Genomic DNA, 107,801 nt, shown 5'->3' on the forward strand with positions numbered 1-107,801 from the left:
TGGAGACATGGCACATCGCATTTTTATTTTAGTATTTTATATTTTACAAAAGATTTAAGAAGCAATGATTTTGTCGAAATTCTGATAAAAATATAGGAAGATTTGATCGCGAACACATTTTCACTTGGGGTCAACTAGCCCTGCGTACGATGCTGTGTGTTCCGCTACAGCTAATCGCCCCGCTCACCACAGCCCTGCAAAGACCCGTACGTACGTAGGGTCGGTGACTTCAAATCCATTTTGGGACTTGACGTAAAAAGCCAAATTACTGCCGAAATTCAGCGTTCTTGGGCCCAAGTCGTATCCCAGCCTACCTCAGCTACTCGATCGCTTCCAAAAATGACAGTCTTTTATTCACTTCTCGTAAATAACCGTCGATGTCGGCAACTCTCTCGCTAGGGACCGTGGTTAGCTGTAGCACATAGCATCGTACGCAGGGCTAGAGGTCAACATGGGGTCGCAGCCATGTTGCCTCAAAACTTATTTCTGTCTGCACTCAAAACTCAAAAATGTCGGATATGAACCTAAAAATCGATGTAATTTTGTCAAACTTCGGCAAAATTTCACCCTATAGACAAAATTTCATCTAGGTAAGGTAAATTTACTGAAATTTGATCGACAAATAATCCTGAGCTTGAACATGACAGCTCGCCTTCTCCGGGAAGTCAAGCATGCAGCTGCCTTGCTGCGAAATCGAGCCCTGCCACTCCTTGACGTGTTCTGCTGGGAGTGGCAGAGGCTACGGATTCGCAGCAACTAGCTGCCCATACACAATTGCCCATATGGCCAGGTTTATGAGATTGTTTTTATGAGATTGTTTTCAAGCGACGGCGACAGACCGTACGGGGATCTGGATATGAACCTACCGCCGGTGTAGCTGTAATAACTGTTGCGTTTTTTTTTAGTGCCAACGGACGAAGTCCTGGGGGAGTTATAGGTTTGGTCATGTCAGTCCGTCCGTCCGTCCGTCCGTTCACGCAGATATCTCAGACATGCCCTGGTCAATTTCTTTCAAACTTTGCACAAGAATAGTACCCAACCCCATACAGATGCACGTCGATTTGTTTCACAATGCGATCGAATTTGGCCGTGTTAGAGGACTTTTTAGTTTAAACCTCCATAGACTCCCATGTATAAGGCAGTTCCCCATAGATTCCCATGTATAAGGCCAAGAAAAATAAAATTTAGTTTCTCATCGTATTCATATTGCCTAAAGGATGCAGTGACACAGTTTTTTGTCCCCACGGATAAAGTCCAGGGGGCTTATAGATTGGGTCATATCCGTCTGTGAGTCCATCAGTGAGTCCATCGGTTCACGCAGATATCTCAGACATTTTGACAAAATATCATGTGACCTTGGTGACCTTTGACCTCAAATATACATTATTGTCCATAACTCAGTAACCACAAGTGCTAAACCTTTCATATTTGGTATGATGGGACACCTTATGACACCACATATTGTACCTCATTAATTATGCACATATCTAATTTTGAGCGAGCCAATAGAGCTAGAGGTCTGATTTTTGGTATATAGGAATAACTTAGCAATACAATTATTTTGACAAAATGTCACGTGACCTCAATGACCTTTGACCTCAAATATATATATTTGTCCACAACTCAGTAACCACAAGTGCTACACCCTTCATATTTGGTATGATGGGACACCTTATGACACCACATATATACCTCATTAATTATGCGCATATCTAATTCTGGGCAAGCCAATAGAGCTGGATGTCCGATTTTTGGTATATAGGGATAACTATAGGGTAGAAATTTTTTGACAAAATGTCATGTGACCTCGATGACCTTTTACCTTAAATATACGTTTATGCCAATGAATAAGTGACCACAAGTGCTATGTTCTTTATATTTAGTAGGATGGGAGACCTTATGCCAACACACACTTCACCTCATTAATTATGCATATATCTAATTCTGGGCAAGCGAATAGAGCTAGAAGTCTGATTTTTGGCATATAGGGATTAATTAGCAATACAATGTTTTTTTCAAAATGTCACGTGACCTTGCACTTGGCAAAATGCTTGATATACAACAATATATATACACAAATACTGATTCTGTACATGTGTTAAATACATTAAGTATACAGTACATATGCTAATAAAATGCAAAACTACAGTGTACACTTAGTGTGCAAAGATCTGCATTACGTATACTCATGATCTTCATAGAAATACGATACGCATATCAACGTGTTGGAATGTTCCATATACAAAAATATATACGCTGCATATGCAATAGTATTGTGTTCCATATACGTCAATATACATAAATATGCTAAACGCATATCAAGCATTTTGTCCAGTGTTGATGACCTTTGACCTTGATTATACATATATATGCATAACTCAGTAACCAACCACAAATTCTATACCCTTCAATTTTGATAAGATATTAGACCCTAATATGTCACATCTTGTACCTCATTTATTATGCACATATGTATTTCTTGCTGGCCAATACAGCTAGAGGTCTGATCTTTTTTCCCGATTTAGAACCAGAACTTAGACATGCCTGATGTTTCAAATTGGGAACAACAACACAGACCTACGTGCCCATAGATCTCAACATGTACACTTCAGTGATACTTCTTAATGACCACATTTCCCTGCCCCATCAAGACTAACTCCTATTACAAGTGGGGACTATGTCATTGTCAGTGAATCGTTTTACAACAGCATGCAATCACCTCAGAATCTGCGTCTGGATACACCAAATTAGTGCTAACTCGGCCATTTTCTTGACAGTATATTAATCGGTAATCCTGCAGTGCTAAACAAAGCAAGTCTACCAATTGTAAAAATGCAGTGTCTGTTGTGGTGACATTTTGCTAATTGTAATAAAAATAACCTTAAAAGCCAATTATGTTGTGTTTTTCAGTTCCTCTCATTGTTCATATAGAATGGCAAATTAACCATGTTTCACTGACAATTTCCATTCAAACAACTATTCAACTTGTATAGATAATGAATATTTTGCAGTTACCTCTCAGGGCCCTCTAGCTGGCTCTAATAAAATCCTGTAATGTTGAGTTTGCTTCCCAATGCCAGAACAATTCACTTAGGGACGCACCATTAGACTTTGTGAGGGGGTGGTCACGATCGGATTCTGAAATCTCCACCAAAATATAGTTAAACAAACACCATGTTATTTGTGCACATACTAATATTTATTAGACATCTACCATCGAGAACAAAAGAAATTTGCTGTAATTTGAATATTTAAGGAGTTTAAGCAATTTCCACTATAAATAAAGAACCCCTGCCTCAAACTCCACAAAAGTTGCTAGACATATTTTGCCGTTGTCATGCCATTGCTTCGTTTAATAACCAGTTAATCAAATGCCTAATTGACAGGAGGAAATTCAAGACCATATTTGAATAGTAGTATATATTGTCCTCAAAATTACTCTATCACGGCCCAAGTACTCATTGCCTTCAGCAATACTGCCTTGTTATTATTATTATTATTATGTTGTATTTCCTCTAGGACAAAAGCAAAAAAGAAACAGAAGAGGAGAAAAGCTTAGGAAGCAGAAAATGAAATTTGCTTCATGATCGTAAAGTTCTGCAGAATATTGCTCCATTCCGTATAACTAAACCGATGGTAGACATTAAAAGTGTTTATGGTGCAATATGTAACAAAGGAAGTATACATGACGATACTTGATCATTTGAACTTTAACTGATGATGAATGTGAAGATGAGGATGATGATGATTACAATAATAAACACAATGATGAATGTGATGGTGAAAAGAACATAAAAGAGACATTGACGATGATAATGATGATTGCTAGTGACAGGGAAACAATAGTGATGGTGATAAGAATGCTGACAAAGAAGACAATCCTAGCGGGTGGAGGACCGATGTTGTGCGGCGGAAGGGCCCAAGCGTGTGAGGGCTCGACAGTGCAAGATTTGGAGATATAAATACATGTAATATCAAACATTGCCATATTTGTAACTCTATTTTTCGGAGAAGAGATGGCCCCATCTTGTTTTGCTATAGCTGTACACGGGAACGTAGCCCAAGGTATATGATAAAACTAAGAGATGTAAAGAAAATTGGTAAAATAAATAAACAATGAATAAAAAAATAAAAAAATAATTAATTAATTAATTAATTAATTAATTAATTAATTGATAAAAAAATTCAAAGTGAAGCTGAAGAAGCAATGAGTGACTAATTTCATTTGAGAATTCAAACTTAACAGGTTTCTTTTAATTTTTTCCTGTGCTGACGCCTTGCTCAAAACAATTGTGACCCCCTTCAGAGGGGCTCAAGAAATTGTGACCCTCCCAAAAACAGTGGTTAAAAAACTGCGATCTTCCTCAATGCGCGGCCCTCCCGTCCCGTTGATTTACACCCATTCCCTTTATGATGTACAGTAATGGCTGGGTACACATTCTGACATCCATGCACTTAACAATTATTTCGCAGTCTGCCAAAGAGAGGTACCTTCTCACGGTTTAAAGGTTGTAGCAAAATATCTATATCCGCCCAGCTCATGTATTAGAGACTATTAACTGTACAAAACCTATAATTAAGAAATGTTCATCTTGTATGCTGACCTTTGACCCCACGGCTTTTCTAATTTCTTAATTTGCAATATATTTTGCTTCTGAATCGTCATAGATAAATTGACCGAAATTTGAATTATAAATTGCCAAAAATGGCTTTCCTTATGTCACCGCGTTGAGACAAAGCTGCAAAACCTACAAAAATCAAGAGAAACATGTACATCTGGAGGGCTTCGTCACCGCTGTTTATTGGCCGAAAGCAGTTCATGTTTTGGTTCTTTGGTGGTACGCGCAGGAACCTGACATTCTAAATTTTTAGCTAATACTTAAGTGCTTTTAAACGATGCTCTTTCATAAGCACGAAAAACACATCAATCGTAGTAGCACTAGAGAGACAAATTGCCAAAAATTTACGGCTATTTGAAATTCAAAATGGCCGCCAGCCCAATTTTAAGTCCACACAGAAATGTCAAATTTTCTTTTGCACAAAAACAAGACTGCAAATTTCACTCAACAGGCTTCGCAATAAACCTGCACAAGTGACGGGCCAGCAAAAACGATAATTTTGTGAGTCGGAACATCTGTCCCCGAGACACATTGCATAGATATTTGCTAGTTTTATATGTTGAGTTGTCAGAAACACATGACTGGTTGTCTTGCCAATAAAAACCATCAGTTCTTATGATAAACTATCGGACAACCTTTGCCAGCGTTATAGAGATAGTGTATGAAACTTTGATATGACGGTGGCCTAGAAAAACAAACTGAAACATTTTACATTCTATATATTTTCTTGATACTTGTACAGCTTCTTAAATTAGAGAACAGCGTCGCCGTCATCACATGGTCTGTCAATTTTGAACCAGATTTATCCTTCGGCTCATTTAATCATTTTGAGATGGATCTTAACAAAAATTAACTTCGACCCTGCCGACTGGTTGAGCAGGTAATAGATGGTAACCTGACAGACTCATATGCCAAACGAGCCCTCAAATCTACATGGACTGTACACCTTACAGTATAGTGTGATGCAGGCATATGACTAAAACTGTGTCGCGCATTAACATATGTTAGAGTTTACGATTTTTAATGGTATTTCCTTGTTTGTTGGTATGAAATTCAGCACGCAAGGAATGGATTGTCCCATTAAACACCCTGACGACAAACGGGAGTTCATGTCCAAGAGTTTTAGTGACTTGATTGCAAGTTGCTGTAGCTGAAGCTAGGGATAGTGTATAAAGCCCTAATCAGACGGCCACCTTGTACAAAGTCAAATCACATTCTGTAGGCCTAGATCCACAGCATACTAACGTAGAGTTCAAATGAGGACATGAGTGATTTGGTCCAACGGAGACTTGGACATTCACCTTCGTACACCTTCGTAAACGGGTCAAGACAAATGAGGCGGAAGCACAGGGTATTTAATTAAAACATGTTGAATGCTATCAAGGAGGTAGGAACGTCCCTTTCTACTTCAATGTCGTAATCCTTTTTCCAAAACAGGTTCTGAAGCAAATGGCGTCACGGTATTATGTGAATTACATTTATTTCACTGTCATAATTTAAAAGTCATGTAAAACAATAATGATATCACAAAACATATTGTAACGCAGAGATATGCGTCCTGGGCGCCCTGGTAAATAAGCTCTCTGACGTTTACCTTATCGAACTTTGCACTTCCACGACTATGTACATGACTTTAAACAAGCGTTCTTTGTGCGCTCAGTTCCTAATGCAAATGTGATTATTTCAGTAAGTACCGAACATAAGATCGGAAAGTTGGTTTTAAAACCAATTGTTAGCAAACATGGTTACTTGTAAGGACGCCATTATGGCGTCATTCGGTCTCTAAGTACTAGGTGCGGGTGGCTCGTTATGTTACGATATAAAAACTTGGTTACACTTCACATAGCGAAAATGTCAGCTTGTAGTTAAGGTAATACTTCGTGCACTTACCGAAAACGAACACAGCTTTGAAGGTCATCGTGATGGCTTTGATCAAATAACTGAACATTCTAGTCGAAAATTCGCAGACTTCCTGGGCGTTCGAATGGAGGGCGGGGGGGCGTAGTGAGATATGTGGACGTACGAAATAATGTTCAAACAAACCTACATGCCTTTGTTCTTTGGCAGATTACTGCAGATCTAGAGCATTGTTTTACGTGCAGTGAACAAAATCATACCTAACTAGCCAAATGGATATTCCGGACATAGAGCGTTTTATATGTGAATTTAGTTGTTATACATTTGCGAGTATTCTAATCGTCATTTCTCTCTAAGCACCGGAAAACGATAAACACCTGGCCTTCTTTTTGAAAAAAAATCGAGCGCAGCACAAAACATTTTATGTCAATAAAAGCTTGAATATCATTGAAGCGGCAGTGTTTTGAGCCCATGTTGTTTTGAAAATGTGAAAACACACAAGAAGATTGTAAGGATAAGTAAGAACGATTTAGCCAGGACTCTCACTTCACGAGCATTAACCATTGACTCGGAGCACGTAGGGTTCACAGTGAGATGACCCCAGTATTATCATAAAATGAAAGTCCAGGCGGAGTTTCTGTCAACCTTATCCTTACATTATTGTTTGTTCTATGCAGTGACTTGCTGTCAATGAGGGCACTGATCCGAGAGACATTATGACAGAAACTAAATATGTCAACTTGAAGGACAAGATAACACATTTCAAATACCTCCTCTATATGATCAAATATTGTGCCACGAAGATAATTCATTCACTGCATGAACTTGAAAGTAATGTTTTTCATTAAATTGATTTTAAGTGGGTTTTTTTCTGAAAAACAGTGACTTTTGTAGTCGAGTTGAAGATAATCAAGCACGGAAAACCCATTCGTCCTTAGAGTTTTGATAATTCTAATATACCGAAATTCAAAAATATGACAATAATTTCAATTTTCGGCTAATACATCCTTAAGCGAACCATATAAAATTTGGATTACTTTTTAAAGAGGGGCGTTCTCAATAACAGTCGTATGTATCTTTAAGTTTCTGTCGAATTATACTACAATTTGAATAAGAAGACTACATATGAACCCTGTATATCACGTCATTTTTAACCAAGTGATATTTCAAGAAGATATCAGCCGAGAACCTCGAACTTTCACACTAGTCTCAGTCACTTGTTTTGTAATTCGCTAATTAGGTCAGGCTGTCAGTGATAAGTAATAATTAACTCTCTTACCCCGGTTTGTATGACTCGCCGGTTATCTTCCTATGCTATCACTGCAAAGTAAATCGTTGTTATCGGAGTTCCGTATCATTTGCTGGAGTGTTTCCAAGATACAACTGTGAATAACTACCCAATGATTGCCCTCTGTAGTATATTGATGGTTTACTCAAATTATTGCAGAGAAACAATGTTACACAGTGTGACAGGGCGGAACACCACATCTCCAATCACCGTTGACCGTGCAGTGATTAAATAAGTTCAGGTTAATTTTTAGACTCGTAGATTACCTATTGCAGAGTTCACTGTGCCTTGATTGGCTGCTTTCTTTGCAAAAATGACAGAGGTCTTAAAAGGAAACCAATCAAGACTTGGCCGAGACTTTCAAAGTTTTGGACATGCAGTCAACCGCACTAGTACGACCAAGTGTTATGTAACGAGTATGTACATACTATTCTGGGAACTTTGAAAGAAAATAAAACATTGGAGGCAGAAGTGAGAGCCACCCTTAACTGGATTTCTTGCATGAGTTGATAATCATCGATCTATTCCACTGTACTCCTCCTAGTAAGAATTCAGAACTCAGATAATTGCCCCTCTACCAATCGCTTACTTTCCGAATGCCCTATCCCCGCTACAAAGTTTTGTCCTTCACCCTTTGCAAGCTATGTTCTCCACCAAGGTCGTTTGCACAATTAGTTATTTGTATTTGTTTACATTTATTTATTGTGTTAGCAATACCTTGTATTCATTTTGTTTGTGTTGTATGTTTTATGTATGATTCGTGAAGCTTATAAGAGGTTTCATAGCCTCCCCATGCACACCACAATCCTCGCACTACCCTACACTTGACATAGAACCCGTATTTGGAAATAAATAAATAAATTATAGGAGATAACAGCTACTCCGTTTGATTAAAATGAACATCATTACGCTGGGACTCTGCCATGGCGGACAGTGTAAACTGCTGGAAAAATAATTGAGAAAAGTGCACTGAACGCATATGAAGTGATAGGAATACAAATTGGGGTCACAAGCGAAGAAATTATTGATTCGTATTGAAATAATCAGATCTTTCATTCACTTTGAAAAAAAAACTGTAGGTGAACGAAATGGGCGTCTGGAACGGATAGTGTCATATCTTTCTTATACATCGGGCATGGTGTGTGGTGTAATGGCGCTGCCCAATAGGTTGGAGCCCACACGAGGCACAACTTTAAATACCGTGAACCAAATTCGACAGTCAATGGGCGAGTCGAACTGCATTTAATTGTCCTGTGGTCTAGGGACTACAAATACCGAGCCAGCTCATACGCACTTTGTTTTATACAGTAGTCTGCGGCATATTTGGCGGGTCTGTTTCTTCAGGTACCATAAAAAACGAGGGTGGCTCTCACTTCTGCCTCCAATGTTAATTATCAAATCATGCAAGAAATTCAGTTAAGGGTGGCTCTCACTTCTGCCTCCAATGTTTATTTTATTTCAAAGTTCCCAGAATAGTATGTACATACTCGTTACATAGCACTTGGTCGTGACAAACATAGCGCCCTCACAAGGTCACCAACACTGAGATGTATACCTTCTGCAAAAACAGCGGCCTGGAAAACTACTCTTCGGCCACTATTCAATATTCAGATCATCAGACGTTTCGAGGTCTGCGCTTGGCTTGGCATTTGTTATTGTTTGATGAGGCATAGAGGCGGTCACTTTTCTGTCAACAAACGTCCACTGCAGGCAGTGTAACAGCAATTTGCATTTCAATAAAGTAGAGCGCTTAAAAAGGCCCATTCACCCACGTAAAATCCCAGGGTCATGGAGGTGTCTTGTTTTGACGACAGCTTTGTATAGCTTTGAATTTTACACGAAATGGTTCCTCTTGCACGTTTGGTTCGGATAAAGATCTCTTCGTGAGAAATATCAGGACAAAATATCGCCTCGTTTTATGGTAACTGAAGAAACAGACCCTCCAAATATGCCGCAGACTACTTTATATACTAGACTACTTTATATACTTATATGTATAGCCACTGTTAGGTATAGCTTTAATACTACGTGTCACATGTTAGGACCGACACCATACAGGTACACTAAGATAAAATGGTGGGGAGCCAGTTTTTGAAAAAAAGTAGTACATACAAATAAATCGCAGATATATAGGGATGTGCTGTATTACTTTTTAGCTTGCTTATGCGCTGTCCAGCCTTCAACATTAGCTGGCCTGTAAACACAAACGGGCCAAGGCTTATGGCTTATTTTAATCAGACTAACGAATTAGGGTTTTACAGGTAGAAAACTTACGTTTTTGGATATGAAAAAGCGAACATAACGCTGAGTAAGGCGACACTGATACACTGACAACTGGTCATGTCACCTTGTTGCTGCTGATGGTGACACTAAGATTCAAGTTGTATAATAAGTCCATAAATAATGTAGGGAGGACAAGGCGACTTTGTTGTTACATGTTATAAATCTCCTCAGTTAATAACCATCTCGAATCCGCAATAAGAGAAGTATGCTTTCAGAATGTTAAGTGTACTTACTTACAGGTCATGTACCACGTGATAAGCCGAGTTCCACAACGTTTCAATCCATCGTGTCTGACAACACACCTTTGTGAGAGGTACGCTATGGGGACTGCTACTCGATGGAAAAACACAGTGCATCCCGCTGAGGCTCCCATTTATAGGTCAATCCATACATGCTGTCAGCAGCTTTATCTATAAACTCCACTACAACAAATAAAATCCACCATGGGTAATGCAGATGTTGGTCGGATACACCGAATAAATGCTTTCTCTCAACCCAGCCGGTTACACCTAAGTGGCACGTCAACGTCCGTCCGTGATTCACCGATAACGCGGCCCATCATGATGTTTCACGTACATGTGAAGACCGACTGGACTTATACCATGAATGCTTTCCGTTTTTAGTTATTATCTTACAAAGCTATGCTATTTTGAATGTAAGTTCGTTGAATATGTAATTGAATCATTTTGTAGGGGATAATAGTTGTGAGAAGGAAGCGTTCAGTATTTATAACTGGAGGGGTGTCACTGTCCTTATTTTCTAAACAGTGGGAAAACCATTAATCGTAACCATATTTTACACAAAGACTCCGGGTTTTTGCGAACAGAAAAGTTTGGCGACACCTTCCCTCACTGAAAATGTAAACTGGACATATAAAGTAACCGATTTACAATGGCCTCAAAGAGTGCAAAGTGTGACGACATTCCCTAGAGGGACTGTGGTGTGACGGTTGTCGCCGTTCACTAAGGTCAAAGGTCACTTTGCATGGTGAACTCTTTTTGACATTCTTTTTTTCGCTGAATATTTGTGGTCAAATATGAAAAGGTATTTTCAGATAAAACGTTCAGTGTTATTTTTACTTGGCTTTTTTCTTGCAATCTGGCGTAGATTGGCCGAGAAATCATAAATGAACTTCCTGTAAACTACCATATAATGTTAGAATGTTTTTAACCCGAGATAATTAACCTCGAAATTACATGATATAATCACAAAAAAGTAAATCGAAAAGCATTTCCGTCCTTTCATAATATGTACATTTTCGATGACGTCATAATTACAAAAGCAGTTATGAGCAATTTTATCTTGACTCTGAAATTACAAATTTACCACTTCTCCCTTCTAGACCCCCCTGGTCACAATAACTGACATTTACCTTATCATTCAAAATCCCCGCTATTTCCCCCTGTTTTCCCCGTCTCTCACTGATTTGCACTATTGACCCATTTCCGCTTTCTGTGATAAACTGTGCTAGAAATGCACCTTGCTCAATATCGGATTACTTTGTTTATTCTGTGCATAGTATCTTCGACATGATGATAATTTATAATGCTTTATAGGTTTGATATAAATCTCAGCACATTGTACTGTAGAGTGAAAATAAAGAACATGCATGAACAGGTGATAGTCTGTATTTATATTTGGGTATATTTTAAACAAAGACGACAGTGTCATAGCATTAAAACACTGAAAGTAAAAGTTAACATTTTGATTCTTTATTTAAATTGTTAGTGTGTCCGCAATAACCTACATGGTGTATGGATGTGAACTTTGACACAGATATCTAAGCGTTCATCTACACGTCATTAAAGCTTACTTAAAAAATATCTACTGTTGATTGACCAATCGAGTGTTCAATTCAGGGTGTTTTATTTACACGTAAAGCCTTGGTCACCAAATTCCAGAAACGAATGACAGCGACGTGGTAAAGTACTGTCCAATCAAAAGTGAACATGTCATATTCTGTAGACATCTGGTACGTTTTAATATTCAAATTTGGTAACACAGCGGAAACTAGCTGCAACACAAAATCTGCTGTGCCCTAGGGCATTTATATAATGTGGCCTAGGGCATTTATAGGATGTTCCATTACATTGGAAGGCTATTTCACAAATAAAAGTTTTAATTCATATCCTAAACATGTTACATTGACAAAGGGACGGTTGACGTAAACACATTGAAAACGAAAATATATCAGTTAGGGGCGATAGTTTTTAAGTCGGATAAAACCCTCGTACTCGGGCTCTTCTGGTATATAAAGTCCAACCCTACGATAAAATGTCTCGGCCTGCGGCCTCGACATTTTATCGTTGGGTTGGACTTTATATACCAGAAGAGCCCTCGTACTCGGGCTTTATCCTATACTTCAGACACTGGAGGGACTGTGCTTCACATATCGATAGGAAGTGTGGCTCTCGGCTCTTTATCAGCCTCCCGTCACGTATTCAGGGTTTGATTTGCATTTGAATAGACCGTAAGTATACAGTCAATATTTGAAGTTCCAGACAGACTGACACAGTCGGCGTCTTAGTAGTCTGAGTGTTTTATGGGAGCTTCATGAACTCGGTTTTATGTGGAAGACAGAATGTGTGATATTGGTGGAAGTATGGTATCTATATCAGACCTATATGCTCTATTATGGCTACAAAATCGTATTGAATGATTGACGTACTAAAAATCACTCAGATTTAAAAAATGAAGCGAGTGAACAGGTTTAGTGGAGGCCAAAAAAAACCAAACAAACAAAAAACGAAGGAATTTCGCAAATCACTGCTTGGGTAACTGCCCGAAATATTGCCTGGATAATTGAGGTGTTATGACTGAAATGTGGAAGAGATTGATTTCAAGGTATTTTAAAATTCATCTGAAAATTGTGAATATCACACATTCGTATCAATAGAAAACCTATTTTAAGATTTTCATGAGAAGTCAATAAATTGGAAACCTCGAATTGTACAGCACCCGTACTTGAATACATTTATGAGGCGGAAGTGAAACATCTTATCGTACCTAATATAGGGAAGCAATAGAGCGATGAATGACCGTATAGCGTTACCAGGATTGTATGCTATGCGTGATAATGTCTAGATTATTGGCTATGATTGTACCTTTCATGAAGGGAAATGATAATATAAATGGTACAATTGACATAACCCTGGACAGCCTGCCCAGAGGCAACTTGAAGTTACGATAATTCGATTCAAAAGTGAAATGGAGGGTTTTTTATTTCTTACAGTTTATTTGATAGTATGGCTCGCTGCCTCCTAATGGCTCCTACGTTCATACAATTGTTTGCCTGCCTGTCTCAATTCTTATATTCATTCATTAATTGATTACATATTACAAATACATTGTCAATCTCTTTTCTCAAAAGACTATCAATAACATATAGTAGAAGTAATCATGTTACATTATAGACAAACAGGGGTAGCTACAATAGATAATAAGAATTGATAGCCAGAGAGACACACAAATATACTCAAGACGAACGGACAGACAGACAGACAGCCTGAGACGGACGGACAGATAGACAGACAGACATAGACAGACAGACAGATAGACAGACGGACGGACAGACAGATAGGTACGATAAATACGTAAATGTTCTTTGTGTATGTTGTGTAGTTTTCAGCAATGCCTTATTAGAATTCACCGTTATGACCAGGCCTATCAAATTGCAATCATTCTTTCGTCGACGTAAACGATTTACTGTTTCACTATTTCAGCTAACTATAATATTCAGAAATAATATGACATCTTAAATGTCATTACTCTTTGTATTGTGTCAACAAAGTTGTTCGACTCATCTTTACCCCCGTCCCTGTTGAGGGGCACTACAGGAGAGGATACAAGGGTATAATCAGGAATTAATGTGGCAAATAATCAGAGATTCAGGCACTTCAGGGCTTCCAGTGGTAAGTCGAAATCTATTGATACAACAACTACCCTTCTATTTTCTAGAAAGTAAAAGTTATAGTAAGAAAACTTTAGTACATCGACTCTGTAGTGGCTGTTCTTTAGAGGTTATCTTGTGGTAAACGTTCTAAACCGTAAACCATCCATGGGTCTTTTGGAAATTTGCCATAATTGCATACACATAGAACCTTCAAGAGTCTTGTGTCAACGGACGAATTTGAATTTGATGCTATGAAAAATATTTCTCAATTAGCTTTATAGCTTTCAGATAAGTAATCATTGCTACTTGAAAATCATGTTCAAATTATAAGACCACATTATTCGTTCGTAGTATCAAATCCACTTCTGTCAAATCATTTAAAACCAAGCAATGTCACAATCAAAACATAATCACAATAATCAAGTGATGAATGACATTTTATTTTTCTTATTTCTATTTCAACCAATATTGTAGAAAATAAAGGCAGTGCATTGTCGGGGAAAACGCAGGCAGTTTTTGTTATGGAAGTTACAGCAAATGTAAAATATTGCAATTTAATTAATATTGTAGAAAATAAAGGCAGTATACAGTATCTGGGAACAATGGCAGTGTTTGTTATGGCAGTTACAGGAAATATAAAATATTGCAATAATGAAAATACAGTAATTTCGACCTTATTCGAGCTCACATCGTACGGCACCAAGTCACCTGGCGAGGACGCCACAGTCAAAACCGCTCAGCCAAATCTCCGTCCTTAAATAGTCTCATACTCATGAGTAAATAAAATGAGGACATCTACATTATATTGACGAAATAAACCAGCACACACTTATAAACGTTGACGAATTCTAAAATATGTCAAAGTGTCACAGATATAAAAAGATATAAAAAATTGTATGGCTAACAGCCTGACAAAATTAAAGCTTCAATTATTATTCAGCTAAATACTAAAATAACTTCTCGTTTTTATAATACAAGTCCTTTGTGCTCGAGCTATGCCGTAAAAATTGGCAGTTAATAAAACAGTTTACTCTGCAGTGTTCATATATTTTAACAAATAAAGCTTGCCTATTAAAATTATTTGTTTGTACTGCTATTGAATGTACACCAGAACGACGGTTGTGACCATTACTCGCGACGCGTCTATGGCGACGTGACGTGTAAAATCTTCGGACCAAAAGTGTGAGCTTTGCATTGTAAAACCACTCTAATATGAGATATTTCCATTGCTAATCAAGTGTAGCTGTACATGTTATCGTTAAATATCAGCTCGTTTTATGTCATTACTACAAGTGTAAGCACTATTCTCAATTATCGCACTTATTTTGTGAAGGAAAATGTACTAATACAAAAAATACTATTGCTTATTCAGAACTTTTAGAGAAATATGCTTTCTGCTTACAGAGAATAGATAAGGTTTAACTTTTTACGATTGTCGTGCTGTACAAATTGGGATTTTTTCGGCGACCCCGTATCAAAGCCAATGTGATAAACAGCCAATGATCGTTTTATTTGGAAATATTATATTTGAAGACGTATTAAACGACCAATCACAGCCCCTCCACACACTGTGGACCAATCAACTAATATATCAGACATCGGCCAGGTGAAACAAAGGTAATGCCCTATTTTCGCTGCTGTAGGGCTATCTGTTATCAGAGTTAAATGTTGTCAGGGCATCTTGTTCAGCGAATATTCTGTAATGTGACTCTAAAGGAATATAAGTCTTCGCACAAATAACTCTAGCAACATCTTGTGAGAAAATTGTTTTACTCTTTTACTTGAGCGATATGACATGTCTCACCAACATTCGACGGAAGAATGAATTCCATTGATCAGTTTCATAAAGTTTACTCCAAGTTGAGTGAAACCATCGTAAACACTCGTGAACGAGAATTAAAAAGTTGTGAAATTCGCAGACATAGATAGACAGGAGAGACAGGAACCTAGTGTAACCGTGTACTTCGCGAAATGTGATATTACTCTCTTTCAATTGTCACTTCCTCACAATTGTCACGTGATATACGTGTTTCGAAGGTTCGACAAACCCCTGATATTGTAAAATAATATCTCTATACGAGACATATCTGACTTATGTTGCTGGTAGATTACAAATACGGAGCTTCTTTTATATGCAATGATCTTTGAAAAGATTTTGTAAACACAAATTCTCGCTTGTATAGGATAGCTCTTCATGTAGTTTCACGCTGTCTTTCTGCTCTCTTCTGATTTCGTCTCCCTTTCTCCTTTCGTGGCCTCCTGCGTCGCCTCGGTCGCCGCGGCGTCTTCCTTCGTCTAGATTTCCCCCACCGTCTCCGTCTCCTACTCAGACGAACTGGTGAGAAAAGAGTTTGTAATGATTAGTAATGCAACAATAGTATTCAGTGTTCAACAATATCATTGGCAAGTTGTACATACTATGATAAATTTTGCTGTTAGAACTGCATACGAGAATGAAAGACCTACACGAGTTTTCTATTTTATGTCTGGTTTCAGGCTGGAATTGGCCATGAAGCGTTATGAGCACGTTAAAAGTATATCAGTCAGTTTGACAACCTACCTCGTCTCCGATCCACGTACACTTGAACCGATGACGTCATTATCATTTCATCTTCCTCAACGGCAGAACAGGACACATTGTACCACTGAATTGATCGTTTTTTACTTGGTCTCCTGAACGTCAATTCACTGAATACAACCATTTTTCCATCTGAAGTATGCTGTTCATAATAGCTTTTCTTTGTTGGAGGATCTGCCCCAGGGTTGTCAAAATCCCATTGTAATACTTTATCCGCCGGTAGTCTGCTATGATCTGCCCGGCACACTAGCGTCGGTTCCTGGCGCCTATTTCTGATTCTGTTTTCTGTGATCTTCTTTCGGGTAAATCAGGACTTGCTCGATTGAACCTATATTTGGTCAAGGAAATATTGAAATTAACGATTTTTTATTATACTTAGAAAGCGTAAAAGACCAATATTGCTGGTTGTTAAATCACCAACCGTCAATATCGCATCCAAAATATAACGATACTGTTTAAGGTACATAAAAAAATTAAACAACTTATAGGAATAATTATTTTGATTCTCAGAGAGTAATACATATGCTGTATACTCACTCTTCACCTGAAGCTTAGCATTGTCTACTTCAGTGCGATAACCATTGCCGTCGATTGGTTCAACAAGCCTGAACACAACTATACACTTATATGATCCAGTATCTTCAAAAGTAACATTCTGTATTACTAACGAACCATCCGACAAGGCACTGTATCTTTTGCTGACTACACCAGTGACTTCAAAATCAGACGTCGTCACCAGTGTTAGGTCCTCGTTGTCTGATTTACTATTCTCCAATCAATCGTCGTTCTGGTGTATGGGCTGGCTGGTGTTTCATACTTGCATGGTAGTGTTACGTCACTGCCACATTCAGCTAATATCTCTGTCGTGTGAACTGTGATGCTATCCAGCCCTACAATAACAAAATTCGCTCTAGTAATCAAGGATCAAGAATAGTTTGGATTTTTTTGTATTTTCTAAGTTTAAATTGATCGGACAAAAGCCTTTTCTCACTTCGACGTTAAGTGAACGAAACCACTAAATATAATATTCCTTGTACATTTGCTGGCCAAAGTCATCTCGGCCGTCTAGGGCGTCCTGTATATGTGAAAGAAATGTTAGTGTTTCTTTCGGGCAAAGTTTACATGTATTATTATTCCATAGCTGCAAACTTAAGTTGTTTTTTCTAAAGAACTAAGTCGCAAACCATTAAATTATTATTATTATTATTATATTATTCCATTAAATTATTATTCATTAAATTATTATGCTGGAAATTATTATTCTCTAGCAAGTGTTATGTTTGTTTCACATATAGTTCCTACTCTTGAGGCCTTGAGACGCAAAGCAATGTACAATTTTCATGAACGTTTAAATAATATCGAAAATGTGCTCATTTTAGCGCCACTTGATTCTGATGCTCTTTTGCATTCAAAGCATATTTTAACGTATAAAAATCTTCTCTTTTTTTAATCATTTTCTGTCTCTGTTTGTTTTATTTTATTTTATTTCTGGTTTTTTATGTATGGAGTAGTGTACACAATTGTTTCGCTTTTTTAACATCAGAGAGTTCAAATGTTTACTTTCTTTGTAATATCAAACAGGTTATTATTGATTTCCTTTGAAATGTAAAATACCGTGGAATTTGATTGAGTGTCCGGTTTGCCTTGCAGAGCTCGACGAGTCTACATGTTGCTTATCATTAGAAAAGTAAACATTTGCAACCAATTGAGTCTTCGTCTTTGGTTGGTGTTAGATTACAGCGCGCGGCAAACGTTTACTGTCTCGTCACGATCACTGCTGTCGTTCCAGCATGTCACTCACAACAAGCATAACTACAAGCACTACATGCACATCACCAGTTTTCTTTAGGTGTTTACTTTAAATTGGGAACTTTATGAAGAAACAAGTAAATTCTTTTTAAAAAAAACTTTTCTTCTCCTCTCGATGTCAGCAATCACGACAACAGTTCCTTCAGCATGCAGTCTGTAGCATTGCCAGTGCAGTCTACTCTATCAACAAGTTTGACACGATACAACACTGAATATTGTCAACCAGAAAATGCTAAACACTCCTAAATGAAACTTTAATCCCGCTTTCTCTTTTGTCTCAGCTAAATGAAACTTTCTCATTGACACTTCTCTGAGCTACAAATAGACTTGAAGAAAATTGTTGATTTTGCACATGCAAGTGCAATTCAATCAACACGGTACATTTTGTGCCATAGAATAACACACCCAGTGTTTCTGAAATAATTCACCGTATTTTGGCACTTAATTTTCCGGACGGCATCATACACCGTAACGGGTTAGCATGGAGGGGACGATGATATCTCTCTGCCTTCTAAATATTCTTTACCTTGCTGAAAAAATACAATGTTTCACTGTAATAAAACGCCGAGAGTCAGTCCGGTTGATGTTGAGGACTTTCCTCGAGATATAGATCCGACACTCGAAAAATATGCCAGTGAGTTTTGTCTGAGTTGTATTTCCCAAATCAAAGTACACAAATAGCTGAAAGTGAAAGAAAACTTTGATGATATGCTATAGATATAGTGTCAAGCTTGTTGTGCATGAGTGGCATGCTGAAACGACTGTCATGATTGTGGACGAGACAGTGTCTGGGAAACGTTCGCCGCGTGCGCTGTAATCTAACACCAAATACTCAATTTGTTGCAAATGTTTACTTTTCTAATGATAAGCAACATGTAGACTTGTCGAGCTCTGCAAGGCAAAACGGACACTCGATCAAATTCCACTGTAGTTTATTGAACATAAATATTTAAATTCCCTGATACATTAGAAGGAGAACAAATTACACATCATTGTGAAATGAAATGAAATGTGGCAATCTCAGATTAATCAATTGATACATTTCACTATCAGTGTTGACCAACCACTTTGCAAAGGTTCTGGATTTAAATTGTTGTTGTTAAATCAGAAATATCCAAGGAAAGTGGAAATATAGATTAGGTAAACCATCACAGGACTTCGATGCGAAAAGCACAATTCTATGAATATTTAGATGTTGACTCATAACTTGAATAAACTAATGCTATGAACTCGGATAAAATGATTGAGCGTAACATTCAAATCAGTTGTTAAAGGGACAAAGTCGGCCATTTTTCATGAATTTTGTTTGATACGAGATACTACTTATATTGTTTGACATGCTGAAAAATACTGAATGAATGGGTGACCATGCATATATTCGAACCCGGTTGTAGACACGATGCATGGAACCATGGCGAAAATGAATTAATGGTCATGACCATTAATTCATTTTCGCCATGGTTTTATTTGATTTGTCTAAAACCGGGGTCTGATTATTTGCATGGTCACCCATTCATTCAGTATCTTTCAACATGTACAATATAAGTAGTATCTCGTATCAAACAAAATTCATGAAAAATGGCCGACTTTGTCCCTTTAACGCTTGAGTAAATGGAAATTCATCAGTCGTCTTGCCTCCACAACTGAACAATAATATCTCGGGGTTCAGGTCAGCACACATTAAGAGCGGACATTGTTTAGTCATGAACGTTTTGGAACCATCCTTGTACGTTTCTGAAGATTGCTTTTCAAAGTAAATTTGTATTCCCATTTACCAAATCCCTGGATTATGATTTATATGTAAATAATGGAACAGCGAGTCACCAAGCTGGTGGTGAATGCTCAAAATTTTCAGATTAAAGCCACTATGAAATCAGAAATCAAAGCTTGAGAAATGAAAAACATGATGTATAATTTTTCAAAAAATACATATGTGTATAGTAATTGGATTAGTAGATGTGTCACTTTCATTAACGGCTTACTCGAAGAAAACAGGTTACCATCGATACAATCCAATAAAATCTACTTTACAAGAGAGTTTGAATGTAAGCTACAAGTACCATGCAGCAGTCAGTGAAATCCACTTGAATGAAGAAGAAGATTAAATGACAATATGTGTACAATTTCCTTTTAATTCGTTATCGTTCATGCTACACTTTCATCCATCGCCTTAAGATCCTAATGCTCATTTTCCCGGGCTGTCTTGTTTTCAAGGTGCTTTTTACAATTCCCATAATATGATCAAATATTTACTATCCGTTTCTATATTAAGTTCCCTTTATTGAAAACCAATTTTGATTAATCAAACAATGACAGAAAACCGGAACCGTACAATAGTTGGCAGATCGTCCGACACTTCTGCGTTAGATACCTGAATTGAGTGTAGGAAATGGACTCTTATCACACTTATGACTCTTCATCTTCGCTTGCCAAGGTCTCCGCTCCGGGCAGCTGGATGCTTCCCGAAATCAGACCTTGGCTGATAGACCCCCTAAATCGTGTTTTTTAAAGCGCCACCACACGACTGTATGTGACCAGTAAATAGCCAATCAGATAATCGGTTACTACGAATGTAGTAGTATAGGCCGGGAGTATAGGTCTTTTCCCACTTTTTTCTCGGTGTTACATTTACAAGTATTCGTGGTCGCTGTTTACATTTCATGCTACTGAAATCTACTGCTGAAATCACTGATGTGTTCAAAACGTCAAACAAAGGCCCAGCCGCCAGCGCGTCGTACCGCAAGATATTCCCAGCTGTCGCTCAACTTGTAAGGTGAAAACATCAACCCGCCAAACTCAAAAGATCGCGGCGCGAAATAGAAAAGTTCTACCCGCCGAAGAAAATCTGTTAAACCACTCCTCCAATTTTGACCTCAAAATTTCACGATAAACCCATTACTCAGACGTTGTTCAGACATTGTGGTCCTGTCAACTGGCGCGGCCGGCAGCTATTCTGTTGTTCATATCTTTGGAAAATTGTAAACATTGTGAGACGATGAACAGGATTTACCAGAACAGAACATCGACACGCCGCGGGAGAAACAACTAGAAGCATGGCTCGAAAACATGGACTAGGACTTTGTGAAATATGCTAGAACTGGAAATCAAAGAACCGGATTTTGTTTGGGTGTGTTCAAAAAAATTGACCTATTCATCACAGCAAGCAATATACTCATCGGTGAATTTTTCATTGACTACAAGCGTCAGCAAGCAATATTAGCTTACTCATCGGTGAATTTTTCATAGACTACAAGCGTCAGTTTTTTCAAAGTCATCTTCTGCACTATCGCCATATTTATTCGTCGATTTTTTTTCTTTGGGAGATATCTAACGCTTCACACGATACAAAGCGTTGCCATACATTTCGTAACCCACGATCACTGAAACGGAACTTTTCGCCACCTCTCTGAATGACGAGAAAATCGCCTGTAACTTTATCCCCACCACGCAGTAAGATTTCCCCATGCATGACAATCAAATCCTGTATTAAACTCGGGCAAGATTGCCTTCCCACTCCTAAATCTCCGTTTGAGCCATTAGGGTGTCACAGGACGAAGGTAAACCAGAGACTTGGTTCAAGTCGGTGAATTTTCAAAAAATAAAATGATTTGTAAAAGTTCCTCGTGTAAAATTTGGTAGCGATCGAACGCGTTTTTATTTAGTCTGTGCAGCTATAGCAGTAGTGAGTTAGTTTGTGCCGGGTAAAACTCCCCTGTCTCGCGTTCACCCACTCAACGCGTTCACATAATCCTACTCACACATTTCACAGGAAAACAGAACATATATCATTGCATTCCAGACGTTCACACAACTCACATGCTCACAATCACGCACTTGAACCAAGTCTAGTAAACCAGTAAGTAAATCGAGAGAAAAGCTGTGCACAAACAGTGCGGTGGTCGGCGTTTGGAAGGTAGGCGTGGTTTTCTCTTTGAGTGTAACGCGTGCTCTGATTGGTCCGCCTGATTTTCTAATTCCATCAAACTCCTTAACGCAAAATAGTGGGGGTATCCCGCACGGCGTGGTTAGTGGAAGACTCCTGTCTGGCTAACGAGCCGTGCGAGCGGACAGTGATGACTCTTATGACAGTACTCTGTTTAAAGACAGGCGGCTTAGAGCTAGGATACAATTTCTTAAAAGCTCTCTCTCTCTCTCTCTCTCTCTCTCTCTCTCTCAATTTGTGCTTTTAATATTTCACTTGCTGGATGTATCCTGAGTATTTACCCCTGACGGTGACATACTTGCTTCACCATTATTTCATCAAAATGAAATCACTGCAGTTCCTTTGCCGCAAAGTAAAATACTAGATGCAACCCGTAAGATCAGATTTTGTTCAGCTATAACTCACATAACATTTTTATTGTCTATACGGCATGACTCAACCAAATAGTTGTCTAAATGGCGTGTCTAAACGGCGTGGTATGATATTTCATATTTGCTGTCATCAAGAAACTAAAACGGACACACTCATCGGAACTAGCCGCGATTATCATATATCCCTTTAGAGCTCTACGTGTATATCTATAGCTTTAGTAAACATTTTTTGAAAACAGATTACTTGCGCTGCTTATAAATAGCATTGTTTGAAAGTGATATTTCTTACTATGGAAAGCAGGAGTTGTTACATGAAGTGTAAAGGCAATACATTGAAAATTTGATCACATCGACCCAAAGACTGGAGGATTTATAATGTCATTTTTAGAGATCTGCACTCAGTGTTTAGATGTTTCTTTACAAGAACTGATTTAAGTTGTTTGGTTCAAAACTTTGAATCATTGATGGTATTATTTATCATAAACATAATACAACATGTTGCAAATTTTTCGGCATTTATCATAAATTTAATAGAAAAAAGTCACTGTAATGTTTAGCAAAAGCAACAGGAAGATAGTCGATATCGTTGTTGCAATGACATCATTGATGATGAAATATCAAATATTTTTTTAAATATATGAAATTGTACGGCAATATAAAAAGTGTCATGATATTACCCTTCTCTCTAGTCTCTGTTTTCTAGTCTCTCTATCAATGTGGTAACACTCCGTAAATACTCGCCATCTCTCTCGTTAACTCATTCTGTTGGCTCTCTCTCTCTCTCTCTGTCTCTGTCTCTGTCTCTCTCTCTCTCTCTCTCTCTCTCTCTCTCTCTCTCTCTCTCTCTCTCTCTCTCTCTCTCTCTCTCTCTCTCTCTCTCTCTCTCTCTCTCCCCTCTCTCATTTATCCGCCTGCCTGTCTTTTCCTGACTTCAAAATTCGGAATTTATCGCAAAACACAACTAGTCAGCAATTTCGAAGAAAAATTTAGTGAATCATGTCCTGTAGGTATAACACGATATACAAACGGTACTAAACCGGTATTGTGTTTTGCTATTGCCTCTTTGACGATGGAATCCTGGCAGACACTTCCGTGATTACATAATATCCAACAGCCAAATCCTTCAATAGCTGTCTGAGAGTGAAGAGATCTACCGTTCTACGTCCCATGTACGTAAAACAATTACTTTACTCTTTGATACAGTATACTTCTCCATTTCTAGATCCCGGATCATGAAAAAAATCATTTCGGTCTTTCCGCGTAACAGGGTCACTTTTTGCATCAGTTATGTCAGAGTAACAAACATTGAAACACGAAGCTAAAACATTCAAAATGGGTGGAGTATACTTGTGAGAATCAAAAAGGAGAAGAGTGTACTAAACGTTTATCTACTTCCCAAAATGAAAACTTCTCTTTTTTTCTCTATGGTTAATTTTGCTATACCGTACGCAATAACACTGCCTAGCAAGCCGTTCTAGAACCTCAGGTATATTAAGTTGATTTTGACTTTCCCATCGTAGCGCCGTCAGGGATCTATATATTTCAGGGTCACCACAGTGGTCAGAAAGACAAGTGCGTTTGTATGTTGGTAGACGAGACGCCATGGTAACGAGAAATGGTTACAATAGGACTACGTACGTCGACAAAATGAAGAGTTGAATTGTTCAGTAGTAATGTGATCACATTACTCCGCAGACATCAAACGACCAAGTAGTTCCAGCATGACCACAAACTCACCTAAAATCTGAAATCTAAAATCTGACTCTACGGACAAACCTTATTTGTCAAGCACACAGCTTACAGTTACACGGCTAGCCAGGCTGTCACTGATTATAAACCGTATACAGATTAGCCCAAACCATCACGAAAGAGACCATATTGGAAAATAATTGAAATTGTGTAGCTTACCGATTAGAATGAATATATGGAGACAAATTCTCTGAAGATCGATCGACATGATCTTTGCGGAGTGCACCGTGTGCTCGAGTCCATACACATGTCAAACGCATTCTGAACCAAAACATAGTTCCGCAAAACATGTGCGCTCGTGACCTTTGACACCCACGCTTTAATAAAGAGACAACATATCAGGTGTTGCGATGCAAATGGTCTTTTTTGGAATTTCCAAGACTACTTGAGAGCTGTGCTGTCGGTCAGAACCAGGCATTGGTGATTGTCAACCAAGTTAAGTTCAATCAATGTGAGTAGCCAAGTACGTGGTGTTTAATCAGTGCAACAAATCCATACCAAAGTTTACCAAAATCATGCCCAAGATTCTACTAATCAGATTGTTGAAATGATAGTTTTAATAACATTGAGCGAAAATTTTCCTGTGACAGAAAACATTTGCATCAAATGACATTATCGAAAATCTTATAGGAATACACATGACTAATACTTATGACTGGAGAACAATTGAAGTGCATTATAATTATGTGTAGGGTATAACCCTATAACTATTTTCATGATAAGTACGCTGTTCTGTGATCTAAAGCTGAGTGAATATATAGTTATACTGTAAAAATCCGTCGAAACGTGAAGTACTGACGAGGGCATTGGGATTTCCACTCTATAATAAAAACTACTTTTAATTCCTTATTTGGCTTCAAGGGTTCATACTGTGACATTTACTTTGTTATCTATATTCGTAATAGAGTTCCGATTTTCAACAAACACAGAGTGTAGCACATTATTTGTAGATTCGTTCCGTAAAATTAATGGAGTAGCCAAATTACTTGCCTAAAGGCGAATATGAACCAGCTTTGTCATTGCAGAATGTATACGTCAGGCTAGTTTGGGTCGATATCGAGTGCTCCTTATTGTCATTATGATTAACTCGTCATATGGTCATTTCAGTAGCAACTACTCTGTGCGATTTTCAATAAAACGACACCTGATCACGTGAGAAATGCCCAGGCTGATGAAATATCCTGTACAAACATATCTCTTGATATGTCTGAATATTAAGATATTTACAGCAGTAATTCATAGAAGATAAAAGGCCAATCTAAAACAGATCACTCGAGATACACATGTGCATGTTGAACACTGGATGTCAGTAGAAATTGAAAAGCGTAATCATGGCGGTGAAACTGACGCTAAGCTTGATATGTTGGTCACTTCTCATGCAGTACTAACTTCCTGTATGAAGGAGTGAAACTTTCCTCACACGGTCACCTTGACGATAGTGAATGACCTTTATTGGTTTTGTGACTGTTTATAGAGTAATTTAATCAGCGGATTTACAATTCAACCAAAGATGTGTCTAAAAGCTATGTTGATGCTATCACACGTTAAAAATGTACAACTTCTAAAATGTTATTGTATGACACGTCTGTAAGTTTACCAAAAACTTTGACCATCTTGCCAGAGCTGGAAAAAAAGGTTTATACTTTTTCATTTCCAGTTTCACGTTTATGATTGTGTTTATTTATCGCAGCTTTTTTGTTTTTGTTGTTTCTCAGTAGGCATGGCTGTACGTGTCGGAAGAAACACCAATGAATAGACTAACATTCTAAATGCATCATACTATTCATATTTTAATCGTGCATTGTGCAAAGTTACATCCGAAGGAAACTTAACTTACTTTAAAACAAAAATTGCACATCCACAAATTTTACAAAAAGTTAACGTTGTTCCGCGTCCGGTGTATCTGTAGTAAGCTATACTGACAGAATTAACATGAAATCGTACCGTATGTGTGAGAGAAACACTTCTGACCAATTTGAGTTTGCTTGGAGGAAGTTATGAGATTTATTGCAGAATAGGATATCTGGCGAGGGTAATACCAGTAAAATTCGCAGAATATCTGTCCAACGCTGCATTCATGGCTCAATGATAAAGCTTCTTCAGAAATCAGGTGCTTACAAGTCAGTTTGTATTATCACTTCCGTAGTGATGTAACTATACTTCGCGTAGCGTCTACTTCTACTACACCAACAGTCGTACTCAATTACCGCACAAAGTTGACCTGTGAAAATATAGTTGATTTGTTACATATAAGAAAAAATTGGCCAAAAATTTGGGAAGTGAAACCAATTCGACAAAAAAGTGTACGAACGCATTATTTTTTAAATTATATGTCGAACTGTACACGGAACCTTCAAAATGAAAACAGAAATTACCAAATAATGATTTCACCAAGTTGGTTATATTTTCATTTAATTTATCCGACTTTTATACTGATAAAATGATAGAATAAGACTACAAGAAATGACATTGATGTATAAATACATGGTTTGATGGGAATATGACCTTTAAGATTACCATGATGCACATTAAGATTACTTTTAAGAAATTTAAAAAGTTTAGACCACACAGTTGGCGTAGATAGCATTCGCTCGTTGATTTAGGGTTTCTTTCATTTGACCTTTCTTGAATCATTACAAGTTCAAGTTTCATAAAACAATTTTAATCTAAAATAATATTCAACATGAACATATACTTCATCCTACTGTAGATGTAATCTTAGAACGATATTTTCGATATTTTATTATATAGTATCTAATTTTGACTATGGAAAATCATTAAAATTGAATGTGCAAAAAACCATATATGTTCCTACAGTAGAACACTTTCACGGCAAGAGATTGCGAATTCTCAATTCTGATAATTCTAAATAAACAGTTGTAAATTGTGCATTGTTAAGTCCTTGGCATATTGGTAGGAGATCAGATTTTTGACATGAATTATATACCTCTATGTTGTTTGCATCAGTTCAAATGTCCCGACACCTTCAAGAATAAGACGTCCATTGTCGTTCAACAACGCCCTCACTTCGTAACTACCAAAGTCATCCTCATCGACGCTGTGGATCCTGTAAGTTACAAGAACTTTCTTTTTCTTGTAAACAACTTCAATACAGCGACCGCCAGAACAGTTGTAGTCAGACTCTGATCCGTGTAACACTTGAATCTTTGTTCCTCTATCATTTTGTTCAACGGTTGCCAAGGTTACGAGCTCGTCATCCAGTATGACATCGGTCTTCAGTTTCATGGTGATCTCAAACGTCTCGGCTATGATGCTTCAAATCGTCTACCACTTGGTTTTAGTCGTAATGTCTTCCTCGGAGTTTGGCGCCAAATTCTTCATGAAAAATAAAAAGAATCCGTGTCTATATTAACAAAGTCATCATACGAATGACACATGACATTGGAAGCATACGGACTATTTTGATAAGTTGAAAACTAAGCATCGTGATATGATAAGAAAACTTGAAAAAGGAACTTAAATGCAGAAACAGAATGAAATTCTGGATAAAACATCAACAGTTGTAGCGAATGGATCGGAAAATTTGGGGATTCTTCCTCGAACTGTTAATGATAAAACAATTGTCCATGCATGCAAGGTTTGCATCGACAAATCGGTGGAGGAAAAGCTTCATTTTCCCACTATGATAAACATCTGTAAACTTTCCTGGCGGTAAAAATATGAGCAGTAAGGAATCCCGGCCGGGGGAAAGCGATCGTATGATCGCGAAAGCGGAACTGTTGATATGCGTTAATTGTCACAGTGCTAACACAGAGTTCAAAGTTACAAAAACTGACCTGGTTCGTCTAGCACCAGTTGAAAGCTACCCAAACCTTGCGCAATTATATCTAGGTTTTGAATTACTTTAAGACGCACGTTGTATCGACCAAGATCTTCCATCGTTACGTTCATCAAACTGAATGTTACACTGTATTTTCTCTTCCTTGACGAAAAATCAATGCAATATCTCTGCGAACAGCGATCATCATCAAGAGACAACCGTTGATGTCGAGGAATCTCGGCATCTTCATCTTCAATTTGCACCATTCCCGAAAAGATGACGTCATCGGTCGTTGGAAATTTCATCTTCATCGTCATGGTAACAGAGGTGGACTTGCCAAGAGCAACGATTACAGTCTTGTCCTTCGTTTGCAGTGCAATTTGCTCAATGTCTCTAAATGCTGTCAATATTTGAATAGTAAATACGGTAAAGATATAGAAATTGAGATATCTAGATCGAATGTTGTGCATTAGATTTCATTTCCTGATAGTACAGTGCAATCATTCCTTTGGTCATTTCTGTCATTTTTTGATGCAAGATTTTGCCAAACAGTACACTTAATTCAAAATTTCATTCAATTAGGATAGGGCAAATAAGAACATCAAATCATGGCTTTGGGCTGTATATGCATACTTCAATGAAATCAGTGAGTAACTGACTAAGTAAATGGTTTACAAACAAGCAGAAAAACAGATAATGAATTAATAGAAAAAAATAAATGAGTTATGCTTTTTGCTAAAAAATAAATAAAAATGTTTGTTGTTGAAGCTTTGCGTTTCGTGAACTAACCGTGGCAGCATACTGCTGTGATCAGCGTCAAACCAGCCAATTGCAAAGTTTTGATCGTCATCTTCAGTTCTTAGTTTGCCAATCCGTGCCAAAGCGACGTGATGCTCACACACTTGTGAAAATAAAATACTTCTTTCTCAGTGCTGTCTTATATACACAACAATTCTCGCTGTTTTCCAAATTAGAAGGTTGCCATAGGTGATCATAACATCGCTGTAATATAACTTAGAATTCAGACACAAGTTATGTCATCATAGTATTTTGGCAACTGGGTGTAGTCCCAGGGCTGAGTAATGCCAAATTGGAGTTAAAAAAGAGAATGAATCACAGACCTCAGTAAATACGACATATTCTAGAACTGCCACATCAGAAAAGTGACGGAGGAACATAATGCTCTGGGAATACCCTCCTGACTTTCGGTAACCTCTTTGAATCGTGATATTCAACTGAGGATGACTCACAAATCAAACCACAGTAAAATGTCGGCAGACCAACTCATAAATCTGACTACAACTGTGGAAGATGCAGGCACACCTATTCCTTTGATCTTCTGGTAAAATTAGGTCATGATATGTTTTGGAACCACACCTATACGATTACACATCTGAAAACCTAAACTACCTTTCAAGTAAAAGTAAGAAACACCTCTCATATTTACATGAGACTTACCGGTATTTTCACGCCCTGTTATTATGGACATCCATTTATTGCAGTACATTATAAGATTTATTTGATTGCAACACCGGCTAGTTTCAAACTTACAACTTGGCGTCCCTATATTTTACCTGCTCACTTTAAAGCATTGCCTGTTGTCATATCACACAAAGATGCCCAAAATATTACGGTATGTACTAAAAGTTTACTGGATTGAAAATAATTAGCCTACGAAACACTGCATTTAATTCTGCAAGAAAAAAGTACATCCAAGTTTATTTTTTTCAGATGATATAGCTTATCCTGTACTGTTACCTTTGCATAATTACAGCTACAGCTCACAGACTGAAACTTAGAAGCTTACATGCAAATATACAAGTAACACCGATACGTGACCTTCCCTACATACTATTTTGCATCAAAATGACCATTCGAAGGGCTTTACCAAGTACACATGAATCTGACTGGTTTTTACAATTGGTGTGTTTTACTAGGAGTGTTTTCCTGGTGGAAACCTGTATTCAAAAAGCGGAACAGCCCAGGTCTTTGAATTAAGATAGAATTGTACCTTGTGTGAAAAATATTCTTACTCTCAAATTTTCAAAAATTCTTTCCCGATATACCACTTGTCAGGATTCATTTTAAAGCTCTTCGGAAATCGGAAATTTTAATTTTGTCCATAAAGTTCACACAGCGATGCTGGCTATTTTGAATTTCAAATACTGGTAAATGTTAAGTAATTAAGTTCTCCAGTTCCAAAGTTTGCAAGATGAACCCTGATTTTTATAGTTTACTCGGTGACAGTTTGCTAGTTTTCATTGAGGAAAGTTTGATTAAAGGTTTCAATCCTTCACTTACGAGGAGCATACTGCCTTAAACTTCTGTTAAAACTTTCCTCAACGGAACTTTCGCCATACTCTTAAAAAATCAAGAATAAAAAATGAGCAAAATTTGGTACTAGGGAAAAAATCACCCTATTCTACTGATATTGGAAAATGAAAATGGCCGCCATCTTAGTATTAACTAACGGGAATTTTTTTTTTCCATTTTCAAAAAAATAAGCCTGTGCAAGCAGATTTCCTTACTCCGAGTACTTGAAATGTGCCCAATGGTGGTCCAAAATAGTTTGGAAACATTTGAAAATCCGAATATATGTCCCCGAGGCGCATTCTACCTTAATTAAGTCGAAAGCGGGCCGCTGACCGCAGACTTGTTAGTTGTTTTAGGCATTTTACTTCAACACAGTTTATTATGTCTGCGTTAGACAAACAGTCAACAGGAAGTTACAGAATGGCACTTTGCTATGCTATGGCGCATTTAGTCTGGGGTTAGGCTCCTCACGTCAATGAAGGGGCAAATTAATAATTACAGATTAAATGTTGATATCACAAGTTCACAACCATGGCCGATACGTACGATGTCGATATATTTCCAATAAACCAAAGTGAAGGGACAAACTGCGTTGTCGTTGCTAAACAATCACAAGCTTTGCAATTGAACGGCAAACCGTTGATTGACGTCATTGAAAAGACAATGTCATTGCCATTACCATTGCATTGTAGTCAACTTAATAAATCTCACCAAGAGTCTATAGTGAATTTGAAACTTTCACTACAATAACAATATATTCCAATCAAATGTAATAAATTTACACGTGAGAGGTGAATATTTTTACACAATGCTGTAAACTTTATCCTGACTGCCGATTCGAAACAAATCATTTTTCAAGACTTATCAATCAAGTATGATGTATGATGCTGAACACCAAAAATAAAAAGAGGTAAATCCAGTAAACAACCCCTCCAACATCTCCATTTTGTCAGGGACTCTGTACTGTTGATGACCCACGGCCCTGTACAAAGAAGGACAGATCACTAAGAATAGTAAAGGGTTGTAGCTCTATGATAAACTACCGCCAGTACTGATGACATTTGACCTTTCCGTGGAGGTCAGAATACAAAGATCAACCTTTAGGCCTGAAACGGCTAGGTGCTTCGTCTACGATGTCAGTAAGATAGAATCCATGTGTAGTTGTGACGGGAGAATTTACACATGACTATATACACCCAGTCACTCTGATCTCTCTCAGCTTTAATAAATCTCATAAAAATTTAACCTTCTAGAAAGGTGTGCCTAATATACATACCATTGATACATACTGTTTGTAATTTCTAGCAAGCTTGAAATAACACACAGAATAAAGTGTGATCTAACTAAAGAGGGAAATCTGCATGATTTAGAGTACCCATTCGAGGAAATCCATGATTTTGCATACCAAGAACTCAACAAACAGTCAATCGCATTTATGATATTGATAATCAAACATTAGCGATGTATGATGTAGACGCAGGGGAAACGAAACGTGAAAGCAAATGGAGAAGTGCCAGAGAGAAAATGGATGTGACGATTTACAAAAAAATGGATTATTTTCCCGAAGTCTTCATATCATGCATAGAGAAATAAGTTTTAAAAGAATTTCCTGATCGATATTTCTGCTCGTTTCGAGTTCGTCAAAGATAAACATGAACCTTGACTTCCAGTATTTTATATTCAAAGTAACGTAATTTGTGAATAAGGGGGATGCGGAGGGAGTTAATCGTTTTCACCAAATGTTCAAAAAGAATCTGTAATTCATGATATTGAATCAATCACCTGCCTTCCACCATCGATGATATTCTCAAAGTAGTCGGGATTTTATGTGAAAACAGAGTTCAATCACCCAAGATTGTGTTTTGCGTCTCGAACAAACTCAATTTCCTATTTCCTCGAGTATTGACCCTACACAAAGCTAAACGGTCACGAGATGAACAACAGCTGCTTTGTTATGGGCTGTAATGAATACTGACTTATTGAAATATAGCACTCGTTATTATCTGCCCCGATAAATCAAGCCAATTTAGAAATTCCCGCCATTTTATGATTGCTGACGATGCTAAAATTGACGCGTACAAGTGTCTGAGTATATTGCTTTCAAAGTCAACACAACACAAAGATCTAAGACATCCCCTTCATAAAATAGGACTTGCAGATTTTCTTCACAGAATATTAACGTACTACATTGTTTGTAAAAGACTCATCTGTGGCATGTCAAATATTAATTAGTGACGCCCTGTTTTTCTCGGCGTCTTCTTGACAATGCCGCAATAGAATTGTCCCTCTCGTGGCATTGTAAATTTTATGTTATTGAATATTGTTTTAGAAAATGCAATTTGCATTATGCGTAAACATTTAGAGATTAAACGGACACATTAAAAGGGGGGCTAGTATTCTTCTTTGCATACCACAGTGCAGTTTAATGACTCAGTCATTTGGCACACAAAAAACGACGACTGCTTGGAGTATTGAAAAGAGAACCTCATTGCCAAAATTACGTCATTGGTAAATTATTGTCAGCATGGACGCGTATGCAGATTAAAATGCGTCTAAGTAGAATAACTCCAGATCCAGACTGTCTCTAACTGTTCTACTGACTTTAAGTCACATGAAATAGTCACACTGGGCTGCGGTGGTTTACTATCACATTGTTGTTTTATTTAGAATTATGAAAGCAGAAACATGGCGTTTTTATGTAGAGTTAAATGGCGAGCTGAGTCACAGCACAATTCCAAAAATTTTGTCCTCTCTAACAATTCGAGTATTAACTTTTGTTTCAAAGAAACTGAGCCTAGAACACCTCAATTAAACAATGCAATTTCTAATTTTTCAGTGAATAAAATTCCTTTCACTACTTATTCTCTGTCCTGCATTTGATCGGTAAGAAATTAAGAGTTCTTAAATCTGAAAATGTGTTTCCAGACTATCATTGTTACGTAGTCACAGTGGAATAGCATGCATGTCGACCGTCCATGTTTAAACGGTGAATGTACTGTTAAAAGGGAACAAAATCTACTGGATGATAAATTTCATAGTTCAAATGTCTTAATAAAATGTTCAATCCATTCTACTGTTGTCTCCCTTTTACACGCTGCATTTATACTCTACGACATAATCCACTTGTTAATATTTACCCAACACCTGATCTCCTCAAAGGTGACTGCTGTACCCATATGTTGATCCATTTATCTATATCGCTATAATGTACATCAATCAATCAAATCAAATCATGCCATATCGATACAATTACATCCTAACAAGGCAACTTTAAATATCGTAAGCCTGAACGTTAGTAGGCTCTTGAGTGTCGACAACGTTTTCTATACGCCATATATAGGCATGTGTCTGGCCACCGATAGCACTGCTCCTGTACTTTGATATTTGGCAGCCCGCCACTTTTTCGCGAAAATTCCAGGGACCGTTGATAACGCCCCCTTCTAACCATTTAAGAACTCTGTTCCGCATTTTTTGTAAAGCTGTGAGGTGTGTAGGCGTGGAATTCCCCAGATACAAGAAGTGGTGTCGGTAAGTCCTTGGTGCTGCTGCCAATATTTCCGGATCAGAATTCGATACAATATTACACATTTTTGCAAGTGCTCATGCAATGCAATCTACAATGCAGGTGAGCCGAGAATTTCTGCTATGATAGTTTTACATTTGAGTAAACCACTTCAGCAAATAGTTTTTGAAGTCGCCGCTAACCAGTACAAGGTGACCCTTGGCATACCCGAGACCGGACAATGTACCCCGGATCGTGTTGATGACGTCTACATTATGCAAATTAACGTAGGGGAAGTGGGATCCCTGGTAAAACAACAATCTCACACAACCATTTACAAATGCGTTAGCCGCAACGTTGAAAATAGTTCGTGTTGGTGATAAGTGAATACGTGTTGCTTGTATGTCTCCTTTAACGTCTTCATATCTCATCGACAGGGTTGTTTTCGACTTTGCCCAGCTATGCACAGCGCCCCCTCAGGTGTAAACAAAGGTACAGGATGGTTCGATCGGTTGCCATCTACTTATTCAGAAGTTAAAATAACTGGATGGAGGTAGAATAATTTTAAAGCCATAGAGAAAAGGGTAATGGTATATCAAGTCGTGCTAACAACATGAGCGCAAATTCGATGCCAAATTCAGAATTGTTAAAACAGACAAGATTTATTCATAGACAGTAAAAGTGTTCCCCTCTACTGCACTGTCTATGGTTTGTTTCTCCATTGTCGTATGTACCGTAATGTTTACATAAGGCGATGCATTTCGTCCTGAACTTTTCTTTCAAATTAATTTTCACTAGTGTGCAGGAGAGAGAGAGAGAGAGAGAGAGAGAGAGAGAGAGAGAGAGAGAGAGAGAGAGAGAGAGAGAGAGAGAGAGAGAGAGAGAGAGATTAACCACGATAACAACTATTTCCATTCATAGACTAATTTTCCTTCACGAAGAATATGAAATATAGCTCACGAAAATACAGTATTATAAGATATATTTTCTTACAAAATATGACTAGAAAGATTACATCAACAATGAACTACTATAGAACGATAAAACTAAAACTGTAATTAAATGAAAGTAAAATGAATGTATATGTATTGGCATTGGGCCTTTATATGGACGGCTATATTAGTTTTTGCTTTAAAGTGAGTCTTGTTTCATTTCAGTGAAATTCAACATATTCGAGAAATTCTTGCTCTGAAGCAGTTTTCTATCTTTAGTCATCACCTGTAATCTATTCAGCTCTATCCGTGCTAATCAAAGTTTCTTACAAGCAGAAAAAATATGTAGTGCGGTTGCCAATTTCTTATGCCGATGTAGACTTGGTTCAAGTCGGTGAATTTCTAAAAAATCTGTCGTTATAGTTTCTCTTGTGTCTCTATTATTTCATGCAAACCTATTTGCTCTTTGACAGCCTAGGCCATGGTTTCCTTGCGATTATTGAACGCGTTACCTTTGAGTCTGCGCAGAAGTGAGCTAGTTTCTGCCGGATATATATTCCGGGAGAAACTCCCCTCTGTAGAGTTCACCCCACTCATCGCGTCCACTCTACTCACGGGTTTCACATGAATACAGAACAGAAATCATCGCGTTCACCAAACTCAAACATTCACAAATCACAGACTTGAACCAAGTCTAACGCCGATGGTCACTTCATGTGTTTGCATTATGTAAATATTGTCGACTTCTTTGTAGTGACAAAGTATACCAGACACTGACAATTTCCTGACCTTTTTGTCGTAAACCAGGTATGTGTTGTGTTTTTTTCTTTTAAACATTTACTAAAATTAGTCAAGTAATTTGCCGTTCAAGAAAGACTCAATTTCTATACTGTGATGTTTTTCCTGGGCTACTGTTTTCCATCTGTGCATATTCTCAACTATGAAAAGAACTAGAGCTGTCTTGATCTTCTTCCTATGCGTCGATGCTGGCCACGTTTCTCTTACGACTGTTTCTTTTGGCATGATTGTGACGTCGTCGTTCTTGTTGCTGTCTTGAAGTCTTCAATGCTGACGTCTTTAACCGAGTGTGATCTGCTAAGAAATAAAAAGAGCGAATGATTATGAGACCCATGCATGAAAGACCTACGCTGCCTTGTTGGCGAGGTCTTTTACTTCAGCCACGTGACTACGACGGAAACACATAAGTCGATATATATGTATATAATATAGGCATATGTCCACAGAAACAGCGTATATGTATACAAGGTATTCTATCGCTCCAGCAAGGATCGGACAACTAGATTTTTATTAAAGTATAGGCATGTTCAAGATATACAGGGAGAAATGAACGCGCAAGTTTGACGAAAGCTATAGTAATTGTTTCACAGTGACAAGAACTCACACGACAGGAATACAATGAAATACATACAAGGGAACGGCTTTCAGTATGATCTTTAGCAAAACGGAAACAAAAAAATAAATTACGCCCAAAGAAACGAACAAACAAAACCAAACTTTCTAAATAATGCGTGTCAGCAATTCATACCTACATGTACGCGTACGTACGCACATAGATAGATAGATAGATAGATAGATAGATAGATAGATAGATAGATAGATAGATAGATAGATAGATAGATAGATAGATAGATAGATAGATAGATAGATAGATAGATAGATAGATAGATAGTTAGATAGATAGATAGATAGATAGATAGATAGACAGACAGACAGACAGACACATACATACATGCATACATACATACATACATACATACATACATACATACATACATACATACATACATACATACATACATACATACATACATACATACATACATACATACATACATACATACATACATACATACATACATACATACATACATACATACATACATACATACATACACGTACATACATACATACATACATACATACATACATACATACATACATACATACATACATACATACATACATACATACATACATACATACATACATACATACATACACGTACATACATACATACATACATACATACATACATACATACATACATACATACATACATACATACATACATACATACATACATACATACATACATACATACATACATACATACATACATACATACATACATACATACATACATACATACATACATACATACATACATACATACATACAATACCTTGTCTTACTCTACTAAAGTCAACGAACTCAGATGTACTTACAAACATTGGTAAATTCATTTATAAAGCAGCAGAATTGAGAAATTCCATGATAAGCACAGTGACATAGTGTTATTAAGCCCTTTTTTATAATTTCATGATTTATTCAATTATTTACTTATCTATCTGCATCTTTATATCACTCATATATATAAATGAAATGTATACATTGTGTCTGTGTGATTAAGTAACTTTTTATAAGATATTTTGTAAGACCCTTGCATTTGGGCCGGTGGCCTTGAAAAGCAATAAACATTATTATTATTATCACTTTAACCGAGTGTGATCTGCTAAGAAATAAAAAGAGCGAATAATAATGAGACCCATGCATGAAAGACCTACGCTGCCTTGTTGGCGAGGTCTTTTACTTCAGCCAAGTGACTACGACGGAAACACATAAGTCGATATATATATATAATATAGGCATATGTCCTCAGAAACAGCGTATATGTATAAAAGGTATTCTATCGCACCAGCAAGGATCGGACAACTAGATTTTTATTAAAGTATAGGCATGTTCAAGATATACAGGGAGAAATGAACGCGCAAGTTTGACGAAAGCTATAGTAATTGTTTCACAGTGACAAGAACTCACACGACAGGAATACAATGAAATACATACAAGGGAACGGCTTTCAGTATGATCTTTAGCAAAACGGAAACAAAAAAATAAATTACGCCCAAAGAAACGAACAAACAAAAACCAAACTTTCTAAATAATGCGTGTCAGCAATTCATACCTACATGTACGCGTACGTACACACATAGATAGATAGACAGATAGATAGATAGATAGATAGATAGATAGATAGATAGATAGATAGATAGATAGATAGATAGATAGATAGATAGATAGATAGATAGATAGATAGATAGATAGATAGATAGATAGATAGATAGATAGATAGATAGACAGACAGACAGACAGACACATACATACATACATACATACATACATACATACATACATACATACATACATACATACATACATACATACATACATACATACATACATACATACATACATACATACATACATACATACATACATACATACATACATACATACATACATACATACATACATACACACATACACGTACATACATACAATACATGCATACATACATACATACAATACATACATACATACATACATACATACATACATACATACATGCATGCATGCATGCATGCATGCATGCATGCATGCATACATACATACATACATACATACATACATACATACATACATACATACATACATACATACATACATACATACATACATACATACATACATACATACATACATACATACATACATACATACATACATACATACATACATACATACATACATACATACATACATACATACATACCTTGTCTTACTCTAACGTAGAATTTTGCGAACCCTTGAGAATCTATGAGGACGTCATCGTATTGCGTTATTCGTAATCTGACGTCATACTCTCCCTCGATGTCCATGGTTACATCACTTAAATGAAATGTCAGTAAAATATGAGGAGGGTCGACTTGCAGGTAAAGTCTGTACATTCCAACGCTGAGAGACGTGCTGTCGCCTGGCAACACTTCTTGGAGAGTGACATGGGAATCACGTGACAAGGTGATGTGTAGTTTATCATTCTCAGTCAGAACACGGTTGATACCAAACAGAAATGTTGCTGTTAATAGTGGCGATCCGTCCTCCACTATATACTCTACACCGTCTGGTAGTAGTGGCTGAATAGTCGTCCACGTATCAACCGATATTCCTGTCATTGGGAGAAATAACAACTGTCAGTAACTCGAAAACCTTCTAAAATGAGATAACGGAAAAAATAGCGTTTCTTAGTTGTCATTAACAACTTCTTATCAACTTTGGTACGAAAGAATACAGTAATTTGCAAAGATTTCGCAAAGCAGAATTTCCAACAATATTAAGATAGTAGCGCCATCAACGACTTTATTAGTAAAGGGAAAGCAACTCCACACATCGTTCATATATTAGTGATTTGCGTTTAAAGTATAGTAGTGTGTATTTTTTGTTTCACTGTCTGTGTATAGAACCGATTAGTTCGTGTATGTACACCCATCTCTTCGAGTGTCTCCAGACGAAAGATGTACAGTGACAAACAAGCAGTAGTGCTGTGCATATATAAGCTATACTGACAAACTTCTGTGGTTTTTCACACGCTATGTCTCGTGCAGGCGTGGGCGACTACGCATACCTGGCATTACCCACATTACGATATCAGGAAGAATATATGCACCCAGTTACAACTGATCGATATTCTCTGTGACGTCATGAGTATGCAGATACAGCCAAGTTCCACGATCTACGACTTAATCTGACTTACTGCACTGTAAACACTGGTAATAGGCACTGGATATTGCACACTTTTTGCCAAAATATCTTTCGTTGGAAAGAAATATATTTAGGGCAGTTTTACATAATCAGAGGAAAATACCTATAGTTCATCTGATGTAAATTCTAAATAGCCATATATTCTACGTTAAGCTAGGGTGAACAGTACATTTTCGATTTTCAAAAAGGAAAGTCGGTCAAAAGGACAATTTTCTAAACTGGTAAGAAGAGAACAATAATTGCTCCACTTGAGGAAATGCGTAAAATTCCACATTGTCAGGGATTGTAAGAATTAGTATCTTCAAGAAAAATTTTGATTATACGAGATTAGCACTGCTTTGGTATGATTCAGGAACCAATCTGTCCCTTACAAGTGGCTGACAACAGCACGGACTCACAAAATATCATATTTGCACCCACCTGTCTTAGGAAACGCGACAAACAGAGTCAAACAGAACCAGGGATACAGGCTGCGAGTCAAAGCCATTTTCCAGAGTCGGCAAAAAGTCAGTCCAAATCTGTGCAGAGACGGTAAAATCTGGGATATTTATATCCGTTGTGCCTAATTATGGGAGTCATGCCCCCTCCTCTCAATTGTCTCAATTTTGTGCGGGTGGGGGAATTTGAGGGGTGTCTATTGCTAAGTCAACAATAGACAGCACGTAGACCATTCAAGCTGGGTTATTCAAATATACAATGAATTAAATATAATGAATTACAGGTTATCTTTGGTCATGAGAGTAATTCCCGCCATAACTTTAAATTATATGGATCTATATATACAACACTTAACTTTGTCAATTTTTATCTGATTTGCCCCAAGGGTTGATGACATAGTACACTTAATTTTATCCAGTTAACATAATGGACGAGGTCGCAGTCACAAGATCCACCGTACACTGATAAGGCTTCTGTACAACAATGGAGATACTAGTATATGTCCACACATGCTTTCATTCACAGCGTGGGTGAATCGGCGGCATCAAGGCACCAAAAAACCTAACACCTTGGCTTGTTTCTTGTTCCTCTTCGTCATGGAATATCGCGGAAATAATCAGGTTTGCCTGAGTTTCCTGGTTGTCCAAACCACGAAGCAATATTACAAAGTGAAAGCCAGAATGCAAGCTACACAGCAATCAATGTAGACATGAAGTAGCCGCTATCCACAGCCATAGGCACGTGTCGAGGTTGTATAGCTAAACAAACTTGACAAAATTTACTTTCCGATGTCCCCCAGACTTACACAAATATATTTATATATTATTCATTTATGAGTATAATCTTTTCGTTTTTTGCAGTTAAATCTTCTCACGATGTCTCTAAAACACAGGGTCACAGAAAAAAGGGAACATGATATGTTCCCTAATGGTCAACATCGCGCATCAACAAAGGAGGGAAAAAATAAGAGAAAGTCATTTTGTGGCTTGCTTGTTCATTGATACTGTATAAAGCCGACGAGTAAAACCTTGGTTTAACAGTTTTTATTGCGAATAATACTGTATCAAAGTCGTCATCTTGGCTTATTAAGACATCCATTTTTTCACATCATCATCATCATCATCATCATCATCATCATCATCATCATCATCATCATCATCATCATCATCATCATCATCACATCATCATCATCATCATCTCAAAGAACACATCTGCTACAAACACCACCGTTATAGGCACATTGTCGTTGTTTTCTTTGTCGATCAATACAGATCATTCTACGGTTTTCCCGACATTTCTATACAGAGTCGAGCGTCAATGAAACGTTAAAGACGCTGGTGACTATCCTTTGTATTGTAGATTCTTATTCGTCGAGTCTATTCTCAGAAAAATAAATTACTTTCAATAAAGTGCATAATATTAAGTGTTTACGATATGAATTTGTAAAGTCGTTTCTTGTAGGCCAGCTATTTGTAAATAATTTTAACACAAAGTTTATTGGCTTTTAAGAATTTACAGAAGAAGCATTTCTTTATTTCAGACAGAAAGAATAAAAGCTAGTGATACACATAGTTTTAAAGAACATCTTTGTTACATTTATATAATGTGAACAATGATTATGATTTCTCAACGATGATATAACTATTACATCTTTCCCTTGATTCCATGACTTGACTGAATGGCAAAGAGATTGTGACATGGTTTGTCTTCTCCTGTCATTTGGCAGGCTCGGTGACTAGGTTGGAGACAGGTGTACGCGTTGATTGATAGTTGCCGGGTTAAATGTGCTCTATACTGTCGTGATTTAGTGTGTTCCGACATCACCGACCGTCACTATATGATTGCGTTCGGAGAGGGGTGCACAAGAGGATGATCTTTCACTCAAGTCAACATTGTATGGGTTAAAAGATCAAGTGTTTGATCAAACAAATCAAGCAAGAACGATACTGCCATTTTCACCATAGATCCATCAACACTTCACCAACATTCTCTAGTTATGATCTCACGCAGTCACAATACTACCAAGATCTATATGCCCTTGGAGAAAGAACAAAAGAAAGAAAGCAATACCTAGACGATGACATCGCTTTTCGGTATGGTGACGTCGCGCAAAATGAACTTCAGGCATGTAATTGACCAAACCGGGCCTCCACGACTGCATGCTGCTCAATCCCAGAAAGCCACCCACAGGTCTGAGCACAAACCGTTGCTGAGCAAAATGTTATCACTTTATGTAGCTCATTGCAATACAATCGTCCACTCAACTCAACGGAAAAATTTGAATTAGTGGTTTGTTAGCGAAACAGCTCGTTTTAGGGCCTCTACACCGACTTTTATAGTTGATATGCGACTTTTATAGTTGATATTGGTGTAAAGCTTTAACCAGCGACACAGCTATGCGCATTCAGGGGACAAAAGAGAGTTCCATGTAAAGTCGTAAATGCTAAACCAGGACGTTGCAATAATTTGCATGTCTTTTCCCGCCTACACGATTTCTTTCACCAAAAAATTCCAGTGGAAATACGTAACGACTCTCGATGCAAACGGATCTGTGAGACAGATAATCAACAGAATATATGTGGATGAGGGTAAATTGCGGAACCAGCTGAATTCAAAATTCGCAGACGATCCTTATTTATATATTTCATAAGGTGTTTTAACTTTACCAAAGTCTGGGAGAGCCTTTGGATTTAGACAGTACATAACAATAGTTCGGATCCGCTGACAAATGGCGATAAGTCAGCAAGACAATACTGGACAATTTCTCCATTCACTGGTTGACGGAGAGGTGCTGAGGAGTGATATGCTGCCGTGATCGGTGTCAGCTAACCAGGACAACTATTAATATTGATGCCATAAGCCAGAAACATTATTCTTACGCCTTCAGATGCTAAAATCCAAACGTTATGATATAACTTTAGGAATCAAAGATTAAGATAGTATGCGCCTCGAAAGTGAAAGACTTAAACTTTTGCTCAAGCTTTCCCAAGAAATCTTTCAAACATTCTCTTTGAAAGTCAAAATAAAAATCAAGGGGTCACCGTGCAAATTTTGGTACTAGAGAAACAAATAACCCAAGATTTACCAATATTTGAAATTCAAAATGGCCGCCATCCTGTGTTAACTCTATGGAGAAAAATGAAATTTTCGAATTTCGAAGCCGGTAAAAAGTTTTCTCACCAAGATCTTTAAAATGAGCCCCACAAGTAGTAAAAAAGAATTATAATAAAAGTTTGATGATCTGAATATCTGCTCCAAGACGCGTTCTACCTTAAGAAGCTCCGTGTGGTGTGTCTCATTTGTCTTTTTGTAACATCTGAATTCAAATGCCGTCGTATCATGCCTTAAAACTATGGCTTATGTTTGAACCGATCGCCGCACGGTATCGGGTAACATCATCTCCTGTATTTTACTTTAACTGGGCTAGGTCAAGTACACGTTTCTTGAGTGGCAGCAATGCAAAAGATCAAGTGAAAAAATAGGCTTACGCGATATACGGAACGTTGAGGTGAGCGAGTGCTGAGGAATACAAAAGTATGGACCAATGTACTTCTACAAGTACGGACAAAATCGTTGGGATTGCTGTATATGCCAATACTTATTGACAGTAAAGATGTTCTGAAGCTACATCATCAATAAAACCCAGCCAACCCGCAGATGTTTTAAAGGAGTTCAAATCTAAATTCCTGGTTTTGTTTTCCGAATCGAATATCGTATAATCTATCTTTTTTTTTTCTTTCTCAAAGAGGATCAATAGGAAAACATTTTCTTATATCGAGGAACACAGGGTTCTGAAAGTCTTGTTTTTTTTGATCGTGAGATACTACCGGGATGCCTTGTCATTCATTCATTCAGTCTGTCTGTCGGTTTGCCCCCCTCTCTCTCTCTCTCTCTCTCTCTCTCTCTCTCTCTCTCTCTCTCTCTTATATAATGAGATTTTCACTAATGCTACTTCATTGTCTGCCTCCCTGCCTCCATTTTGATCACAATTTGCTTTTAAACTTGAGTGAATTGCTAATGTACATGCAAAGTCTTAATTTAACACGATTGGAATTTATTTCGGATAATTGGGTAGTCATATTTTCAAATTTCTCAAAAGTGTTCGCTGCTCTATAGCTGAATGTTGCAATATTACAAATTACTCATAAAAGAAGAGCTTACATTCGCATATTTAATAGACTTTACTTCACTATCCAATTATCCCAAATTGGTCCCAATCGTGTTATTTGCAAAAGTTATATTTACTAATTTATTATAGACTATAGTCTGCCTCGATTACATCAACACCCCCTAAAAAACTTTCAAGTAAAGGATGACATTCCTTCTTGTTAGAGAAACCTGGAAAAAACACTGCCAGTGACAGGGCTAATGAATATTGTTACTGTCAAATTTATCATTTAAACATAACGGCAATTTTGGAGGTTTGGACGGTGTATTTGGATGATTTTAAGCTCAGATGGAAAATTCAACTTGAAAATGAAGCATGTCATTTTAAAAATCCTGGAAAGCTTTTTTGAATCAAGTTACATTATTCTGATTCACAAGTGACAGTAATTCCACTTTGCCTAATGTAGTTTAATAGATTAATGGATTTCTCTAATCGCATTGACGGAACGGAAATTTGGGAATAATGAGGTATTAGATCAAAATAGGAGAACAGGAAAGGTGTGCAATATATGTCAATTTGATCAGATCATTCTTGAATCAGTAAAATTATTAATATTTTGGAATGAACAAAGAATAAGATGTACATGTAGGGAGACCTTTCACTGTGAATGTGCGAACCAAGCAGAAATTTGTTCAGGTATTAAACATGCTCAAACGCTATGCATTTGAAGAAAAAAATACAATACTCAGTAATTTTGGTCACAAACAATTTAGAAATGCAATTAATAATGATCATAGAAATATTTTCCATTAAATCAGCAAAATTTGGAAAGGAACAAAACATAATATCAAGTCATGACTTGAACAGTTTGAGTGAAGAGGGAACAAAGTGTAGTTTGGATAGGAAAACAGTTATTTCAATTATCAATACTAACTTCCAAATTCAAGATTAGTGATCATGTCGTCCAGATAACAATAAAAGAAAGTCAAAGAATAAATGCAATGTGTAGCTTACCGATTAGAATGAATATATGGAGACAACTTCGAAGAAGATCGATCGACATGATCTTTGCGGAGTGCACCGTGCGCTCGAGTCCATACACATGTCAAACGCATTCTGAACCAAAACATAGTTCCGCAAAACATGTGCGCTCGTGACCTTTGACACCCACGCTTTAATAAAGAGACAACATATCAGGTGTTGCGATGCAAATGGTCTTTTTTGGAATTTCCAAGACTACTTGAGAGCTGTGCTGTCGGTCAGAACCAGGCATTGGTGATTGTCAACCAAGTTAAGTTCAATCAATGTGAGTAGCCAAGTACATGGTGTTTATTCAAAGCAACAAATAAGTTTAGCAAAGTCATGACTAAGATTCTATCATCAGATTATAGTTGAAACAGTTGCAGCTTCTGCCCGATACTAGGCCTACTTGTTTGTTTTTTGTACAAAAATTCATACAGTTTTAAAATTTTTTGGGACAAGAGTAATGAAATGTGACAAAATGGTTCTAGTTTTGTTTAATTGTGACTGAAATTGCAACAATTGAATAACATCAAAATGTCATCAAATTTTCATTGAATTGTCCACAAACCTTCGGATCGGAAAAGAAGGGAATCAAAAAAATTTCAGGTGCCCCCTATAGGCAGACCAAAACTTTCAAGTCCCTCCTCTACTACCCCAAAATTTTTCGAATCCAGCCCCCCTCTCCAAACTGTTTTTAGTGAACGCAGCCTAAGCTTGATAATGTTGGTCACTTCTCATGCAGTATACTAACTTCCTGTATGAAGGAGTGAAACTTTCCTCACACAGTCAACACGTTTACAGGGTCACCTTGAAAACAATCATGAAATACAATAACCACACTCTGGAAGTGAACTAATAAACGTATACGCAGTGACAGTCATGAGCGTACAGGAAGATAAAACAGAGCTATTTGTGACATATTCCTACTCGTTAACTTAATTGATGAGCGATTATGAATTGCCTTTATTGGTTTTGTGTTTATAATTTAATTTAATTAGCTGATTACAATTGAAAGCAAAGAGTTGTGCGAAGGCCATGTTGGTGCTAGAAATTGCGTTAAAAATGTACAACTTCTAGTAAAATATTGTGTGACACCTCTGGAAGTTTACCAAAAACTCTGATCATCTTGTCAGTGGTGGAAAACAGGGTGAATACTTTTTTAAATTTCCAGTTTCACGTTTATGATTGTGTTTATTTATCGTACCTCCTTTTGTTTTGCTGTTTTCTCAGTAAGGCATGGCTGTAAGTTACGGACAAACATCAGTGGTTGAGAAGGTTAGAATTCTTAACACGATTGGAACTAATTTGGGATAATTGGATGGTGAAGTAATGTCGATTTCATCTACAAATGTTATCTCGTCTGCTTTTCTTTTCACGTTACACACTTGTTTTTACAAGTAATTTGTAATATTGCAACATTCAACTATAGGGCACCTGACATTTTTGAGAAATTTGAAAAATATAAAAATCCAATTAGTTCCAATCGTGTTGTCTGTGACTCGGCTTGCCGCGCCATGCAATATCTTTGATCACAAACCGGAACTGTAGTCCAGCAGATTTCGAAAGTTTGTATCTTAACACGTGTACTTGAGTGAAACAGACATTTAAGCTTTCCGCAACCGTTATGATTTAATAATTTTGGTTTCACTCACTGGTCATCACTTGTTTCAAGTCCACGTCTCCTGACCAAGGAATTTCTGCACCGCCCTGTCTCTGCCACATGCAATTACGCTATATTGTCAACAACCTATCTCTGAATAAATATCTTAGTGTCTCCTATTTCCTTCAACTGAATCTTCCTCTACTTCAAACGACAAGATGTTTCTCGTACTTGTTGATACTACCTGTATGTCCAATATTATTGTGGCTGGGACTGAATTGAAATCTGTTCTTTGGATTCATTTGTGAACAAAAACTGCAAGACTTTGCATTCAAGCATACGCTCCACAGGTTATTGTACGAATTCAAAATGTACTTATTTTAAAACCTTAAGCATACAAATAATGCAAATGCTATCAAAAGGTGAATTTATACTAGTTTTATGCTTGTAAGCTATGATCACATGCCAGTTAAGTGTTAGAATGGACTTTCCCCACCCACAAACAACACATCCCTCCAGTCTGCGATTTTCCTGCTCTCTGATAGAGAAAAAAAATTGACCGTCCACCTGCTAAGAAATCAACTCTCGAACAGCCTTTTTTGCAGGAGCAGCCTTGTTGGTCTCCCTAGAACCAACACAGTGACTGCAGCCACAGCTGAAGTAGAGATGATGCGACACTGTGACGTCGGCGATATCCCTCTTGGTTTGTATAAATCATTTCAATTAAATTAAACTAAATCATTAGGGACCAAGATAAAAATAGTTTTGTTTATTGTTGAATGAACTTGTGATGGCATAGCATTTGTGAATCTGTCATCTTACCTAGGCTTAAAACTCAATATTTAATTGAAACGGTAGACAACACTTAGCGGTTGCCAAGTATTTCATGAAGGTTTGAGTACATGTACTCCAGAACTATTGCATAAATCGTGTGAGTTGTAAGCGCACGTGTGGGAACAGTTATCTATATTTTAAGTCATACACATGATTCCATAACAGGCAGTTAAACACTGACATTTCAGCACTAAATAAACAATATCGAGCAAGAAACACGTAAATTGTTTAAGTTGACCAATTCACAAGGTTACTATCTTTTTAGCTAGCATCTTTTTTTGAAATTATCTAATTCTGTCAATTCCCCATCTCAAAATTTAAAATCTCCCATATATATATATATATATATATATATATATATATATATATATATATATATTATATATATATATATATATTATATATATATATATATATATATATATATAGGGTGATTACGATTGGAACTAATTTGAGAGAATCGGATCTTTAATTGTTCAAATTTCTCAAAAGTGTTAGATGCCATATAGCTGAAAGTTGCAATATTACAAATTGCAAAAAAAAAAGCAGATGAGTTTACATTTGCAGATTAAACAAACATTACTACACTATACAATTATCCAAAATTAGTTCCAATCGTGTTGTCTTTTAGCTATTTTGAAAAATCTGCTGATTCCGATGAAAGCCAAAAATGCTAAAAATTAAACTTTCCGCTCATTTGAGTTATTTTATAACACACCATTGATCAATTTGACAGTAACTATAATCTGATGTAGAGGTGGCAATAGTGTCACCTTTGTTTGTTCTTTGCTGTTCTTGTTGGCTGACAGTTGTAGTGAAGTGACTATGAGCTAACGACCACAACAAACAACACAGGCTGGAATGTCGCCATCTCAACATGGGATTTCAATCACATTGCACAGTTGGTGAGATTTCCCACAATTACCTTTGACCACTGTGTACTATGACTTTATAACACATTACCAGAGTTGGCATCATTTACGTGCAAAACAAGTATCATCAGTTGTCTATTAAGCAGAACATCAGTTTGCTGATCTGTTTGACGTTTTGTTCAATTAGTATTTGCCCAGTTACCATAACCGAAATTTGATGAAATTATAAATATTAAAGCTGCAAGCATGCAGTGTTGCCAGGTCAGTGCAAGGTTTCTCACTTTGGTTTCAGTATGAGGAACAAAAGCAAACCTTTAGTTCAGGTAGTTGCTGAGATACCTGATGGTAGGTCAAAGGTCAAATTTTGGTCGCATACAGGTCAATATACAAAACACCCCAAACTTGTAGTCCTCACCATTGTTGGGATAGAAGGTGAAAGGCCATCCCCAATTTTGAAAGAAATATGCAAAGTATAAATCATTATTCATTAAATACCAAACATATCGTTATCAGTTGCTGAGATACAAAAGTTGATCAAAGTTTATTCAAGGTCATAACACATTTTGGAGAAAAGATTCGTTCAGTACTGGCCAATTGCTCTTGTAGTGGCTGAGTGGTTAAAAGTAGCTGAAGATATCATTAAAACAATCTACGAAAAAAAGATGTAGGCTGGACAACATAAAAAAGAAACTAAACTTCTAGCCCCCGTAGTTGCTGAGATACATGAAAATGATTGGAACTAATTTGGGAGAACTGGATCTTTAATTGTTCAAATTTATCAAAAGTGTTAGGTGCCCTATAGCTGAAAGTTGCAATATCAAAAATTACCCATGTTTGTGTGTGTGTGTGTGCGTGAAACTTGATATTTTTGTTAATTAATGAATTCTGGTGTAGACTTACACTTGGTTCAAGTCTGTGAATTAAAATCAATGTTATGTAGTCAAGTAACTTCAACATTTTGTTTCCTGACCATGATGTTGTGGAGTTATTGCAAGATTCCAGGAGAAACGTATTGCCAATCACAGCAACTCCATGCATAGGTACATCTGTTAACTAGAGAGTTCACCTCTCACAAATATGGAAAATGTAGGTCTGTACTGCAGAATCTTAGTCAAAACATTTCATGTTAAAGGTAACATTAATCCACAGAAAATTGCCTAAATGAATTAATTACACACTGACTTGAACCAAGTCTAGATCATCCATCAATAATTAATACCCTATAGTACATACTGAGTTGTGTTGGAAAGGCAAAGACTTTAATAATTTAGGTAGATGAATAATAAACAATAAACTTGTATAAAATTCAAAAATGCTTTCAAAACTTTTGTCAGATGATGAGATATACTATACAATAAATTTCAACAATGAAAAATTTGAATAGTTTTAATGAGAGGCAAAATTTCTTGGTTTCTCAAACTGTTTTTTAGTATTTCTGAGCATAACCTTACAACACAACAGTAGCAAAATATGCAAACGTAAAAATGCAATTTTAATACAAGAATGTAACCTGAATGCAGTCCAGCACATCGTTGGCAACACAAAGCAGCCTGTATTTCATCTCAAAGGCAGATGTTTTAAGCATGGTACAAAGGCCAAACTCAGTAAACTGATTTTACTGCAGATTTCCTGTGAACCAAACCAGTGGTCAGACCGTTGAGGATATCAGTGTTGTGTAAAAATTATCAGCTGCAAACCAAACAAGGGGTTCTGAGAGTCTACCTGTTTACACTGCATGGATCCATATTTTCACCGACACTGTTGTCATGGCAGTTCAGAAGGTTTGATAACAGTATCTGATTGATATGTAACATGCCAAATGGGAATTGGAACAGAAAAACTATGTAAATCTCCTTTGATGGTCTAGGGGCAAAGTTCATACCTAATGGATTCCTTGATGGTCTAGGTCAAAGTTCATAGCTTATGTATAAACCGTGGTATAAATTTACCACAAATATTGTCTAATATACTGTGAAATAAATGCTTAATAACTTTTTGTGTGAAATCTGAGGAATTTCATTCTTCCAGACAATAAATCTTTTCATCAACCATTCAATGTTTGTTGGTATAATAAAAAAATATGTTCATTTTATAATAAATGACATCACAGCACTGACATGCAAGGTCAGTGAAACATTTTAGCTTGGACGTGAGTAAATTATCAACTCTTTTTTCAAAACATGCTAATTCCCTGAGAGTTTATAAAACTAAATGTCTAGTTACTCAGCTACGATCATTGATTAGAAACAAACACTAAAGAGTTTTCAAAAGGTATTCATTATGTAGTAACATAACAAGAAAACTAACTCTGCATCAAAACAGAAAACAGGAACTAAATGATAGCAGGGAGACAATCACAATATAGCCACCTCAAGTAGTTGCTGAATATTTTAGAATTTCTAAAATATTTTTCAAAAGCAGCAAAAGTTCTGTAAAATGAAATCCCTAGTCTTGTACCCTGTGGCATATTTGAGTTAAGGCACAGAGATTTGACACAAATCAAATCATCCTGGTATTTTCACCGCAGTGTATCTTGGATTGCCTTTTTGCAATACCAATAATGATGTAAAGAGATTATAATTTTGTCGTTTGAGTCACATGCATTAACTTTTCTGGAGCATTACAAATTCCTGTCATAATTGTCATTTAACCAGGATTCAAAAAATATTCTCCTTGAAATTAATTTCTTTTGCAAATTCTGTCTTCAATCAGGTTCTGATTTTACTTTGATTGAGCTAAGTGGTGCAATCATTTCGGATTCTCCTGAAGACTCTGTTGTCATGGTAACCTCTGTTTTGATGGATGTCTCAAAAGTCCCATCCTGGTTTAACGCTGATTTCACGGCTTGTTCAATCATGTCACATGACTTGGGAAATTCTTCATCTTTCTCATTTACAACGATGTTTTCACCTCCAACATTGACGACCACCCAATTATTATTCTGGATCTGTGGGTTTGGATTTACACGAAGGTCACCCAAATCTTTGTTATCTGTCCAGGCTTCAACTTTAATTTGATTTTGACCATCTAACCTGTCTTGACTGCTGCTTGGTGATGATGTTTGTATGATTTCATTCACTGCTTTGATTTGCACTGGTGTATTTGTTGATACAGTGGGCATAGCAGAACTTATACTCATTGCTTTGGGTGTCATGGTTGGGTGGACGGAGTCATTAAAGGGATTGCTTGTAGGTAGTGTAGCTGTTTGGATTTGATCAGACTCTGATGGGTCTAAGGCATACTCCATTGCAATCTTTTGCATAATGCTGTACATTTCTGTGGATTGTACTTCTATATTCTTTAAAACAGTGTCAGCAGAGCTGTCTGTAGCAATAAGTTGCATGGCTGTGTTGGATGACTGAGTACTTGTATGGCTGGTCATTGCCTGTGGCTGTTGGCTGGTGTTCAAGACTGTTGGTGTATTGCAAGTCATTGTGTTGGGCTGAACAGTAGCATTGAAAGTGCATGGCATGTGTGTACTGGCTGTCATCGTGTTGGTCAGCATGCTAGTACTGGTCAGTTTCTGTGTTGAACCATTCACTGAATTGCATTCCATGGCTGTGATGGAGGACTCTGTGTCTTGGCTCCTCTGCACCATGTTGGATGATTGTGTGTATGTCTTCAGCGTCACTGTGTTGGGTTGCACAGCTTGGTATGATGGTTGTGAGTATGTACTGCCAGTTACTGTGTTAGGTGTTATGCTGAATGGGGTTGTGAGTGTAGTGTTGGTCACTGCATTGGTGTTCAAAACTCTTTCATTTGCATAATTGACAACGCTGCATTGTGTCCTTGTATTTGATGATTGTGTGCATGTACCGGTAATGTTGGTCATTCTTGTAGGCTGCATAATGCTGTTATTTGTATTGGATTGCGTGAGAATGTTCAAAGAGTTTGAATGTGTACTGCTGGGTGTTGTATTGGGTTGCATGGGTGTGATCAATGAGTTTGAATGTATACTGCTGGGTGTTGTATTGGGTTGCATGGGTGTGATCAATGAGTTTGAATGTATACTGCTGGGTGTTGTATTGGGTTGCATGGGTGTGATCAATGAGTTTGAATGTATACTGCTGGGTGTTGTATTGGGTTGCATGGGTGTGATCAATAAGTTTGAATGTGTACTGGTGGATATTGCGTTAGGTTGCATGGGTGTGATCAATGAGTTTGAATGTATACTGCTGGGTGTTGTATTGGGTTGCATGGGTGTGTTCAATAAGTTTGAATGTATACTGGTGGATGTTGTATTGGGTTGCATGGGTGTGATCAATGAGTTTGAATGTATACTGCTGGTTGTTGTATTGGGTTGCATGGGTGTGATCAATAAGTTTGAATGTGTACTGGTGGATGTTGCATTAGGTTGCATGGGTGTGATCAATAAGTTTGAATGTGTACTGGTGGATATTGCGTTAGGTTGCATGGGTGTGATCAATGAGTTTGAATGTATACTGCTGGGTGTTGTATTGGGTTGCATGGGTGTGATCAATAAGTTTGAATGTGTACTGCTGGGTGTTGTATTGGGTTGCATGGGTGTGTTCAATAAGTTTGAATGTATACTGGTGGATGTTGTATTGGGTTGCATGGGTGTGATCAATGAGTTTGAATGTATACTGCTGGGTGTTGTATTGGGTTGCATAAGGGGTGATCAATGAGTTTGAATGTATACTGCTGGGTGTTGTATTGGGTTGCATGGGTGTGATCAATGAAGTTTGAATGTGTACTGCTGGGTGTTGTTGGGTTGCATGGGTGTGATCAATAAGTTTGAAAGTGTACTGGTGGATATTGCGTTAGGTTGCATGGGTGTGATCAATGAGTTTGAATGTATACTGCTGGGTGTTGTATTGGGTTGCATGGGTGTGTTCAATAAGTTTGAATGTATACTGGTGGATGTTGTATTGGGTTGCATGGGTGTGATCAATGAGTTTGAATGTATACTGCTGGGTGTTGTATTGGGTTGCATGGGTGTGATCAATAAGTTTGAATGTGTACTGGTGGATGTTGCATTAGGTTGCATGGGTGTGATCAATAAGTTTGAATGTGTACTGGTGGATATTGCGTTAGGTTGCATGGGTGTGATCAATGAGTTTGAATGTATACTGCTGGGTGTTGTATTGGGTTGCATGGGTGTGATCAATAAGTTTGAATGTGTACTGCTGGGTGTTGTATTGGGTTGCATGGGTGTGTTCAATAAGTTTGAATGTATACTGGTGGATGTTGTATTGGGTTGCATGGGTGTGATCAATGAGTTTGAATGTATACTGCTGGGTGTTGTATTGGGTTGCATGGGTGTGTTCAATAAGTTTGAATGTATACTGGTGGATGTTGTATTGGGTTGCATGGGTGTGATCAATGAGTTTGAATGTATACTGCTGGGTGTTGTATTGGGTTGCATGGGTGTGATCAATAAGTTTGAATGTATACTGCTGGGTGTTGTATGGGGTTGCATGGGTGTGTTCAATAAGTTTGAATGTATACTGCTGGGTGTTGTATTGGGTTGCATGGGTGTGATCAATAAGTTTGAATGTGTACTGCTGGGTGTTCTATTGGGTTGCATGGGTGTGATCAATAAGTTTGAATGTATACTGCTGGGTGTTGTATTGGGTTGCATGGGTGTGATCAATAAGTTTGAATGTATACTGCTGGGTGTTGTATTGGGTTGCATGGGTGTGATCAATAAGTTTGAATGTGTACTGTTGGGTGTTGTGTTAGGTTGCATGGGTGTGATCAACGAGCTTGAATGTGTACTGCTCGGTGTTGTATTGGGTTGCATGCCAGTGTTTAGGACAATGTAACTACCAGTGTTCATGGTACTGGATTGCACAGCTGTGTTTGATGAATGTGTGTATATCACACTGTCTGTAACACTGAGTTGCAATGCAGTATTGGATGTGTGTGCAAGTCTGGTAATTGAACTTGATGGAATGCCAGTGTTCAAAACTGTTGGTGCTGTGTTACTCACTACGATTGGTTGTACAACTGCATTCATGTTCACATTTGCATTAGCCACAGGTATTTGAAGACTTGGAGTGCAAACATTTCCTAACTGCGGCGTTTGTACGGCTGTATTGACAGGCTGGTTGAGAACAAGGTTATTACATTGTGATACTTGGCCTGTCATGGCTGCAATAACCTGTGACAATGGCACTAACACAGGGGCTGGATTTCCTGCACTGGAAGTCTGAATCAACTGATTTGTAATTCCTGATGGTATAGCTTGGCTAAAAACATTCAATGTGGGATTGATCTGAATAACCTGGAATGGTCCATTGGCACCCTGGAATGCCATCGGATTGACAGTTGTCTTCATTCCAGTGACAACATTCTGGACAGCCATCGGTGCTGTCAACTGTATGGTTTGACCAGACACCGTGGGTCAATGCATCTCATTCCTGTATTTCCCAGATGAGAGCTGGTCTTTGGAGAAATCTTTGGCATCACTTTGTTTGTTGTTTTTGCTGTCTCCATGGTAGTATTTGGAGAGAGCTGTACATCACTGGCAGTGGACTTTCTCAGACTATGAGTTGTCATAATAGGAGTCATGGTGGATACTACTGTTGTTGTTTTCACAATGTTCATTGGTTGATGGATTGCACTTGATGAAACACTATTGCTCATTGGTGGATCCACTATACTTGTAGAAACACTACATGCATAATCTGATGATGTCACTGGTAGCCCTGCACAAGTATCTTTCCGTGCATCAACTTCATTTTTCTGCATTATAGACCGTACATGTATCCGTTCCGCAAGAAGTTTTCTACAGCGCTGTCGTACATTGTCCATTATTGGATGGACTGCACCTGTTGTTACACCATCTTTCATTGGTTGATGGATTGCACTTGATGAAACACTATTGCTCATTGGTGGATTCACAGTACCTGTGACAACACTACATGCAGAATCTGATGCTGTCACTGGTAAGGCTGCACAAGCACCTTTCCGTGCATCAACTTCATTTTTCTGACTTACAGACTGTACATGTATCCGTTGAACAGGAAATTTCCTAAAGTGAAGTTGTACATTGCCTATTGTTGGATGGACTGTTGTTACACCATCTTTCACTGCAAGATGGATTGCACTCACTGAATCATTTTTGTTATCTGAAGGGTGAATCCAACTTGATGAAACATCATTGTTCATTGCTGAATGGATTACATCATTTGAAACACTGTTGTTCATTTGTGGTTTGACTGTACTTGTTGAAACACTACAAGCAGAATCTGAAGATTTCACTGATAATGTTGAATCAATACCTTTTAATGAATCAATGTCCTCTTTCCAGCTTTCAGGCTGTTTCTGCAAAGCAAGCAGTTTTCTCAGGCGTTGTTGTACTTGTTTTGCACCCTGCTCAGCAAATTTCAAACGAGGGAGAGATGGAGACAGATTGGAATTCGGAATTGAAGTTTGGTTTGAATTTTCACAACTTGGTGGATCAAATGAATCTAGTTTACATATATTTGGAGATGACTTGTCAATGAAACTCTCAGCCTTTGGTGACTCTTCTACTGCACATGTGACTGTGTTTGGTAGTGATGTTTCTCTACAGGATAAGGGATTCATCGATGGCTGAGAGATGGTTGCTGTCTTGGTAGATGCACATGTCAATACATTCACAGCACACGGTGTATCACTCACATTATTATCTTCCCTGCATATGACCATGTCTGTGCATTTATTGGATACTGACACTGTGTTTGAGTCGGTAACTGTAATCGCCATTGATGTGTTGGTGCTCAGAGTTTTCACAATGCTAGTGTCAATGATTGCGGATGCCATATGATGAGCGTGGTCGACAGTGATAGGAGTTACTGGGCTTTGGTAAGTCATCATCTTTGCATTAGTGCTATTGTTAAGTCCTGCAGTAGTTTTAGATCCACTCATGATGATATTGTAACTGGTACTTGCTGATGTGGTCATCAAATTTGCTGCAGTTGTGGGTGTATTCACAATATTAGGAGATGTGCATGTACATGTAGTGACTATTGCATGGCACGGCATGGATTGACTTTGTATTCCGGTTGGTACTTCTGGTACAATTGATTGCCCACTACTTTTACTACTTTGATCATTTGGACATTGGTTGAAGGTGACAGGTTTCCTGAAGATTGGTTTTGGACGGAGACTGTTGTCCCGAGTGTTTGTACTGGAGCTAGAACATTTCTTTGATGCATGTATTGCAATTTGTTTATTGGAAGGACCATGGCAGTGTTAACCAAGGAATTGCTACATGTAGTCATGGATACTGCTGCTGTACCGTTGACCGATGAAACTGCATCTTGTCCTGCGGATATCATTGATCTCATCATGGGGAACTGCAGTATTGCTGGCTTGCTTGCAGCAGGTAACGGTACAGTATTTGTCAGATTGCACTGGCTTGGCAGTGCATTGCCAGTTGACATGTACATTGGTTTTGTAAATTGTACACATTTGCTATCGTGCTTTGAGTCTGTGGTGATGAAACCATTGTTAGTGTTCTGGAGTTATCCAGGGTGTCTGACAGACGCGTAATTGCTTCTTCATGCAGTCTTCTCTTGAAAGGTCTTTGCAAATATGGGGGGACTTTCCTCTTTCGATTTGTACTTGTGAAAACTGCCTCATTTTGCAATGCTGACACTGGCACACGTTGGCAGAATTGTCTTGTACTTTAAAAGGACCTGATTGATTTGTTGTCTAGTATCGTATGGTTCCTGATGACTTTGATCTTTTCCACTTTGCAAATTATCACAGTTCACAGGATTATGACCAGCAATATGGTCTGTAGTGTTAGCATTCACAGCTATATCCTTTCTGCCTTCCATTGATGTGTCATCCATTTTGTTTAGTCTATTGTCATTCGCACACTGGGAGTCACTTCCAATGACTGTTTTGTCTAACTCTGCATTCTTGTACAAACTACCTGTATGTTCATTGACTGAGTCCAAATCATGTGTGAAGATGCATCTTTCTTAAAGCTATTTCTTGCCTGAGTCCAACTCATTTGATGGAAATTTGTTTTTCCCACAGCTGTGTTTGTCTGAGTTTCCTGTTTGTCAAGTGGGGAAACTTTCATCATGTGTTTAATTGACACACTATTGTCATTGATTTCAAGAGTTTCACCACACTGATCATGATGACTAAGTTGTCTCTCAACTTCATTCCCACAATGCTGTTTTCCTGTTGCATCTGGAGAGATGATAACAACATCTGGATCTGTAGGCATGCTGGTTTCTTCATGTCTGTAACTGACTTCCATTGGCATTATTGACATGTCTCCAAAGTCAGTAAACCAATATACATGTAGCGATGCCAGCACTGTACACGTTTCGCACTTCACATGAATATCTCTCCAATCAAATCAGTCAGACAACCATTGTTTTCCACATCATTTTTGGACCGACAAATATCTGTGAAAGAAAAACACAGCAGAATAAATTACAAACGTTAAAAATAAGCTGTTTAAGGTAGAATGCACCTTGAGGACAGATATCAGGATTTTCAACTTTCACTGTAACAATTCTTTTCTGATATACCACTTGTGGGGGTTCATTTTAAAGCTCTTGGTGTAAAAAGACTTTTCACAAGCTTAGTTTTTCAAATTTGAAATTTATTTTTTCCAATATAGTTAACACAGGATGGTGGCCATTTTGAATTTTAAAATCTTGGTAAATCCAGGGTTATTTGTTTCTCTTGTACAAAACTTTACATGGTGAACCCCTATTTTACTCTTGATTTAGAAAGAGAATGGTTGAAAAATTAATGAAGGAAAGTCTGCGCAAAAGTTTAAGTCTTTCATTTAGAGGCGCATACTACCTTAAGCAATTTGCAACTTGTTATCTAAACTGACTCCTTGTGAATTCCAAATTCTGATGAAGATAAACTAAAATATAAACACTTAAATAATAAATAAATGTAATACAGACTAATTTGTTAAAGCTGTAAATCTGTATCTCAACTCATCCTTTACTGTCTATTTATTATTTAATTTGTTTATTATTTATTTATTTACCCTTTTAACAACCAGATTCACTCAAGTGATTACCAGTTACGGTAATAGTTTTCAGGTCTCACAAAAGCATCATGATTACAGAAGAAATATTGAAAACTGAGGATTGCCCAGTGCCTTGCCGTGTTTTTTCTATCAGCAGATTTGCTAATGACTTCATACTCGAAATATATTAAAGCCCCATTACCTGTACATTTTTGTTTTTTTGATGAGATGGTGTGAAATCAAATGTATCTTATGTATGAATGCTTACCGTAGTGAGGCCTCTCAATGTTTTCAAACATTGGTGATAATTGCATCACTTGGATTTTAACAATTAATTAATTTTCAGTTGAAACTCAAATACAACTGTTGCAAATACATGTGTAAGCATCTGAGTTTAATTGACCAAATCCATCACCAATTACTAAAATACTTGTACAGTTAGAGTTATATGTGTACTTCAATTCAATTTACTTGGATTTTAATATCCATTTGATGGTGTTCAGTTTGAACATGCTTTCATCTGAAATATACCATACCACACTCTCTGTCAGTGTGTGTTGAGTAATAAAAGATTGATTGATTGATTGTAGTGATATTTTCAAAGACAGTACGGCTTGATAATGGGAATCTAAACATCTCTCAAAGGACTGGATTCTATTTATTTGTTTATGTAATATTTAAAAAAGATACAGCATGTAGGCTTTACAAAAATTGATCAATGCCTTTTGGACATTACTACACTTCACAAGGTGCAAAATTACTTCTTTTGTAGTCTCAAGAGGGCGCTGTTCAGAAATGAGATTGATATTGCAAAGAACATGTCAGTGAGATTGTATATGGAATAAATTGTGACAAAATGCATTATTGATGTTTATACTGTACTTTGTTGAAATTTACTCTACGTAGGATTAGTCTTCTGATTCATGGCATATATCTCACTATCACATTTCATGATTTATCTGCCCGCACAGAGATATAAATGTAGCAACCAGAGAGGAAATACAACTCAACGTGGTCATTCAATTTTTATCCTTGTAGAGTTTAATGGTCAAAAGGTCAATACCAAGTATGGACAAAGAAAATAACCTTCATTATAAGAAACTAAGTATTCTAATCAAAGTTGACCTTTATCAAGATAACAGAGCCACTCGGGTACATGTTGATGTATAGACAGCTATTTTTGTGAACTCTATGCAAACCAGTTACCACCAAGGTGTTTGAAGGGTTGGAGAGCTATGCAATGATCACTTAGATTATCACTTAGATTATTAACTCCTAATTGACTGAGCACCAAGAAATATCACTTTGTGTTTCTCATTGTGCATTATTAAAACCAAACTCTCACTCTACCTACATACATGTAGTAAGTGCTGACTACTGAGGGGGCTCTATCATGAATTCATGGACCATTTGCTTCCAATTTTTCTGATTTGTTATCCAAACTCGACCAATATCAGTGGTGCATACATTTGAGATCTGCCCCTAGTAGAACCTTTTCCTCAGTGTGGCAGCAAAGTTGTTTCATTGCATGCATTAAAAACTGAGTCAAACAATGAGAAGCAGTACATGTATGAGTTTACACAATATACTCTGCTCCACTGGTGTTGAGGGTATGCAACAACAAAACTTGTTATTCATGTAATAACAACACTTCACAGCTAATCATGTCCTGAAAAAAGTCTAGCCTTAACAACTTTCTATTTATTCAAGCCATACATGAACGTTTATGAATGAACCTTTGTCTCCATGCAACAGTCATTCCAGATTACCATGACAGGTATTGTTATGCAACAGATCACATATATCTACTAGACTTTACATGTTATTGTTAGTACCAGTAAAATAACTCTACTGCCATTACTGGTGTAATAATTTCAATTATTCATAATGCATTATACACTCTCTACAGTGAATATGACAAGTGTAATTTGCATTTTAGTATTTTCACTGCCAGACAGATTGCAAAATCATTTCAGTGCTTCTCTATTATTTACCAACAATCATGGTCACTCTAAATACAGATGCTTTCAACATGCCTGACTGGTTGTCTGGAGATTCAGTGTTTTTAACATGAATTTCAAATGTGTCAAGTTAAGGTTCACTATCACTCGTCTTGCTGATTTAATGATAGGAGATTGTTCTTTATGGATAGCTATCTCAGACACACTTTGCATATAAACCTTTATTTTAAATCAATGGAAATAATGTTCATGATGTTGACCCTTATCCTGCCAAGTTTACATGTCAATTGCTACTGTAAAAGTTCAACTTGGTTGTAACTACAGGCATAGCATATCCACTTTGTTGTTTGAACATTTAAAGGTCACTGAAAATGGAAATAATGTAAACATGACTTTTACTGACTCAACCCACTGCAACATACTATTGTCAAGCACCTGTCACAAGATGGTCAATACCGGTAGCTCTGTGACATAATTTCAAACTGGCTGAAAAGGTGTGGGAAGGGTCAAAGAGCATAGAGAAACACAGACACACACAACATATGTGTACATGTAGGTTATATTTGAATCGGTCAAAAGGCCTATAATATTAAGTAATAAAATTGCAAAAAATCTTGAAGTACATGTATAGAGGTTGAACCACACACAAAAATAGAAACAATTTGCGACTCAGTGATGACAAGCGTGAACTTACAACACAGAGCTAAGTGCCTAATATTATCGTCTAGGATTTTCAGAGATATCGGCAAGTATCATAGCAGAGGAGACTAGTTGCAAAATTGTTGCTCTACAGTGAGGCAATCGGTTATTTTTTGTTTTTGCGACCTCGCTCACCAGTAGAACAAATTTTATCTCTTTTTTATAAATCTTACATTGAAAGCGTTATCTCATTTTCATTCATTTGTTGGTATCAAAATCTGTCTGTTAAAAACAAACCTTCACTTGATAGAATTGTTTCACTTAGCTCAAAACTAATTGGTATGCCCCAGAGAAGTCTTTCTACGTTTCATAATCAGCAAGTACTCAGGAAAGCCCGCTCAATTCTTTTTGTCTAGTGATCACCTTTTATCAGCAGAGTTCGACACACTTCCCTCTGGTCGGCGTTTTAGATACCCGGCTTGCAGGTCAAACCGGTGCAAGTTGTCATTCATTCCAACCGCTGTGCGGCTTTTAAATGATTCCTAAACTGTTTTTTGTATAGTACTGTGTCTCCTACCATTTTGTAAATTTGTATTATATTTTTGATGTTGTATTTGAGCCACGCTTTTTAATTGCCCGTGTTTGGGATAAATAAAGTTCTATTGAATTGAATTGAATTGAACTACAATGCTGAAGGCCCAGTAGAATTCAAATAAGCATAACACACATGTTGCGGCATAATAAATGGTTTACTGAAATCTGGGAGTCTTAATCGTGGCTCCCTGCTTAACATACATGTATCTTTCAAAACCTGAAAAGTTCTTTCTTGTAACTCACTCAACTGTACTTTCTTTGGTTGACCCTTGCATGTCATGTCAGTGAGTGGGGCAGCTATTGTGGTAAAATTTAGAAATGACTTCACTTCTGTCAAAGTCTCAGGACATTTTGCCTCGACAATTGCCTGTGTTTTATCAGACATGGCGGTTAGCAATCCTCTATCTACCGGTACTTGTACAAGTGTATGCCATGACCAACAAATTGTAGTGACATGAAGCCAAAATAACACTTACAGTGGTTGATTTGGCCGTTTAATTTGCATCACGTACTCTAGACAGGATTTCTCTTACAATATTTAGATGTTCATCCCAGGTAACAGAGCTTGTAAGAATGTCATCCATGATATTAACATCATCTACTGTAGGTGAGACAATAATCGTTACACGATTGAACGTTGAGGGCGCATTTTTTAAATCCATGTGGTCGATGAAAATACTTGTACATGTAGGTTTGGCTCATTTAATACTGCTTTATACTGACTCAGCATGTGACAAGTTAAAGTCCTGGTGGGATAATTGCTAACCCTAATAATTAATCTTTAAACGGCCAACAGCTGTAACCTTTGATGATTTTGAAATTTTCACTGTATGTTTTACTTCATCTACATCTACTCCCCAAGATATTCTGTTGAGCTGTACGTATACAGTATTCAGATTGCCAACTCAGCTTGTACATGTGTGAATTGCACTTTCATTGTTGACACGTGAATTCTGGCTTGGACTAGAAGTAAATTGTTACAAAGTTAGTTTAATCTCACACAAAGGTTAATGTACCAGGTGATCATTGGCACAACAAGATTTCAATTTCATAAGTCATTATGAATCAAAACCATACTGGTATTTAGTAGCAAATGCACTTAGACGTTATTATGTTTTACAAGGGTGTTTACAAAGTCTGGACAAAATAGGAATATTTTTGAATTATATTACGAATGATGAAGGTAGTCAGTACGTAATGAAGGAACATGATGCAATATGTCACAGTGACTTTTGAATATTATTTTTGACATATTAGTTGAAGATCAAGACTTGTACCTGTATTGATGTTTGTGATTGGCTGTATTGTTTTATCTTTAATTTGTATCTACAGAGCACGGTCCCTCCACAAAATAGTGGTGGCACAGAATATCATAATGCATTTACTTGTGTTATGTAATTATTACATATTCTAGATTTGATAGCAAGTTATAAATTTACAGTTGCTTTTAATTTTTGTATGCTTTTTAAAAGGTCTGTGGATTAAAAATAAAATGTGGGTGAGCATTGCTTAAAGATAGGAAGTGTTATGAAGGTACATGCAGTTTATCAAACATAAAGATTAATGTACAAGTTTGTTTTATTTGATATTTGATTAATGCTATAACCTTAATTTACAAATGCATGAAAATTAAAAATTTTAATCTGCATATATATTTACATAATTTATTGTAGACAAGTCCACCTCAATTACAAACAAATCCCAACTTAATTTTAATTTTCATTCCCCTATTGTGAGAGAAACCTGGAAAAACTTTGCCAGTGACAGGGCTAATAATATTGTTAAACAACAGAAATTTTGGAGGAATGATTTAAGCTCAGATGGAAATTCAAATGAAGCATGTCATTCTGAAAAGCTTGAAGAGCTTTTTTGAATCAAGTTACACTATTCTGATTCCACTTTGACCTACAGTACATGTATACATACTATGTTTATTGTTTACGGATTTATCCAATCTCATTGTACGGAACGGAAATTTGGGAAAAATGAGGTAATACGGTAGATCAAAATAGAGACCGGTACAGGTTTGCAATATACATGTATGTCAATTTGATCAGATCAGTTCTTGAATCAGTAAATTATTGATATTTTAGAATGAACAAAGAATGAGGAAGACCTGTTACTGTGAATGTTGGAACAAGGAGGAAATTTGTTAAGGTTACATGTTGATACAGATTAAGCAAACTACTTGAAAAACATACTCCATGTTGTACATTTGAAGGAAAAATTAGAAACATTGCTCAGTGGATAACACATGTGAAGTAATTTTTGGTCACAAACAATTAAGAAATGCCATTAATAATGATCATAGAAATATTGTCCATTACCCTTTTCCTGCCGAGCGCCCTTGTCCGTTATTCTCCCAAGTCAGTAGAAAACCGCCCCATAATATGTGCCTGCAAAAGATTGGCTCTCCTGCATGTTATCCTGCCAGGCATTTTGGCAGAAATCGCCCATTTTCAGGGTAGTTTTAGCCGTACTTATACGTGTTAGACTTCGATAATTTCTACATGCCCGTAGACAGGGGAAGGAGCTCAAGGGTTGCTGCAGAAAAAAATTGAGGTCACCGGCTTTGTTTGCCCCTGGGAGTGCGTCATTTTATTGCCGTTTCATGTTTATTTTTTCGGAAATAAACTCCTTCAGTATTACGTACGTCCGCTAGGCACAAACATCACCTCACTCGTCTGTTAGTCAGAGACCCTGAGGGTCGTGCTAGGGGTGCAGCAGCACCGGCAAACCTGTCCTGTTTCCCCAGGTAGGGTCAATTGAATACGTACCTCCCACGACTTGGCAGTGTAGCACAAAAACTACGTTTTTGCCGTTGTATTAACGACATGGCTGAGCCATTGAAGCACAGCTTTACGTAGTTTTGCCAGCTCAGTTGGGAGTTGGCTTACGAGTGTTACCGTTCATTACTGACTTAATCGAGTGGTCCTCAGTCAGGTACGGGTTGTACCGACATGGCTTGGGCTGCAGCTAACCAGTGATAACCAGTCACTACCCCCAAGTCTTCAGTTCACTTTTGCGATGCACGGGTGCAACGCAATATGCTTCCATTGTTCTAGCCATCGACGTGTCCACATGCTGGCAGCCATATTGTACTGCTAGCTGGTTTGCATAACAAAAGCAGTCCCTGCAAAATACAGGCGGTATCCCCGTATATGTAGCATATTGACCTCATGTCACCTTTTGAATTCTCTGTACGCAAACAGCGTACGTTGTTACCAATGCGTCGGCAAGAGGATACGTTTGCCTGCAAACCAGAGCCAATACTTCGGACGATGGAATAAATAAAAATCCAAACAGGGTTTTACATCACTTTTTACTTTTGAGAGTCCCTGGGACCCCTGGTGTTAGAAAATGGGAGTCCTACATCAAAATATGGGGGTCCCAATTTATTTCAAAAGAATATTTTATTGTTTATCCATGCCATGGTCTTCACTGTGTTCAGTTAGTGTTATAACACACGGCAAATGGTTGCGCATTTCTTAAAATTATTCTTACATGAAATTCTAGTTCATACTGAGGTCCCTCATTGATCAATTCAAAGAACACTATTCATAATTGAAATGATCTCATAACTTTAATGACAAGTTCACAAAGTTGTGAAATTTGAACAAGTATTCAAATTTGTCAAATTGACAAGAAGGTAAGTAATTTCATACTCTGAAATGGCATTCACCCAGCAAGTCCAGTAGGTTGAGTTCACACTCTGCCAGCAGCTCCTTCAGCAAATAACCTAGCATTGTTTATGAAGTCAAATCATCTGTGATGGGGCCAACCAGTTTGATGAACATTAGTCTATTAAGCCTTTGAGGATTGAGTCTATTTCGTGCCCTCTGTTTGATGGCATTTTGTACTGAAAAGCCCCTCTCACATGGGGCAGAGGACACTGGTATGAAAAGAGCAATTTTAGCAAGAATGGCAAGATCAGGATACTCCTCTGTAAAATCAGTTAGCAACAGCTTGATATACATATCAAAATTCAGTGCGTCCCTATGAGATCTTGTGAAGTGTTTGTAAACAAGAAAGTGTGCCCTAGCTCTATCAGCATCAATACCTGGTGTATTGTTATGATGATTCAACAGTTGATCAAGCTGGTTGACCCCATAGTCAGGTAGGTTGGCCAAATTTTCAGGATATCTGTGTGGGTTTAGAATTACATCAAAACATTCCAGAATATGCATCTCATCATCTGGAAATCTGCAATCTAAATTCTGCAGTAGTTTGTTGATATAATTTTCTCGTACACTACAGAAGCTCTGTCTGAGTGGCTGATTGTAAGTGATTTAATGTTTTTGTATGTGTTTTTCTGACCATTGCCAGGAACATCACCCAAATCATTAAAGACTTCTCTGACAGTGTGTGAATCATTAGTCATTGTATTCAATGTGTCCCTAATAGACTGAACACTTTTTTTGATATGGATAAGTTGACAGAATCTTTCTGAAATGTAAGGCTCAAAATTCCAATCACAGTAAGGACATGAATCAATAAGGCAGTGAATAGCAGAAACAATGAATTGGAGACAAATTTCAACAGCCCATCAGCCTTTCCCCTTTTTTGTCACTTGCAAGTGCCAAGGCAATTGGCTCAAAACTGATGAAAATCATCTTGACAGCTGATTCAACCGACAACCAGCGAACAGATGTAGGCTCAGTAATTTGTTTCGCCTTTCCATTCAACAGAGTTTGAATTTCTCTAAGTTTGTCATATCTCACACTAGAGTCATTAAAGTATTTATACAATGAATGGATTATATTATGATATTCTTTGCAATATTCAATATCTCTGCCTGCTTGAGAAGCAGCAAGATTCAATCGATGTGCAACACAATGCACTTGAACAAGGTTGGGATTTCTGGCTTTTAATTTTGCACCCAACCCGTTCAAACGACCGGTCATTACGCCGCCCCGTCTGTTCCCAGTCCATATATTTTGTCTACGGCCGCGTCACAGATTTCTTTCCTAGTCAAAAATTCAATCAAGGCGTTTTCGATCCCTGCAGCAGTGGCAATTTGCTGGTTACCGAGGAAAGAAACATTCGCCTCGCCATTCTGAATATATCGAACATATGGCAAGTTTCTTATGAACGGTTATGTATTGTCACAAGTCTCATCCAACATTATACCGATGAAATCACTTGCATGTATGCTATCAATCAGGGACTTCTCGATCACACGTTGAATACACTCTTCAAACTCCATAACTATCTGCGGAAGTTTGTAATATTCAATGTCTAAGCCGTTCAGATTCTGTAGATGCATGATGTCAGTGAATACATCGCATGGAAGGTCACGTTTAGCGATCAGATAAACATACGTAAGTAATTGTGCAGCGTACCCTCGAGTTCGTTTACCCTGCACCTGCCGGTCCTCTGCAGATTTGCGAGCGGTAGTAAATTGTGACCTCAAGCTTAGGATTTTAACACTTGTGAGATGACTTTTCGAGTCCTGATGACGAGTGAGAGTTGAATGTTGAAAATTAGAAAACCTTCCGTGAACGGGCATGTAACATTCGATTTCAAACATACATCGCATTCCATGACGTTTCGCTCTTCAGAATATCGAAGCCATTTAAATCTATTGAGCCAACTTCTGTTGAATGTTCGTAATTTTGCTGACTTGGCCGGGGGATCTGATGTATCAGTATCGCATGGCGTAGCTGCTGTTTCGGCCTCGACCAAACCTACATCGTGCTGGTTGCTGCGGCTGTCGAAAAACTTTCGCAGATCGGCTTGTTTTGGGTATTTGACACGACCCGCCATGATGCATATAAACATGTATTGATCGCCGCAAACAAGAAATCGACCAATTAAGAATCAGTTTACATTTTGAAAATTTGTTTCGCGGGTACCATTGGTCATCAAACAGTGGAGGCCAATGCACTAGGAGCATTCTATTAAAGTATGGGGTCCGTAAGGTTTACTGGGATGTGTTTTACGTGTTCAGCGGCTTCGCGAGATATACACCAGCAACAGATATTTCTGCGTCCGAAGGGACGCGTAGTTTAGTTTTTGAGGGGTCCTGGGTCCGGTTTTATGCGTAAAGGACGCAGAAATGCGCGTCATGTAAAACCCTGTCCAAAGCTACGTCCATTGAATGGCATGGCCAAGGCGGTGAAGGACGTTGCCTGGCTTGAACTTGCAGAGCTGAAGCCCAGCTTAGTACGTCGGACACCAGTTTGTAATGGTATTTCCGAGTCGTTCATATCCGTTCCATGGGAGGAACAAGTCGAGCCGTCCCGTCAAAAATACGTTCTCATTTTCAGTCACGCACAACTGAATAAGTGACTTTCGTCTCGCACCATCGGCATATCTGCCAAGTCGTTTGCAAGAGGTAGCCTTCTAGATTAGCATTGCCGAGTTGGTCAAGTTCGGCAGCAATCTCTATAGTGCCAGGCAGCCAAGTACGTCCACTCCGCCGAAAACGTCACCATGCTATCCTGCCAAGTCCGCTAAAAAGCGGTAAAAAAAACCAGCCCCCCTCGGGTGTGGGGGACTGGCGGACAGGTTTTGCACCTTTCCCTGTCTATCGACTCCCTGCGAACCCATTTCGAGGGGAAAAGGTGTTCCTTGTCAGAAAACCTGTCCTCGGATGACCCCTAAACGCACAGGGGATAGCAAAACGTAGTTCCGTCGACTAGGCAGGAAAGGGGGGTACCAAAAAGTAGCCCGATTTCCACCGCCTTAGGAGAATAACGGCCGTGGCTGCTCAGCTTCTAGCTACACCGAATTTCAAGCGGATTTTCACCGACTTGGCAGGAAAAGGGTTAAATCAGCAAAAATTTGGAAAGGAACAAAAATTATATATCAAGTCACGACTTGAATAGTTTGAGTGAAGAGGGAAACAAAGTGTAGTTTGGATTGGAAAACAATTATTTCAATTTATCAAGACTAACTTCAAAATTCCAGATTGTCCAGAAAACAATAAAAGAAAGTCAAAGATATCAGGTTGACTAATGTGTGATTTTACAGCAAATATCAAATCGATGTTGATGAAGTTACATTTGTATGGTATTTGACTGTCAATTTTAGAATCGAAAGTTACGTGGTGAAAGATTTGATGTAAAGATTGCAAATAAAAGTTACCGACAGATACGCTGTGTTGAATGCTCTCAATCTCATTGATTGAAATCACACCACTGGGATCTTTCTAAACTATCACATATCTACAGATGTAAGAGTCAGATATTGGCCCCAAACTGAAAACTTCAGTCATATATGGATTTCAGCCAACTGTAGCCATAACCACAACTGAAATTGCTATGTACCAGAGTTTCCTCCAGGATGGCATCATCAGGGGGATTTTCCCCCTTTACCAGAAATTTAGGGGGAATTTCACCAGTTCATGTGTTCTACCTGTATCTCTAAGGTGTGACTGGCACCTTTTCAAAGGGGCTGGTCCCCCTTGACAATTGCTCGGGGTGCCAACATGTCACAGAGAGGGAATCCCCTCATCCCCCTCTGAAGATGAAACACTGTATGTACCGGTACATGCACTGTAGGTTACCATGGTGAACTCAAAGAAATGAAGTACCGTCAACAACTGACAACACAGGCTTTTCAAACACTGAAAATAAATTTTAACCTCATTCAAATACAAATGTTGTTATCAAGCCCAGACACAATAGTACACAGTGCTATCATCCCCGCTAGAGCAATGAGGGCAGTCATATGCTGTCATTAAACTCAACTGTACAATATCTTTGGTTCCAACAAGATTTTATTGGAGAACACACAGTGCCTTCAGTCCCAGTTGGGATTGGACTTGGCGGAGCCCCATATTCAGCTAATATACAATGTATGTAGGCCATGTTGTTTTATATTGAAACTTGACATATTGTATGTAAAATTTTAATGGACACTTTTTTGGTTGTATTTTCCTTTCTTAAATCCTCTCATGTTTAATTGGTGTTTTTATTACCATACTGCATCCATGGATTTGAAGGTTGTCATATCTTTTGAAATGACGCTGTACTTCACTCGCTCTTGCCAGGATTACCCCTTAGTTAAAAGTGGTTAGTCACCTTGGTAGAACAAAAGTGTTCCTTCACGTAAAAGTGTAAGTCTTCGGAGATACATTGTATCATGGCCCAAAAATACAAAGAAGATTGATTTTTATGGAAAAGGATATCTGCAGGTATGAATCTTGACATGGTATGGATTATTGAGTAAATTCTACCTTTCTTTGATTTGCTTTGATTCGATTGACATTTTGAATGGACCATTTCCATGGTAACATATGAGTTTTTTTGTGACATTTGTGAAATCACAGATTTGTCTGCATAAACAGGCATGTAGAAAATAGACAGCAGCCAGTAAGATCAACCGGCTGTCAGCTAAAATTTGCCGGCTATGAAATTTAGATTTAGTAAAATATCAGGAAATTTTGCATAAATTTATGTACACATATACTTCTTGTAACCGCCTGTACTTTTATTTTTGCCACCTGTCACTAAAATTGTCTACATCCGTGATAAAATACACTTGAATTCCAAATTTCACGTCTCTACATCTGAAAATAGTCGAGATGTGCATTTGTATGTCTAATACAATTGATAATTTGACTACAATAGGGGCATTTTCAGTGGGAGGGATTCTATGTATTGTATTGGTGGGTATGCAGACCCTACAGAACAGTTTTTTGGTAGGTCTATGGGTGGGGTAGATTAATACATGCCATTTTTTATGCTTTTCAGTGTAACTCAGACAACTTCGGACCTTGTCAAGTACACTGCCTAGCAGACTGTACCATTACTTTCTAGGTGTGGCCGATGGATATGAGGGGCTGAATAGGCATGCTAATGGAATTCTATGTGGTTGGGAGGAACATCTATTTTTTACATCCATGGGAGGAACAAAAGGGTGGCTAATTTTCATGACAATAAGACTGGGTGATTAGGACAAATGAAACTGGTGAGAGAGACTATGGACAACTTTTCTGGTAGCTGACACACACCACAATTTCCCTGTACCTGTCACTTGGCTACGAGTTGGAAAACATGTTTGCCTATAAAGTTCAACTATGTACTCATTTAATCAATCTTACAGAACTTTCTTGTGTTCATGCACATTATACAAAAAGGGGGTTCTACTTGACTAAAAAGGTTGTTGTGCGAAGTGAGGTGACAAAATAGCAAAAAATACCGCAATTATACGGTGTCGCTCACATTTGATCAAAATTGGTACATACCAGTATGGGTACCAAAGATCAACAATAAATGTTGTTTCTATCTGTTCAGTGCAGGAAAATACTACGTTGATGTTATGACAATAATTTCTGCACAGCACAACCAGAAAAACAACAAGAATGACAGAAGTTTGACATACTGCTACAGACAAACTGATGTTTTGATCAAAAAGGGCAAATATTGTCCTAAAAACACAAATATTGAAATTTCACCACATTTTTTGCAAACAGCTTCTCAGCTTGTCAAAAGATGATCTGCAACATTTCGCGAAATCTATCAGCAATATAAATCACTGGGCCATAAGTAGTTACAGCACGCAATCTTATTTGCGCTAGTGATATGGATGTACATTGTATCTCAGACAGCGTCTAACTAAAAAAATTATAAATCTGAAAATTACTTAATAAAAAATATTAGCACAGCTTTTCTCATTTGAAAATTTTTTTTTTTAGAAATTTACAGTTGTAAAAAAAATGTACACAATTTCATTGTGACCACCCCCTCCTAAGATCTAATGGTCCGTCCCTTAGTTTGAGCAGGTCTGTTAATATGTAACAGTTCATAAACAATGACAGGAAATGACTACAGGTCAGTGGAGTATCCTGTTTCAGCCATTGGCATGCGACCACTCATGAACATTTGCAGAATTTCCCTTTTTCTTACCTCATTTGCACATTTTTGACACTGATGTGTTCATTTGAACAAATTCACATCTCAACCTTACATCTACCTGTACACCAAATACTGAGACAGTAGCTTTGGCGGTATGGGAGCCTTTGTGTGTGACGGACATACATCCGCACATACCCACAAATATACAGACATGCAAATCAATTCAGCTTATACGATAACCTCACATTGGTATACCAAATGTGAGTAAAAACATTACAGGTCAATAACTTTGCATGGAGTGAATATGTCTTTCACATCAATATCACAAATTTTTCAATGGGTGGTCACTCTTTTGGCCTTCAGCGATTGTGGTATTCTCAAAGTAAGTAAAAAGAAACAAATGGTCCTATAACATTCTTCAATCCTCCAAACAGAGATCTACCATTAAAGTAACAACTACTGCCACTAGCAGCGGCACACTACTGCTTGCCCCATCATCCATCCATTAGCGCACTTATTCAGCTCCTCACACCTGTCAGCCATCCCTAAAAAATAATGGTAAAGTCCGCTGGTTGCTTCTGTGGGCAGCATACTTGACAAGGTCATCCACTTTTGATGAAACAAAATGGTTTTTACTCCCTATGATAATATCTTTCTCAGTGTTCGCGCTAGGATTTTTTCAAATTAGCCACAGTCTGCTGATGTGGCTAATTCATGCAAAAATACTTTAGCCACAGCAAAAATTGATTAGCCATGCAAATATTTTACTCAAAACACAAAGATGTGCGACTGATGTGACTATGTTTTTCAAAGTAAACAATGTTGGACGTCACTGGAACATTTCTAAACACACTTCATGAGCAAATCATTTTTGAGTCACTAACTCACTAGTCCCCGGGCTAGAAGACAAAAAAATTGCTAGCACAGCCAGTTTCAACCGGCCTGCCTGTGACTTGTGGTTTCACTGCCTGCTCTCCAGCTGCAAAATGTGAGGGAAAAATTGCGTCTGACATGAAGATTCTTTACCTAAATTTACGAAACTTGTGTACCAAAAACTATAGCAAATACCACAGACCTTTTCTCCTTGTCTTTGAAGATACGAATCAGTTATTTTATTAGCGTAGAGCATGACCGTTTATACATGATATGACTATACTATACTTTTGTGCTTTCCTACAACCTCGGGAGCTCCATGTGAATTTCTGTGTGAACACTATAACCCTATGCATTGGAAGCATTCTGCTCCTTGATAGTATACCCATGTAATGTAAATTGTGGAAATAAATGAAATTACAACAACAGCAACAACAACAAAACCCACACAAAATAGCATGTCATGCGATCGCAGTGTCAAATGCGATGGTGGTTGACTACTACATGCATGTGTTGTTAAAAAGCATGGACGGTCATGATGAGCGGACTATTTGTTGAAAGGGGTGAGCAAATATCACGAATGTTTACAAACCCGCTACGTTTGATAAGATTACCGTACTGATGAAAGAAAGCAATAGAGGATGACAAATAATGGAGAATGGAAGTTCAAGTGTCAGAACTGCAAGTAAACCAAACTTAGTTGCGGTATTTTTAATCCTCGGTCCCTCTTCCCTAATAGAAGAGTCCTTTTTGATGCCATATCCGCCATAGCTGCTATGCAAGCCCAGCTATCTCAAAGTCGCCATGACGATTATTTTCTTTCTTGACAAGAGAGATTTCATCACAGTCAAATGAATGATCTCTTTATTTGAGGAATCTCACTCCTGACTACCGGTACAACAAATTTCATTGCTATATTGTTTATTTTTATCTTTGAAAGGCCTGTGTTTTTACGTGCTGCTTAATCACTAGACCCACATCAGTTGAATTTTTGCGTATGAGCTTGACGTCAAATTGTATGGATTGTTTGTTTTTTTTCCGAGATTAAATTCAAGCTGTAATTTCTTAGAAATTCAACTTCTTCATCCCAGAATTGATACGTTCTTGGTTTCATGTCAGTAACATAGGCTCGGAAACGTCCGTCTCTGTGTTCATTTTGCTGCAGGCAATGCGTTTCTACATGTCGTTTGCTCCCAATCAACTTTTCTACTCTCCTCAGCTGCTAGCCCATCAGGTAGTAGAGGTACCAAAAATTACTTGCCCAGCAGTAAAAACTGCTAGCCCGTGAGTTCAGGTGGTGGATTTGCTACACCCCTATAAAATATAAATTCCTATTCTGGTGAACGGAGTATTCGGGTCGCTCCCAGCACCCAGAAGTAATACTATAGTATAGTAATAGTGCAGAGGCGATCAAAGTTGAGTTGTTGATCCACCGATGTGTCCAAACAATTTTGGGGGTGAAAGGTCAATTCGCAAGCGTGGCTAATGACTTTCAAAAAAAAAATTCGCCAAATGAGTTTTATTCGCATTTTGCGAGTGTGGCGAGCGCTAGCGTGAACACTGCTTTCTTTTTTTCATTTATTTTTATGTCCAATAGATACCTAGCCTCTTTTCTCAGGGTCTACGATATGATACCACACAGCGGCCGTTGTGTACCGGTTCACAAGCAACTGTGGATGAGATCCCCTTGATTTTGCAGGCCCAAAATCCGGGCCCGGGCATATGGAACGGACGTCCAGATCTGGGCACACCACAGCCCTTGTGGTAATAGGTACGCCATGGAAGTACAAGAAGACACGGTGAAGGCCCCTGTTACCGAGTAACCCTATATCTGGGTTGCAAAGGCCTTCGCCACATGCATAACAACAACAAGCAGTGAAGCACATCCTGGGGGTCGTGCTTGCAACGACTATGGGCACACCATAGATGTAGAAAAGAGCTTTTACCGGTACATCATGAGCACAATAACAACGGCAGCATAGATCTTAGCCCTGCGTACAGGTCTGTGTGTTAATTCCTGGCGTTATACGGCCTGTGGTGGAGGCCGTATAACGCCGGGAACACACAGACCTGTACGCAGGGCTACATAGAACTATACACACTGATACAGGGTATCAACGATAATCTCTACATTCCAGAACTCACCTTAATCGGTGCACAGAACTACTTGATCAGTGCGGTATCTGCAAATGATCGGCAACTATTAATTCCATGATAATGAATTTGGTGTACGTTGACAATTCCAGTGTGGATTTCGAACTTCGAAGGCTCAAAAGAATACTATCGTTAGGTTGTCAATCAAAATACCTCCGTGCAAAGTTCAGGTTCACATCAGAAACCAACTCCGATGGAACACTATCCTGGATCATGATTGAACTGCTAGTAATTTCAACGTTGTTGGACGCTAATTGAACAACCACTCTTGCTGATCGCAGGCGGCCACCATCTTTAGGTCAAAGGTTACACTAACTCTTGTTGGACCGCCCATAGACAGTGGAGGGGGTTCCCCCCTCCACTGTCTATGGACCGCCTAAGATATCTAAAAAAGTTACACTAAGTTGGCGAAGCTCGAAGAAGATACATACTTTCGACCGGATTCCAACTCACAACGTACCCGGGTACTGCACCCAGTCAACTAGCGAAGACATCACGGTCGGCCAAATCCCCACCCTTTAAAAGTGGTTCAATAACCCAATTACTGAAAGATACTGCAATCAGTGTAACACCAACAGTATTGAAGATGAAACACACTTTTTATTAGTCTGTCAGAAATACAAAGTCCAAAGAACGAACTTTTTCAGTAAAATCAATTTCCAAACGACGATACTGAAAATCAGCTTATTTCTCTACTAACAAAACAAGAGTTATCTTTTAACGAACAACTTGCAGATTATATTTTTACTTTATATAAACAAAGAAATACCTAGTTATATTTATTATTAGCTACTATTATTATACTGTAATACTTTATCTTTATTGAAGAAAATTTTAACTTATTTTTGTATCACACTTTATTGCACAAATGTGATGTAAATCCTATATTTACAAGCAAGCAATAAAATATTATTATTATAACCCAGCTATTGAAGTTATTACACTTTTTCTTGAAAGTTGGGGGCAGTAGGCATAGGCCTAAGTAGCCCTACGAGTATGGCGAGAGTGTCCGGCTTTGGCTACGCCGCCTCCCACGGCGTAGCCAAAGCCGGACACTCTCGCCATACTCGTAGGCTAAGACCTAAGTAGCTACTGGCAATGAAAAAAACTTGCATACGTTCTGCTTTTAATTTGAAATCATGATTAATTATTCATTCGATTTCTAAATCAGGGATTATTGATCTTTTCCGGCCATTATCGAGTCTCTGTGATGGTAAAAAAAGTAAAAAAAAGTAAGCCTTTATTGAAATCGTATCCCAGTTGGGATCTTGATCATAAAGTACAATAAAGGTTTTGCAAAAACAACAATGAAAGAGTATGTATAATATATATATAAATATAAATATCTATACATGAGGTCAACATATTAAAGGTTCATAAATAGTTTACTTTGTCTTTCATTTTGTCTTGTCTGTATGTATTTTCCCAATTCACATAGTGATGCTTTATCTGTCCTTGAAAAGATGCTTACAAGGTCTTGTGTGCCTCTGAATGCATTTTTACAAATGTTTAGTTTACTGAAAAAAATCATGCCTTATGTCTGTGTATCCTTATCCTTTGGTATGACGGCGATAGCAAGCTTTAACAAATACCACTGGGCAAAATGCCTAATAGGCCTATACGTTCAATCACGGTCCTCCACAAAACCGTGGTTCAATATACGGATATTGACGTAGGCTATAGGCCCTAAAGCTGTTATGGAACACAAGATTAGTGGTGTACTTTGCGTAAGCTTATGTTTGTTGGAGACGTCACACCACAGGGGATTCAATCTCCGATGATGACGATGATGATGATTAAATATTTAAAAATGAAGATAAATAAACATATATTTGGACTCAGTAAATTTATTGTTATTTTTGTTGTTATTGTTGTTGTCGTTGTTGATACTATTTGCAGAAAAGAACAAAGTATGCGCTGCAAATTTCAACACAGCCTAACTATAGGCCTACATGTGCGTCGCAAATTCAACACAGCCTAACTATACATATGTGCGTTGCAAATTCAATACAGCCTAACTACACATGTGCGTTGCAACAATAACAACAACAATAACAACAAATTTACTGAGTCCAAATATATGTTTATTTATCTTCATTTTTAAATATTTAATCATCATCATCGTCATCATCGGAGATTGACCCCTGTGGTCACACACGTGGTAAAATAATGCGTATGGGACGGATGTGGTGTTGACTCAATCACTTAATCCGCTGATACGGACAGCGGATTAGCAAGTTGGCAATGTTTTCGGAGCAATTGTAGTGGTGTATACGCAAGTTGGAGAGGTGATAAGGACTTGTCGGTAATATATAATAATAAATATAAATATATAATCAGTCAGACGGTGTGGAGTTGAACTCTTTATTTGAAATATCACAGTCAACATTAATAAAATCAAATAAGGTAAACCGTTGCACAAAAACCCCTCCCTCCCCCACCCAGGGGACTATTTCTTTGCCCCGTGGTTTATCATGTAGTTGTATGGAAGCGGCCATATTTAGGTGCGGCATCCGTTTATTATTTGTCTTACTGAAACCTCCCCATGCAGTCCCACTCAGTGGATAATTATACTTGAGTAAACATCTCTGAGTAAGAACATTTCTATAAACTAATTATAATCTAAATATAAAATAATGCCAAAAGTTGCAGCTCATGTGCCTTTAAATACTATAGGAACGAATAAGAACACATTGATCAAATATTTCCCCAAAAAGGCATACTTCTATTCATGAAGTTAGTATATAGGCTATGTAATTAACACACATCTCAGAGTCATGGCAGAGATAAAAAGGGTTCCAACAATACAGAAAAGAAAAAAAAGTACAATGTCTCAGAAATCACACTGAAATACAAGGGAAAAAGTCTAAGGAAGACACTAAAATAAATATCACCAACGCTGGGGGGGGGGGGAGAGGAGTAGGGCTTATCGCCCTGACCAAATAACTTATAAGGAAGTAGATGGAAGAAATTACGTAATGTCTCTCACGCATACACGCGTTGTTGATTCTTGTTTATCTATGCATGCATGCATAAATTAAGTGTCGAGTTATTTGGTCAGGGCGATAAACCTCGTCGGTGATCGGCAGGACAGATTAATGAAGGGGATTTGGGAGGGCAATTAACAGATATGAACTGTTTTCTTCGAAATACTATACAGAGATAGCTAGGGTAAAGTATTAGGCACACACTCGACACAGGTAACGCTTGTATAATAAAAAAAATAATACATGTTGTTACAGACTAAATTTTCTTTGAACTTTTCAAGTCTGTGTAAGGGCATAGACCTTTCTCGAGGGTCTATGTAGTCTCGCATGCCAGACCTCGAACCTGCATGCGACGCGAGCGGCGAAGCCGCGAGCAGCGAGTAACCGCAGGTGCGGATACTCGCTGCTCGCGGCTTCGCCGCTCGCGCCGCACGCAGGTTTCGAGGTCTGGCATGCGAGACTAACATCTTGGTTCAAACTCCGTTGTTAGGGACATTTAATGTATTTACGTCATTGACACCTAAGTATCAAGGATAAAGATAGACACTTTTATTAGTGATATCTAACACATCTTGGTTCAAACTCCGTTGTTAGGGACATTTAATGTATTTACGTCATTGACACCTAAGTATCAAGGATAAAGATAGCCACTTTTATTAGTGACATCTAGTGTCAAGGCAGTAAAGTGAATTCTTATAGTCAATATTTAAATTCCAGACAGGACCCTGGGACGATTACATAAGGGAAATGTTGTATAACGATGATGTCACCTATGCAGATCATGTAAGATTTTATATGATCAATATCCTATCAGAGAAAGTTTAGTAATGTATTTCTTGAAGGGAAGAATATATTAATTATTGTAGCCAATCAGGAAATATTAGTTGATTAGTGATTGGAGGATTAACTAATTTGATCTAATTAGGATGTTATGATTTCTTTTTAAAAAGGGATGATCACCCACTATTTTTCAGTCGGAGATAGCTGGGCATCAGATGTGTAAACTTTACACTTCAGTGTCATTGATATCCAACAACTCTGTGAGTCTCTACTCTGTCAAAGATCTCGAAGTACCTCTCAGCAGTGAGTACACTCCCCAGACCGGCGAGATACGACTATAACTATGTCATTTATTGATCATATTTAAACTTCAAGACAAATATTGCTTGCATTGCCCTGTACATGCATCGGTGAAGCAGTGAAGCAGAACGCGGACGCCAAGCCTGTAGTCTTCGTAAACACAGTCTCGACGCTGATGGCGCACTTCAGTGAGATTATACGAGACTAGCGCCGCGCCATTATCCAAGTATTCCGCCGCGCCGATATCCGAAACATTCTGACTTGTACTTTCCGGACATTGCTGCTTTGTAATTTCTGACTTGTGTTTACCCCTCAATAAAATGATGTTTGTATTATGGATTCTACACGGCTTTCGTCCGGCGCTAAATGCAGAAGATCCGTCTCTCCGAGGAAGACTACATCGACGCTCTGGGATCTTTACCTCCAAGATGTGTCTCGGTAAGTTAGCTTTCGAATATGAATCTGATACCTTTCAGTGAAAACAGCCATTGGTAGCCCAATCTTTCGCATGTCATACACACATGTAGCTACTGTTTATACGTCGTGGTAAGAATGAATAATGGTACGCTACTGTTCGGAGAGGATGGAAAGATTTTCAGTCATGTATTCCGTTTCTAGCTCCATGTTCCGATCAACGAAATTGTGCTCAACTTTGACGGAACAACTGTTTCATTGCCGAATGTTGTTTGTAACATGGAGCTAAACTATTTGCTGAACAATTTCAACTTTCTCCTCTTCATTGTTTAAGTCTGAGTTCCCTCACCAGAAAATCGCTCTCGTGGATTTAATTTCTAGGTAATTATTTTTTCATTTGTCACATCAGGCAAGTGGCATCGGAGGTTCACTTTCACTTTCACTTGCCCCAGGCAACCGCTAGTGTCTTTCCCTGTGATGTACATTTAACTTATTTTGATTCGAAAGGACTAAATATTTTCTATCGCTACAAACTACCAGTTTGGTTGGTCTTTGTAGAAGCTGGTTGATGGGTTGTGAACAGCCATAGTAAAACAGTAAATATCAAATTGCCAACTCTCAAGTAATGTTATTTCTGCTGTTTCTTCCAGGGCCCAGACACTACCTTGCACCAACATCAGCAAGGTCATTGGAGGTATAGCGCTGCTTTTGGACCTAAGGTTGTGTGGAGTGTAAGTGGTCATGACTGTTTGGCAAGGGGCCCATATGGTGAAGGGGGGGGCCAAAATGATGTTTGTGAAACTTTCTTGAAGTATGACAGTATTTTGAACTTACAGTGTATTCACTATTTTTTGAAACACATCTGCTTTTTCAACATGCACATGATACTATATACAAATTTACTTCCCAGAAAAACATTCTGCCATAATAATATAATTTTTTTTCATTCAAATGAAATAAAAAAATCTCATCAATTCAAACACCAATGCAAACATTTCTGTAAACATATATGTATCATTTATCATGCATTGTTTGTTACAACTGGAAACCAGATTGTTTGAAAATGCCACACACCATACCCTATGCAACAATTCTTGCAAATTCTCACAAATTTAAATTTTTAAAACAAAATTACATATTGTTTATTCAAACTCGAACAAACTAATATTGACAATTGATTTCCCGTGTACTTAAATTTTAAATGTCCTCCGATATTAAAGCATTTTTTTTTGAATTATTATTTGGTACTATGGTAAACATGACTGTTTGGAATGCCACAACAAACACTTGGTTTTTTGTAAGAAGTCAAAAAAATTTGGCAACAATCTTAAATGGAAATTTCCCTTGATCACTTCTGCACTCATTTTACCAAATTGTCCCAAGTATTATTGACTTGACCAAATTGTCCCAAGTATTATTTGTTTATCTGTTACTTTGGAAGTGCCACAGCTGACCTTACTTTATGTAACAATTCTCATGAATTTTACCATAAACTGTTACTACACATATATAACAATTAACTTATCAATATTCTCACTATCTTATTGAGTTGACCCACAGTCTGCAACTATCACTATTAAATTGTATTTAACTGATTATACATGTTTGGTATAAATGGATTTATTTGAAAATAATGCAAACTGGCCTGAAAGTTTGACATTTTTACAAATTTGACTGAATTTCTTTAATTTGTACCACATGAATGAAAACAAAAAGCGAAACAAAGATAAAACAAATTATTTGTATTTAGTCTAAATGGAGAAAAAGGATATTGTTGTTTAAATGCGGCATTGTGCTCTTCAACTTTTATTTTCACTTCGAGACTGTACTTCCAAATGTTACAATCTAAAATACCGTCCATCTTGAAATTGTACAATGAACAAATTTGGCAGATTCTCACAAACTTTCCCATACATTTGAGCAAACAATTCTGACTTTATGCCTATTAACAATTGATGGTCAATGTTTTGCAAAATGTTATGAAAATGAGATTGACACTTCAAATGTTCTGACAACTTTGGCAACAAACAAAACTGAATACCATTCTTAATTCTGTCATGTACAATTTTGCAATCAATGATTCAATTTTGGTGCCTTTGAACCTTCACTAAATTAAGAAGTGCCTCAATGCCATTGAAGGGTTTTATTCACACAAATTTGGTATTTTTACAGTTTCTACATGATGGCAAATCTCCCTGTGCATGTGACTTAAACTAATCCCAATAATGTCGATAATAGGTGGATGCATGGCGATCGCTATGTGTCTGGTATTACTGTACAGGATACTGGAGATGTTTTAATGTCCCAGGATGAATTTGTCAATCATGTGACAGGAGTAATATTGAGACTGTAACTATATTATTGAAAGATTGCCAGCTGGCATTGTCTCTACAATGTTAAGTGATAAATAATGATGTTGACAGTCTCTTTTGATCATGTTCAGGGCTCGAACTTAACGCTTGCCCGCTTGCCCGGGGCAACTAAAACCTGACATCGGGCTGGTAAAAATAAATTACACTTGCCTGGTCGGGCAAGTGATAGACTTTGATCAATTTACATGTTCTGGGAATTAAAAAACTCAAGAAACTTTGTGGAACAATGTTCGCAGTTATCGAGTTTCAAGTAACTGAAACGGGTATCACAACCAACAAGCCGGACGTCAACATTCAGCAAGTGATATCCAGTTGTTGTTCTTTCCTCCGTCGGGAAGTCTAATTCATTAACGTATTACTTGACTTGTTTGTCGCTAGTGACTCCCAGGGGGTGTTGGTCAGTAATATCAACAGCCACTTTGCACGTGGTGACCTGACTGAGACAACGCAGATTGTACGTCATAGCGAAGCAAAGCACCCTGTTTTCATGTATATTTTTGAATCTACGCCAGATAAAGTCACAGATTCCGGAACAGGATCTGTGTCAGGGGATACAGTACAGGTTCAACAGGCAGGCCACTCAGAAATCGACGGTGACAAAGCTAATGGCGCGATCGCAGCATCGAGTTCAGTGGAAAGTTAAGTGAAGAAGCAGAAGTGCGATATGTATATGAAAGGAAACGACAACGGAAGTTTCAAAACTTCAGGAAAAGAGATTTGCTGATGCGAATATCAATTGATGGGCCACCCCTTCAGCTATATGACCCCAATCCTGCACTAGAATATTGGTGGACGAGTGGGCAGAGATCACGAAGACCAACACTAATGGATCGTAAAAATTAACACGATTATCAATACAGACAAAACAGAACTTGCATTGATATGATGCTGTCGGCCACATTTTGAGATTGCTTGGTCTTCGTGATCTCTGCCCAAACAAGGTAAACAGACAAAAAAAAATTGGGCAAGTAAGTTTGTTCGAATTCATCGGGCAAGTAAATTTCTGGAAACTTGCCCGCAGGGCAAGTAGGTAAAAAAGTTAAGTTCGAGCCCTGCATGTTGCTTTTGGGTTTTTTGTCTCTGTTTAAATTTTCAAAATTGACTCTTGTAATATGGTTGGCAGTTGCACCTTGGTATATTGCCTCATTTTCCCCTTCCTGTGCATGTGATACCATTTGCATACTTATTAGCATACATCCAGTTATTGTCAACATTATATAATTCAATGCATATATTTTCTACCATATTTGGCATGTTTGTCCTGTTTAATTGTTAAATATGATTTTTCACATGCACTTTGATCAATTGACAAAATTTATCATTTGGCTCTAATTACAAGTATCGATGTCTGAATTTTAAAATTTACATTAACCATCAATTGACAATTATACTCTAATATGTAATGTTTTTGGTTGCTCATTATTTCAAAAATTCACTCGTGAACTTCATCACTTGTGGTTGTCTTGTTTGAAGAAATTACCCATACCACACTGTTGTATAGTTGACATTTTGTTTGTTTTATCTGCGAAATTATTTTTTACTCTTAATGTCTCAGACTGTCCCCTGAATTTACAGCAAAATTCTTAAGTATTGTTTCTGAAATTGATTCAAAAATTTACTGAAAAACATGCATCAAAATAATGCATTAAATTGAGTTTTCGAACCGCGATAAAGACCGACAGGAACACGGAAACGTGATTAATATGTACGGACACAGGAACATTCAAACCGCGATAAAGACCGACAGGAAAACAGAAACGCGATTAATATAAGGAACACGGAACTTTGGAAACGTGCTATAGACTGACGGCAACACGGAACTTCGGAAACGCGATTTATATGCACGGAACCTCCGGCGCTAAAGATTGACACGAAAAACGCGATTAATATGTACGGAACACTGAACATTCGAACCGCGATAAAGACCGACAGGAAACCAGAAACGCGATTAATATGTAAGGAACACGGAACATTCGAACCGCGATAAAGACTAGCAGGACAACAGAAACGCGAATAAACATGTAAGGAACACGGAACTTTTGAAACGTGCTAAAGACCGACGGCAACACGGAACTTAGGAAACGCGATAAAGACAGACGGCAACACGGAACCTCGGAGACGCGATTTATATGCACGGAACCTCTGGCCGCGATAAAGATTGACACGGAAACGCGATTAATATGTACGGAACACTGAACATATGAACTGCGATAAAGATCGACAGGAACACGGAAACGCGATTAATATGTACGGAACACGGAACATTCGAACCGCGATAAAGACCGACAGGAAAACAGAAACGCGATTAATATGTAAGGAACACAGAACATTTGAACTGCGATAAAGACCGACAGGAAACAGAAAGGTGATTAATATGTAAGGAACACGGAACTTTGGAAACGTGCTAAAGACTGACGGCAACACGGAACCTCTGAACCGCGATTAATATGCACGGAACCTCAGACCACGATAAAGATTGACATGAACACGGAAACGCAATTAATATGTACAGAACACGGAACATTCTAACCACGATAAAGACCGTCAGGAAAACAGTAATGCAATAAATATTTAAGGAACACGGAAGTTACGAAACGTGATAAAGACAGACGGCAACACGGAACCTCGGAGAGGCGATTAATATGCACGGAACCTTGGGCCGCGATAAAGATTGACAGGAACACGGAAACACGATTAATATGTACGGAACACAGAACATTCGAACCGCGATAATGATTGACAAGAACACGGAAACGCGATTAATATGTACAGAACACGGAACATTTGAACTGCGATAAAGACCGACAGGAAAACAGAAACGCGATTAATATGTAAGAAACATGGAACTTTGGAAACGTGCTAAAGACTGACGGCAACACGGAACCTCTGAACCGCGATTTATATGCACGGAACTCGGACCACGATAAAGACCATCAGGAACACGGAAACGTGATTAATATGTACGGAACACGGAACATTCGAACCGCGATAAAGACCGACAGGAAAACAGAACGCGATTAATATGTAAGGAACACGGAACTTTGGAATGTGCTAAAGGACCGACGGCAACAAAAGACCTACGAAACGCGATAAAGACAGAAGGCAACACGGAACCTTGGAGACGCGATTAATATGTACGGAACCTCAGGCCGCGATAAAATTGCCACGGAAACGCAATTAATATGTACGGAACAGGGAACTTAGGAAATGGGATAAAGACGGACGGCAACACGGAACATTGGAGACGCGATTAATATGCACGAAACCTCGGGCCGCGAGAAAGATTGACATGAACACGGAACGTGATAAATATGTACAGAACAAGGAACATTCGAACCGCGATAAAGACCGACAAGAACACGGAAACGCGATTAATATGTACGGAACAAGGAACATTCGAACTGCGATAAAGACCGACAGGAAAACAGAAACGCTATTAATATGTGAGGAACATGGAACCTTTTGAAACGTGATAAAGACCGACGGCAACACGGAACCTCTGAACCGCGATTAATATGCACGGAACCTAAGACAACGATAAAGATTGACATGAACACGAGAAACGTGATTAATATGTATGGAACACAGAACATTCGAAACGCGATAAAGACCGTCGGGAAAACAGAAACGCAATTGATATGTAAGGAACACAGAACTTTTGACACGTGATAAAGACCGACGGCAACATGGAACCTCTGAACCGCAATTAATATGCCACGGAACCTCGGACAACGATAAAGATTGACATGAACCAGAAACGCGATTAATATGTACAGAACACGGAACATTCGAACCGCGATAAAGACCGACAGGAAAACAGGAACGCGATTAATATGTAAGGAACACGGAACTTGGAAACGTGCCTAGACTGACGGCAACGCGGAACCTCGGAGACGCGATTTATATGCATGGAACTTCCGGCCGCGATAAAGATTGACACGGAAACGCAATTAATATGTACGGAACACTGAACATTCGAACTGCGATAAAGACCGACAGGAACACAGAAACGCGATTAATATGTAAGGAACACGGAACATTCGAACCGCGATAAAGACCGACAGGAAAACAGAAACGCGATTAATATGTAAGGAACACAGAACATTTGAACCGCGATAAAGACCGGCAGGAAAACAGAAACGTGAATAACATGTAAGGAACACGGAACTTTGGAAACGTGCAAAAGACCGACGGCAACACAGACAAGACAGACGGCAACACGGAACCTCGGAGACGCGATTTATATGCATGGAACCTCCGGCCGCGATAAAGATTGACACGGAAATGCGAATAATATGTACGGAACACGGAACATTCGAACCGCGATAAAGACGGGCAGGAAAACAGAAACGCGAATAACATGTAAGGAACACGGAACTTTGAAACGTTAGAGAAGACGACACGGAACTTAGGAAACGCATAAAGACAGACGGCAACACGGAACCTCGGAGACGCGATTTATATGCACGGAACCTCTGGCCACGATAAAGATTGACACGGAAACGCGATTAATATGTATGGAACACTGAACATATGAACCGCAATAAAGACCGACAGGAACACGGAAACGCGATTAATATGTACGGAACACTGAACATATGAACCGCGATAAAGACCGACAGGAACACGGAAACGCGATTAATATGTAAGGAACACGGAACATTCGAACCGCTATAAAGACCGACAGGAAAAGAGAAACGCGATTAATATGTAAGGAACACGGAACATTCGAACTGCGATAAAGACTGACGGCAACACGGAACTTAGGAAACGCGATAAAGAGAGACGGCAACGCGGAACCTCGGAGACGCGATTTATATGCATGGAACTTCCGGCCGCGATAAAGATTGACACGGAAACGCAATTAATATGTACGGAACACTGAACATTCGAACCGCGATAAAGACCGACAGGAACACGGAAACACGATTAATATGTACGGAACACAGAACATTCGAACCGCGATAATGATTGACAAGAACACGGAAACTCGATTAATATGTACGGAACACGGAACATTCGAACCGCGATAAAGACCGACAGGAACACAGAAATGCGATTAATATGTTAAGGAACACGGAACTTTTGAAACGTGATAAAGACCAACAGCAACATGGAACCTCTAAACTGCGATTAATATGCGTGGAACCTTGGACCACGATAAAGATTGACATGAACACGGAAACGCGATTAATATGTACGGAACACGGAACATTCGAACCGCGTTAAAGACCGACAGGAACACGGAACATTTGAACCGCGATAAAGACCGACAGGAAAACAGAAACGCGATTAATATATAAGAACACGGAACTTCGGAAACGTGATAAAGACAGACGGCAACACGGAACCTCAGAGACGCTATAAATATGCACGGAACCTCGGGCCGCGATAAAGATTGACATGGACACGGAAACGCGATTAATATGTACCGAACATGGAACTTAGGAAATGCGATAAAGACTGACAGCAACACGGAACATTGGAGACGCGATTAATATGCACTGAACCTCAGGCTGCGATAGAGATTGACATGAACACAGAAAGGCGATTAATATGTACGGAACAAGGAACATTCGAACCGCGATAATGATTGACAAGAACACGGAAACGTGATTAATATGTACTGAACACGGAACATTGGAACCGCGATAAAGACCGACAGGAACACGGAAACGTGATTAATATGTACGGAACACGGAACATTCAAACCGCGATAAAGACTGATAGGGAAATAGAAACGCGATAATATGTAAGGAACACGGAACTTTGGAAATGTGCTAAAGACTGACGGCAACACGGAACTTCGGAAACGCGATTAATATGACATGAACACTGAAAAGCGATTAATATGTATGGAACACAGAAACTTGGAACCGCGATAAAGACCGACAGGAACACAGAAACGTGATTATATGTACGGAACACGGAACTTAGGAAACGTGATAAAGACCGACGGCAACATGGAACCTCGGAACCGCAATTAATATGCACGGAACCTCAGACCGCGATAAAGATTGATATGAACATGGAAACGCGATTAATGTGTACGGAACCTGGAAACGCGATAAAGACTGACGGTGACAAGGACCTCGGAACTGTGATTAATATGTATGGTACACAGAACCATGATAAATACTGACGGGAACATGGAACCTTGGAACCACGATAAAGACTGACAGGAACATGGAACCTCAGAACTGCGATAAAGACCAACTGGAACACAGAACCTCTGAACTGTGATTAATATGTAGGGAACACAGAACCTTCTAACCACGATAAAGAGCAACGGAAACAAGGAACCTCTGAACCACGATTAATATGTATGGAACACGGAACCACGATAAAGACCAACAGGAATATAGAACCTCTTTGGACCGTGAGACCCTCTCCTCGGGACCTTCTCTTACCTCTCTTGATAATTCCATGTTCTATGTCTTTCATCTGCCTTCCTCTCTCCTGTCTGGGAATTTCTTATCTTCCAATGTAGAATTTTCGGCAATTGTTGAGGTAAATTTTAAAATAAACGGCAGGGATACAAAAAAAAATTGAAAATTGGATGCAGGAAACAAAGTTACGTTCTTCTGACTCCCTCTTAGCATATTAGCATTTTTTCTGGGATTTTTTTTCCTCTAAAAAAGAGGTTTTTTATCCTGGATTTAGGCTTGACAGCTAATATGCATTTTTTGTTTGGAATTTCTGAAATATGTAGCCATTTCAAACATTCAGGCCCCAAAAGAATATGCTAAAATTATACTAAAATATTACATACTATGTCACAGACTCCACAGAATTGGTACTCAATAGGAATGGTGAATGCTATGGTTAATGCATGAGCAGTAATAGCACAGTAATGGCGCCACTACACAATAATGTTTAGTTGCACTCACATGCACGTAGGCCTTGGCACTAATTGCATTTCACCATTCTTATTGAGTCTGACACTTGCAAAGTCTGCCTGACAATAGTGTACATTTGGCCAACAATTATATCAACTCAGGCTGAATTTAGGTTCCAAATTTAATTTGTTTGGCATTCATATTGACATTTTTGTTCAATGATGCATGTTGTCAGCTTGAGAAGGGTAGAACGGAAAGATCTTGCGGTCTGAGAAGGTTCGAGTCCTTCACTACCCATGATTTATGACCTCATGTCAATCATTGGAAATGTTGATATCTGATAAAACATACCATGGCCACAGTTATTGGAAATGTTGATGTCTGATAAAACACACCATGACCACAATTGAAGACACCTTATCAATCAAATTATACCATGCATTCTGACAGGAAATGAAACTACCACAAATCTGGGCCTAACTAAATAACTTTGATATTTAGGGGCCCAAGCTTTGCAGCTTGGGCCCCTATTGTTTTTACAGTAGTTCAATATTCTTCTTCCGCAACTTTTTTGTCGACCTGGAACTCAAACACCACTTACTGCAAAGTTCTAAAACTTGCAGGGCTAAAAAGTATGTAGGAGTACTCATGCACCTGGGTATGCAAAGTTTGATTGGTCACGTGACTTGGTGGCCATATTGGATTTTCCAAAAGACCTAGGGGTCTAGTCAATTGAAATTTTTTGTATATCAAGCATGACCTTAAGGTCTTAAGAATTTGCAAAGAAAATCGCATGCAGTTACGTGACCTTGGCCACCATATTGGATTTTTGAAAGATACCCAGGCATTTAATCTTAAAAATCTTCTCCAGAACCAAAACATCGATTGAAGTGAAATTTTAAGAGTATCATCTTGAGTGCGATCTCTTTCTAGTGTGCGAAAAGCATTTCGATAGGTCACGTGGTTTGGCCTCCATATTTGATTTTGCGAAAATCAGGATATAATCTTTAAAAATCTTCTCCAGAACTAAAGCACGGATTGATACCCAGATGCACCATGCCGTCAATTTTACCTCTGTGCAGAGGGATTCCAAAAGCCATGTACATGCTGTACAGGTTGAAAATTATGGGGGCTAAATCTTTACTTTAACTGAATATTCATGATTATCATGTTTTTTTATCATTTTATATGGTCAATTTTTCGTTACATTTGATTTCTGGTCAAAACTGAAACAAAATGCCAGTTATGATCTTGAGCAGTCACAGAATCAATGTGGAATTTAACGTACAAAGCTAAGTAGAGTCGCTAGTCTGGAGTCTCGCCTACCACAATATACCTGTCATTTTATTTTGGAAATGGTTGTGATGTCATACAATTTGACAGTCGATTGGGCGACATCCCCCCATGAACTTGTATTCCCCCGAAATTGTGCGTGAAAAAATACGTCGACCTCTCCTCGGACCGATCAGGAAGCATTGCCGGGTAACACATGTCGACTTTTCTACGTAACGTTCAAATGACCTTGCTTTGGTTTGGATTCTCCTCCGACTGACCAGAGCTAAGAGCAATTCAAAAACCAGTCCCTGAGACCATGGGCTCTTTTTGAGCAGAGCCAACATTCGCAGCATATGCATGTACCAATGATCAGATAATGGGTCAAAGGCCATCTTGATCGTAAATATGCAATAATTTACAGTCCAAATTCGTGTCCATATGATCTTTTTTAAATATTTCCAAGTTTGTTTGACGGATATTGTCAAGCTTGTCAATGAAAAATTTCAACCGGAAATCTTGCAGCGTGCTCGCTAAGGGGAGGGAAACCATTTTTTGGAAGGTTCAGCAAAACGCTTGTCACGTGACTCTTATGCAAATAATGACCGTGTACTGTGCTTGGTCGGATAGCTCTATATCAAGGCTTTCAGAGATTATATAGTTAATGGGGTTTGGGACTTCTTCAAGTGAGAAAAAAATAAATATCTGAAAGTGTCTAAAAGGTATTTATCATCCTTCATTCCTGCTTGTGACTAGGGCTTGTAAGTGATCTGCAGAAATCGGTACAATTGCTTATTCCCAACATTACATACACAAAAAATACACATAAAAGACAGGTCGGCCAGCCATTTTGTTGCGATTTTTTAGCTTGCGTGTTCATACGTGGGCAAATGTCATAGCGATGTCTGTCTGTCTGTCCGTGTGTTTTGTGTCTGTCTGTCTGTCTGTCTGTCTGTCTGTCTGTCTGTCCTTTTACACGATAACTCAAAAACGCCTGAACAGATTCAAGTCAGATTTAGTATACAGGTACCATATGCAACTTGCAAGAATTGATTATATTTTGATTAGTGTGGCTTGCATATTAATGAAGTTATGAACTACAGTGAACTCATTCTGATTAGAGACCGATTACTGAAGGGACACTGTTTTCAATTCTGCGTCAAAAGATGCAAGACTGTGGTCAGGGAAATACTCTGTCTTTGTAATGTTTGGTGTGAAAATATTTTGATTTACCAATTATACATATCCCTGTTGTACATACAAACATTTTGTCTGCAAGTAAACAATAAGATTCTCCAGAGTAGCATCACCTTGAAAATCTTTGGGGTTTTATAGGGTATATATCTTCAATACATTATTTGGAATAACAAGCTAGATCTCTGAACCTTTGATCTTGAAATGGGGATTCACTCTGACAGTGAGACCAAAATTTAGTAAAGTGTACTGACACTGTGAGCATTTTATAAAGAACTAGTCCAGCATCCAATACACTGCTGAATGTAGCTCGTATAAGAGTCTGGCGAAGAATTTTACAGTAAAAAGTCACCATTCTGGCAAAAATTGGTAATCAGGCTGCAAGGATTGATAACTATAGTAACCTAGGGAGAAAAGCAAAATATGCTGAGATGAATGAACCTTTGGCATTTAAAAACTTGATGAATATGTTGCACAGATATTCTTGGAGCTCCTGTCAGTAAATGAATAAACAGACATTCCCACTTTAATCGTAAGAATAGTTCTAATACACAGATGTACTGCATTTTCAAAAATACTCTGAAAGTAGTGGAGGGTCTTGTACATCAGCAAAGGGTTACACTTGGTTGATCACTGTAGTACTAAAGATAAGAGTTAGGTCAAAATTACAAAAAGGAACATAATTTCTTTTTTTTCCGTTGCAAAACAAATGTTTATTCAAGCTATCAGAACGTTTCAAGACTAATTATCAATTTAGTGTTGTACTTTACAAGAATCACAAAAACTAGATATGAACTGAATATGCTCATCGTGTTTCACAACAGGTTAATTAATAGTAGTACGCTTTACATAATATTTGATATCCAGTAAACAGACTAGAAACTTTTGACAAAATTACAAACTTAGTTATCAAGCATTGAAATTGACTGCTGATGACTCGACATGTATTGACATTTATCAGACACTACTGGACGCATGAAATAATACAGTATGACATTAACTGCATACTTTTGACTGTTATGAAGTTGTGTAAAACAATTGTACTTTTGACCTGTCTCATTTGAAAGTGACAAATCAACGTGCAAGGAGATGTTACGCAACATTTGCAGACCTCAGGATAATCACTAATCAAAACACAAGAACAAAGACAGACATTGTATATTCTGACAGCAGTTCAATTGAGCACACGACGCGGAGTGGCAGACAGACTACTGATAGTTAAGACTAGACGTGTATACGGTCTACTACCAGAGTAACTATCTCTGACGAGGATTAATTGTATAATTCATACCTATATAATCGACAACCGTGTGAGGCGTGTAATAAGAACAATGAGCAGGTTTAATCAACTTTGGACAGTACTCTCAGAGTTAAATCACTTCTAACAAAACTTTATTAATATGAAAATGAGCTAATTATTAACTTGACAAGCCAATGCTTCTCAGTACAATTAAGTATTTATCAGATCAAGTTTCATCAAATGTAATGCTGTAATTTTGGAGTAATATCACTAATTACAAAGTTCATTGAATATGCAAATGAACCCTTAATTAACTGAACACAGCTAAATGCTTTACACCACAATAAGATATCTGTCAGATTTCATCGCATTTGGTGCAGTTATTTCGGAGGTATATGACTAATTACAAAACTTAATAAAATTTGCAAATGAGCTGTTTGTTAACTTGACACTGTAAAATGCTTGTCAGTACAATGAGATATTTATCAGATCAATATCTGTACCAGATTTCACAGACTTGGGCGCCGTAATTTCAGAGATATATACCTAAGTACAAAGTTCATAAATATGCAAATGAACCCTTAATTAACTTGACACTACTAAGTGCTTTACACCACAGTTAGATATCAGTCAGATCAGTATCTGCAGCAAAATTCATCAAATTTGGTGCAGTTATATTGGAGTTATATGACTAATTATAAAACTTCATAAAATATGCAAATGAGCTATTTATTAACTTGACACTGCCCAATGCTTCTAAGTATAATTAGATATATATCAGATCAATATTTGTTGCACGTATCATCAAGTTCGGTGCAGGAATTTCAGAGTTATGTCACTAATAACAAAAGTTCATTAAATATGCAAATGAGCAGATAATTGACATGATACTCACAGTATCATCATAATGTTCTGAGATTGTCATCTGTGAAAAGTTTCATGAAATTTTGTGCAGTATTTCTTGATATATGTCTACACTGTCATTACCGTCTCCATAGGGAAACCATTGTACGGCAAAAAATGATATTGCATAACTTCATTAATATGCAAGCCACACCAACCAAAAATCAGTTCTTGCAAGTAGCATATGGTACCTGTGTACCAAATCTGACTTGAATCTGTTGAGGCGTTTTTGAGTTATCGTGTAAACAGACAGACAGACAGACACACACACACACACACACACACACACACACACACAGACAGACAGACAGACATCTCTATGACATTAGCCCACGTGTGAACACGTGAGCTAATTAAGTACCCTGTTGGTGATATTTTTTCCAAAGGAAATGAAAAGTAACTAACCTGGCAAACAGGTTGTTAAAGTCCAGCAACCTGAACATGAGCATGTATATAGTTTGCATAAAACCACAACTGGTTGGCAGAAATCTTCACTCAAGGACTATACAGCACTGGTTGAACTCTGATAAAGATAGTACAAAAATACCATCATTACTTCTAAATTTGCACAATTGCATTTTAAATGTTAACAGAGAACAGGTTAGACTAAAAAAATGCAGTGGCTTGGAAGGTGTAAGCTGATAAGATCTGAGATTTAAATTGCTGAAAGAGTTTTTATTAATCAGTAATTATACTAATCTTATGAAACTCAATGAATAAGTCATCACGCAGTACTGGTATACATAATGCCATCCACTGAAACACTTTAAATTCTGTTCCTGACAAATTTACCCAGCAACATGAACTTGATAAACCAATTGCTGAAAAATATTTTTATAATGTTTAAGTGATCAGAGCTGACATTGGAAAGAATCTGAGGATCTGCAAGTGGTGATGAAGGATAATTATTTCTCCTTGGATCTGCTTGGTTGTTGACAACTTTAAACACCATTGAGCAGTTTTGTAAGACACTTTTTCATTGATAGTATATTTCCGTTCAGTAAGTACGAATGCAGATATCATGCAATGAAGTCAGTCGTAATTGTACCAACCTTACTTGACAGAATTTGTCCAGTGTTACATTGAAATTGGCATAGATACTTTTTTGCAAGGGCCAGGGTTGGTGTACATGTGCAACCATTAACGCTTATTGTAGAATAATAATAATGTCATTGTAGAGCAAAGGAAAGAATATCCACTTACAATTAGGACATCCCAAGAGAGAGAGTACAACTACTGTAAGGTTGAACAGAGGTTCCTTGGTTACTGTATGACTGGAGTAGAATGGCTTGACAGCCGTGAGGAAAGACAAATTTGTTGAACAAGTTAAAATTACATACATTCAACATTCTTGAATTGAACAGTACTATACTTGTTAGTATCATAATATTTACAGCCATGGAAACTTTAAAATCAACAGTCTAAGAAACGCCTTAATTTTGAGGAAAGGCAACAGTATTTGTCCACAAAAAAGTAAAGTAAGTAAACATGGCTACGAATTCAAAGAACATTATCTAAAGGAAAGGGCTTAAAAATCACATTTTTAATTTTACAATTTCAGAATTTGAGTTGGTGGAAATATATACGCAATAATGAATGCCTAAAATTCTATGACAAATACAACACAAGGTCAAGGTGTCCCCTGTTTGTACCTTTTTCACAGTAAAACCAAAATTGTTAACTTTGAGTACCCCAGAATCCACAAAACATGGAGAAGCCAAAGGCAAAAATCAGTGTGTTGTTAAATAATGCGGCAAAAATAGGAAACTCAATCAAAGTGTTATCAAGGATATCTGCCCACTACATATAGTTATAACACTTTCATTTTATAAATGTGGTGGTGACTGATCATGATGGGATTGGTCACATTCTTGGCCTGTGTGTTACAGTTATAACACACCTGAAGATAAAGTAAGCTGTTCAACTGATTTATATGAATGCAAGCTAATGGAAAGGACACATGTACAACCCTTGCCATGGTCCTGAAGGGCATCCCCCACAGCCATTCTAAATAACCAGATATGAACTGAAAATGCTCATGTGTTTCATTATATATTGCAGTTATGTGTAAATTTGAACCTTTGCCGCATGTTTGCAACTTCACTGAAAGTGTTATGATCAACATAATGAATAATATTCACCACAGATTAATTCTAAATCCAAGTATATATCCCCAATCAGGAAAGTTCATTAAAATATGCAAATAAGGAATTGACTGAAATGTTCTCATTAAATATGCAAATTAGGAATTGGCTGAAGTAAAAATGTTAAATGACTTTTAATAATATCGTATCATAGTATCTTTAATGTACAAAGCAATTCGTCGGCTTTGGTCTAGTCAAGACAGATAAATATCCTTAATTAGGAAAGTTCATTAAATTTGCAAATAAGGAATTGGCTAAAGTAAAAATGCTTAATGACTTTCAATGTTGTATCATAGTATCTTTAATGTACATAGCAAGTTTCATCAAATTTGGTCTAGTCAATAAAGATAAATATCCCTAATTAGGAAAGTTCATTAAATATGCAAATTAGGAATTGGCTGAAATAAAAAGTTTAATGACTTTCAATAATGTTGTTTTATAGTATCTTCAATATATGTAGCAAGATTCATCAACTTCGGTCGAGTCAATTCAGATATATATCCCTAATTAGTGAAGTTCATTAAATATGTAAATAAGGAATTGGCTGAAGTAAAACTGCTTAATGATTTTCAATAATGTTATATCATAGTATCTTCAATGTACCTAGCGAGTTTCATCAACTTTGGTCAAGTCAATTCAGATATATACATCTAATTAGGAAAGTTTATTAAATATGCAAATAAGGAATTGGCTGAAGTAAAAATGCTTAATGACTTTCAATAATGTTATATCATAGTATCTTTAATGTACATAGCAAGTTTTATCATTTTTGATCAAGTCAATCAAATAAATATCCCTAACTTCAAAAGTTCATTAAATATGCAAATTAAGAGTTTGATGCAGTAAAAATGCTTTAATGACTTTCAATAATGTTAAATCATAGTATCTTCAATAAACATACCACGTTTTGTCAATTTTGATTAAGTCAAATCAGATATATATCCCTAATTAGGAAAGTTCATTAAATATGCAAACTATCCATTACCTTTTATGTCACCCCTTAATATCTTTCACAGCTGATATATCTTGGTGTGATCAACATTTGTAGCAAATCTCATGAAATTGTGTGCAGTCGTTGTCAATATATATGTTTTTTTTCTAAAATCATTAATTATGCAAATGAGCAAAACGTAAGCAAGCCAAACCCACCAAAAACTAATCAGTTCTTGCCATTTGCAAACTAAATCTATGTACCGGATTTGATACTGATCTGATGAGCCGTTTTTGAGATATCGAGCACACAGACAGACAGACAGACAGACAGACAGACATCGTAGTCTGGTTCCCTGACCCATTTCCCCGGTAGAGGGCGTGGGGAAATATAGGGTCAGGTACCGGGTAGCCATCTTGAACAGAATTTTGTTCAAGATGGCGGAGCTAAGTCACCTGGCAGAACATGCTACAACAAATATGGCTACTGCCATGAAAACGCCGGTCAAAATTCGACTGGATCAGAATTATGTTCGAACACTGGTATCCGAACCAAAAACATTGGCACACGAGACGGGAAACATAAACTGAAAGGATTAATCAAGAAGTACGGGGAAATAGAGGTGATTGAAGGCTGGCTGTGATATCGCAGCAGTACTTTTTGCGTGTATCGAACGCGCTAGGGTCATTGAGGTCATCGCCGACTGTGGCGTGACCCCAATGACCCGAGCACTTTCGATACACGCCACAAGTACTGCTGCGATATCACAGCTAATTGAAAGCAAACTTTGTTGGAACTGTGAACGACGATTGATTTCGATGGATAGAATGGTGTCCGAATTTCGTGAAAAATGCCAGGCATCATGTCGACGTTCTAAAAGTATTAAGAGGTGTGCTAAATCACAGTGGCTAAATCATGGAGGTAGAAAGTCTTTCTTTCTACCTCCACGGCTTTGTGGTACAAACAAGAAGTTGGTGTCAAGTGAGCCTGAAAGTGCGAAACCCAAGAAAGATGAGAAAAAGTTACAAGTGTTACTTTCGTCCAATCACAGCTTGTTTTATTTTAACCCAATAGCGTCCATGTTTACATTAGCCGGTACCTGACCCTATATTTCCCCACGCCCTCTACCGGGGAAATGGGTCAGGGAACCAGACTAACAGACATCGCTGCGACATATGCTCACGTGTGTGAACACGTGAGCAAAAAATGGAAGAAAAAATACAATTAATGTCAAAAGTCAAAGGGCTACTACTATATATTCTTGTCCGGGTAAAACCACAGCATTTCAGCAGTAATTGTATCCCTCATACCAAAATGGATCAAAGTTTAAGAATTAAAAACTGAACAAAAAACATGGTCACCGACTCACTAACTCAATCACATACAGTCTCATTAAGAAAATTACTTGGTGATCAATTGAAGGTGATCGCACATTGCAATTCGGCTAATTAGACAGCTTGCTAAAGTATGAGAATATTTTGTATTGTTTTGTACAGAAAAACGTGCAGTGACGACATAAAACGAAATCTTGTGTTTGTTTATACAAAGGCGTTTTAGAATATTTTAATTGTAGCACTGATGTAGAGTTAGGTAGTGTGTTAAGCCCAGTGCTGTTCACCCTTTTCATTGACGAATTATATCACATGGTTATTTCCACAGGTGCCAGATGTATTCAACTTACGCAGCACATGTACGATTTATTTCAAAACCTTTTATGTCGATGATATTGTCATATTTTCTGACTCTGTAACAGGGTTACAAACTGAGATTAATTAATATACTTCATGCGTTCTGTAACAGATGGAAACTCCAAGTTAACCTAGACAAAACCAAGATTGTAGTATTTCCGTAAAAGGCGCAAAATGCAAAGTAGTGTAGTGTGGAAGTCGAATGGAGAAGTTACACAAATTTTTTATAGATCATGGTTCATTTTATCCTGTAGAAACGCAAGGAACAAAGTTGTATGCAGTTTGGCAAACACCTGTCGAAAAGCTATGCTTTTTGATTTTTAAATTTGAACGTAAAGTCGGTTCAATCAAAAGGGATGTACACTTTAAAACTTTTCGATACACTGATACTGCCTATATTATTACATATGGAAATAGAAAGGGCCTATTTTAGGTTTTGCAAACACTTTCTGGGAATGGGTCAGATTATTTCAAACGAAGCAGTATATGCAGAGTGTGTGAGATATCCTCTTTATGTAATTTCAGTCACAAAATGTATCAAATATTGGTTGCGCCTTACTGAACACACAGAAGACAGGATAGCTGCACATGCATACAAATTGATGTTTAGAATTGATGAAAATTGACACCGATCATGGGCTTCAGATATTAAAAACATTTTATGTTCACATGGATATGACATTGTCGGGCTATCACAAGGCGTGGGAGATGTTTTGTCATTTACAGTTGATTTTAAACGTGTTTTTCTGGTGTTTACAAACAGAAATGGTACAGTGACGTAACTACAAAAGACAAAATACAGAATTCCGTACATACCGTAATTAGTTTTGCCCATTTAAATCTTGATTTCATCTTAGGAATTAGAATTTATCTTCAATACTGAAATGTACATGAAAGGTACAATACTGAAATGTACATAAAGCTTTATAAAATTGCAGTCATTAAAATGATAAAATCACAAGTATATATAATATTTTGTCATTTCATTGAGAAGACTGAAATGTATAATTGATTCCATCTCAAGTTTTAGCAATTGATATAATTTTTTTTTTCTGTCTGCAGACTGATTGACTTGGCAGTGCTCCAGGTCTTGATCTCCCAATATACCATGTGCAGAGCTTGTGATGAGTTAAATTTCGGAAAAAATATGGATCAGCAACTCTTCTGATTTTGAAGTGCCGTAATTGCCCAGATACTGTAGAGATGTATTCATCATCTATTTGTCCTGATAACAGAGCGTATGAAGTTAATCGTTCGTTGAATGGTGTTAGGGATGTCATTAATAGGTAGAGGGCGGACTGCCATTGAAGCTCTGTTTGCTTTCCTGGACATGCCACCACCACTGAACAGTGATACTTATAACAATGATGTTTTGTCATCTGTGACTGATGCTGCTGTAGACACTGCACAGGAAAGCATAAGAAGGGCAGCAGATGAACTTCGTGTTAATGTTGGCAGATGTTACCATGAACTTGTCGATACAGCTGCTGTATTTGGCCATTCATCACTAAAAGGGGTAGTGACTTGCATTTCAATGGAGACTGGAAAGTGTCTTGACTATGAACTCCTGAACAAATAGTGTTGGGGATGTCATAGATGGGAAAGGCGTTGATGAAGATAATGAAACCTATCAAACAAGGCTGACAACTCATAATTGTGATATCAATTATGAGGGCTCTGCACCATCGATTGAACCAGAAGCGGCCAAACGAATCTTTAATCAATCTATCCGTGAAAGAAATTTAAGGTACAGCAGGTATGTGGGAGATAGTGACACTAAGTCATTTTAATGAACTGTGAAATATAAGACCATACGGTGACACCGAATCGGAGAAATTAGTGTGTTGGTCATGCGCAGCAACGTATGGGACTGCATCAAGAGAAAGAGGACGCCGCTTGCCTGACATGGCAAAACTATTGGTGGCAGAAGAAGAATGACCGATAAAGTAGTCCACGAACTGTAGGTCTAATATGGCCTTCCATACAGCGCAACAGAGGTGATTCGGCGTCCATGCACAGAATAGTGATGGCTGGTCTTTACCATAGTGCGTCTACAGTGGATACTTGGCAACACCAACATTGTCCTCTGGGAGATATGTAGTCGGCTGCATTTATGAAAAAAAAGACCTTACCCCCAAAAAATTGCTACAAAAGGTTTCTCAATGGTTTTTGAGAGAGTCAATGTGCTTAATAACATAGTAAAAGTCTACCAAAATCTGACCACCGGAAACGCGTCATTTTCAAGATGGCGTCCAAGATGGCCGCCATATACTTAAAATGGCCATAACTATACCCAAAAAAAATTGCTACAAAAGGTTTCTCAACGGTTTTTGATAGAGTCAAATGTGCTTAATAACATAGTAAAAGTCTACTAAAATCTGACCACCGGAAACGCGTCATTTTCAAGATGGCGTCCAAGATGGCCGCCATATACTTAAAATGGCCATAACTACTTAAATATTAACCTAGACTAGTGATGTCTGTGTCTACCACCATGTTTTAGTGGTTTAGGAATCCAACTATCATATCTAGATTATAGGCAAGTGGTCATAAGTCCCATAATTTGCATATTTGTACATGTATTAAAAATAATCACTGTCACATTCTTCGTCCAGAACATGTTGCTCATGTGGATTTTCACAATTTCCGAGGTTAGGTAGTACAGGGAAAGCACTCCACACATCGTTCATATTTGGGTGTTTGCGTTTTGTGTATGAAATTGTGTATAATATAAGTGTATGTCATGTTTGGCTGTTTTAAGAAAAGTGTTGCTTAGCCATGGCGAGACGTACCCGTAATCTACGTGTCTTGATGTTACTCCACACTGGAGCGGAGAGACAAGTGTGACACTGCGATCCGTTGGCGCTGCGTTTCGAAAACAGAGTTTTCTTCATCAGTCGCTTAAAATTCATTCTTGATTGGTGAGACGTGTTGAATGGTTGATTGTTTTTATTTGGTAGTATATTGTTCCACTTACGTTTGGTGTTCAAGTAGGGAAGCTAGAATGTCTACTGGTTATTCTTGTTGTGTTTGTGTAGGTTCGTGTGAACCTGAGTTCGAGCTGTCGTTGCTTTTGTGAAGTCTGGCACTTATAAGTCTATCGCCTATATTTCTGTACCTTCTATATGCGATTATTGGTTGATTTTGGAACAGTTTTTTTTAGTGTTTCGTCTTTTTCAAGTTCACTTCAGTTTTCTGTCAGGCTTGCTTGATTTTTGTCATTTTGATGTACGGCTATATGTTGTTATGAAGAACTGCTGTATTGTTGGTGGCGTTCTTTCTTTCTTTTTTTGTTGTTCAAGCTGTTTTTTTTCTGCTTTTATGATCTGTTTCTCTGATAATGCGTTCTATTTCATTTTTAGCTCATATTTGGTATGTACATAATAACAAAAACAGCTTTATGGTGAGTCGGTGGCGTCTGTGTGTCTCTATGTATGTATGTGGGTATGTTAGTGCGGATGTATGTCCGTCACACGCAAAAGCTCCCTTACCGCCAAAGCTATCATCTCAGTATTTGGTTTACAGGGTAGATGCAGGGGCTGAGATGTGACGTTCTTCAAATGGACGTCAAATATGTGCAAAAGAGGTAAGAAAGAGGCAAATCCTGCAAATGTGTAGGAGTGGTGGCATGCCAGTGACTGAAACAGGCTACTCCACTGACCTTGAGTAATTTCCTGTCATTGTTTTTTAACTGTTACATATTAACAGACCTGCTCAAACTAAGAGGGACTAGCTGTTTTTGCTATGCATGTTGCTAAAGTTGACCTCCAGTACCTAAAGTTTCAGACGTTATTTACTTTTGTCATTCTTGTTTTTCTGGTTTATATATTTATTGTTGTTTTTCTGGTTGTACTGTGCAGAAATCATTGTCATAACATCAACTTGGAATTTTCCTGCACTGAACAGATAGAAACAACATTTATTGTTGATCTTTGGTACCCATACTGGTATGTACCAATTCAGATCAAATGTGACGGACACCGTATAATTGCGGTATTTTTATATTGTCGATCTTGTAATTTTTCACTAAATTGTGTGACTTTCTCTGTAAAATCGGTTTCGTTGTTGCATGTTCTGATGTAATGTTTCACTTTGATCAGACCTTTGAATGTTGCTGCCGGATGGCATGAGTTTCTTGTAAGAACTGGAATGTATCTGTTGGTTTTATGTGTGTCTTGGTGTTGAGAATGTTCTTTTTGTTGTATCGACGACCTTTGAAGATAGTCAGTCTAAATATGTGATTTCTTGAGAGGAGCTTTCAAACGAAAATTTGAAAGTAGGATGCATTTTGTTGATGTTTGATATGAATTCATTGAGTTCGTGTTGTGTTCCGATCAAAATCAGGAAAACATCGTCCCTGAATCTCAGCCAGGTCGGCATTTGTTGTTTGTGTTTCTGTATTATTTTCATTTCTGTCTCGTGAAATGTAATATCTGCTATTCCAGCGATGAGGGAGACCCATAGAGCATCCCATATTTGCCGCTAGAATTCATCGTTTAATTCAAATGTTTTGTTTTTTAAGATTATTTTTAGCAGAGCTAACATGTATTTCGTTGGTGGCTGCTTGATTATGAAATTGTTTGATGATCTTTGATAACCGTACAACACCCATTCAAAATGAACTCAAAATGGATCCCACATACAACTGAGAATTTAAAACTAGAAAAGTATTCGGAAGCAGGAAGATAACCACCAAACCCTTTGATAAAGGACGGGGGACAGCAGTTTTAAACACTGATGGTTACATAAGAGAATGCCAGCGTCGACTTAGCGATCAACGATATACACAAAATTGGCAACAGATGACACAAACACTACAATAGAAGACATACACAATCTCACAACAGAAATGTACAATGAAAAACACATTGACTATCCCATATTTGAATATTTGAATCCAGTCAATAGAGAAATAAGAACACCACTTTGGTACCTTCTACCGAAAATACATAAAATGCCGCCACCAGGAACTAAGCTCGTAGGACGGCCAATTATAAGTGGATACTCCAGTCCAACATTTCACATATCAGAATTCATTGACCACTTTCTCAAACAAATCGTCAAAGAAACAACCAACATACATCAAAGATACAACAGACTTTATACGGAAAATTTAGACAATCAAAGTTCCGGCCAATGCAACACTAGTAACACTAGATGTAATTTCAATTTACACAAATACACCACATAATGAGGCAGTTGAATCAGTCGGCAGAGCATGAAATCAGAAAAGATCATCAAACAATTACATAATCAAGCAGCCACCAACGAAATACATGATAGCTCTGCTAAAAATAATCTTTAAAAACAACACATTTGAATTAAACGATGAATTCTACCGGCAAATATGGGGGTGCTCTATGGGGTCTCTCTCGTCTCCGAAAATAGCAGATATTACATTTCACGAGACAGAAATGAGAATAATACAGAAACACAAACAACAAATGCCGACCTGGCTGAGGTTCAGGGATGATGATTCCTGATTTTCATCGGAACACAACACAAACTCAATGAATTCATATCAAACATCAACAAAATGCATCCTACTTTCAAATTTTCGTTTGAAAGCTCCTCTCAAGAAATCACATATTTAGACCTGACTATCTACAAAGGTCGTCGATACAACAAAAAGAACATTCTCAACACCAAGACACAAAACCAACAGATACATTCCAGTTCTTACAAAGAAACTCATGCCATCCGGCAGCAACATTCAAAGGTCTGATCAAAGGTGAAACATTATGATACATCAGAACATGCAACAACGAAACCGATTTTACAGAGAAAGTCACACATTCAATTAAGTGAAAAATTACAAGACCGACAATATGAAAAGATGAAATAGAACTCATTATCAGCGAAACAGATCATAAAAGCAGAAAAAGACAGCTTGAACAACAAAAAGAAAGAAAGAACGCCACCAACAATACAGTAGTCTTCATAACAACATATAACCCGTACATCGAAATGACAAAAATCAAGCAAGCCCTGACAGAAAACTGAAGTGAACTTGAAAAAGATGAAACACTAAAAAACTGTTCCAAAATCAACCAATAATCACATATAGAAGGAACAGAAATATAGGCAATACACTTATAAGTGCCAGACTTCAAAAAGCGACAACAGCTCGAACTCAGGTTCACACGAACCTACACAAACACATCAAGACCAACCAGTAGACATTCTAGCTTCCCTACTTGAACAATAAACGTAAGTGGAACAACATACTACCAAATAAAAACAATCAACCATTCAACACGGCTCACCAATCAAGAATGAATTTTAAGCGACTGATTAAAAAAACTCGGTTTTCGAAACACAGTGCCAAAGGATCGCAGTGTCACACTAGTCTCTCCGCTCCAGTGTGGAGTAACATCAAGACACGTAGATTACGGGTACGTCTCACCATGGCTAAGCAACACTTTACTTCAAACAGCCAAGCATGACATACACTTATATTATACACAATTTCATACACAAAACGCAAACACCCAAAATATGAACGATGTGTGGAGTTGCTTTCCCTTTACTACCTAACCTCGGAAATTGTGAAAATCCACATGAGCAACATGTTCTGGACGAAGAATGTGACAGTGATTATTTTTAATACATGTACAAATATGCAAATTATGGGACTTATGACCACTTGCCTATAATCTAGATATGATAGTTGGATTCCTAAACCACTAAAACATGGTGGTAGACACAGACATCACTAGTCTAGGTTTAATATTTAAGTAGTTATGGCCATTTTAAGTATATGGCGGCCATCTTGGACGCCATCTTGAAAATGACGCGTTTCCGGTGGTCAGATTTTGGTAGACTTTTACTATGTTATTAAGCATATTTGACTCTATCAAAAACCGTTGAGAAACCTTTTGTAGCAATTTTTTTAGGGTCAAACCATATTTTCAGCCGACTAATGGTGCAAATGACAGTCAGACCAGGCAACAGGTCAAAATTCATACCATCCAAGACTCTCTTCCTGAAGCAGTAGTGAATGAAATCAGGCCACTATGTGACAGGCTGTCTGGTGACGCACTCCTTCGGAAATGTCTGGATGGCTATACGCAGAACTGTTGCGAGTCCCTGAAAAGCCAAATTTGACAACGTTACCCCGAGGAAGTAATATCTGGAATAAAACAACTGCACCTTGCTGCAGCCCACGCAGTAGCTATTTTAATGATGGCAGTATGTCCATACTTATAATATTGCGGAAATTTAGGATCACACCTGCCAGAGTTGGCCACCTTGCATTTTAAAAGAAGGACCATTCTAGTAGGATGGTACAGAGTCAGCGTCGAGAGGATCAGCGCCAAGCCAGAATACAACGCAGACAGCAAAGGAGGGAAGCAGAGGAGAGAGACATTGAAAGAGAGGGAGGAGGTTTATGCTGCTGGAGCAGTTTAACTCCAAAAGTGAACCAATTCTCTCACATTGAGAGCCTTACAAATATAAGTAACAAAGCACTAAAAATCCAAGGTAAATGCAATTAATTAGTTTAATTGTTTTCATCCAGCTGAACTTTAGCCTAGTTTTCAAAGTAGTAACACTTCTGAGGTTTTTTTTCTGAGTGTTTTCATTTAATTGAACCATGACTGAACTAGTATCATATGCAAATGTTACATTTTATTATACTATGTAGCTTTTGAATGAATGAGAGCACAAACATCCAGGTGTTCAATGTGTACATATATTATATAAACGTAACTGATAAAAAGCGCTTACCTGTACTTCAATATGGGCTGATTCTTTTGAATGATATGGCAATAATAACATAACATAAATACCTATCCCCTATTTGAAAGCAAATTTAGCAACACTGGGCTGTTTTGACAATCAACTTTCTATTTTGATCTGCGATACATCCTGTGTATGCTGCAAACATAGGAGGCAAACTGAGTAACAATGTTTACAAATGTTCTCTGTGTTGCTGTAATTTTTGCAATCATAGTTTTCCCACAAAGGGTTGAAATGAAATGCAAGTTAGCCAACTTGTACAGAATTAACTCCTCTGGTAAATAGACATCAGAAAACTGAGCACCTAGTTTGGTGTCAATGCAAAACTCTTGTCGAAAGTTAGTAAAAAATTGATAACATTAATCGTTTTGAAGATATCAATGATTTAAATACCTTTTAATTGTGGAACCTATTTATATCTAGGTTCATATAGTAGTGTAAGTACATATCAGTCATGTACAAAATTCAATGTTCTCTCGTTTCGTTAAAAATTGATAACATTAATCGTTTTGAAGATATCAATGATTTAAATGCCTTTAATCGTGGAACCTATTTATATCTAGGTTCATATAGTAGTGTAAGTACATATCAGTCATGTATAAAAATTCAATGTTCTCTCGTTTCGTCTATATTCTTTCGTTTTTGAGATGTCTTCGGCAGAGATTTCCAGATATTATCAGGTGACATTACGTTGCCGTGGCAACAAAAAACCCCTGGTTCTCCCCTGAATGATATTTTGCCTTCTACTGCAAAAACAATAATGGCAAACTCTTCGCGTAAAGTGTTTAGAGTTTTTCTTTGAAAATACCCCCACGGCTCTTTTTCGTTGTTAAAATTCAACCCCGCAAAAGTGTAGAGCATAGTTTACACAGAGGTGCCTGACGTTATGTCCAATATAGACTGATTTAGTTAGTTTCTATTTGGGAATTAATTAAAAATAGAGTTCACCTTTCAACAAAACTATGACGTCTCCCCTTGTAGCATCACTTCAATCTGCCAAAATCGTTGTTGAACAGAGAAATCCGGTGACACAAAAACTTCCTCAGAGCTTCGCACACAAAACTAAAGTAATTGTCGACAACCAGATAACGGTAAAACAAGGACGTTTATAAAAACTCCTAACTAACAATCACTCCCTGTCTTGGTACACTAACTGACTCATCGTATCACTAAAATAACATACTGTACGTTAAGGGACGATGACGTTATCGTGTCACACCATCAACAAAAAAGCCATGAAAATGATGACAACACCAGCAGAAAAGAGAGTAAGCAATTTGATAACTCCTTTACAAAGGAGTTAAAAGTCGTGCGCCGATACTGCCAACGGTCTAGAAACTAGTGAAACGTAATATGTGTCACACAACAGCTGATTACATCATAACCATGTATGGTGGCGCTGTTGATCGGCAGCCTTTCTCCACTCTCTCAGTTTTTAACGTTTTACCGCTTTTAACCAGTGAATTTCCCCGAAGTTTTTATACCTTCTGGTTTTTAAATATTTTCTGCCTTGGATTCGTCACAAGTTTTAAAGCTCTACCATGCTTGGAAGCAGTATTCGTTCAATTATCGATGTCCGACAGTGCCTGGGTGCTAGCAGAAGTTCTTTCAATATGGCGACGAAGATGTCCCTTTGTTCAGCTATGCCTACCAAGTTATTTTTTCGACCACGTGGACGCAAGGCAGGATGCAAGCATCCAAAGCCAAGGTATGGGATCCAAACGATTATAACTAATCACCGTGCTCCACAGATTAGACACAAACATTCATGTGCAAGAGTACTTCGTCTAATTCCGGTCTCTTCACAAAGTAATGCACTCAACGAGCATGCCATTGAAACCGTACTCACCACTCGCTCAGATACACAAACACCTGGATACAAGCGAACCTCCACACTTGTCAAAATTCCAAGAACGTCTTCCTGCTTCAACAAACTCAATCTGAACGCTGCTCTGTGGAACGCCCGTTCTCTGAACGGCAAATTGGTGCTATCACATCTACTTTGCTGGAAGGGAAATTGGATATCATGATTATCACCGAGACCTGGCTAAAGAGTCATTTGATCCTGTCATTGCTGAACTCAATTCTCAATTAGCGGGTATAACTTATACCATCAATCCCGCTCTCAGCGAAGAGGAGGAGGGGTAGCTGTCTTGGCTCGTTCTAACCTACGACTTGTGGAAAAAAGATCAAAGATGTTCCAGTCCTTCGAAACGTTAGACGTGACATTTAAATCTGTAAGTCAGTTTCTACGTATTATCGCTGTTTACCGTCCTCCAAAATCAACGAAGAATAAAGCGACCACAAGTGACTTTATCTCCGAGTTTTCCACTCTTTTGGAAACAGCCGTACCTTCCTCAGGCCATCTCTTAGTTGCTGGAGATTTTAATTTTCCATTTGAGAACACAGATTCCTCCGACACAAGTAAGCTGATCGACCTTCTTCACTCAGTCGGCCTACAACAGCATGTCAAGATATCAACACACAGTAAAGGCCACACATTAGATTTACTTATAACGCGATCATCAGAGCAATTGCTTCACTCCATCAAATCTGACGACTCTCTTAACTCTGATCATAGCTTATTGTATTTTGGCTGAATG

At 37.9% G+C, this 107,801-nt stretch overlaps 3 protein-coding genes and 2 long non-coding RNA genes across 6 annotated transcripts; all 5 read right to left on the reverse strand.

Annotated features, from left to right (window-relative positions):
* Positions 1–14,358: 14,358 nt before the first annotated feature.
* On the reverse strand, positions 14,359–24,669 carry LOC139126515 (uncharacterized). Its single transcript, XR_011550617.1, has 4 exons — positions 24,549–24,669; positions 17,055–17,407; positions 16,500–16,845; positions 14,359–16,274 (listed from the first exon to the last, which is right to left on the reverse strand). It is a non-coding gene; the product is annotated as an uncharacterized lncRNA (long non-coding RNA).
* Positions 24,670–24,924: 255 nt separating this feature from the next.
* Positions 24,925–29,156, reverse strand: LOC139126516 (uncharacterized). The gene is made up of 4 exons (XR_011550618.1): positions 28,960–29,156; positions 28,187–28,570; positions 27,337–27,725; positions 24,925–26,610 (listed from the first exon to the last, which is right to left on the reverse strand). It is a non-coding gene; the product is annotated as an uncharacterized lncRNA (long non-coding RNA).
* Positions 29,157–35,018: 5,862 nt separating this feature from the next.
* Positions 35,019–40,060, reverse strand: LOC139126460 (uncharacterized). Of its 2 annotated transcripts, none has more exons than XM_070692517.1 (3): positions 39,955–40,060; positions 38,549–38,941; positions 35,019–36,009 (listed from the first exon to the last, which is right to left on the reverse strand). In XM_070692517.1, the coding sequence occupies exons 1-3, from the start codon at positions 40,019–40,021 to the stop codon at positions 35,891–35,893; spliced, it is 579 nt and encodes a 192-aa protein (XP_070548618.1). In that variant the 5' UTR covers positions 40,022–40,060; the 3' UTR covers positions 35,019–35,890. The 2 variants fall into 2 exon arrangements, with proteins under 2 accessions (XP_070548618.1, XP_070548617.1); XM_070692516.1 differs by having other exon boundaries at positions 35,019–36,012.
* Positions 40,061–53,102: 13,042 nt separating this feature from the next.
* Positions 53,103–54,737, reverse strand: LOC139126190 (uncharacterized). Its single transcript, XM_070692237.1, has one exon. It carries the CDS (start codon positions 54,735–54,737, stop codon positions 53,103–53,105), a length of 1,635 nt encoding a protein of 544 aa, XP_070548338.1.
* An 8-nt stretch (positions 54,738–54,745) lies between these two features.
* Positions 54,746–57,641, reverse strand: LOC139126191 (platelet binding protein GspB-like). The gene is made up of 3 exons (XM_070692239.1): positions 57,473–57,641; positions 56,658–56,849; positions 54,746–56,328 (listed from the first exon to the last, which is right to left on the reverse strand). Exons 1-3 carry the CDS (start codon positions 57,639–57,641, stop codon positions 54,746–54,748), a joined length of 1,944 nt encoding a protein of 647 aa, XP_070548340.1.
* Positions 57,642–107,801: the final 50,160 nt, after the last annotated feature.

The sequence above is a fragment of the Ptychodera flava genome, assembly GCF_041260155.1.
Source record: "Ptychodera flava strain L36383 chromosome 3 unlocalized genomic scaffold, AS_Pfla_20210202 Scaffold_27__1_contigs__length_13241970_pilon, whole genome shotgun sequence".
Taxonomy (NCBI): Eukaryota; Metazoa; Hemichordata; class Enteropneusta; family Ptychoderidae; genus Ptychodera; species Ptychodera flava.

What these genes read in the sequence shown, in the direction of transcription:
- LOC139126460 (XM_070692516.1), bottom strand. Translation starts at nt 40,021, where the DNA reads ATGGCTTTGACTCGCAGCCTGTATCCCTGGTTCTGTTTGACTCTGTTT. An exon ending in TGTCGCGTTTCCTAAGACAG is followed by an intron (nt 38,942 to 39,954) that starts GTGGGTGCAAAT and finishes TCCCAATGACAG; the next exon opens with GAATATCGGTTGATACGTGG. An exon ending in CTACGTTAGAGTAAGACAAG is followed by an intron (nt 36,013 to 38,548) that starts GTATGTATGTAT and finishes TTTATTTCTTAG; the next exon opens with CAGATCACACTCGGTTAAAG.
- LOC139126190 (XM_070692237.1), bottom strand. Translation starts at nt 54,737, where the DNA reads ATGGCTGTCCAGAATGTTGTCACTGGAATGAAGACAACTGTCAATCCG.
- LOC139126191 (XM_070692239.1), bottom strand. Translation starts at nt 57,641, where the DNA reads ATGCCAATGGAAGTCAGTTACAGACATGAAGAAACCAGCATGCCTACA. An exon ending in TCTTGAAATCAATGACAATA is followed by an intron (nt 56,850 to 57,472) that starts GTGTGTCAATTA and finishes TCATCACCACAG; the next exon opens with ACTCAAAGCACGATAGCAAA. An exon ending in TGCAGTTTCATCGGTCAACG is followed by an intron (nt 56,329 to 56,657) that starts GTACAGCAGCAG and finishes CCACAACTGCAG; the next exon opens with CAAATTTGATGACCACATCA.